Source organism: Spermophilus citellus, assembly GCF_964194105.1.
Source record: "Spermophilus citellus genome assembly, chromosome: 3".
NCBI lineage: Eukaryota > Metazoa > Chordata > Mammalia > Rodentia > Sciuridae > Spermophilus > Spermophilus citellus.
The window spans coordinates 90,336,869-90,449,362 of NC_138184.1; the positions used below are offsets into that span (position 1 = coordinate 90,336,869).

Consider the following 112,494-nt stretch of genomic DNA (forward strand, 5'->3'; position numbering starts at 1 on the left):
GGGAAGAGTTTCCCACCATCCGAGGCACAGTCTGGAAACAGCCAGACTGGCCCAGCTGGAGTAAGGTGGTGGAGAGGGCTCCCAGGAGAGTTTATGTCTTTGGGATTTGATCAGGTTCCAAAGCTGGTTGGGGGTGGGTTTTGTTATCTCCTGGATCGTTTCTCTGTCGTGAGTATCAGACAGATGTCAGGGCTTTGAGGAAGAGAAGAGGAGCCCTGGCTGTCCAGGAACTGCCCAGTGCTACCAGGTGGTCTTGATGTGCTCCTATCTATATCAGCCATGCCATAGGACACAAAGTTCAGACAAGGCCCCTCAGAGATCCCGTGTCAGTGTCACTCTTCCTGGACCTCTTACAAAGGTGAGTTTTGTTTTGCTTGTTTATTTTTCCCTGTTGGGTTGCTAAGAAAGTAGGCGGGAAGCCTGGGGAAGGGGAGCTGGGGGAGATATGGGAGAACAGCCCTCGTCCAGGGCCCATTGGAGCAGCCAGATCAAGCTGTGTCTGAGGTTTTGCTGCTACTAGGTTTTCCAGTTGCGGGAACCAATGATCTTTTTTGGGGGTGTGGGGGTGGCAGGGATTGAACTCAGGGGCACTCGACCACTGAGCCCCATCCCCAGCCCTATTTTGTATTTTATTTAGAGACGGGGTCTCACTGAGTTGCTTAGCCCCTCATTTTTGCTGAGACTGGCTTTGAACTTGTGATCCTCCTGCCTCAGCCTCCTGAGCTGCTGGGATTTTAGGCATGTGCCACCCTGCCCGGTATGAACCAATAATCTTTAAGAATTTTAAAAAGTTGATCATGGTGATGGTGGCACGATTCTCTTACCTAACACAATTGAATTGTACCCTTTATTGAATTCTACAACATACATATTATGCCTGAATTAAAAAATAACACAAGAGAAGCCCTATGACAGAATCACACTCAGAGGGTTTTTCTTGAAACGTAAATAAAAGAAGTTCACCCAGTCTGCAGAGGGTGGCAGACACATAGCCTCTCTGAGGAGATACGTGTCCATTTTATAGATGGAAAGATAAACACTCTCCCAAAAAGTAATTCAGCATGATCCTCTGCATAAATGAGTGACGGAGGTGATGAATTAAAGTGATTAATACTTTCTAGCCCATGACCTAGTCTTTGAAAATACCGTCTCTCCTTATGTCCTGTCCAGATGTCAAAACCATGCCACCAGCTGATTGATCTAAGTTATTCTAACACATTAGGCCTGCTTCTCTTTGAGCCTGGCCTGTTTGAGGATCAAACCCAATGCCTCACACATAACAAGGCAAGTGCTCTACCACTGAGCTACAACATTTCCAGTCACAAGCATCTCAAAAAAGGTATGGGAAAGTCTCTGTAGATGTTACATCTCTTGCTTTGGATTTTTATAGCTTATCCAAACTTTTCTACAGACACCAGGGATGTAGCTCAGTGGTAGAGCACTTGCCTACCATGCTTGAGGTCCTGGGTTCAATTACCAGGACCATACAACAAAATAAAAACAAAGACAAAAACAAAAGCCAACAAAACCCAAACCAACAAGTCTTCTTTTACAACTCAACCTGGCTTAAGTAAAAAAGTTATAAAAATATGAAATCCAGGATATGGACTTCAGGTATGGCTAGATCCAGGGTTCAGCAATATCTTCTGACATCTTCTGTTGTAATTTCCTCAGCTCCTAGTTTGTACAAGGTAGATGTCACTTTCATGCAGGTGCTGCTCACATGGTGGCAAAGGTAACCTCAGAGACTTCTAGAATTATATCCTCCCAGTTCAACGACTCGGAAAAAAAACCAATGGCTTTTCTTTTTTTAAAATATATATTTTAAGTTGTAGATGCTCACAATACCTTTAATTAATTAATTAGTTTACTTATTTATTTTTGTTGTGCTGAGGATTGAATCCAGTGTCTCGCACATACAAGGCAAGCGCTCTACCACTGAGCTACAGCCCCAGCCCAATCAATGACTTTGTATTGCTTACCTGAGAACATATGGCTTCCCCAGGTCCAATCACTGTACTTGGGGAGATGAACGTTGTGCATTGGTCAGGCTTAGCACATCCTCCTTAGCACAGGAGGATGAGGGCAAGCTACCTGAATGATACGGGATAAGAGAGAAGGGTGGTGGATGTTCATGGAAAATGAGGGTGCTCTCGCAGGGGAGAATGAATGTTGCAAGTGATGTTGAACATTTTTTATATATTTGAAAGTCATCTGTGTTTCTTCTTTTGAGAAATGTATGTTTAGTTATTTTTAAAAAATATTTATTTATTTATTTTTAGTCATACACAATACCTTTATTTTGTTTATATATTTGTATGTGGTGCTGAGGATGGAACCCAGGGCCTTGCATATGCTAGGCAAGCACTCTACTGCTGAGCCACAACCCCAGCCTGTAGTTCTTTTGCCAAATTTATGATTGGGTTATTTGGTGTTAAGGTTTTTGATTTCTTTATATATTTTGGATATTAATCCTCTGTTAGAAAAGTAGCTGGCAAAGACTTTCTCTCATTCTGTAGGCTCTCTTTACACTCTAAATCATTTCCTTTGGAAAAGGTTCCATGAGCTGCTAAGAAACTGAGTTGAACAGTTTTTGGGTGAAATATTTTGTAGATGTCTATTAGGGTCAGTTGATTTGTAGTATTATTTAGGTTGGAAATTTTTGTTGTTGTTTTTATGCTTGGATGACCCATCTACTGGTGATTATGCTGTGTTGAAATCACCCAATATTATTGTATTGGGGTTTATCTAGGATTTAATGTCAAGAAGTACTTTTTCCATATGATTAGGTACACTGACATTGGGGTGCAAATATTTGCTATCATTATATTTTCTTGTTGGATTTATTCTTTTGCCAATATGTAGTGGCATTTTTTGTCTCTTTTGATTAATTTTTGCTCAAAATCTGCTTTATCAGATATGAGAATAACTACTCCTGCTTGTTTTTGGATTCCATTTGCATGAGTTCTGCCCTCACCCCCATCCTTTTAATTTCAACCCCCTGGGTGTTTTTACCTATGAGATGAGTCTCTAGACATTGTTGGAGCTTGATTTTTTAATCCATTCTTCTGACCTATGTTTTTTAATTGAAGAGTTGAGACCATTTGCATTCAGTGTTATTAAGGATAGATGTTCATTATTTCCTGTCATTTTGGTAGGTTTGCTATATTTAATTTGGTCTTGATTTAGGTTTAGTTTGTTGCTCTTCTAGTGAACCTGAGAACATATGGGAGCTTTGGGAGCTTTGGGTTGGTTTTTGAGTTCTTCTTAGTGCAGTGAATCTTCAAGCGTTCTTTATAGTGCTGGCTTAGTGGTCCTGAAGTCTTCTCATTTATTCTTATCATGGAAAATTTTGATTTCTCCGTTGATTCTCAAAGATAACTTTGCTAAACACAGTAATCTCGGCTGGCAATTGTTTTCTTTTAGAGCTTGTAATGTCTCATTCTGGGCCTTCCTTGATTTTAGGGTCTGAGCTCAGAAGTCAGCTGTGAGCCATAGTAGTCTATTTATTTTGTTTTGAGACAGGGTCTTGTTAAGTTGCCATCTAAGTTCCCTCAAACATGCAATATTCTTGCCTCAGCCTTCTGAATAACTGAAGATAGTGGCAGGTACCACTGTACTTGGTTCAGAAAGTCATTTCTTTGATGTGCTATACATTTATATATCAGAATACTGTTACATGCATGTTGCTAGATCTATTTTCAAAGAAACACTTAGGAACCCAAAAAGCAAATCAATTAATTTTTTGTTTTATTTTTTCAGTAGTGGGAATTGAGCCCAGAGCCTCAAGCATGGCTGTTTTACTTTGTGAGACAGGATCTCACTAAGTTGCCCAGGCTGGCCTCAAACTTGCAATCCTCCTCCCTTAGCCTTCAGAGTTGATGGGATTATACCAAGTGCAACATGACTGAATTCTGACCGTGGAACATGGACAGAACAGATAGTCACCAGTTTTAGGTCTTGCCCTGAAAGGGTAAAGTTTCTAAGCTGCAAAGCCTGAGTTAAAATGTAAAGGACCAGGCATTGTAAACCTGCTTCTAAACTGCAAAGCATGGGTTAAATTCCTGAGGCAGTTAAGACAAGGCCCTACTGGCCATTTAGTTGATTTATGGCCTGGGATCCTGTGAAACTCCTCACGTAAGCATTCAAGACCCTGTGCTGCTTGTCACGTAGACATACAGGGCCCGAACCAATCAGTTTAAATGTAACCCCCTCCTTAGGAATGACCTATCACTCCAGCCAGCCCTGTTCCCGCCAATGAATTGTTGTTTGATTTTCCCTCGGTGTATGGTGATTTGTTAAAGGAGACTATGATGTATGCAAAGCCCCCGCCCTCCCCAAAAAGTGTACTTAAGCATTGTTCAACCCCTGCTCTGGGCTGCTCCCCTTTCTTGAGTGGGCACGGAGCCCCAGCATGCTGGAATCTCAATAAATCCCCTTCTGCCAATTGCATGAGTGGTCACTTGGTGGTCTCTTCCTCTGAGGTTTCGCCAGTCCCTTACAGCCCCTCAAATCCTCTTCTGTGATCCTCCACCCTCCTTCATGCCTCACTTTCTATTTTATTTTATTGTGGTGCTGGGGATTGAACCCAGGACCTTGTGCACGTGAGGCAAGCACTCTACTAACTGAGCTATATCCCCAGCCTAATCATTCCTCACTTTCCATATGGGTTTGGTGGCTCTCATCATGGACCCTGAGGTTTTAGAAAGTGGTGGCCTACTCAGTGGGGGAAATATGGGTTCCTGCATCTCTGTGGGGAAGGCTCATGTTGGACTGCACCTTCCATTATGACACAAATAGGACATAAGTTTTTACTGTGCTGAGCAACTGAGATGTTGAGGTCATATTTAGAGCAGCTTCGTCAGGCTAGACTACCCTAGGTTGCAATAACAACCTACCCTCTAAAATCTCGGCAACTGAAGTGAAGATTCATTGCCTCTCCCATCCGTGTCTTTCACAGTCACTCAGAGACCCAACCTGAGTGAGGCTTTCTTTTGACATATGCTTCAAAACATGAAGATGAGGGGAAAAAGGTGTGGTGAAACAGGAGACATTAAATGCTTTGTCACAGAAGTGACATGTCACTTCTGTCCATAATGGGTTGACCACACCATGGCCCAACTGAACCTGAAGTTCTAACACCCCTGTGCCTGGATGGAGAGGGGTGACAGTGAAAAGCTCTAGCAACCATCCTGACACAAGGTTCTTCAAGCTGATGCTGGTGTACACACACACACACACACACACACACACACACACTTTTTTTTAAATTTATTTTTTTGCAGTATTGGGGATTGAACCCAGGGCCTTGCGCATTTTTTTTTAATATTTATTTTTTAGTTCTCGGCAGACACAACATCTTTGTTTGTATGTGGTGCTGAGGATCCAACCTGGGCCGCACGTATGCCAGGCAAGCGTGCTACCGCTTGAGTCACATCCCCAGCCCCCACACACACGTTTTTTAAAAATAAATTTTTGTGTGGTGCTGGGGATCAAACCCAGGGCCTCATGCGTGCTAGGGAAACACTCTACCACTGAACTACCTGCCCACAGCCCACTCACCTTTCCTTGATTCTATGAGCAGAAACTTCTATTGTTTCTTAAAGGCAGAGTTGGTTTCTGTTGCTTGCAATCTGAGAAGTTTACTGACATATCATGACAATTGTTGCTGGTAAAATTGTTCTAAGGGGCAGCTATGATTGTGTGACTCCTGGCTGAGACGCTTTCAATGCTTTCCCTTTGTCTATAGCAGGGGATGGCAGCCTTTTTCTGTAAAGAGCCAGATTGCACCATGCTGTCTCTTTGGTAGTTACTCTACTCTTCAACTGTAGCTCTGGCAGACACGGATGAGACGTAGACAAATGGATTTGATCGTGTTCCAATAAAACTTTATTTACAAAACAGACCTTTGGCAGTAGCTTGCCAACCCCTGGTCTCCAGAATAAAGTGAGAGCTTAGCACGGTGTGGAGTGCCCTCCTCTGTCTCTGGCCCTGGTTTTCCAACTGGGCATCTCCCTCTACTTCCCTCCCTTGCACTCACTCTGCTCCTGTCCTGTGGCAGCTGCACATCCTGCTTGCAAATCCCTTCCCATTGTGTCTTATTGTTTGCTTTAAGTCTTAGCTTAGTTGTCACCTGTAGCATACATTTTGTTTTTTGGGCTTTCTAGCTGTTAACTGCCTCTTGGGGAGATCACTTCTCCCTCGTTCAGACCACTGGGTATTGGAGATTGACCCCAGGGGTGCTCTACCACTGAGCTACATCTCCCCACCCCCGGTCCTTTTTATTTTTTTAATTTTGAGATGGGGTTTCCCTAAGTTGCTGAGTCTGGGCTCACACTTGTGATCCTCCTGCCCCCAGCCTCCCAAGTCACCTGTATTTTGGGTCCCCTGGTAGGCAGGTACTAATAACCATCATTCATTGTCACTCAAGGCTTGGACAGGTCCACAGTTTGGGAGTGACTTGGTTGAGAAGTTCTGTTCCAGGGTGTTTCAGTGCTGCAGTTTGGACATCTCGTGGGGCCGCAGTTATCCGAAGGCTCAGCTGGTGCCGGACAATCCCCTTCCAAGATGGCCCACTCGTATGGCTGTTGGTGGGAAGTGTCAGTTCCCCACCTTGCTGGGGCCTCTTCCAGGTGATGACAGCTGGCTTTCCCAGATTAAGTGATTCAGGAGGAAAAGGTAGAAGCAACAGCGCCTTTTATGATCCAGCTTCAGAATCCCACATCTGTTCGACACCAGCAAGTCCTGAGTCCAGCCTGCCTCCCATCGCAGGGAGCAACACCGGGCTCCACTTTCTGAAGGGAAGAGGATCAAAGAAGTTGTGGATGTATTTGGAAACCACCACAATGGGTGATGATAGAGATGAAGAGACAAACAGGCTATCGTGAGAGAAGCCAGAGATGAACAAGCACAGAAACACACTAACCTGCTTAGGACCTGAGGAGCCAAGGAAGGAAGTGGGGTCCCCAGAGCCCAGGAGCCAGGACCATGCAGTGGCAGCCAGAAGGGGCTACTGGTGAGAGCTGGAACCATGAAGAAGCAGTGCCCAGTGCAGGTGCCCCCAAGGCACAGAGGAGGAGACAGAGGCTTTGGCTAATGCTTATTTCTTCCTCTCTCCCTCTTCTCTCTGGCCAGAGTCTACATACAGCAGGGAAGCAGAGTGCATGTGGCAGCTTGGGAAACAGAGTTCTCTGTGATGCAGGGGTGAGCTGAGAGGGCTGGGAAGGACCTGAGAGCAAATAGAGCCAGGACTAGCTCTGGGTTCCTTGCAGCTCCTGGAGGTGGCTGGGTTGATCGGGTGATGACATCATAGTTAAATCTGTCTTGAGGGGCTGGGGTGGTGGCTCAGTGGTGGAGCGCTTGCTTCACGTATGTGAGGCACCAGGTTCTATTCTCAGCACCACATATAGATCAATGAATAAAATAAGGTTCATCAACAATTAAAAAAATTCTTTCTTGAATTTAGATTATTTTTTCTCTTTCAACCTTTTTATTGGTGCATTATAGTTGTACGTGACGGTGGGATTTGTTGTTACACATTTATACACACACAATATGACGATATAATTTGGCCAATAACACTCCCCAACACTCCCCCTTCCCTCCCCACCTTACCCCCTTCTCTTTTTCTACTGATCCCCCTTTGATTTTCATTAGCTTCTCCCCACCCCCCCTTTTCCTTTTTCCTCTCTAGCTTCCACATATGAGAGAAAACATGACCCTTGACCTTCTGAGTTTGACTTATTCTGCTTAATATAATGGTCTCTAGTTCCACTCATTATACTGCAAATAATAATTTCATTTTTCTTTATGGTAGAGTAAAACTCAATTGTGTGTGTACACCACATTCTGCTGAGGGACACCTAGGCTGGTTCCATTGCTTGGCTATTCTACCACGCGGCCTGCGCAGTGGTTTCATTAATGAGGTTCTGGCATTAAGTTAGTTAGAAGAGATCAAAATAAAACACACAGACAGTACCTTATTTTACATTGCTAGGTCCAAGACGGCTCGCCTCCCTGTTTCCCTGCCTCCAGCCGCCCAGCAGGGCAGCGAGGATTACTCTGGGCTAGCAGGAGAGAGAGAGAGAGCGAACACGCAGGGGAGTAGCCTTTTATTTGGGGGGACAAGAGATTCAGGGGAGAATTCCATCCAATGAAGGTTGAGGGGGGGCTGTACTCCAAGGTCAGGGTCAGTGATTGGGTCTCCAGGGTCAGTGGTTACGCACACCCCCACACGGTTGGGCTCTCTCATCAGGAAAGGGTCGGGATAGCTCCAACACAGCCAGAGCGCCTCAGGCCCTTAACGGGAGTCACCCAATCACGTGTCAGAATGGCTCCCCACAGACTATTATGAATTGTGTTGCTATAAACGTGGGTATGCACGTGTCACTGTAGTGAGATGACTTTAATTTTTCAGGATAAAGACCAAGGAGTGGTATACCTCAGTCAAATGGTGGTCCATGCCTAGTCTTTTGAGAAACTTCGATTTTAATTTCCACAGGATTGTACTAATTTACAACCCCACCAACAGTGTAAAAGTGTTCCTTTTTCTCCACATCCTCTCCAGCATTATTATTATTATTAAAAATATTTTTAGTTTTAGATGGACATAATAACTTCATTTAAAAAAATATTTTTTAGTTATACATGGACTCAATATCTTTATTTTGTTTATTTACTTTTTTTAAATGTGGTCTGAAGATCCAACCCAGTGCCTCACATGTGGGAGGTAAGTGCTCTACTGCTGAGCCACAGTCCCTATAACTTTACTTTTTATGTGGTGCTTTGGATCCACGGTGCCTCACATGTGTTAGGCAAGCCTTCTACCACTAAGCCACAACCCTAGCCCTTCTCAAGCATTTATTATTATTTATGTTATTGATGAATGCCATTTTGACTGAAGTGAGATGAAATCTCAGTGTAGTTTTGATTTGCATTTCTCTACTTGCTAATAAGCTAGTGATGTTGAACATTTTTTCATATATTTGTTGGTCTTTTATATTTGTCCTCTTGAGTATTGGCTTAATTCATTCGATCATTTACTAGTTGGGTTATTTTTTGTGTTTTTGTGTGTGTGTAAGTTTTTTGAGTTCTTTTTTTTTTTTAAAGAGAGAGTGAGAGAGAGAGAATTTTTAATATTTATTTTTTAGTTCTCTGCGGACACAACATCTTTGTTGGTATGTGGTGCTGAGGATCGAACCTGGGCCGCACGCATGCCAGGTGAGCGCGCTACCACTTGAGCCACATCCCCAGCCCTTTTGAGTTCTTTATATACTCTAGTTATTAATCCTCTGTCAGAAGAGTAGCTAGCAAAGATTTTCTCCCATTTTGCAGGTTCTCTCTTTACATTCCTAATTGTTTCCTTTGCTATGCAGAAGCTTTTTATTAACTCTTGGCATTATTTTATTAAGTCTTTATTTTATTATTATTTTATTAACTCTTGGAATTATTTCCTGAGTTTTAGGGGGTCTATGGAGGAAGTCTTTGCTTGTACCTATTGGAATGTTGACCCTACCTTTTCTTCTAGGAGTTGCATGGTTTCTGGCCCAGTTCCTAGACACTTTTTCCATTTTGAGTTGACTTTTGTGCAGAGAGACAAGGGTCTAATCTCATCATTCCCAGCACTATTTGTTAAAAGGCTGTCTTTTCTCCAATGCAATGTTTTTGGAAGTGTTGTCAAGGATCAGATGACTGTATGTGTGTGGGTGTGTCTCCATGTCTTCTATTCCGTACCATTGGTCTATGCGTCTGTTTTTATGCCAGTACTATGCAGTTCTTGTTACCATGGCTCTGCAGTATAATTTGAGACCAGAGATTGTGATACCTTTGCATTGCTTTTTTGGCTTAGGATTGCTTTGGCTATTCTGGATCTTTTATTCTTTTTTATTTATTTATTTATTTATTTATTTATTTATTTATTTATTTATTTATTTTTTTTTTTTTTTAAAGAGAGAGTGAGAGAGGAGAGAGTGAGAGAGAGAATTTTTAATATTTATTTTTTAGTTCTCGGTGGATACAACATCTTTGTATGTGGTGCTGAGGATCGAACCTGGGCCGCACGCATGCCAGGCGAGCACGCTACCGCTTGAGCCACATCCCCAGCCCTGGATCTTTTATTCTTCCAAATGAATTTTAGGACTTTTTTTTTCCTAGTCCTGTGAAGAATGTCATTGATATTTTTCTCAATGAATTATCATCTTAAAACTAAAAATTTAAAGAAAAGGAGTAAAAGGAAATTCTTCAGAGTGCTTTAATCTTCCCTAATATTTTGACTTCTCTGGGGCCCAAAGGGAAAGGGAACATTAATAACCAGGCAGCAGAGAGTTTTGAAGAGAATTTCAAATGGCCTTTTGAAATTCTGTTCAAAACTTGCCGGCCTTTGAGGACTGACCAATACTGTGGACACAAACTCCTCATCAGTTTCTGGCCCTGTTTCCTTGTCCCTGCATGTGCCTTCTGATTCCAGGTAGAAATATTCTATTTCGTCCACTCCAGATATGTAGGCAGGAGGACTGAAGATCCATGTCCTTACAGACACATGTGCAGGGACATCTATGGCATGGGGGAAACAACCCAAATGGCCACCAACAGGAGGACGGAAATGCAATGTGGCGTCCACACATCCAGATGCTCTTTCTCCATCAATAAGGTCGGATCCCTGACACATGCTATGATGTGGATGAGCCTTGAAAACAGAATGCTGAGTACCAGAAGTACCCAAGGCCACGTGGTGTCACATGCCATTCCAAATCCAGAAAGGTGGCAGGCAGACTGTGGGCTAGGCTCAGGGGAATGGGGAGCAAATGCTGATGACTACGAGAATTTTTATTTTTAGGGTCTGTAAAATGTTTTGGTGAACAACTCTGTGAATATGCTGAAACCCGCTGAGTTAATGCACTTTACAAGGGTGAATTCTGTGCCATGTAAATTGAATCTCAGTTTTGCAGGAGGGAAGAGAGGAAGGAAGGGAGGGAGGGAGGTGGGCACATTTTGGATTGCACCTCACTGGATGCCGAGTGTCCCCTGGTTAGTTTGGAGTCACACCCCAGTGGACAGGTTTCTCATCATTCAAGTATGGCACAATTGTTGGTTGTGCTGGTTTTCCTGTGCACAATGGCTCAAGACCTCTTGTCAACCAATCTGTGCGGATAAGTGTAAAAGTGCACATTGACTACGCTGGAATGACAGCTCCTGCCCTTGGAGTGCCTGCTACTTGGCAGGCTGAGGGAGGTGTTCAAGACCAGCTTGAGCAACATTCACAGAGTTGGTCTAAAATCAAACAAAACAAAACAAAAACACATTTACTGTCACTGTGGGTGACCTGACAAGCCCCTGAGAGTCTGTTGTTCTTTGGATTAACTTGACTTCAGATCTTGAAACAATAATGTCAAAAGACACTTGGTGACTAATTACGGCTTCAACAACACAAAAATTAAATGAAAATTATGTGGCTTCAACAACACAAAAATTAAATGAAAATTATGAGAAGAAACACAACTCGTGGTTGGTAGTAATTTTTTTTAATATTTCTTTTAGTTGTCCATGGACCTTTATTTTTTATTTATTTACATGCAGTGCTGAGAATTGAACCCAGTGCCTCACACATGCTAGGCAAGCTGCTCTACCACTGAGCTACAATCCCAGCCCCTGATAAGTGATTATTTTAAAGTACTATGTTTAGCATTACCTTTATCTCTTTTCCACTTTTCTTTTTTTTTAATATTTATTTTTTAGTTCTTGGCGGACACAGCATCTTTGTTTGTATGTATGTGGTGCTGAGGATCGAACCCGGGCCGCACGCATGCCAGGCGAGCGCGCTACCGCTTGAGCCACATCCCCAGCCCCTCTTTTCCACTTTTCTACTTGGACATAACATGGACAATTACTTTCATAATATAAGAGGTAAACTTTCTGGGCGCATGCCTGTAATCCCAGTGAATTGTGAGTTCAAAGCCAGTCTCAGCAATAGAGAGGTGTTAAGCAACTCACTGAGACCCTGTCTATAAATAAGATACAAAATAGGGCTGGAGATGTGGCTCAGTGGCCGAGTGTCCCTGAATTCAATCCCTTGTACCTATCAATCAATCAATCAATCAATCAATAAAGTAAACTTACAGATGCTTTCCGGCTACATCTTTAGCCACTAGTATGTTTTAAAAAATTGGAATTGATTGTATTTTTATTTTTTTGATCCTGGAATTCAGTCCAGGTCATTGTACCACTGAATTACTTCCCCAGCCACTTTTTAAATTCATCTAGACCAGGTCTCACTAAATTGCTAAGGCTGATCTCAAATTTGCCATCCTCCTCTCCAAGACTCCCAAATTGTTGGGATTACAGGTGTGCACCACTGTGCCTGTCTGGAACGGAACATATTTCGCTACAACATTCATGAGATTTAGTTTGTCACAATCCTCTTTACTCCCTCTTGCTTATGCAATAAACTACCTGATCATTGAAGGCATTTGAGTTAGGGTCCCCTCATTTATATAATAAACCCCCACAATATGCAACTCAAACTAAGTGTGGTGGTGCACACCTATAATTCCACAGGCCCAGAAGTCTGAGGCAGGATGGTCTTGAGGACCAGCCTCCCCAATTTAGGGAGACCCAGTCTCGACAAACAAACAAAACAAAGTACAACAACAAAAACCCCTATGATTATGTCCCACTGAGATGCTAAGTGTCCGCATTTTAAATCCCTGAGAGATGCAGTTAAAACATTAATTGGTGGGGCTGAGGTTATAGCTCAGCGGTATAGCGCTTGCCTTGCACTTGTGAGGTACTGGGTTCCATCCTCAGCACCACATAAAAATAAACAAATAAAATAAATAAAGATCTTTTAAAAAATATTAATTGGTTCAAAATTAAAAATGAGCATTGAATTTATAGATTATATAAAATTGTTCTTGTCACTTTTCTATATAACTGACCTGCCAGGGAAAGTAGGCTCTCTGAAGGCCTGGAGACTGCAAAAACTGGGCCACTGTTGGAACCCTCAAGTCTTCCTCAAGGAAGCTGCACCTGATATCTTGACTCGTCAAGCGGGACTGGATGTTGGGCCACTACTGCCCCCTATTGCCTGTTGGGCTTTGGGGAAAAAAATCATTTCTTTGTAAAAAAATTTGCAAGTTATGTGGTGTCAATCCTTTTCACAGAGAAGGAAACCGAGGCTCAGGAGATGGAATATAATCAAGTCACATAGCTGTGCCCCAAAGGGAGCAGCAACCCGGGTTCCACTTTCCAGGGTTAGTTTGATGAACTCAACTCACATGTAATGAGCCAAGTCATTTGTGGCGGCGAAGTAGGGACTGAGGGGACATCATACTTCCAAGACTGGAGCTTAATACCCTACTGGCACAGATTAGTAAATAACCTTAGTCCAGTAAGAACAAATCTGTGTTGCAAGCGCAGAGGAAGGGACTCCTATTGGGCAGAGGGATGTCTAGGAACATTTCAGAGAAGAGTCGGACATAGACTTTTGGAGGGACAAGTAGGACAACGCCCCGAGGCAGAGGTCAGAAACAACAATCCCAGCAGTTCGCAAGAGCTAAGGGGGTGTGGAGAGGTAGCAAGACTTTGGGGGAATGGGGAGAATTCTATTTTGAGGGAATTTAAACATGGTAATTGTTTTTGTCAGTGAAGATCTTACATGCATACAGCAAAATAAGGTGCATTAGTGTTAACCAAACGCAGTTTCTTTCTTTTTCTTTTTTTTTTTTTTTGCGTTGAATGGGGATCGAACTCAGGGCCTCAGGCATGCCAGAAAAACACTACTACTGAGTCACACTCCCAGTCCCTAAAACACCCAGGAATCCACCATGTAGGTGTATCTCTGTCACCCAGGGAGTTCGCTCCGGAGGTGCCTCGGCGTCTGCACGCGTCCCCAAGCCTCCCATCCCCAGGTAAACAAGGTGATGAAAGTGGGTGAGGGGCAACAAAACCCCTTATAGCTCTTGGCTTCTACTTTCCCTCCACTCCTATCTCTGCCTTCAAATCTTTCGCCACCTTCCTGGAGAATCCTAAAAAAAAAAAAAAAAAGAGAGAGAGAAAGGGGAAATTGGGAAACTTCTTGATGCTAACACTTTCTCGGGAAGTTCACATAAACTTTACTTTGAACGCGAAAGGACTGGGGATGATGGTTTTTGTCCTTTTGGAGTCGCCGTCCAGACGCGGTGCGCACGGAGCCTGTAAGGCCCTCGGCGGCCGCCGTGGTTCCGTTACGTGGCAGCTGCCGGTGCCCGCCAATCCACGGCGCCCGCATCAGCCCCCGCGGGTGGCGCAGCCGGAAGGGGCGGAGCTAAGGCAGCGGCGGCTGTGGAGGCAGCGGTGGCGGCGGCGGCGGCGGCTTTGGAGGCCGCGGTCCGGGTCCTGGCTTCGGCCCCAGCCCCACCATGGTGACGGTCGCTGAGCTCCTGGTGCTCCTGGCCGCTCTTCTGGCCACGGCCTCGGGCTACTTCGTCAGCATCGACGCGCACGCCGAGGAGTGCTTCTTCGAGCGGGTCACCTCGGGCACTAAGATGGGCCTCATCTTCGAGGTGGCGGAGGGAGGCTTCCTGGACATCGACGTGGAGGTGCGGGCGCGCTGCCCGCGGCCCGGGCCGGCTCCGGCGCCGCTCGGGGGTTGGGGGCGCGCGGGGCGCGGCCGGGGCGTCAGGGCGCGGCCGGGGAGGCCCGCGGCCGGCTACCCCCGTGCCAGCGACCCCAACGGTCCTGGCGACCCGCCCGCATTCCGGGCGACCCCGGGCACCGCGCCGCTCCCGGCGGCTTTGCGTTCTCAGCTGGTCGCCGGGTTCCGGCGGAGCTGCTCACCTAGCCCGGTGGACTCAGTGCCGCGTGTCAGCTGCGGCCCGGGCGCGGCCGGGGCGCTGTGCGGCGGCAGATCCCCGCGGCCGGCCCTGCTCCCCTCTGTCTGGCGCGCTCACGGGCAGCGCGGCGAGGAAGCTCCTGGGAAAGTAGGCGGAGAGCTGTCGGGGAAGCGGCGCGAGTTAGGCTTTTGCGCTCCCGGTCCGCAGCCCCGGGAGGCGGGCGGGGTGGCACGTCGAAGGTTGTGGGTGCCGTGAACTGTCTGGAGGCAGAGTGTCGTGGAGGCACCAACAACTCCCGAACTCCAACCACTCCCTCCCCCCCCCCCAAAAAAAAAAAGGGAAAATTTGCCGCTAAATTTTTCTTTCCAGGAAACCAAGTGTGATTGATGTTTGAGTTCTCCTGCCAGCGGGACTAGCTGGATTAATGGTTTTCCATTGGACAGTAGAACTGGGCACGCGCTGGGCACAAGTGCGATCCAAAAGCAAAGAGAGGCTGATCAAATTAGCAAAGATTTAGGAGGACAGTTATCTGGGCTCCTGTTTCATAGGTGAAAGAGGCTTTCTATATTAACAAGCTGAGATGAGAATTTGGGTCTTCTAATTTTAACATTAGTATTTTTTTTCTTTCCCAAAGCCGTCACGGGCATATCAGATAAAGCACATTCCTTTGTTTTTTCTGGCAGTAGAACCTTCAAACGTGACTTTGTAAAAAATACACATTTCAGCTGGGTGTAGGTGGCATAGGCCTGTAAGCCCAACTACTGGGGAGGCTGAGGCAGGAGGATTGTGAGTTCCAGACCACCCTGGCAACCCAGAAAGACCTTGAATGAAAATAAAAAGCTCTGGAGCGGTGGCTCATTGTTAAAGTGTATACCTGTCACGTATGTTGTTCTGAGTTCAGTTCGTAGTACTTCAAAGAAAATAATTCTAAAGAGATTTTTTTTTCTCTTGGATTTCAACATCAGCCATACAAGTGACATATTATTGATGGCATTAGGCCAGTTTGAGATCATGGGTGAGGTGTGGTTTCTGTTTCTGAGAGTTGCAAGTTTTAGTTGGACAAATAAGACACAAATGTGATAGGAGCTAAAAGGTGCTTTAGAGTGCAGTCTAGTTCACCATTGTCTCATTAAATGGGAGAATTGGAATTGAGTGGTTACTCTAATTTGAGTTAAGTGAAAGTTACATATTAGTAAATTTCCTACTACTGATAGACCCTTCTTACAAAGTTTGATTTTTGAGATCTTTTGTGACATTTTATGTATTTCTCTCCTGCCTCCAGATTACAGGACCTGACAATAAAGGAATTTATAAAGGAGACCGAGAGTCTAGTGGGAAGTACACATTTGCTGCTCACATGGATGGAACATACAAGTTTTGTTTTAGTAATAGGATGTCTACCATGACTCCCAAGATAGTGATGTTCACCATTGACATTGGGGAGGCTCCAAAAGGACAAGACATGGAAACAGAAGGTGAGATGAATAGTTGAAAGATGGTATTACATTCTAATTTTAACTCTATACACTTTTATCCATCTGAATGGAGTACTTATTTTTTTCTTATTCCAGGTTCATTAACTGTTAAACCAAAAACCTTATGTGAAATGTCTTTACCTGTGCAGGTCCCCTAATTAACATAGTTTTTCAAAGTTAATATTTAGTTTTTCATTCTTTATGGTTGCCCCTCTGGCAGCTTTTCTGTCTCCGTGTTCTTGTGATTACTTAGTTTGTATGTGTCTTATGTTCTGTTAATTTGTTAATATTGGGGTGTGTGTGTGTGTGTGTGTGTGTGTGTGTATATATATATATATATATATATATATATATATTCAATTGCACATTTGTAGACATGACTAGATTAGCTAAACTTTCTGTTGCCTTTTCTGTTCATATTTTACTCTTTTCTTTAGGTGGTGGAGATACCTGGGATGGTATGTGGATTGTTTTTTGATAGCATCCTGTCTTTTTGCATCTTTTTGTTTGCTAATGTCTAATTTATGATTTCTTTTTCTCTAACCTCAGTTTGTGGCATGAGAGTGTTTTTTCTCTTAAAAAAAAAGTACAACTAATTAGGTTGTTTTTTATTTCATTGACAGGAGATATAGGCTAGGTTATTTTAAACTAATAACACTAAGTCCTTAGCAGCTGATGATTGACATTTTGGTAGGAACATCTTTGTTTCTTTAAAATGAATATTCAAAGATGGAAAGATTCAATTGTAACTAGATAAGAAAAAGTCTTGATTAAATATAGCTTATTGCAAGAGGTGCTTTTGACATCATAGGAGATGTTTTATATGCTTGTTTACTATTGAAGTTTCTAACTTGAAGCTTGGTTGGATATAAAATGCAGTTGGGTGCTGGGGTTGTGGCTTAGTGGCAGAGCGCTTGCCTCAAGCATGTGAGGCAGTGGGTTTGATCTTCAGTACCACATAAAAATAAACAAAGATATCATGTCCATGTATAACTAAAAAAAAAAATTATAAAATTCATTTGGAAGCATTTGTAGCTAAGATGAGAAATTCTTTGGTCATATGTTCAGTTAGGTTGTTCATTGCTCAACTGACCAGCAGTGAACCCTGATTAGGATAAATTGCTTGCACATTTAAAAAATTTTTGTTGCCACAGTAAATGCTAGGTTTTTGGAAACCAGCAGTTTAACATGGATTATAGTATTAGCATGATAACTTATATCCCAGATATTGAACAGTTAGTAGAGTACTAGCATCATAAAGAAGGTAAAGAGTTTTGTTAGGAAATCTTCAGAATCTAGAGAATTGTACCACGTAGTTCTTTTGTTCATTCTTTTGTTCATTTTTCAGGACTATTTACAAAGTTGAGTTGGTTAATTCTTTTTTTTTTCCCTTGTTTTATTTTGGTACTGAGGATTGAACCCAGAGGTGCTTAATCACTGTGCCATGTTTCCAGCCCTTTTCATTTTTTATTTTGAGGTAGTGTCTTGCTAAGTTGCTTAGGGTCTTGCTAAATTGCTGAGGCTGACCTGGAATTTGCAATCCTGCCTCAGCTCCCCTAGTTGCTGGAATTATGAGTATGTGCACTGTGCCTGGCAGGCTCAGCCAATTTTTAAAAATTATTTATTTTTTAGTTGTAGTTGGACACAATACCTTTATTTTTATTTTATTTATTTTTTATATGTTGCTGAGGATCGAACCCAGGGCCTTGCCCATGCTAGGCAAGCGCTCTACTGCTGAGCCACAACCCCAGCCTAGGCTTAGCCAATTTTTGAAGAGAGAAGTTTTAAAAGGCTTTGAGTTTGTTTTCTGAAAATTCGTCCTATTTAAATGGTTAAAAAATATTGGCTGATGAATATATAATAAGTAATCCTTTAACACAATGTATAAAATTTTGCTTTTACTTGTCAATGGCAGCTGTCAAATTGAGCTTTCCTCTAAAGCAGTGGTTCTTGAGTAGAGATGATCTCTGCTGCTTAAGGATCTTTGGCAATATCTGAAGATGTTTTTGGTTCTCGAGACAAGATGGTGGTGGGTGGATGTTACTGGCATCTAAGGGCTAGAGACTATGGATGCTGCTAAATATCCTCCAGTGCATCTGCTGGCTCTTATAGTAAACATGGGACACTTGGTCCAAAATGTCAACAGTGCTACTCTGAGAAACCCTGCTCTAGAGGTTCCACAGAGTGCATGGGGGCTTCCATAGTAAAGCTGGTGAGGGGTGACTTAAGATTCCAGTTGAACTGCCTCAAATGGTGGGGGTCTGTGATTTTTCTTAAATTTAGGATGATCCATTGTAAACTGGAATCCCAGATTTGGGCAAGAGTAAAGAGATTCTCCCCTTCCCCTTAGAGTTTTTCCTTGTGCTATTTCTTTCCTGCCTGTTTTTTCCTTGTTCTAATATAGCACTACCCAAAAGCATATTTTTAAGGAACAGTATCTTGTTTTCATTTTTTTTTTTTAAAGAGAGAGAGAGAGAGGAGACAGAGTGAGAGAGAGAGAGAATTTTTTTTAAAAATATTTATTTTTTAGTTCTCCGCGGATACAACATCTTTGTTGGTATGTGGTGCTGAGGATCGAACCCAGGCCGCACGCATGCCAGGCGAGCGGGCTACCGCTTGAGCCACATCCCCAGCCCTTGTTTTCATTTTTGATAAAAGAGGATACTTTGTTGCAGACTTGTGCAGCTGAGAGACTTGCTTTACTTACAGTGCTTGCTGTTCTTCACTATAGTGACATAATTACTTTGTCACAGATGAATGTTAGAGTTGGTTCCCAGTTTCCTAAGTGTGTTTTCCTGTTTTTCCCTGTCCAGTTACATAGAGTTTAAAAGTCTGTTTGGGTACTGCTCCTAAGTTAACAGAGTTATGTTATTCTTTTTTTTTTGTACTGGGGATTGAACCCAGGAACACTTAACCACTGAGCCACATCCCCAGCCCTTTTTTTTTTTTTGAGATAGGGTCTGGCTAAGTTGCTTAGGACCTTGCTAAATTTGTAAGGCTGGCCTGGACCTTGTTAATCCCCCAGACTTCCAAATCTCTGGGATTTACAGGAATGTGCCACCAGGCCCATCAAGTTAAGTGATGGCACTGGGTTTGAGTCTCAGTACTGCACATAAGTAAATAAAGATCCATCAACAAATAAAAAAAAAAAAATTAAGTAGATTTCAGTTATATTTTATTGTTTCTTTTTAAAGTACCTTGTACTTTTTCTTATTGTCTTTTTTTAAGTGTTTTTGTAGTTGTACACAATAACTTTATTTTAGTTATTTATTTATTTTTATGTGGTGCTAAGGATCGAACCCAGGGCCTCGAATGTTCGAGGTGAGTGCTCTACCACTGAGCCATAACCTCAGCCCATTCTTGTTTTTTTAAAAATATTTTCAGTTGCAGATGGACACAATATTTTATCTTTTTATTTTTATGTGGTCCTGAAGTGCGAACCCAGTGTCTCACATATGCTAGGCAAGCGCTCTACCACTGAGCTACAACCCCAGCCCCATATTTTATTGTTACTTATAGGACTTACTTTTTTTGTGGCACTGGGTTTGGTTTGAACCTAGGGCTTCCCACACTAGGCAAGTAAGTGCTCTACCACTGAGCTACATCTTCAGCACGTCAATAATTTGCTCATGTTGGCCTTGAACTTATCATCTTCCTGTCTTAGTCTCTGTAGTAACTGGGATTATAGACCTGTGCCATTGCACCTGGCAGATATATATGTATTTTTTCTGTATATTTTCTTTTTCAATCTTTTACTTTTTTGTTAGTAAACAACAGCAGCATTTGACTAGAAGAAATTTCTTAGGGAAATTTTTACTTAGGAAGCATTATATGGTATGTTTCTTACTCTGAAAGAGGTTTTTCTACTGGGAATGGGCCTTGGAAAATGCTCAGATAATTAATTGTCATCAGTGGTTTAATTGATGTTTGAACCACATTTCTGAAAGTTGCTTCCTTTCTATACCTTCTCTGAAGTATATTTTATTATGTAAAAAGTAGTTATCAAAAGAGATTGACAGATGTATGCTAATCTGTTTTCAAATCCTTCTGTAGCTCACCAGAACAAGCTAGAAGAAATGATTAATGAACTGGCAGTGGCAATGACAGCTGTAAAGCACGAACAGGAGTATATGGAAGTCCGGGAGAGGATACACAGAGCCAGTGAGTACTGGTTTATCTTTGTGGCAGTATCCCATGTTGAAGGGCTGCACCTAGCTGCCAGCAGACATAATGTGCTAAAACTTTGACTTTAAAAAAATCACCTACATAAAGATGTTTTTTTTTTTTTTTTTTATTTAAATATTTATTTATTTATTTTTATTTTTTGGTGGACACAACATCTTTCTTTGTATGTGGTGCTGAGGATCGAACCCAGGCCGCACGCATGCCAGGCGAGCACGCTACCGGTTGAGCCACATCCCCAGCCCATATAAAGATGTTTTTTGAGTATACACATTTGTAGAACTTTATTCTAAACTAGTTTATTATTATCAGGACATTTGTTCTATATCACAAAATGCTATAAAGATTGAGTAAGGGGTTGGGGTTGTGGCTCAGCGGGAGAATGCTTGCCTAGCATGTGTGAGGCACTGGGTTTGATCTTCAGCACCACATAAAAATAAAAGTTTTTTTTTTTTTTTTTAAAGATTGAGAATAAGGGCTGGGGCTCAGTAGCATAGTGCTTGCCACTGGATTTGATCCTTAAACAAGTTGTCCATTTACAACTACAAAAAAAAAAAAATTACAAAAAGATTGAGCATAAGTTTTAAAGAGCTTTTAAATTTTAAGAAAATTTAAAATCTTCTGATTAGCTAAGGAATAAGCAGAGCAGCAGGGAAAACCACTGTAAATTGATATTTTATTACTTTTTAGTCATGTACCTGAAACCTATACCAGACACTAAAATTTAACGTATTTTATTCCCTAAAATTGAAGAAGATTAACTCCAGTTAGAATAGGAAAAAACATGGGCTGCAGCTGTGGCTTAGTGGTCGAGCACTTGCCTAGCATGTGTGAGGCACTGGGTTCAGTCCTCAGCACCACATAAAAAATAAAGGTATTGTGTTCATCTACAACTAAAAATTAAAAAAAAAAAATAGAAAAATCAGAAAAAGATCAGTTTGGGATCACCATTTTGTAAATTAGAAATTTGGAATACATTTTTATGTGGAAAAAGTGATTGGAGTTTGTGGTAGGTTGCAAAAGTTTGATTGATACAAGATAGAGCATTAAATATTATGTTTTTGCATTTAAAATTAACAGGTGCCCTGTTGACACACAGACCAGATACCATATTTTATACCAGGTCCACACCTGTTCTTGTGTCTGTCTTTGTCCAAGTAGCTCCTGGGGATAGATTTCAATGGGAGCAAGCTCTTATCTGTATGTGCACAGCAATTTAAGTTGGGATTCTTTTTTCTGAGTTTGGGATAGGGAGTGGAAGGAGGAGGAACTCGAAAAGGAGCAGTTTGTCTAAATCCTCCCCTACCACTCTCCATCTCCTCACCCTCAGGGATGGCTAGGGACCTATTTGTTGGTTGACCTGCTCCCAGGTTGGAGCCAGCCCATTCTTGGGTGGGAAGGGCCCTGAAGAAAATCAAAGAGCTAAGGGCATTCACTGCTTTGCAGGTTTTTGTTTTTTTTTTTTAAATATATATATATATATATATATAATTTTAGTTGTCAGTAGACCTTTATTTTACTTATCTATGTGCAGTGTTGAGAATCAAACCCAGTGCCTCACACATGCTAGGCAAGTGCTCTACCACTGAGCTACAACCCTATCACTTATTTTTTATTTTTAAGACAGGGTCTCACTAAGTTGCTTAGGCCCTCACTGAGTTCCTGAGACTGACCTTGAACTTCGAGTGCTCTTTCCTTGGACTCCTGAGCCACTACAGGCATGTGCCACTGCGTCTGGCTGGGACTGTGAAACTTTTTAAGCCTTGCATTAGAGCACAAATAATTTTGGGTTTTGGAGCATTTCAGATTTTGGGATTAGGAATGCTCAACCTGTAGTAATGTATAGAATTGAACTTTCAGATATACATTTTAATTCCAACAGTATTGTTTTTCATATATTTTTTTCAACAGCATTGATTCCTCAGAGATGAACACAGTGAGATCTTTTGTTTACTTCAGTGTTGTAATACCTTTTTTTTAAAAATATATTTTTAGTTGTAGATGGACACTAATACCTTTATTTCAGTGGTAAAACACCACTAGGTTCATTCCCCACTCACACAAAACAAAATGAATCACATTTTTCTGTGTCTCTAAAACATACTAATAGTTGCTTAATATTTTAAAAGAATTTATTCAACCATTCCTCTTTCAGACACAATACTAAAATAGCATTCATTCACAATTATGATAAAAATTGTTTACTAGATTTTCAGCAAAAGTAAAATTTCATATCATGGAATTAATTCTAAAATTTTAGTGATTTTGATAGCTTTTGGAGTTCTAGTTTATATTTTTAATTTTGTATCTGTTCTTACTCTTATAAATTGCACAACTTTTGAGGGAACCATAAGGTTTTCCTTTTGGAAAAATGTTAATTGCTTTTCACTTCTTTTTGAATGATGGTCCAATAGCTGTTACAATCTAGTTGATCTTTTAATAAACAGTGTATATCTAAGAGTATGTCAGTTAGCTGATTAACATAATGTTGCTAATTGTGATTGTTTTCAATATTTGGCTATTTGCAGAAAAGTGGAAATACTGACTAGCTTAGTAACAAGTCACTCTGACTTCAAAGATTGTGAGAGAGTGAGTAGAGTAAATGAATAGTGTAGTCATGGCTTTTACTTTAAGGGTCAGATTCTTAGCTTTAGAATGGGATAAATGGTGAGAAGTTTGTCTTGTATTGACAGTCTGATAGTAACTGCTCCATGAAACTGAGAAGCCTCATGCATCTAGGTACATGGTAGGTGCTTAGTAAATATTTGTTGAATAAATATTTAAGGAAAAAGACACTTGGGTTCACATATTTCGGCTTAGTGTAAATAGTGCATTTTATATAAATCTATGTTCTTGATATAAATCCTTAAATTTTTAAAACAATTTTCTGATTCACCAAAAAAAGATTATAATGCAGGAGAACATTTTCTATCTATAGATAGAAAAGAGGTTGGGTTGGGTATAAACCCTAGAAGCGTGACATGGGCAAGTCTCTTTTCTTTCCGGTTTGCTATACATAGTGCAGTGGGCTTGCCCTCAGTGAATATTTAAGGTCCTTTGTAAAGCTAACAATCTCTGCCTCGGAGAGTGTTTAGTTGCTTGGGACAGAAGTGTTTAGAGTACTGTGAATGGTGTGCACCTGTTACATTCACTCACAACTAGGAGCTAGTTGATGATGCCTGTGCCTTTTTGCGGAGTTATTAAATTTTGTTTGTTTGTTTGTTTGTTTGTCCTCAACAGTCAATGACAACACAAACAGCAGAGTGGTCCTTTGGTCCTTCTTTGAAGCTCTTGTTCTAGTTGCCATGACATTGGGACAGATCTACTACCTGAAGAGATTTTTTGAAGTCCGGAGGGTTGTTTAAAAGGCCTTTTCCTGATGATCCCAAACTCACAATTCACTTGTTTACCAAACATCTTGGTCATAATAATGTCATTAGTTTCTACATTTTTATTTTCTGAACTGTACATTCACAGCTTATGTTTCTTTGTGATTAATAGATTTTGGGGGAAAAACCTTCTTAGGAAAGTTGTAGTGAAAATTTGACATTTGATTGGCATAAAATTTCTTATTTGAATGTTGCCTCTATCATACAGGTCCTTTCAGAACTCAAAACACTGTAAATGAAATATAGGAGTATAGTCTTTATTATGTCTTATTTCCCTTTTGTAGTAAATGCAGGAAAGCAACACAAAGCCTGATGGTACTTTACTAAAATGGCTGCATTCTTTGGACTCCCTCATCCTGTGGTTCAAGTCGTTAAAGTTTCATTTTGTTGACTCATGGAGTGAAGCAACAGTCTGAATCTTGACATTTTCTGCCCAGCCTAATGGCAGTGCTATCTGACTGGGGAGTGTACTATCAGGCTGGGTGTGTTTATATTTGGTCTTTTTGTTTTGTTTTACACAAAAGACTTGCCCCAAATTTTTACATATGACCTTAGGACTCAATCACCTCCACAAATATTGATGACACAAGCAGCTAATAATCTTTTTTTTTGTTTGTTTGTTTCCGCCTAACCTCATAAGAAGTCTCTGAAAAGTCGATTCTCTGGGTATTTGAGCAAATGCTAGCTTTTCTTTTCTGCACTGGCACAGCCCCTTTTTCACGCTTGGCACGTGGGAAGTGTTCATTCAATTGGAAAAAATCTGGGTTTCTGATGCCAAAGGGTTAAAGCCTCTTGGGTTTCATTGCAGTGATATACAGCCACTATTTTATTTTTGAGAGTGGCCTTTGGGCCACTTTAAGACACTGAGTATCAGTGTCAGCACTAGGGTTTTTGTTTTTGTTTCTCCTGGGTCTTTCTTTTTTGGTACATGTGAATTTCGTTTTATATAAAATGAAAAGACTTTCTCTTGATCTCTGATGATGGGTTTAAAATTAAAGGAGCATCGGGTTTTGGTGTGGAAATGATCCAGGATTATGTTGTGACCGATGTATATTAGTTACTTGTACATTTTTTTTTTCTTGAGTCTTTGCAAGGGGAAAACTACAAGTAACAAGTTTTATATAATTAATTTAAATTTGTTACAGGTTTTCATGTTCAGGACACAATTTTTCAGCCTTGGGTGAAAATACTTGCAACAGTTTATCGATAAGGTGACTGTTTCACCTTAGGACAACTGTTGCATACCAATTTCTTTTTTTTGTGTGTGAAAACACTTCAAAATTGAATTAAAAAATGTAAATTTAAAATTGGTTGTGTATCTAATATATGCCCCAGGTTCAGTAAATAAACAATTCTTTTTAAAAACAGTATTCTGTGTTTTATATGTTAATGGTTGTTAATTCACATTTGTCAAATACCAAATTTCTTTTATGTATGAGACATGTCCATGTTTTATGAGTAATTACAGCTGCTGTAAGCGTCTGTTGTTGTTTTTTATAATCTTGAGGATAATGAACAAAAGGCATCACTTTAATTTCCACATGGTATAGTTTCTTTTCATCATTAACATTTTAAGTACTATTTTGGGGGGGAAAATATGATTATTGTTACTATGGATGTGGAAATAGGTTTGAAAGAATAGATGATTTGCCCAAAGCTCCATATAAATAGAAGGTGGAATCAGGATTCTGTCGTTAGAAACTTCCTTTATAAAGTACTATGTAATGTCCTGGCTTGGTGCTAAGTGCTTTCTTTACATGGTCTGTCCTATTTATGTCTTAAAACTGCCATTACCTTGGGTAAAATAATTTTGGAAATTATTGGCTTGGAAAAGGTCCCAAGATCAGAAAACTATACGAGGGCAAAAGGCAAACAGTGCATTGCGATTACCCTGTGCCCCTGCTGTGAGTGCTGTCAGGCCAAGTTTGAACCGGTTGTTAGGGTTGTCTTGGGTCTCTGCTCATGGGTCTCTGCTCATTTCAGTGCTCCAGGCTTTTATCTCAACTTACTTTGGGATGGCTGGAGTCTGCACGTCGCTTGTTTATCCCAAGGGTCTGACCGCCTGCGGCAGATGGAAGAGATGTAGAAAACCCTCACCTCTCGGGAGGTGAACGAACGGAGTGCGTGGATGGTGCGTTAAGGGTGAACACTGCGGAGCGGAATAAAGCCGGGTAGAGGTTTCGGTGATCAGAATACGAGCTCCCAAGGGAAGAGGGCAGGAGGGGACTCGTGCTCGGAGCCCAGCTCGCGGAAGGAAGGTGAGCGAGGACAATGAGCCACGCAGGCGGCGGGGAGCCCGGCCCTGGGAGACGGAGCTCCATATTAGGGCTCTGGCCACCACTTCTAGGCGAACCGGCTGGAGTCTACCTGCGTCGGGCCCGCCTCCCGCCCAGCCACCGCCACGGCTGCACCCAGCGTCGTGCGGCCACCTGCCTCCCGCTGGCGGAGGGAGCTGGGAGCTGCGCAGAGCCTCTCGCGCAGCAGAACCCGCTCGGTGCGCGGAGCGCAGCGAAGCCGGGTCCCGCTCTCTCCGCTCCGGAGGCGGAGCCTGCCACCGGAAGCGGAAGTGCTCGCCGGCGCGGGGGCGTTCCCGGCGGGAGGGCTGCGGAGCGCTATGGAGCACGTGACGGAGGGCTCCTGGGGGTCCCTGCCCGTGCCGCTGCACCCGCGGGTGCTGGGTGCGCTGCGGGAGCTGGGCTTCCCGTCCATGACGCCGGTGCAGGTATCCGTCCTGGGCCAGGTGGGAGGAGTCCGGCGGCGCGGCGGGCACCCGTGCCGACCAGCCGCTAGGGCCACTCCGCTCGCGCTGGGTTGTCCGCCCCGAGCCGTGGCTTTTGCCTTGTCTCGGGCGGTGTCGGCGATGCGAAGCGGTGGATCAGGCAGCCACGGTGGTCTTGGCCTCCGTCCTGGGCTACTGGGGCTTAGGACCTGGTTTCTATCCTGACCCTTCCGCTCTAGCTGTGAGACCTCGGACAATAACTTCACCTTTCTGCTTCATTTTCCTTCTCTGAATGACGGAGGTAACATGACCTTGCTTATAGGGTTGTGGGTATTAAATAAAGACAGCATGGGTCCATTATGGGAGTTCAGTGAAGGTTCCCTGTTGTTACTGTGGGAAAAGTGCACCGTACTGCACAATGTCTTTCTTTATTCAAGCAATATTTATTGAGGACCTGCTGCGTATCCGGTACTTTTCTAGGCTCTGGGGATATTGCAGCTTTGGTACCTATTCTTAATGCAGGAGCTAGAGAAAGAAGTAAAGGGGGTGAGATATTTCAGCTGCTCCTGTGTTAGGAAGGAACTCTAACAGACTGGTGTGATAGGAGCAGGGACAAGAACAGGGTGTTAGAGAACGCCTGTTTGAGGTGTCATGAGCTGAGAGCTGAATGATTGAGAAGGGGCTGGCTGGAGGTGTTTGGGGGCAGTTTATTGCAGCAGAGAGAAATGCCAGTGCGACTACTCCGGAGCTGGCTGGAAATGAGCTTTGAGCAACAGAGAGATTTGCAGCTGAGTCGTTCCAGTCGTGATGAGCAGAGCAGGGGCTTGAATTTTATTTATTTATTTATTTATTTATTTTGGTTCTGGGGTTTAAACTAAGTGGCACTTTACCACTGAGCTACATCTCTCAGCCCTTTTTATTTACTTATTTTTTTAAACTTAAAACAGATTCTCATTAAGTTGCTCAGTGTGGCCTTAAACTTGGGTGCACCACAGCACCCAGCTGCTGGGATTGTATTCTAAATGCAGTGAGAAGCCATCGTGTCTGGGAAGCTGTGTAGAGGATGAAGAAGCAGGGAAGTCCCTCAGGAGGCCGTTGACTGTGAGGAATCGAGGCGTGGAGTAGAATGGAAGCAGTGAACAGGGAGAAGTCAAAATTCAGGGTGGCATTGAGATTGCTGAGGGGCTGAATGTGGGGGTTATGAAGGAGCAGACTCTGGAAGGATCCTGAGGTTTCTGTAGCTGGGTGGATGTTGTTCCATTTGCCAATATGAGGAAGGCTGGGGCTGGGGGTTAACAGGTTCAGAGGGAAAAATCAAGAGGTTTCTGTTTAAAATGTTGAATTTGTGCCTAAAACCACCAGGAAGGATTGTCAGAGCAGGCAGAGCTGGGTGCCATGTTGTGCAGTGTAGCACAAACAAGACCCAGTCCCCGTTGGAACTCCTCACCCAGAGTTGTCCATTCCTGCCCTAGTGGCTTTTTGTTTTTTTTTTTTTTAGTTGTCAGTGGACCTTTATTTTTTTGTTTATGTGCCGTGCCAGAATTGAACCCAGTGCCTCACACATGCTAGGCAAGCTCTCTACCACTGAGCCACAACCTCAGCCCCCTAGTGGCTTTTGAGCACTTAGTCCCAACTGAGATGTGCTCTGTTGAAATAACAGACTTAATCCGAAAAAAGAATGGGAAATATCTTTAATTTTGTAGTAACGACTAAAGATTGAAGTCACAATGGTTGAATATATAGTTAAGTGTCGCGACCCCCTTGCCCGCAAGGAAGACGCAACAACAGGAATCTTCTTTCAGCCGTTTATTCAGGTCCTTGATATTTCTTCTTCTTCCTCTCGGATGCCTCTCCCAGCCTTAATAAAGCATCTCAAGCCCCAATGCGAAGCTGCCACGTGGAGCTTTCTCATAGGGTGTTAAAAAACCATGCGCCAACTCTCCCAAATAAGGAGTTGTTTGTTACAGACCACAGCGGAGCCAGCGCCATCTTGTAATGGCGACCACAGTCCGCAGAAACGGCTCACCACAGTTCCCCCTTTTGTTTTCCAAAAACAATACAGGCGAGAGTAGAGGTCCTATCCCACTGTGCAGAAGTGGCTGCATAGTATGGCTCAGCCCCAAGGAGGGCCCTTCCCCAGATCTGAGGCCATATCAGCCGACGCCTTTTTTCGTGGGACGGGGCGTGGACGCGTCTAACCCGCATGCAATAGGACATGCTCTCCTTGAGGTCCACTTCAAGGATCACTCAAGTGCAGTGCCTTGCCTCGCATCCTGTATCGTGATGATGGTGGACGAAGGGGGATGGCTGAGGCTGAACTGTGGCTGTATAGAAATACGACGACAAACAAGTTGGCAACACCCTAAAAGAAAGGCACGGGTCTTAAGGCGATAGAAAAGCACTAGTGTGGAAACCCATCTGCGTGCAATGGCAGTAAAGCCGGCAGAGTGCAAGGGCTTTCCAACACTAAGAGAATAACAAAGAAAGACATGTCGATCCCAGTGCAATGTTCATAAAACTTGGGGTGCAACGACCATGTCAAAGATTTACTGTTTAATCTGCGCAAGCCAGACTTGAGATGAGATGCCATTTTCTAAAGCTGCAAGAGCTTGTATGATCATAGCTTTATCTGGACCAATTTCCGGCCAAATATTCGCCAATGATACGGGAGGCATTCCTGGAATCATTAAATCATGAACCGGCATCGGCATTGGCCAAGCCCGTGCCGCTGCCCACCACTGCATTGGTGTCGTCCATGTCATCGGCACCAGCACCAGAGCCAGAGCACTCAGCAGAATGAAGATCCTCATCACGGGGTTGCTGTGGTATTTCTTGTTGCTGAGTAGCTGGCGTCAAGACTCTTCTTGTCAGGCGTTCAGGGACCCACAGTGGTTCCGTGCGATCCTGGGAAAAAACACATACAGATCCTCGTGCCCATGTCAGCACGGGGTCGGGGCCGTTCCATTGGCCCGTAAGAACATCTTTCCACTTAACATAGCCAATCACAGAGGGCTGAGGGGACACATGTCTATCGGCCGCAGAGCGACCGTGAATATCCAAATTCAGCTCCTATTCCCCCCTTTTGTTTTTGTAAAGTTTCCTTTAAGGTGCGATGAGCACGCTCAACAGTAGGCTGCCGCATAGTGGCAAGCACACATAATTGGAAAGGTTTATCACTCTGGAGCCTGCATAAAGTAGCATGTTGTATAGCTTCTTCTACTGTCATAAGGGCCGCTCTAGCCTCTTTAGTGAGGCTACGAGGGGAAGTAAGATCTGGATCACCCCTAAGAGTAGCATACAAAGGCTGTAGCATAACATTAGAAATATGTAAATATCCTCGTATCCAATTAATATCTCCCAGCAGTTTTTGATAATCATTTAGAGTTTGGAGATCCTGAGTTCGTATGGTGATTTTTTGTGGTCGTAATTTGCCATACCCAATTGTTGCTCCCAAATACTTAATAGAATCCCCTGTTTGAACCTTTTCAGGTGTAATATGCAGTTACATTCCTTGGTGCATTGCTCAAAGACCAATTGCTTAACAAGGGGCATGGCTCTATCAGGATCCCCAAAAATCTTTCCAGCGGCATCCACCATCCTTGCTACAAAGTCTGAAAAGGGTTCTGTAGGGCCTTGTATAATCTTGGTCAAATTACCAGATACCTCTCCTCTGTTTGGAAGTGACTTCCATGCCCGAATGCAAATGTTATTAATTTGATCATATACCTCAAGAGGGAATCCTGTCTGTTGATTAGCAAATCTACCTTGCCCCAAAAGCATGTCCTTATCCCAATGAGGATGTCCCGCCGCATGGTTTTGGGCGGCCTGTTCTATTGCGCCCTCTAACACAAATGTTCTCCAGTCCAAATATTTACCTGGGGAAACACAAGCCCGAACAAGGCTAGCCCAATCAGAGGGAGTCATACAGTATCTAGACAGACTCTCCACCTGAGTTAGTGTGAAGGCGGCATCCACCCCATAAGTGCGCACAGACTCCGCCAGGGTCTTCACAATTTTAAAATCTAAAGGCTCATGGAATCTTCCCCTATTATCGTCCTGAAAAACTGGATAAGCAAGACCCATCTCAGCGTGAACAGCCTTCCATGTTTGAGCATGGAAAGCTCTCCCCGAAACACCCCCACCATACGGCGGTGGATCCGGAGGATCACATTTCTTGAGCCCCTGCTTATCTTTGCTCCCTTCTCCTACAGCTAAACTCCCTAGCTGGCGAGACAGCCTCCCAAGCTCCTCCTCCTCATTCTCCTCTTCCTCTGACCCACTTTCACATGGAGGTGTGCGCAGCGCACTGAGATCTGGATACAATCGCCTCTTCCCCTGTTTCACGCTCCGCACACTTCCATCCTCCCGAGATACCTCACTTCCTGCCGTCTCTGATTTCTCCTCATGTAATTGTTCTAGAACTTCCTGTCCTTTAGTAAGTGCGTCATGACATCTGTCCTCTGTGAGGCAACTACGGACTATTCTCCAAAGGGGTATCACCCCGCCCTCTAATATGCCCTGCTCAGAAGCAAAGTCAAGATCTTTGCCTAATTTATCCCAACTAGGTATGGTAAGGCTGCCCGAAAATGCAAACCACGGTGCAGCAATATCTATCTTCTGTAAAAATCTCTGTAAAGTACGATGCTTCACTTCCAGGCCCTTGGAACGTAACAGGCCATCTAGGGCCAGGAGAAGCGGACTTGAAGATGCGGCACCCATGACACAACAACAAAAGAAACACAGAAAACAAAAGACACAGACGACAAAAGAAACACAGAAAACAAAAGTGAAAGTACACAGTGCAGCTGCAATAAAATATGAGGCTCTCTCTTTCTTTGTAGAGGAGCTGACCCCGCTTTGGTCGCGGATCCCACTTACTGGGACTATCCCCGCTTTGGTCGCGGGTCCCACTTACCTGGGACTATCCGGTGCACCACCCCTGACGTCTGAAAGTTCTGGTTCCCGGGTTTCGGCACCACTTGTCGCGACCCCCTTGCCCGCAAGGAAGACGCAACAACAGGAATCTTCTTTCAGCCGTTTATTCAGGTCCTTGATATTTCTTCTTCTTCCTCTCGGATGCCTCCCCCAGCCTTAATAAAGCATCTCAAGCCCCAATGCGAAGCTGCCACGTGGAGCTTTCTCATAGGGTGTTAAAAAACCATGCGCCAACTCTCCCAAATAAGGAGTTGTTTGTTACAGACCACAGCGGAGCCAGCGCCATCTTGTAATGGCGACCACAGTCCGCAGAAACGGCTCACCACAGTTAAGTAAATTATTTAAATTTATTCCACCTGTTTCTTTTTACTTAATGTAGAAATAGGAAATTCAAAATCATGTATGTGGTTCTTATTATATTTGTATCGGACGACAGTGGTCTAGAGCAGGCTCTGCGGCCTTGATATTTCTGACATTTGATCTGGAAAATGCTTTGTTGTGAGGGCTGTCTGGGGTATCCTGGGATATATTAACATCCTTGGAATCTGCCTACCAAATGCCAGTAGCAAGACCTTCACCCTGGGTTTTGACAATTGAAAATGTCGCCAGCATTGCTAAATGTTCCTTGGGGGAGGGAGGACAGAAACTTTGCAGGTTGACAAGCCCTGTGTAGAAGTAGTTGGAATGGTATGACACATGCTGTGGTAGGGCTGAGCCCATGCTCTGGAGACCAGGAGTGGAGTCCTGGAGGAGGTGACCTTAGGACCAAGACTTGAGTCTGCTTCAGATTTAGCTGCTTTGGTTGCTGAAGCTACAGGGCCAAGCCTTTGGTAAAACTCGAGGAGCTCCTGGTATTTAAACTGGGGGCTTATTTGAATCCCTGTTCTAACCCGGACACCAGAGTTGGGAGATGCCTGAAGACGCAAAGTTTTTAACCCCTTTCTGGCCCAAGGAGGGAAAAAAGAGGGCTTGAATCCAGGACTCCTATCACATGTCTATGCAGATACCATTGCCCCGTTTGAGTTAAGCCCTCCAGGGTCCACTGCAACCTTAGCCCCCTAGTGTGCTCCCAGAGCCTCACCAGCGAGTTCACAGCATTCTTTAACTATACTTTGCAATCTCTCTCCTCAGTCTGCAACCATCCCTCTGTTCATGAGAAATAAAGACGTCGCTGCAGAAGCGGTAAGTTCCTCCTGCAGATAGAGCCTGTCCTCGTGGTTCTCTTCAAGTGCACTGTATGGAAAAGCAGCACAAAGCTTGTCCTCCTTTGCAGGTCACAGGTAGTGGCAAAACGCTGGCCTTTGTCATCCCCATCCTGGAAATTCTTCTGAGAAGGGAAGAGAAGTTAAAAAAGAGTCAGGTGAGGAGAGCTAACGGGATTTATTGCCACTTGGTTACCAGACTGAATAATTATTACAGCTGAATAAGAAGCTGGTCAGAAGCTTGAGAAGATTAAAGGTAGCTGACCCTCATTATCCCATTGTTGTTTTGAATTTGTCTGCTTTTTAAAATGTATGACCCCAAAATTGATGCTTGGGTGCTTTCATGGTCATTCATAGAAATTCTTTGAATTTCAGCCCTCATGCTGTGGAGAAGTATTATTTTTGTGGTCTGTTTAGTATCACATGTTTGCACATTTTTGTGCTTTTTGGGGGTGATTTTGCTGTTTAATTGCCTGTAGTGTAGTGCTGTGGTGCCATGAGTGTTCTGAGTGTAAGGAGGCCGTGACATGCAGAGGTCTGTGGTAGATGAGTTGTAGAGCCGTGAGTTCAGTGTGAGTAAGTCATCGATGTTTATTTAATACGGTGTTTTTAAACAGAAGTCTGTATACAGTGAGGTTGCGCATTGATTTGGTTGGTGAAAATGTGCTCAGAGCTTGGCAAGACCCTGACTACGTTCCCCTAGAAGCAGTGGTTCAATGCTCACGGTAATGACAAATAACTGTGATTCAGAGCAGTGGACATGCCATGGTCTGAGGCTGCCGGGAGTCCAGGATGTGCTGTTCCCCTGAGAATTGTCCCCTTGAATAGTGGGTACTCTGGGGCCCTGGGTAATGCTAACCATGCTCCTCCCCTCCACATGGGTAGGTGGGAGCCATAATCATCACCCCAACTCGAGAGCTGGCCATTCAAATCGATGAGGTCCTGTCGCATTTCACGAAGCACTTCCCACAGTTCAGGTAAATTGGATGCAGTGTCCCTGTCACCGCAGACTGTAGTTTTGCTTGAATTGCTCAAAGACCTATTTCCTTTTTCAGCCAGATTCTTTGGATTGGAGGCAGGAACCCTGGAGAAGATGTCGAGAGGTTCAGGCGACAAGGGTGAGCTTGCTGCTTCTGCTCCTTTCCGTTGCCCTTGGCACTGCCCCGGAGGCATCTGCATGGCTGAGGCCTGATGGAGAGTCCAGAGGTGCTTCTGCAGGCAGGCTCCTCAGGTTAGGGAGGATGTAAGCCACCTGGTTGGCCTGGGCCATACCCAGACTCAGCTGATTGTGGTCTGAAGGACTCTGGGCCCAGCAGTGCCAGTTTTGGGTTTCTTAAGATGGAATTCCAGATGTGTGTGTTCCCCTGGTTCTTTACCTTTGTTGGCATATAACCCACATTGTGGAAGAGACTTCTTGGAGGTCAGTCATTCTGGGGCCTCGGCTGGCCCAGTCAGATTCTCTTAACAGTTGAGTTCGTAGGGACTGGGGCTGTAGCTCAGTGGTAGAGCGTTTGTCTCGCACATGTGAGGCACTGGGTTCGATCCTCAGCACCACATAAAAATAAATAAATAAAGATACTGTGTCCATAAAATATTAAAAAAAAAAACAAAACAAAACAGTTGAGTTCGTGGGGCTTTGCATGCTCCCTCACTTGGTGAGGTCAGACGCCAGCAAACCCTTTCTCTCTGGGACATGTGGACCTTCAGTATTTGACGGTGGCTCAGGTGCTGTTTTGGTGTGAGAGCAGGACAGATGGTGGCAAGTGATGCGGTTGTGGTTGTACACCAGTGACATACCACACAGCCGGGGAGTTCGTGCTATTCTTTCCCTGGCCACTTTTCTTAATGGAGGTTATGTGACTTTGGCGATGTGGAACTTGGTATTTTGGGAACCATCTCTGATATTTCCAAGGGCCAGAGTGTGTGGTAAATACTGACTTTCTTTCCAAGGGGAAATATCATAGTGGCGACTCCAGGCCGCCTGGAGGACATGTTCCGGAGGAAGAGTGAGGGCTTGGACCTCGTCAGCTGTGTGAAGTCCCTGGATGTCCTGGTGCTGGATGAGGCAGACAGACTTCTTGATATGGGATTTGAAGCAAGGTACCCCATTTTGGACTTCTTTGACTTTGGGGGTGTGGGTGATAACTGAAAGAGGAGAGCCAAATGAAACACCTTCATCACTTCATGACTGTTTGTTTACTAGCCTCACTGATGTTTCAAATTATGAGGTGGGTTATCCTTCAGATTCTGTCACTCAATTTAATTTCACTTCTTTTATCTTTGATCTTAAAATGCATTTTCCCCCATGATTTCCTTAGGTTTTTGTTTAATAAACAGACTTTGGCTGGTGAGGGGCACATGCCTGTAATCCCAGTGACTCTGGAGGCTGAGGCAGGAAGATTGCAAATTTGAGGCCAGCTTGGGCAACTCAGTGAGACCCTGTCTCAAAATAGAAAGTTTAAAGGGCTATGGGTATAGCTCAGTGGTAGAGAGCCACCATGTTCAATCCTCAGCACCAAAACCAAACCAGCAAGCAAACCCAGATTTTTTAGGGAACATAATTCACATAGCATACAGTTCACCTATATAAAGTCCACGGTACAGTGTTAGGTTCAAAAATTTTGTCCTAATTTCACATTAGTTGGCATCCAAGTATAAAAGTGTCATTTATGATTACATTGAGAAGCCCTGGAAAAATGAAAGTATTGCTGGGTTTCTGTTCGCTACTAAAAGGCTCAGGGGTCACTCCAGGAAAACTGGGCTGATTGGGCTGCACAAAATAACCAAACGACACACAAATACCTTTTTCTTTGGAGTTGCTGTGACGGCTCCTCTGACCCTAAGGGTCCGCAGGAAGAGAGAGAGAGCACACGCTGACCTCTTTTATTGAGGAGAAGCTATTCAAATGAGGTAAGAGGTCAGGTTTCAGGGGGCTGAGTCCAGCTTCATGATGTCTGCTGTCAGCAGGTTGTCTGACATCTAGGTAGGCCACACCCAAGGGCACAGTAAGAGAAGGGGACACACACAAGGTACTTCCATGGAACATTCTATCCTAAACAGGGCAACGGGTTATATTATAATGGAACAGGTGAGCATAGCTCCCCATGGGGCTGTAGGAAGCCATGCCCAGGCACAAAGACAGTCACTCGAACCCTAGAAGAGCGGGGCAGTCTAGCAGCATGGGTTCCTGACACCACATTGCGCAGCAGGGGAGTTAACTCAGTCATGTGCAAGGTTGTCTCCCACAAAGTATAAATAAACATCACTCATAATCTCAGATTTCAGTAATATCAGTTGTAGATATTTGGATGGCTTCTTGTCCAATCTTTTTATATTTTTATTTTTAATTTATATATATATATGTCTATATTTTATATATATATTTTTTAGTTGTAAGTAGACACAATACTTTTATTTTGTTTGTATGTGGTGCTGAGGATCGAACCCAGTGCCTCACACATGCTAGGCAAGTGCTCTAGCACTGAGCCACAGCCCTGGCCCCTTGTCCAATCTTCAAACACACCTGTTCACTGCTGCTTAGTGATGGAGTAACTGTAAGATCTCTTTTTTTTTTTTTTTTTTTTCAGCATAAACACCATTCTGGAGTTTTTGCCAAAGCAGAGGAGGACGGGCCTTTTCTCTGCCACACAGACACAGGAAGTGGAGAACTTGGTGAGAGCAGGCCTCCGGAACCCTGTCCGCATCTCAGTGAAGGAGAAGGGTGTGGCGGCCAGCAGCACCCAGAAGACCCCCTCCCGCCTGGAGAACTACTACATGGTGAGCACTGGCTTGTCTTCTCCAGCCTGGGATTCAGAATGATGGTGGTGTTTTAGGAATGTGCTTGAGGGTCACAGGGAAAGTAAATGTGTGAAATGAGACTCTGGGAGCCAGGTGCAGTGACTCAGGCTTGTAATTCAGTGAAATCAGGAGACTGAGGCAGGAGTATCACTAATTGGAGGCCAGACTTAGCAACTTAGTGAGATGCTGTCTTAAAATTAAAAAAAAAAAAAAAAAAAAAAAAGCACTTGGGATGTGGCTCAGGGGTAGAGTACCCCTGGGTTCAATCTCCAGTACCCAATCACCCCTCCCAAAAAAAGAAAAAGACCCTGTGGCACACTTAAAATGCATTTGGAGACAGAACTAGAACCAGTGGTCTGAATGACAGGTGGTCCTACTTGTTGAATGAGTGAGTAAGTTAACTTGGACATAAGTATATTTTAAGCATGGAATCCCAACGACAGTGCCTCTGAACTTCCCTCCCCAAGTACCAGCTGTTTTTATCACATTGGTCTGGGATGTGCCGGGGACTCATGGTTCAGCACTCTAGCTCCGGGCTAGTAGCATAAGCCTGTGTTGTGAAAGGGCACAGCTGGGTGCGCTGGCAAAACAGAAAATCAGGTGACAGGCTACAGGAGGTTTGTTACCTAAATGTTCTGTTCCAAGCCTGAAGGTTCCGCATTTCTGACCTGCATCTGATTGCGGCTGGATTTGTAGGTGTCAGTCCTAGTTGTTGTTTTCTGGGCTATCTCTGCAAGGCAGTGGACAGACTTTGGGAACCTGAATTATTCAGTACTGTGGCCACCTGGACCCTCTCAGGTTCTGTTCTCTCCCATTGCTGGGATGGGCCACAGGGGCTCTGAAAGCACTGGCAGCCAGGGAAGTAGCACTGGGAGCTGGAGGACCCACAGGACCATGTCTCTGCTTATGGGGTACATCAGACCGTCCACCTGGAGACGAGATTTTTCTTTTAGGCCCAGAAGAACACTTTGGCACTAATCACAGTTGCTGTTCAAAGAAGGGTTGGTTTCAAAACCAAAGGGTTCCAGTTGCTGTGGAGGGGTAGGTGGGTGTGGCCGTCCTGGCTGGTTGACCCGTGGGCAGATGACAGATGACCTGTAGAAGGAGCTTGCTCATCAGGCACTGCCCAGAGCGCCGCTGCCTGGAGTGCTGCTGAAGTTAGACAGGCTTCTCTGAGGCGGGTGGTCCTGCTGCTGTGTTTCTGTCAAGGCTGGTTGAGGTGGAATGCTGGCTCTTCGTGGGAAGGGAAGGACTCAGTACAGGATGCAGTATGTGGAACCTGGTACTAGAGTAGGCTGCCCTGGTGCCGGTCACACCTTCGTCCCTCACTAAGTCCTTGAGTGTACTTACCAGGTCATCACATGTACAGTGGGGCTTTGGGAGTCCCCATTGCTGGGCTGTTGAGGATTAATTCATTCACAAAGAGGGGTTTTGGATTGCTTAGGACATAGTAAATACTAGTGTTGTGGCTGTGAATACCCACTGTATGCACTGTTGCTTTCTACTTCTTTGCATTTATTAGATGGTATTTAGAGATGTCCAGGTGCATGAGAGGAGCATCCAAACTGAGATTTTAAGTTTTTCTGAAAATCAGCGAGATGTGTTCCTGTCAATTTAATGTCTCCAGTGAGGGGCTTGGATAGAACATCTGGCTGGTTGTTAGGAGAGACTGTGGGGTCTGTCTGCATGGAAGTCCTTCCAGTAATCATGCACGTTGCTTTCTGGAAAGCTGTGTCCAGCTGAGAGCAGTGACTTCTATACCTGGCCTCTGACCCCAGGGAGCTTGTGGGTAGTGTGTCTTACTGGTCCATTCCAGACCTGCTGAGGCAGAATGTGCTTGTTGCCCCAGAATCGTGTTAATGGTGTCTCTGAGAGTTGGTGTGGAAGCCAGCATGCTCCCTGTCCATTTGTTGGGATTTGGGAACAGTTTTGTTAGATGACGTTTGTTGTGCGGAGCTCAGACCCAGGAAGTGAAGTGTGGGATTCAACAGGTGGAAGAAGATGCGAGATGCAGTTAGGATAGAAGATGTGTCGTATTCAGAGGTGGCCACAGCCTCCAGCTTCAGCTTCAGCCCCCAGCCAATTCCCTTTTGTTGCCCCTTATTTGCCCCATTTAGCCCTGAGTCTTTTTCATAGGCCCTTTGTATAAGCAAGCCAAACAGAGAAGGCACACTGCCAATAGGTTACATAAGGGGGCACGTGCTCACAAGTTCATGTTTATGACCTTGAGTCTATATGCCCAGCATGTTTCTGGCCTTGAAGCCCTAACATAGCCAGTTCCCAGCCCTGGCTGCATACTAAAGCATAGCATAGCTTGCAAGAAGCCTAGGTAAGGGAGCCTAACTATAGTCATTATAGGCCTGCCCAACAACATTTCTCTCAGTTTTATGATTTTGTGACTTAAAAATGATGTTTATAGCTGGGTGTGATGGCATGCATCTGTAATCCCAGTGGCTCAGGAGGCTGAGGCAAGAGGATTGCAAATTCAAAGCCAGCCTTTGCAACTTAGTGAGGCCCTAAGCAACTTAATGAGACCCTGTCTCAAGAAAGAAAGAGGGAGGGAGGGGCTGGGAATGTGGCTTAGTGGTTAGGTGCCCCTGGGTTCAATTCCCCAGCACCAAAAAAGATGTTTATAGCAGCAGCACATGTTAACATTTCTGAGATATGTAGACTGATTAATCTTCTGACTTCATCTGATTCTGGAGGAAATTGTAACCCTTAAAACTTAAGGCTGGTATTCTGGAGGACAACTCCAAGGCTAGTCTGGGCAACTTAGCAAGACCCTATCTCAAAATAAAAGATAGCTGGGCACAGTGTCGCACACCCATAATCCCAGCAACTCCGGATGCTAAGGCCAGAGGATTGCAAGTTCAAATCCAGCCTCAACAACTTATAAAGGCCTTAAGCAATTCAGCAAGACCCTGTCTCTAATAAAATATAAAAATGTGCTGGAAATGTGGCTCCGTGGTTAAGTGCCCTTGGGTTGAATCCTTGGCACCAAAAATAAATAAATAAATAAATAAATAAAAGGGCTGGGGAAGTTGTTCAGCGATAGAGTGCCTTCTGGGCTCCATCTCAGTACTGCCAAAAAAAAAATATATATATATGTATATTTTCTTTTTAAAATAGGTTTTTATTTTATTTTTCCTTGTATTTTACAGGTGTGTAAGGCAGATGAGAAATTTAATCAGTTGGTGCATTTTCTTCGAAATCATAAACAGGAGAAACATCTGGTCTTCTTCAGGTAACCCTTTGGGTTCTAGTTGAGAGGGATTCAGCTGCACCTAAAATATGCAGGTATAGGTGACCCTTGGGTCCTGAATTCTGTCTAGGATGAATTCTGTTCTCGGGGTGTGCTAGGCTGAAATAATTGAAAGCCCAACTTCTGAGGCTCTAATGGGAGGGTTATTTTTCTGTAGAAGCAGGTGCACAGATGGGCAGTTTCTGACTTTTAAATGTCTCGGCAGTGTCAGAGTTAGTGAGTCTGTGATTGTCTTGGCCTTTCCCTCCTGAATATCACCTGTAGCTTCTGTAATCCCTGTTGTGTGTGCACTGAAGGCAGGTACGGGGGAAATATGGGGTGGAGTGGCAACGTTGGTTATATCAGATATAACTTTTCTATCAGATAAGCAAAAAGCTTTCTCAGAAACTCCTTTGCCCTGGCTGACTTTGGCTTTGTAGTAAAGGTAGGTGAGGAAAGAAGTGGTTGGGAATGGCTTGGGCAGGTACCCGTCTGTCATGGTGGGTTTTGTCCTGTCATCCCAGAGCAGAATAGGAACATTGTGTGCATTCCTCAGCTGATTCAGCCCCAAGTCGAGACTATCTGGGAGGGAGGATCTGTTTGATCAAACTTGGCTTATTGAGGAAGGAGAAGTTCTCCAAGAATAAGAGCATTTTGAATCTTGCCTATTTATGTCTTCTGTCTTTGTTTTTGTCCTGGATGGGTACTTCATTCAGTTAAGCCTCTTTCAGGGACTGGGGGACCCCTTTGGTTGAATATCTTTGACAGTGGGCAAGACCCTCAGAGTTTTGGCTCGTGTCTAATGCTTTTCATTGACAGGGGATTTCCACTCTGGAGCTCAGTGGTGGGTGCTAGTCCTCCATCCATCCTCCCAAAGAGGGCGTGCCACCAGTCTTCCCCTCGTGCCTGTTGCTCACCACTCCCGTCCCAATTTTAGGAAGACCAAGAGGGGCATGGCCCTAAGCCCTCTTTTCCCCCTCATAGCACCTGCGCCTGTGTGGAATACTATGGAAAGGCTCTGGAGGCCCTTGTGAAGAACGTGAAGATAATGTGCATTCATGGAAAGATGAAACACAAGCGCAACAAGATCTTCATGGAGTTCCGCAAGTTGCGGGGGTGGGATGGCTTCATTGGCAGTATTAGGTCTCCAACCACTATACCTTTTTAAGGTCCCACTCTCACCTTTTCTCTCTTTACCTCAGAAACTTTCCCTGCCTGGAGCCCTCTTCCATCTCATACCCACTTACGGTATCTCCATAGAAATACCCAACGCCCCATTCCTGCCCCAATTCCCTGTGTACTTCACTGGGGTCCCTGGTTTAGTCGTTGAACTTCCCTGCCTGCTTGTACCCTTGTATTTCATGTTTGTTCCTGAATTTGCTGGTGCCTGGCTCAGAGAAATTTTGACAACTGTTCGTCTACCGGGTGAATATGGCAGAGCAGGGCAGAGTAGGCTTGTTGGGACAGAAGCTGCCTGTAGGTTGTCAACATGATGGCCATACAGCAGGGAGCTCATGCTTTCCTGATGAGCATAGCTTGTTTCCGTTTTTCTTAAGCACTGCACAGCTTCCTTAAAGTAGTCTTAAGGGCAAGGTTGAAACTGGTGTTTCTCTACTTCTGCTGGCATGTGGGGTCTGCGTAAATGTGTTGCACCTCTTATGGTGGGCTCTGCCCTCCAGGGTTGCAGTAGACCCCAGCAGCTCACTGCCAGATTCTTTCTGGATATCTAAAGACAGAAATTGACAGACAGTGGAAGGGGAAAGTGAAAGGAGCAGGATTTATTCAAGAATAGAAACAACTCTGGCAGGGTCAGAGGGACCCGCTAGCAGGTTGCTGCCTGAATGTGCTGCTCTGGGGGTTTATGTAGCCATTGGGCCAAGCTCTTAGCCCATGATTATGCCGATGAGGGTTTGGGAAGGTGCCAATGCTGTTGGTTAGCTCTGCAGTCTCCATTTGGCTTTGCCCCACCTTTGTTTTCCCACCACTAGTCGAGAAGCAGGACGTTGAGGTCGTGGGATTGTGAGTACCCGGGGGATTCTGGGCTCTGGAGCTGTGTGCAGTGGGTATCTGCACCAGGTCCAGACTGGGCCACTGCTCATGCTTCCAGCCCCATTCCAGTCCACCCTGCCTCTGCTCTGCAGCAGCTGGACAAGGACTTGGCTTCAAAGTGGAGTGAAAATATCACTTGTTTCTTGAAGTGGCTGCCAAGGGTTAGCCCACCACAGTTTTGTTTTTCAATGGAAATACACTAATTAAAAAAAAATTGCTATGTTTCCTAATCCCCATTTTCTTGGGAATTCGTCAAGTTCTGGAGATTCTTAGGAGCAAGAAAAAAATGAAATATTACCATCAAGAAGTATTTGCTTATTTTAATTTGGTCACTGGGATTACAGGCATGTGCCACTGTGCCTGGCCAGCCTGGGCAAAACAAAAAGGGCTAGGGATATAGCTCATTAGTAGAGTGCCCTTGCATTCAGTCCCAATACTGGGGGGAAAACATCTTTGCTTCTGTGGAACCTCCAGAACCTCTGTGTTGCTGTTATTGCGGTTGGCAGACCTCAATGGATTATTCTGCTATTGGTGATAGAGATGGTGACATCCTTACTCAGAATGCTCTTTTCTCCCGTTGTAGTGGGATTTTGGTGTGCACTGACGTGATGGCGCGGGGGATCGACATTCCTGAAGTGAACTGGGTTTTGCAGTATGATCCTCCCAGCAACGCCAGGTACTCCGACGCAGTGTGACCGTTCTGATGAGGAATTGAACTTAATGACCAGGAATGTGGGGGAAGTAAACACAATCTTGTTCAAAACATTATTTTAAATAGCAAAAAATAGATTAGTGGGTGAATAACCTTTGGTGTGCTTTTTTTCTAAGTACATGATAGGCTGTTTTAAGGGGGAAAAGAAAAGCAATTCAAAGTACCATATGTGGAAACTGCAATTATTTTTCCCATATATAAAAAAATCCGTAACTAAGTTCCTAAGTGATGATAAGGATTATAGATAATTTGTTTTATTCTTTATAATTTTCATTGTTTCCCAAATTTTCTGAGTCTGCTCCCTGTATGATCCTAGAGAAAGGCACATGTTTAACTTGAGTTGTGCTGGAGTTCACCCTGGGTGTCTCGCCGAACTCCTGGTGGTGTTGGTGTGATAGCTGTTCTCCCCTTTCTCTTGCTGGACAATAGGGTCCTGCTGTCCCCGCAGCAGTGCAGATGTGTCAGTGTGTGGCTGGGGCCTGGGTTCTGCTCACCGCCACTCAGCTCCCACCTTTGTCCTCACAGTGCCTTTGTCCATCGCTGTGGCCGCACAGCCCGCATTGGCCATGGGGGCAGCGCCCTGGTGTTTCTCCTGCCCATGGAAGAGTCGTACGTCAATTTCCTGGCAATTAACCAAAAAGTGAGCCGTCTTCTCTTTTCGTATAGAACACCCAGTGACGGGGTGGCTACAACAGTTCTTGTCCCACATATGGTCAGAGGAATAGATGAGGGATGGGTAGGGTGCCCACCTCGGAGCCTGGCAGGCATTGAGGCTGTGGGGCCTTGGCCTCACCTTGGCCACTGCTGTGTCCAGGCCAAGGCCATGACTTGGGGACACAGAGCTAGTGTTGCTGTACTTTCCTGTCACAGCAGAATCATGCGAAATTTATTTTCAAATTTTCTTTTGAAAATGTAAAATACTTTATAGATCAAGGAAAATATTTGGGCTGGATTCAGACTTCAGGCTTTCAGATTAAAATGGATTATTCTGCTATTGGTATTCTTGGACTGGTTCAGAGGGGGGCCCCTGGAGTTGAGGTGGCGTAAGCCAGGGAAGTGAGACTGGTCTCTGTGCAGTGCCCCCTGCAGGAGATGAAACTTCAGAAGAACACAGTGGACCTGCTGCCCAAGCTCAGGGCCCTGGCCCTGGCCGACAGAGCGGTGTTTGAAAAGGGCATGAAAGCCTTTGTGTCCTGTGTCCAGGCGTATGCAAAGCATGAGTGCAGCCTCATCTTCAGATTGAAGGGTAGGTTGGATCTTTGCTTCACATAATCGTGTTTCTGTTTTGATGGTTTTACACACATGAAATTGCTTTGTCTGTTACAATGTATTAGGTACATTAGTGTTTTCCAATTGTTTAAAATGGAGTACTTCCTAGGCTTCAGCAGATACTTCTCAACTGAGTACTAGGTGCTCAGTATTTCTCTTTACTTTGTTAAACAGTAATTACTGTGACTCTAATTCACATGAATCTATTAAGTGCTTTGGTTAGAAAAATTGTGTTGTGAGGAATCTTCCTTGATGGTTCTGGTGTGCTAACGCTGGTGTTTTGATTTAATTAGATCTTGATTTTGCTAGTCTTGCTCGAGGTTTCGCCCTGCTGAGGATGCCCAAGATGCCAGAACTGAGAGGAAAGCAATTTCCAGATTTTGTGCCTGTGGACATTAATACAGACACGATTCCATTTAAAGATAAAGCTAGAGAAAAGCAGAGGCAGAAACTACTGGAGGAACAAAGAAAAGAGAAAATGGAAAATGAAGGGAGAAGAAAATTCATGAAAAATAAAGCTTGGTCGAAGCAGAAGGCCAAAAAGGAAAGGAAGAAAAAGATGAATGAAAAAAGGAAAAGGGAAGAGGTAAAGCTTACAGTTTTTACTGGTTAAATTTAAAAATTCTGAGCAAATATAACAATAGAACGTTTGAATACAATAGAACATAGGAGTTGTCTGAGGCTGTCACATTTCTATACTGTGTTGATCAGCAGGGTGGGAAGTTGTGTTTATGGGAGCTGATATGAGAGCACAGCGTTACGCAGTAAAAACTGCTGGGTGTGCCTTTGATCTTAGCAACCAGGGAGGCTGAGGCAGGAGGTTTGCAAGGATTACAACTTAGAGGCCAGCAATAGAGTGCTCCTAAGTTCAATCTCCGGTGCTGCCTCTCCCTTGCCCATTGCCAGAAAAAAAAAAATAAAGCCTGCTGTTGCTGAGGAATTCAGTTTATTGGTTTCTTGTTTGCATTTAGGGTTCTGATATTGAAGACGAGGATATGGAGGAACTTCTTAATGACACAAGGCTCTTGAAAAAGTTTAAGAAAGGCAAAATTACTGAAGAACAACTTGAGAAGGGGTTGTTGACAAGTGGCAAAAGAAGAGCCACAACAGCAGATTTGGAGATGTCAGATTTGGACAATGACTGCTGATTCATATGCCTTAGGTGAAGCACAGGTGGGCACAAGTGGCCCCTCACTCAGGGGACACTGAGAAGAGTCCATCCTGGAAGCTATTCTTTCAGACTGGGAAGTAATGAGGGGATTTCTCACTTGGGAATACTTCACTCAGAGCACACTAGTCTTGAAGAAAATCTGAGTGTAAATAATAGATGTCAGTGTTTATTTTGGTGAGTCACCTGTAGCTAACTGTAGCTAAAGAGCGTTTTTTCCCCCCAAGGTTATTTTTGTAAGTATTTTTTTTAACAGATACCGAGGTGTACTTAGGAACTTTAAAAAACCTAAATAAAGTCAAGTACACCTTGGTATCTTTAAAGTATTTTTAAAGTTCCTCAGTACGTCCAGGCAGCGACCTTTCTGTGTGCCCGTGGCCCCTGGACTTCTTATCTTTTGCCCTGCACTGAGCACCTGCAGAGGTGGTGAATGTACTGGGGTTTCTTTTTTAATATTCTCAGGGCTGCTTTATTAGTGAATGTCTGAAGACCAGGAAACACTTCATATTCTGGGAATGAATTATTACAAGGTTTTTCCTTCTATTGGATAAAGAGTATATCCTTGTCTAGTGCCTTCCTGTATGGCTATGGCTGATGGCCTTTCACTTGCTGTTGCCAATGTGTGGAGCCTGAGGTCAGCTTGCAGTATTGAGGCAATACTATATCAAAATCTTTCATATAATTTATTTGAAAATGCTGAATTTGTTCAAATATATTTTTAAAAAGTTGTTTAGGACCAAACACATTCACAGGAAATTCACCTTTTACAGATTCAGAATCTAAGTTTACAAATACTCCAGCAGGAAGGTATCTTTATGATACCTGCTAAATGTTGCTCCTGCCTGCCTTGTGATGTAACTTCAGTATTTACTTACTGGCTAGGTCCTGTCCAGGGGGATGGAGCAGATGCAAGCCAGCAAGTGTCCCTTGCCCTTCTCATGAGCTCCACATGTGGTGCATGTCCTGCCAGCTGCTGTCCCTTACCATAGGGGTCTGGCTGTGGCACTGCTTCTCAGCCTGCCTTTCTTAGATGCTTTTGGCAAATTAGTGTGGAGCAGCACAGGAGAAAGGGTGGTGGGCTTGGTCTTCCCTCAGGGAAGCAGCCAATAACGTAGCTATTTCTAGACAATGAAGGTCTCTGGAAACTGTATGCTCATTTAGGTTTGGTGCTCATTTAGGTTTGGTTTCAGAACCAAGAACACATGAGTAAAAAAGATCCTCCAAGACATGTAATTTAAATCCACAGTCCATGGGTCTTCCATAGAATGATTCCTTTTGGCTTGGCTCACAGGGGTTGAGAGGCTGCCCACCCTGCCCCAGGCAGGTACACTGGACACCGGGAAGACCGGTGGTTATAGATAAAGCTTGATGAGTTCGTCACTGACTGCTGAGGGTGTGAGCACGCCCAGGTCTGTGAATAGCAGGGTGATTAACGAAGGGGAGGTGTAGTCCACCCATGGATGCTCCTCTCTCAGGTCCTGTCCAGTCTGTGCAGACTTCAGAGTATCTGCCTTGTACTGAGGAGAGAAGAACCTGTGTTAGTCTGCATGGCACAGCCAGTGATCTCTGCTGCTGAGGCCTTGGCGTGTGCAGTGTGTTGGTCCTGAGGCTGCTCTGGCCATGGGAGGGCAGACCCCTCCTGTGAGCCACACCATAGTGGCCTACCAGCCAAGGACAAAGCATAACAAGACAAATAAACCATGGGGCCCTCACAACTGCTAGACTCCCTTCTCCAGACCTCCCACGGCAGCTAGTTAGTATGAAGAGGGGCCTGGAGCCAGCCCTGCCGAAGGCTTCCTCTGTCAGGTAGTGCCATCCCACTCTACAGAAGGAACTGAGGCTCAGCAGAAGGACTTGGTCAAGGTGCATGGTTCGTAAAGGGTGGAGGTATGAGCTGAGCCTGGACAGTGCATCCCACAGCTGGGATTAGCCAGTGCCTCTCTACAGAGGGCTGCCTGAGGGAATTGGACTGGAGTGTGAGTTCTGGGGAAGGGACGCATTCAAGTTCAGTAACCACCAGTTGATCTTTTTATCGCAAGTATTGGCAAAAATAGTAATGAGATGACTTTCTGGAATATTCTTAGCACTGTAGTTTTTTTTTAAAGCTTTCAGATTAGACTCAAGGACCCCTTTAGATAGGAAAATCTTGCCTTAAATTTATCTGGGACGTCTTGCTGGTTTAGTGGGAAGAGCCGCACAAACTTGAAGCTTTCTGCAACCACATAGAAGGGCTTGTTCTGTGCCTTGGCACACACGGCCATCTGGTGGCTCCCAATCTGGGGGTCAGAAAGCAGAGGATGAGCTCTGAGCACACTTGGAACTTGGGAGCAACGGAAAGTGTATAAACGAACATGTACTCACTTTGGAATCAGAGGACCTTTTAGAAAAAGTGTTTTTCCAAAGATATGCAAATGATCCTTAAGTGAGTGCAAGATGCTCAACATCATCAGTTATTGGGGAGGGAAATAACAAATGAAAACCACAATGCGATACATTTTGTGACTCTTAGGGACTCAGATACCTGTTCACAGATATCCACAAGCAACACTATTCACACCAGCCAATGGTGCTCATAGCCTTATGTCCATCATGAAAACAGTAGATTGTGCTCGCTTTGGCAGCACATATACTAAAATAGGAACCCCTGAGTAAGGATGAGATATAGATTTGTGAAGTAGTCCATATTTGTGTGGGGGGAAAAATGAGTATAGATAGCCAGGTATGGTGGCTTTCATCTATAATCACAGTGACTCAGGAGGCTGGGGCAGGAGGATCTCAAGTTCAAGACTAGCCCCAGCAACTTAGCAAGACTCTGTCTCAAAATAAAGGGGACTGGGATGTGGCTCAGGGTTAAGTGCCCCTGGGTTGAATTCCTGGTACCAAACAGGAAGGAATGAGATTCTGATACATGCTAGGGTGTGGGTGAACGTTGAAAACTCACACTGAGTGAAATGAGTCGGAGATCACAGCGATAGTAAGGTATAGGTGGCCAGGAATGAGGGGAGGGGACAGGAAGTTGGTGCTCAGTGGGTACAGATTCTGTTTGGGAAAAATGTAAATTTTCCGAGCAGACAATGGTGACTGTATTTAAAAATATGTGAATGTTCTTAATGCCACTGAACTGTAAGGGCTGGGATGTAGCATAGAGATGAAGTACTCCTGGGTTCAATCCCTGGCACCCCCCCCCCCCCCCACCAAAAGTTTTTTTTTTGGTTTATGTATTTTTTTTGGCGGGGGTGGGGCAGATAACCAGGGATTAAATTCAGGGGGACTCAACCACTGAGCCCCATCCCCAGCCCTATTTTGTATTTTATTTAGAGACAGGGTCTCAGTTGCTTAGTGCCTCACTTTTGCTGAAACTGGCTTTGAACTTGAGATCCTCCTGCCTTAAGCTGCTGAGATTTATAGGCATGCACCGTACGCCTAGCTATGTATATATCTTAACTACAATTTAAAAAATTATTTCAGCCAGGCATGGTGGTGACTCCAGAGACTGAAGCAGAAGGTTCCTAAGTTTGAATCCAGCCTGGTAACTTTAGCAAGATCCTGTCTCAAAATTTAAAATAATAAATAATGACAACAACAATGATAATGACGACTAAGAATGTAGGTCAGTGGTAGAGTGTCCCTGGGTTCAATCCCCTGTATTGAGGAAAAAAAAAATATATGAAACTTTTCCAAGTTAAGCAACACATAGAGAAACTAATGAAATATACTGAGGTCACAAACATGCTTGATTAAATAAAACAAAAACTGCATGTTCCAGTTAGATGTGTGAATAGATATTACAGACTTAATTTTTGTAGCTACGTTTTCTTTTTTTTGGCGCCGGTGGGGGGGGGGGTACTGGGTATTCAAGGGCACTTAACCACTGAGCCACATCCCCAGTCCTATTTTGGATTTTATTTAGAGACGGTCTCACTGAGTTGCTTAGTGCCTCAATTTTGCTGAGGCTGGTTTTGAACTCATGATCACACTCCTGCCTCAGCCTCCAAAACCACTGGGATTGATTACAGGTGTGCACCACTGAGCACTGAAGGAAGGAAGGAAATCTGAACCAAATTGGAGTGACAACTTGATACCTTGCTGAAGTCCTGAGGCTAAGATTTGGAGTAGAACGAACAGGACACACAAAGCTCTCTGGCATTCTGTCAGTAATAGCCCCTTGTCTGGAGCAGGAACTGGGAGAACCCTTGCTCCTACCTTGTTAATAATCCCTCCGTTTTCAACGACTCCTTCAGCGCCGACTATGACGAGGTCTACTTTCTCCATGATGTAGCTGAGGAAAGAAGTCAGAAGCTTTTTATGCTCTTTTCTGTGCTCTAGGTGGTAGCATCATTTTCTGATATCCATTTTCACCATGGCAAGTTCTTCCCACAACTACCTTTGCTCTAAAGGGACCCCTGGTATATTTCCAGTTCTGTTACCACAAGCATTAAAATCTCTGACCACCACCCCTCAGTGATGGATACTTTACTGCCCCATACATGCTCACAAGCATGTGCATCAGTACTTCCCCTTATTTGTATGGTGCGCTCAGTTCTGCTTCAACACAAATAAGAATGTTTAAAAACCCAATCCAATGCAATCTGAGTTTGGAAACCATTATTCAATTTAAGAATATTTCTAGTATGAAGAAGCAAATTTATTTATTTACCCTATTTTTTTTTTTTGGAGGGGGAGGTACTGGGGACTGAACCCAAGGGTGCTTTACCACTGAGCTACACCCCCAGCCCTTTTAATTTTTTTAATTTGAGACAGGTCTCACTAAGTTGCTGAATCTGGCCTTGAATTGGAGATTCTCCTGCCTTAGCCTCCCAAGTCTCTGGGTTTGTAGCTGTGTGCCACTGTGCCAAGCAGAGTTTACTTTTAAAATGAGCAAAACAGGTAGAGTTGCTCAAAAATGTGCTCTTGAACACGCTCCTAATTTTTTTTTTTTTTTTTTTTGGTACTGGGGATTGAACTCAGGGGTCAACCACTGAGCCACACCCCCAGCCCTATTTTGTATCTTATTTAGAGACGAGGTCTCACTGAGTTGCTTAGCATCTCACTTTTGCTGAGGTTGGCTTTGAACTCACAATCTTCCTGTCTCAGCCTCTCAAGCTGCTGGAATTACAGGCATGCTCATGGCTGTAATTTTCTTGATCATCTGACTGAGTGTATGTTTCCTGAGAGATTATTACTCCTGTTTTTTCTTATGAAATGCACTGATGAGTCCAGCAAAATGGGATTTTGGTTTGAGGAGAGAAACACCTGTATGAGAAGCAGCACCCAGCACAGCACCAAGGACAGCTATGTTAGGGCTAAAGAGAACTGATTACCCAAGATGCTGATCAAATTCAACCTTTATATGTCACTCTTGAAATGCACAGATACTCCTACTCACAGTGCTAGGAACACAACCCTCACTAACCAACATTCCACAGTCCTACTTCCTGCATATGCTACGGAGACCTCATAATGGGCTTGCTGATTTAGAGCAGCTATTAATTAAGACGCAGTGTAGCTTTAGGAATGGGAGTCAAACCTTCAATCTGAAAGCACTGCTTAGAGTCAACCCTGAGAGTAGGCAGGTCACGGCCAAAGAAGATGGGCACTTACCCAACAGCAGCATCCAGCACCACGGTGACTGGGACGTTGAGGTGAGAGAGTGCTTTGGCCATTTTCTTACTAAAGATGACATTTTGAGAAAATTAGGGAAAGTCCAAGAAAGTCCCACGGTGATGTTTGATGAGTCAGTTAAGACGGTGATAAATCATGCTAGCTTGAAGCTCAGTTATTACTTATGGACTAAGGGGCAGGTCCCAAGACTTTTGGATTAAGGAAACAAGAATTTGTTTTTTCTAAGAAAAAGCATGTATTTCAGGAAAAATATACTCGGGTATTCTGGGGAAAAGATGGAAATTCTTGCAAAAAGAAAAAGTTTTGCTTTTATTATCTTCTGAAAAGATAGGGGTGTGAAGTACCTACTCCTTAATAAAAACTTCTCAGCAACACAGTCTTGGTGTTCCTCCGATTTGACTACTTAAATAGAAACCTGGAGCCTGTACTCTGCCCTGCTGCAAATCCAACATGATTGTTTTTCCAGGAGCAGGAACGACAAGTTCGAAGGCCATGTCGCCTGCCTGGCCAATGGGGGCATGTTCTGGTTCCTACTATGATGGATTTCAGTCCTTGGTATGCTCCATAATGACTGATCAACCTGTGACCAAATGGGAAGATACTTGCCCCGCCAGATCAGGCTGCGACTCTGTAATGTACACGCTAAAGCGCTTCTTGGCTGCCACAGCTGCTTCAAGCACTCTCAGGACCACTCTGGAGTAGGCGTGAGTCAATATTCTCTGTGGATAGAGAAGGTTTCATGAAGCAGCAAGCTCCCTGGCGACTGCCCACACCATCTGCACTGTGATGTGTGCACTATGTCCTGGCGCTCCAACCTCCTCTGTAGGCTTTCCTCACAACTCAACCATCATCAGAAGAGACCTTGAGAGTACACTGAGTTTCAATCCCCCTACAAGCTGAAAAAGTTCCTGCTAGAGCAATGTAGTGTGGGTTTCCCTAGTGGAGCCCCCACACAGGGTCTGAGAGCCCATGGGGTTCCCTGGGTTGGTCTCCCTATCTCTAAGACAGTTTGCACACTTGGGTAGACAGGTACCAGGCAGATCACATCAGTCAATGTAGCGGGCGAGGTGGCACCACTGGCTGTGGAAAGACTAAGGGGACCCAGGTTCCTTAGCTCTTACTGTTGTCATGTGGTTCCACTATTGCCAAAACATCTGATTTTTCCAGAGAAGCTGAAAATCTAATAATTAAGTGTTAGCTAATAATTTGAAAATTTTATGAATACTGTCTGGGATAAAAATAAGCCGTCTGTGGTGCAGATGATATTTGTGGACATTTACATGTGGCCCCTGTTCCAAGGGAGAACATGAAGGATCATGTAAAACAGGACGGCAGACATGGCTCTCTAGCTCCTGTCAGTCCTATTCGACACATTAGAAATGCAGGTTCTCAGGCTGGGGATGTGGCTCAAGCGGTAGCGCGCTCGCCTGGCATGCGTGCGGCCCAGGTTCGATCCTCAGCACCACATACAAACAAAGATGTGTCCGCTGATAACTAAAAAATAAATATTAAAATTCTCTCTAAAAAAAAAAAAAAAAAGAAATGCAGGTTCTCAGGCCCTACCTAGACCTGCTGCATCTGCATTTAATAAGAACCTTTGGTGACTCATCTGCATGTTCAAATGTGAGCAGCCCTGTTCGAAATGTAGTATCAGTGCAGAGAAGGGTGGTGCAGGCAGAGGATGCCTGCAGAATACTGACAAGCATGGCAAGTCTAGGGCAGGGCTGGAGAAGGCTTCGGCAAGAGGTGGCACAACTCTGCCTCCACTTGGCCCAAAAAGGCTTTGTTCGTGAATTGGCTTTTGTACGGTTTCACTCACACCTACTATGTAATTTATTTAATAACTTCTAAGGTTTGGAAAGGGATAATAAAAAAAGAGGACAAGATTTAAGAGTTGAAATGCAAGTAAAAATCTTTTATGGTCAGTGGAGGCTTAGGTGGCAAATAGGATGTAAGATGTATGCTGGTGGGAGAGACATCATAAAAGTTTTATGAGTATGATCCCTGTGCTGAGAGACTGGCCCAACGAGCAGTTCCTGTCTCTCCTCACTTGACTAATGCGCATCTGGCAGCCTTGCATTACTGCCACAGCATCTGAAACAAGATTAAAATCTCCACCCAGTGCTAACCTTCACCAGGAAGATGCTTCATGTTAAACTGTGACAAGAGGTGGTCTGTGTGGATTCAACCAAGTATATATCCAATCATAAAAATACTTCTTTAGAAGAACTTCTTGTTAAATTAAGAACCACCAATGCTATGCCAATGTCTTTCTCTGCCTGTTCACACCAACAAGCATTTATAATAATATTTATATATTGTTATATATAATAATTTATACAGCACTGTGTATAATATATATAATATATAAATATAATATTTATATATTATATATAAATATTTATACAGCACTGTGTGCCAGGCAGAGTGCTGAGCCCCTATACATAACATTTCATTTAGTCCTCTCAGTGATCCCATGAGGAAAGCTTTATTATTGTTCTTATTGAACAGATGAGAAGACTGAAGAACTTGCCCAAGGTTACTCATTAAATAAGTGGAAGAGCTGGGATTTTAGCCCTAATCGCCTGATTCCAAAGTCCTTGCTCTGTTACCACATGTGATAGATATCTACTCACCGCCCCATCTTTGATGAAAGTATGGCATAGATCAGCAATTTTATTTCTCGACAGGGATATTCTCCTGAGAAAAAGCTCTCCTCGCTCAATCATGATCTTTTTACATTTAGAGTAATCCTAGGAAGAGAAGAGCAAAATGAGGAAAGAAGATCCAGGTAAAGCTGAGAATATCTGCAGTCAATAAGAGATGGCGGTCAATGGCTTACCGAGTACTCCAAGGAGGTAAGGCTGATGAAACGAAGGAAGAGCTCCCCACCAGAGGATACTGCCACGGAGGAGTCCACGCCACACAGGGTTTCTATGGCGCTGGTGAGATTTGCTCTCAGGCCCTGGATTGTCTCCCCTGGAATGATCAAAGGAGAAATTTGATGTTCCCCAGAGTGTCACAGTCCCTTGCTAGTGTGTGATTCATCCATATAGTGAATATTTACTGGTTTCGTCTGTATACCAGACACTGCTCTAGATGACAGGGATACATCTGTGAAAAAGACAGGGCTCTGCTTCCTAGTGGAGGATGCAAACAATAAACAAGCAAATAAATGAATTATAGAATGTAGTAGAGACAGAAAAGAACAGAAGGATGAACAAGGTGCCTACTGGAAAGAGATGGCCTCTTGGAATGGGGACCATTTTAAACTGAGACCTGAATAATAAAGGATACAGCTACATAAAGACCCAGTGAAGAAAGTTCCAGGCATAGACCATAACAATGCAAAGGCCCCGATATGGGAATAAAACTGGCATGAAAAACAATGAGAAGCTAGCAGGGCTGTAGCATAGTTTAGGGGCGGACAACATGGAACATAATTAAGTAGAGGTGAAGATGAGGTCTGACAGTACAGGGCAGCCTCAGATTTGAATGTTGTTGTAGGTATGATGCAAAGCCAGTGGAGGTCGTTGTAGAAACACATCTGTAGGCCAGCCCTTCAGTTTACAGAAGGTGGCCGCATCATCATTACTACCACCACTTTGTTATACTTATACTCAGACACTTACATTTACAACGGTGAATTAATAGATCACAATGAATGATATTTAATAACAGAATTTATTCTGAAATGTTCTCTGTAGCATCTGCAGAGAACTCAGGGCAAAGCCGAAGCTCAATAAACATGTATAAAGTTGAATTACTGCTATAATTTAAGCATGGTTAATATGAGAAAAAATGGTCATTTTTGATTCAAAGCACATTTCATTTATGGAAAGGATCCTTTCTGATGACAACTTGAGGGCTAGCTCCAGGTTAAAAGGCCTGAAATAAAGAAAGAAGTTGGCTTAAGGCTATAGACAAATATACATGTCTCATTTTCTACATTTCTAATAGTCATCAGAAGACTTTCCTAAGACCCAGAGTGTTCAAGAATGACACTCTTTACCTTTATCTCTCTTCAGGAACTCCAGCAAAGTCCGGATGGCAGCCACTGCTGAGGCCATGTCAGGATCTTCTTTCATCTGAGATTTGAAGTATTCAATTAATTCTGAGAAGGGAGAAAAAAGTGACTAATCAGATTCATTTAGCAGGATGTAAGGCTGGAGAGCTTGTTTATGCTTGTTGACCTTAAGCAAAGTCATTTTAAAAATACTTTCTTTTGGCAGTGTTTAGTTTTAGGGACATGATAAATGCTGATAGGCATAGAGACGACACCACTTTACTGTTACAAGATCTCTTTCTTATTTTAAGATAGTTATCTGTATGCAAGGCATAAATTTTAAGCCCTACTGTTAAGGTAATGAAAAGTCATTCTCCTTCCTACTCTTTCCTAAGTGTTGAGAGGATCACAGAGTCATCTACCTTTCCAATTTCCCCTGCTCTCCCCCCAGAGTCTGTGCTAATTCAAGTTTACTCACACACATGTATATGGAGAGTTCAATCCACTTCGCTTTATTTTTTTACATGACAAGCATTGTATTAGTTCGCCCTCGTTTGTCACTTAATAAGACACCTTGATAACTGTACAGGATGAGCAGACCAAAGATGCCTTATCCTTGTGGCAGGAAGCCTTCCTACTTTACGAGGCCCGGGGACGGGGCTGTGTGGAGGGGCGTCTGGGGACGCTGTCAGGCCCATTCCCTGACTCGGGAGCAGCGAGGGGGATTTAATTGTGATTATAGGAAAGTCCAGCCGAGCGGCCGGAGAGTGGACAGCGACTCTCCCGAGCCCAGTCTGGCTGGGAGGTTGGTGGGGTCCTCTGTGCGGCTCGTCCCCCCAGCCCATCCCGACTCACCCCTGTCGTCCATGGTGCCTCCGGACCGCGGAGAGCTGGGGCCCCAGAGTCGCTCGCTGCTAGCGAGTCCCGCGACTGAGCCGGCCAAGCCACAGGCTGACAGGGCGCGGCGCACCCCAGACGCCACTTCCGGCGCTTCGGGGGCGGGGCCGTGAGTGCCGCGCGCGCCCGGGCCCAGACACGCGTGCGTCACTCGGCGGCGCCGGAAGTTGGGGTGCGCTGGCTGCAGAGCGCTTGCTCGACCGCTAGTTCTCTGCGCAGAGGGACGGGGTCGCAATGGTGTCTGACGGTGAGGGCCGCGCAGGGAGGGACCCGACCCCGGGGCTGGGCGGAGTGGGCCTGGCCCGGACCTGCCAAGCAGAGTGCGTCTTTGGGCTGGATGGAACCCCTCTGGGTTTTAGCGGAGGAGCCCGTGCGTCCTTCCATTCATTCAGGAGCTACTTTTGGATCGCTTGTGCGCCAGGCAGTATTTTCTGCGCTGGGCACTACGGGTAGAGAACGTGGCGGACGGGGATGCTTGAGGAGGTCACTGTGAGCAAGAGGGGTATTCGGCAAGTAAATAAAATCCCAAAGGGTAACAAGAGTTGTGAGACAATGTAAGAGGAAATATAAAAGGACTTTGTGGGGACTATGATCAAGGAGGAGCTACTTCATTGGGAGTCCAGAAAAAAGCGACATAGTGGAACTCGAATGACTGAAATTCTGCGGGAAGTACATTTCAAATGCAAAGGCCCTGTGGTTTGTCGAATTACCAGTTTACACTGAGAAGAGAGAAACAGGGAGCTTGGTAGAGGAAGGTGGAGAGACTTTCATCCATACATTAAACTACCAATTACAGGGCCATAATGTCTTGAAGAAATAGGAGTGAAATGAATGAGCTTGAGAATGAGCTGGATTTTGGTCATGCAAATCATGAAGGGTCTTGTGGGCTTTATTTTACGAAGCCGTTTCAGGGTTTTAAGAAAAGACTTTTGATTTGATTTCCAATTTTAAAAGATCACTTGGCTGCTGTGTGGAAGGTGAACTGTGAGGGGCAACACTAGACTTTGGGAGGTCCACTGAGAGGTGAGGACAATGGATCATACTCCCTTTATCCGTTTTCACTGGCCTCACAACCCTGTGAAGGACACAGGCCTGGCATTTCTGGTTTGCAAGTAAGGTAGAGAAACAGAAGGAAATTCACAGGACATTGCATTGTGTAGAGCCATATTTCTGACAGACCACATTTTTTTTTTTCCTCCTTCTCAAAATTTTAGGCAGTAGCAAGGACTGAAAAGCCTGAGGATTTTATGTTGGGGCCTGAGGGCGAATTAAGACAAAGGCTTACAGGCTGTGGGATATGGAGGGGTCTGCAGCAGGCACAGTTAGCTTCAGGGCTTGGTGCTTCATTATGTGATTTACAGGGATTATCTCAACCTGGGATAGCAAAAGAAAAAAAATCATTATTCCTTAAGGTGTCTAGTCCAGCAGGCAGTATTGGGAAGAGAAATAAGAAACACAGTTGGTGTCAAATGTCACTAGAAGAGAGTTAGTTAGTGGTGTTGGTGGTAGGCAGAGGTAAGACAGTGGGCCAGGAAGTGTCAGTCTTTTTTTTTTTTTTAATAATGTTTTTTTAAAGAATATTTATTTTTTAGTTGTAGTTGGACACAATACCTTTATTCTATTTATTTATTTTTATGTGGTGCTGGGGATCGAGCCAGGCGAGCGCTCTACCGCTGAGCCCCAGCCCCTGAAGTGTCAGTCTTTTTTTTTTTTTTTAATATTTATTTTTTAGTTTTCGGCGGACACAACATCTTTGTTTGTATGTGGTGCTGAGGATCAAACCCAGGCCACACGCACGACAGGCGAGCGCGCTACTGCTTGAGCCACATCCCCAGCCCTGAAATGTCAAGTCTTTAGAGTCAACAAATTGGTTTTTCCACTTGCTAAGAGTCCGTGTGACTTAGAACAAGTTACATTCATTTGCAAAATAGGGATACTATATACCATATTTATCAAAACTAAGATAATATGCATTACAAAATGTGCAATATCACTCAGGAAAAAAATGCTGCCAATCTTAATTGTAGGATACTATCTAGTTTTTTAAAAGGAGGGGGTACATATAATAACTGATGAAAGACAGCAGTACTATGTCCCTTACTGGGTTGCAGTCAGGATGGAATGGGGTTGTGGGATCATAGATGCCAGAGCCTAGTGTGGAGCAGGCTGGAACCTCCCAGCCCCCAAGATGGGAGGGCCATCACCTCTGGAAGAAAGAGGTTACACTGGTTTGGGCCTTTTTTTTGGGGGGGGGATACCGGGAATTGAATTCAGGGGCACTTGACCACTGAGCCACATCCCCAGTCCTGTTTTTTGTATTTTATTTAGAGACAGAGTCTCACTGAGTTGTGTAGTGCCTTGCTTTTTGCTGAGGCTGACTTTGAACTGTGATCCTCCTGTCTCAGCCTCCGAGCTGCTGGGATTACAGGCATGTGCCACCATGCCTGGCTGGTTTGAGACTTTGAAAAGTAACTAGGATTTTGGATATGCAGAAACAAAAATGGGAGAGGATTATCCTGATATAGGAGAGGGAATCACAGGAAGGAGGGTGCAGAGGTAGGAAGGGCGTCACTGCTCTGCATATCACAGGAGCACCCTCGGCTTCTCATTCCAGTGCACTCAGGTGTTCACCTGTCTGCCACCTCAGTTAAAAGTCTAGCTCTGTGGACATGGACCCAAGACCCCAACAGCCAGTACTGGTGCTTACTGTAAATGTTGAGTCGAGTACTACGTTACGGTAGCCTGTTTAATTGTGTCTTGTCTTTCACAATTGGAAAGCGGCATGATTCCTTTTCATAGTAAATTCTTTACACAGAAATTGATCTTCCCCTTTTGGTTTTTACTTTTTAAAAATTGGTTCCATGTTCAGTTGGCTTGCTTCGAGGTGACTGGATGATCGCTGAGCCAAGGTGACTCTGGGCTTCCCCTTCACCTCTGTGCCTGTGGTTCTCTCACTGGTGATTGTACTACTGGTTATTCAAGATTTTCTGTCCCTAACCAGGCATTTAAAGTGTGAATAACTTTGGGTTCATTGAGTAGATAGTTACTGATCACTTGTTGTGTGCTAGGAGCTGAGGATAAGTTGTGAACCAGATAGAAATCCCTGCCTTTGCTGAAAGCCATATGGTGTCCTACAATGAAGATGGCAGCATTTTTTTTTTTTTCTTAGTGGTACCTTAAATAAGGGCACATTTTGCCATGCATGCTGGAGCATGCTGTAATCCCAGCAACTTGGGAAGCTAAGGCAGAAGGATGGCAAGTTCAAGGCCAGCCTCAGCAATTTAAGTGAAGTCCTAAGCAACTTAGATCCTGTCTCAAAAAGCTAAAAGGACTGGGGATGTAGCTCAGGGGTAAAGTGCCCTGGGTTTGATCCCCAGCCCAAAAGGGGTGTGTGTGTGCATATTTCATAATCCATATTGCCTGAGGTTTGATGAAATATGGCTCATGGTATTCTAGAGCATGCAGCAGAGTAGGGAGTAGGCAAGGGCCGTCTGAGCTTAAACCTTTAAAACAACATGGCTTTCTGTTAATCTTATGATTATAAGAGGATAAACATGGGGCTGGGGTTGTAGCTCAGTGGCAGAGCACTTGACTAGCATGTGTGAGGCACTGGGTTCCATCCTCAGTACCACATAAATAATAAAATAAAGGCATGCTGTCCATCTATAACTATACAAAAATTTTTTTTTACAATAAGAAGATAAACATTTAGAGGCATGTAGTGGATTTATTGTACACATTGGGAATGTCAGCTTTGATTCATTTTTATGCAGCAAATGTTTTTAAATTTCATTTCTTGTTAATGTTTTCAGAAGATGAATTGAATCTTCTGGTTATCATAGTTGATGCCAACCCAATTTGGTGGGGAAAGCAAGCATTAAAGGAATCTCAGGTAAGATGGCTGGAGGAGGCCTTTGGATATTTCTGTTTTAATTTGTATATGTTTATATCACTTTAAAAAAACCTGGCTTGGGGCTGGGGTTGTGGCTCAGAGGTAGAGGGCTTGCTTAGCACGTGTGAGGCCCTGGGTTTGATCCTCAGAACCACATAAAAATAAATAAATAAAATAAAGGTATTGTGTCCAACTGCAACTTAAAAAAAAAACTGGCTTTATTGAGGTATAATTTACATAAATTATAACATAACACTTCTGTGACTTTTTAGTAAGTTAGTGAAGTTATGTAATGAGCACCACAATCCCATTTTAGAACATTTCTTTTGTCACCTGAAGTTCTCTCAGGCCTGTTTATAGTCAATTTCTGCCTCCGTCCAAAGCTGCAGGTGGCTTGTGTTTTGAGATCTCTTTATAAATTCTAGATACAAGTTTTTTGTCAGATTTGCCTTTTGTGTCTATATTGCCTTTTCTGAACATTTAATAAATTGACTTATATAGTAAGTAGTCGTTTAAACAATTATCATAGTCTGGGCTGGAGAGAAAGCACAGTTGGCAGAGTGCTTGCCTCTCATGCACAAGGTCCTGGGTTCAATGTCTAGCACTACCAAAAAAAAAAAAAAAGAAAAGAAAACGTTATCATAGGCTGACGGGAGACTTTAAACATGGAGGAGAGTGGTCCCGTGGCCCATTCCTAATTCCCCCAGTGGTGACATCTTACACAACTGTGGCATAGTATCAAAACCAGGGCACTCAGACCTTACTTAGAAGGCTGGTTCTTGTGCACTCGTTATGCGTGTTGGTGTGTTTTTGTACTGTTGTGCAGTTTTATCCTTTCAATGGGTTTGTTTAACCACACCACAATGAAGAAATGGAACTGTTCTGCCACCACGTAGGAGCTCCCTGTGCTGCCTCTTATGCTGCTGTATCTTTAGAGTCATTCTGTAATCTGAGTTATTGGAGAGTGAGCCTGTTGTCCCTATGTCTCCTGTTTGTTCCACAGTTCACTTTATCTAGATGCATGGATGCCGTGATGGTGCTGGGAAACTCCCATTTATTCATGAATCGTTCCAACAAGCTTGCTGTGATAGCAAGTCACATTCAAGAAAGGTATGCGTAACTCTTAGGACCACTCTGTGTTCATTGCTTGACATTTTTGAGGTTTTTGTGCCAGTTGGGATGTGCTGTTTCTAGTCTATATTATAAAATAAAATTTTCTGGTTGTGGTGAACAGTAGTACATGTGCATTTCAATATGTAAGAACACTGATAAAAAGTTGACTTGCACAGTGACACATTTCATTTACACAAATCAACTATATTATCTAGGAAGAATAACGAACAACCAGGCTGGCAACTCCCAGCTCCTTCCTTATCGCTCTTCCCCAAAAGGCAGATTCCACTGCATGTGTGGTCATGCTCCTTTCAGCCAGGACAGCTCTGCCTGCCTCTCCTGGTGTGACCATGAGCAGCAGCAACGTTGGTTCTGGCCGGGTGCTGTGACACATACTTGTAATCCCGGAAAATCCAGAAACTGAGGCAGAAGGATTGCATGTTTGAGACCAGCCTCAGCAACGTAGTGAGGCCCTAAGCAACTTATTGAGACCCCGTCTCAAAATAAAAAAAAGACCGGGGATATGGCTCAGTGGTTAAGTACCCCTGGGTTTAATCCCCAAACAAAAACAGAACAAAACGGGTTGTTAGACTCACTACCAGATGGTGCATGAGAGTGTAGATACGTGTAGATTTTTCTATGTATTTTTCATGAGTGCTGCTGACCATGTTTACTTGGCAAATTATGTACTGACTGTATGATCAGGTCCCCATTATAAGCTCCAGCTCTTCTCTATCTTAACTGTCACATCACGATGGAAGTGACTCTTAGAGGTCCTTGAATACTTTTCTAATTACCTTAATTGTTAAGAGTTATACTTCCTTTGGTGGAACAAGAGTCCAGGGCACCAAGTACAGACTTCGGTTCCCATCCTTGCTGTGTATTTCTCTCAGAATTGGATAAGAAATATGATGTTGTTTTTGTTAAGATACCAGTAAATGGTATAACTGGCAGCATTTTTAGTTTTCAAAAATGAAATCAAATGTATCCTCTGCATGATCATTCTAAGAGTTATAAGCACCGGAGAATCTTTTTCAGGAACCCAGGGACTAAATCTTTATTACTGGGGTAGATAGTGTAGAGCTCAAATAATAACTTAGCAGTGAGTTAGAATTTGTTGTGACATCTTCTGATTGTCATCTGAGGTGTCTCAGGGGTCTGTGGCCCAGTACCCTCATGTCATTTTTCTGTTGTGGTGCTGGGGCCTAGCCCACGGCCTCAGCATGCTGGGCAAGTGCTCTGCCACTGAGTACGCGCTCAGCCTTTATCTCCTCACATTTTTCCAGAAGCAATGGAACCAGTAAAATATTCCGTGGTGACAAGTAAAATATTTACCAATGTGCCTGTTTTTTTTTTTTTTTTTTTTTTTTTTTTTTTTTTTTTTTTTTTTTTTTTTAAGAGAGAGAGGAGAGAGAGAGAGAGAGAGAATTTTTTTTTTTAATATTTATTTTTAGTTCTCGGTGGACACAACATCTTTGTTGGTATGTGGTGCTGAGGATCGAACCTGGGGCCGCACGCATGCCAGGCGAGCGCGCTACCGCTTGAGCCACATCCCCAGCCCATGTTTTATGTATTTTTTTAAAAATGAAGTTATTACAGTAGATAGAATCTTGTGAGTCCAGAATTGGTATGATTTTGTTTTTTCTGAATTTCATTCTGATCATGAGTGAGAGGAGGGCAGTGAGTCTTGTTGCTGTAACTAGAGTTCTTTTCACCGCTATTTCAGTCGGTTTCTGTATCCTGGGAAGAATGGGCGACTTGGAGACTTCTTCGGAGACTCTAGCAACTTTCCTTCTGAATTGAATCCTTCGGGCAGTAAAGATGGAAAATATGAGCTCTTAACAGCAGCAAATGAAGTTATCGTTGAAGAAATTAAGGATCTGATGACCAAAAGTAACAGTTTTTATTTTCATGGCTATTATTTTGGTAATGGACTTGATTTGGGAGGCCCTTCAGGCCTTCACAGCAAAGATTTGAGGCTCCTGTGCGGTCTGCTTGCACACTCTCCCTCTTCCTTTTCTTTCTGGGAATCTCTCACCCAGTCTGCACAGTATTTGGCTCTACAGCCTCGACACCGCTGACCAGCTGCTGCTGCTGCTTGCAACTCTGAGCAGCCTGTTTCAGGGGATGTTCTGTTGACCTGGTTTTCCTCTTTTATGGACCATTTCTTTCCTAGTCTCCGTTTCTAGCTTTTCCTTCATCTGTTCCTGCACATATCTGCTTGTGTGTGTGCATGTGTTTTGCACGTGGTTTTATTCCTTTCCTTTTTTCCTCTGACCGTTCTCATCCACCTTTGCCTTTTATTGTCATTTATACACGAACGTGTGCCAGTCTTTGTCTCAAGCCTAGACTTTCTTTCAAACTTCCTGGTCTCCATTTCAGTGCCCCCCAATCTCCTTCACATTGCCCAGATTCCATTATCCTTGCCCTCAAGGACACCACCGTTGCCACCTCCTATTGGTCCCCAAATCCACCTGTGTCTCCAGATGCAAAGTTTCATTGTTAACCCCTCCCTTCTCCTCACACCCATCTCATAAGCCTCATAGGCCTTTACAGGTTGCCTGTTGTCTGCAGTTGTGGCTTTGTCAGACCTTAGTGTATGTCAGAGCCACATGGACAGAAAAGGGGGCTTCAGACACAGAAGTTTCTGCCCAGGGCTGGAAGGACAAGGGGTGACCACCGATGGCTCTGGGATCTCAGGTGACGGAAGCTGTGTGGAGATTGGATTGTGGCGATGGCTGCACAGCTGTAAACTTTGTAGGAATAATTGAGTAGGACTGAGTTTTGTGGTCTATAAATCATACCTCAATAAAGCTATTAAGAATCATTTGGAGGAGCTGGGCTCAGCAGTGCATGCATGTAATCCCGATGGCTTGGGAGGCTGAGCCAGGAAGTTCATGGGATCAAAGATAGCCTCAGTAATTTAGGGAGGCCTTAAGCAACTTGGTGAGACCCTATCTTAAAATAAAAAAGGGCTGGAGATGTGGCTCAGTGGTTAAATGCCCCTGGGTTCAATACCCAGTAGTCTCTCTGCAAAAAAAAAAAAAAAAAAAAAAAAATCAGTTGAAGGCTTATTAAAGCAGAGTACAGGGGGAGAACCCAAGAATTTGAATTTCTGAGTTCCCAGGCAGTGTTCCTATAGCGGGTTCCAGAATCTTGCTTTGAGAATCACTGGCCTCCAGAATAGGGTCAACTTTTTAATTTAATCTTTACCACCTTTCCAGGGTCCTTGGCCTGGAGTCATAGCTAGAGAGAAGAGTGCTTGCCTAGCATGCTTGAGGCTCTGGGTTTGATCTCCAGCATCTCCTGGACCAGCTACAGTCCCCATTACACAGTGTAATTCTGGGCTCCTCACCCTCTTGAGTTGCAGGTTTTGGATTTTGATTTCTTAAAAGAGTGACCTTTTCCGGCCATACGTGGTGGCACACACCTGTAAACCCAGGGATTTGGGAGGCTAAGGCTAGAGGATCAAAGTTTTAAGGCCAGCCACAGCACCTTAGTGAGACTCTGTCTCAAAATAAAAAATAGAAGGATTTGGAGATATAAATCACTCTTGGGTTCATTCCTATTACCACAAAACAAACAGAAAACTCTCTGTTTTTACCCATGGCATCAAACAAATAGTAGACTGCCTCTGTTTCTCATAAGGAGAGGAAAGGGTTTCTCTGCTCTCTACTGACTAGCCTCAGTGGACAGTGGAAGAAGTGGGAAAAGGTGGCAGGGAGCCTCAGCCCAGTCCCTGTCCAGGCTGTCTATAGTTATACATGACATTTTAAAATTTTAATTTTATTTCTGATACTGAGGCTGGAACCCAGGACCTCATATATGCTAGGCAAGTGCTCACCACTGATCCACATCCTTATCCCCATATGTGACATTTCGTGCAATGTAGATGGTTATTTATTTATTTACTTTTTGGTACCAGGGATTGAACACAAGAGCACTTAACCACTGAGCCACATCCCAAGCCCTTTTAAATTTTATTTAATTTAGAGACAGGGTCTCACCAAGTTGCTGAGTCTGGCTTTGAACTCATGATCCTCCTGTCTCAGTCTCATGAGCTGCTGGGATTACAGGTATGTGCCATTGTGCTGGCTTAGATGGTTAATCTTGAACCTTTCAAGATAACAACAGGATCACAAAATTCACCCTTTTTTTTTTTTTCCTTCAGTGCCGGGGATCAAACCCAGGGCATATTTGCTAGACAAGTACTCTTCCATTGAGCCACACCCCAGCCTTCATAATTAAATTTTTTTAAGAGATATTTATTTATTTTTTTAGTTGTAGTTGCACACAATAACTTTGTTTATATGTGGTACTGAGGATTGAACCCAGGGCTCTGCACGAGCTAGGCAAGCACTCAACCACTAGAGCCCCAGCCACAGCCCCATAATTAAACATTTTTTGAAAGCTTTTCATTACAGTAAAATCTAGATGAAATTTACTATTTACTGATTTTTAGAATTTTTAATTTAAAATTTACATAGCAAAAAATTTACCATTTTAACTGTATAGCTCATTATGTTAAGTGTGAGGCGGCCGAGCAGTCTTCACACCACCCATCTCTAGAACTTTCTTACCATCCCAGACTGGAGCCCCACCCTTATTTCAGCCTGAACCAAGCACCTGGATATTTTAAGTTGAGAAAAGGTTTCAAAGTTGTTTTTTTAAGTATAACTGGGAACAAGTTGCTGTTTTTAAACCCAACCTGAAAATATCATCATTTTCTTTCACTCACGAACACTTCAGTTTGAAAATGGCTTTAGTTGAAGAAAGTACTTAAATATTCCCTCTTTAATGCTTTTTATTATTTGTAGGTGACATCAAGGGTCAACATACAGAAACTCTGCTGGCGGGATCCCTGGCCAAAGCCCTCTGCTGTATCCTGGTGTTTGACTTGCTTGGAAACAGTCTTCTGTGATGAGTGTGTTTAACCTCCCGGCATTTCTTAGACCTTGGGTGTCTCTAAAGCCTGAGGGTTCTGAAGTGGTCAGTATGATAATTTAAGGTATATAGTTTATCTTGGCTTTGAGATCACCTATAAAACTTTAAAATGAGGGAAGAATGAACTTCAGTTCCTTCCGAATGTCCTTATGCCTGCAACAAATGCTTCTTCAGATGCTTTCTTGTTTCTAATTTTGATAAGGTGGCATTTTTAAAAATTTTCAGTCTTGAGTTGGAAACAGTGTTTAACTTTAGAAGCTGTTTACTGACCTGTCAGCTTAGTGGGCTGCCCCTTCCCACAGGCTAGTGCACTTATCGGAAGGCACAGCACTGTCTGTGTTAAGCAATTATATTGTTATTATTTTGCAGTACTAGGAATTGAACTCAGAACTTCTCAGAACTCCATTTATGCTAGGAAAATGCTGTGCCCCTGAGCTGTGCCCCAGTCCTTTTGCTTTTATTTTTTAGGACAGTACCAGATGATTCCTGTGTTCTAGATTTTGACTCAGGTTGCCTGATCATCTTTGTATGGTTTTAAAATCTTATCTCATTTGATTGGTTTATTGATTTGTATATTGTTGCAGTATTCAGATCTAGGATGCATTGGATAATAATAGGACAGTCAGGCTGGGCTGTGACTCTGGCAGAACGCTTGTGTCCAACTAAAACCCCCCAATTTTTTTATTAAATTAGGACAATCAGATGTTTTTTTTTTTTTTTTTTTTTTTGGTAGCAGGGATTGAACCAGGGGCACCTAAACACTGAGTCCACATTCCCAGCCTTTTTTAAATATTTTATTTTGAGACAGGATGTTGCTAAGTTGCTGAGGCTGGCTTTGAACTTGCAAAACTCCTGCCTCAGCCTCTTGAGCCACTGGGATTATAGGTGTGTGCCACCGCCGGCAGATGTTAGTAGTTTTAATCATTTGAAACAAAGAATGATTACAAAGGTAGTAATCAAAAAGCCTGATCACTCTTGTGTGTCTTATCACCATTTCTTTTTTTTCATCTAGCTGGTTGCTGAGTTTATTTAACTAATATTTAAGTTTTTTTTTTATTTGTTATAAGTATTTATGAAATAAAATAATTTTTGTTTTCCTTAATATTAAGAAATTAAGACATTCACAGAATGAACAAGGAAGTTAAAGGTAAGAGCACTTTTTTATGGAACTGTAATACTTCTTATTTTACCATTGTCTGTTTGGGGGAATGTTTAAACTTAGTTGGAAAACCTTATGTTTCATATGCTTAATAAGTTATATTGTTATTCATTTAACAGCAGTCATAACCATACATGTTTGATAAGCTACTTTGTTATTCAATTAAGTTGTAATGTTTTTATCTCTTTATAGATAATCAGGAGATGAAATCAAGGATATTGGTAAGATTTAAAAAGTTAATAATATGGGGCTGGGGATGTGGCTCAAGCTGTAGCGCGCTCGCCTGGCATGTGTGCGGCCCGGGTTCGATCCTCAGCACCACATACAAACAAAGATGTTGTGTCTGCTGAAAAACTAAAAAATAAATATTAAAAAAAAAAAAGTTAATAGTATGTTTATATCTGACTACCTAAATTGGAAAATAGTAGGAATAAGACCCATTTAAAATAAAAGAAAAAAAGTAGAATTAATTTAAACAGGCATTATGTAAATTGACAATAAAAAAACACTAAAATTTTGAAATAAAAAAATTAAATGGAGTATAACTAAGAACATTTTTTAAAAAATTAAATAAATGGAGAGCCATATTGTTAGATGTGAGTTTTTCTAAAATCACACTGAATATTCAATGCAATCTGTCAGAAAATCAGTGAATTTTTTTTTTTTTTCCTAGCAGGCTGGAGAGATTTTTTAAAAATTCAGCTATTTAATAAGTGAAGAATAAGTGAAAGGAAATAGGTTCTTTCTAAAAGGGAATAATAAATAGGATGTGGAGGGCTGGGGTTTTGTCTCAGTGGTAGAGCACTTGCCTGGCATGGGTGAGACTCTGGGTTACATCCTCAGCACCACATATAAATAAACAAATAAAGGTCCACTGACAACTAAAAAATAAATAAATGGGCGTGCCCTGTAAGTCATTAAAAGTACGTTGTGAGGCCACAGTGACAGTGTGGCATTGGCACAGTAGCAGCAAATATTTGGGAAAGCCTGGAGTCCAAAAATGAATCCACATTCCTACCAAAGGATGGCTTGGGACAAAGGACACTTATACTAGAAAAAAATGATTATTCAAGAAAAAATGCTGGGCCTGCCCATTGGATGTTTGTGGCAAAACAAAGAAGATCCCTGTCTCACTACTGATACCTAAATCTGTCCTACCAAAGATCAGACCTTGTAGTATTAAATTTTGAGTCACAAAAATGCTAAGAGAAAATATCCTTTGATAATCTTGAGAGGCAAGTACTTTATTAAGCATGGAACTTAGGGAGGGCTTTACTCCTCAAAAAAAGAAATAAGTAAATAAAACCCTCAAAACAAAGACAAACAAAAAAAGTATTTTTCAGTATAATTACATTATAGAGAATTAATGTTGTATTTCTAAAACAACAACAAAAAAAGAACTCTTATTAAAAGCTAATCTTTAAAAGTCAAACTTTTAAACTTTCACTCTAGAAAAACAGGTAGAAAAAGAAAATGAGGGCTGGGGTTTTGGCTCAGTGTAGAGCGCTTGCCTGGCTCGTGTGAGGCCCTGAGTTTGATCCTCGGCACCACATAAAAATAAATAAATAAAATAAAGGTATTGTGTCCAACTACAACTAAAAAGTAAATATTAAAAAAAAAAAAAATGAGCCTGCAAAAGAAGAATGCAAGTGGCCAGTTCTAGCATTTGAAAATGTTCAGCCTGAGCTGGGTGCAGGGTACATGCCTGTGGTAATCCCAGTGACTCGGAGGCTGAGGTAGGAGGATCACAAATTCAGGACCAACCTCAGCAAATTAGCGAGGGCCTAAGGACTTACTGAGACTCTGTCCCAAAAAAAAAAGAGGTCGGGATGTGGTTCAGTAGCTAAGTGACCTTGGGTTCAATTCCCAGTACCAAAAAAGGAAAAAGAAAATGTTCAGCTTGACTGGTAAGCAGAAACATTGCAGGTAATGGAATTTTCATTATTGCTTAGCACAAATGAGAAAAACCATGGCAGTTCCTGGGGTTGCTGGCAGTGTTAGGGATTGGTTGTGTTCTCTCTCTCTCTCTCTCTCTCTCTCTCTCTGTAATATTGGGGATTGAACCGGAGGCTTATCCACTGAGTTCATCTTTAGCCTTAAACTTAAGAGCCTCATGCCCCAGCCTCCTGAGTAGCTAGGATTACAGATGTGTGCAGCTGTTTTTGGCTAGATTGGTTGTTTTCATGCTCTGCTGATGAGAGGATACATTGATAAGATTTTTGGTTTATGATCTGTATCAAGATTAAGTGTACCTGGATATGGTGCACACCTGTAATCCTAGCACTTGGGAGGCTGAGGCAGGAGGATTGAAAGTTCAAGGCCAGCCATGAGCCAACAATGAAGGGAGACCCTCTTTCAAAAAGCAAAAGGCGGCTGGGGCTGGGGCTGGGGCTGGGGCTGGGGCTGGAGCTCAGCGGTAGCACACGTGCCTGTCATGTGTGAGGCACTGGGTTCGATTCTCAGCACTGTGTATAAATAAATAAACGTCTATCAACAACTAAAGTATATTAAAAGGAAAAGGCTGGGCATGGTGACATACACCTGTAATCCCAGTGATTCAGGAGGCTGAGTGAAGAGAATCGCAAGTTCAAAGCCAGCCTCAGCAACTTAATGAGGCCCCAAGCAACTTAGTGAGACCCTGTCTCTAAATAAAAATAAGTCTGGAAATGTGGCTCAGTGGTAAAGCACCTCTGGGTTCAATCCCTGGTACCAAAACCTAAACAAAAAGGCTGGGATATAGCCCAGTGGTAGAGTGCCCACCTGGCATGTGTGAGGCGCTGGGTTCAGTCCCCAGTACTGAAGGGGAAAAAAATCAGTGCATACACTAGCAGTCTTCTGGAGGCAATCAGGGAGCTGAGCAAAGGGTACCTGAGGGTGTCATCTGAACATCGTTTAAGAGAGAATTGGAAACTGCTTAAATGTCCTCTGTAGATAATTGGTTAAATACTAGAAATCTGAGAAGTCAGCAAGAAGTACCATATGTACTCATGCTCTGCATGGTGGTGTTTTGCCAGTGTGGACTGCATATACGAGGTATAGACCCTGTCGCCATATGGTAGATGGGTACCATCTAGATGTGTGAAAAGTTCACTTTACAATGTTCAAACAGCAGAATTACCCAGTGACTCATTCCTAGGAACTTATCCCCGTCGTTAAGTGACACACAGCTGTTTTATTTCATTGATGTAAGAAGATCTCTTCCCTCCATGTATCATGGACTGACAGTCAGGTGTAGGACACCAGTGGAGCCCCTCTGTGTGCTGTGTTGGTCTGCAGGGGTGCTCTCTGGGAGCATGCTCAAACTGTCACAAGGGTCGTCTCAGGGGGAAGGGTTAGGGGCAAGTCTGCTGCCATCTTTTACTTTAGTATTTAAAAATGGAAATAGGAAGACAAATCGGGAAAACAGTATTGGTTGTGACTTTTAAGTGGGAGTCCAGGGACACTCTGAGAGATATTAACGGGGCCTTGGTTTTTAGGTTATTAAGGCTGCAGAAGACAGCGCACTGCAGTACATGAACTTCATGAATGTCATCTTCGCAGCACAGAAACAGGTGAGTTGAGAGCCTTCCTCTTCGAGGACATTTGTTTCACATTGAAGGACTCTGTCATTTGAATGACCTTCTTGGGGCATTCTGTGTGAAGAGTCTTATTAATGGATCAGGAATCCAGGATCTGGAAACCAGTCACGTCTGTTTTATGTCCTAGAATCCCTGAGAATGAGTTGGGTCCCCAGAATATTGTGCCCTCCTGTGGATTTTCATGCAGTGTCATCGTTTTCAGGGAATCTTTAGTCCATCCTTGGCCCCCAGCCAACAATCCCTGGTTTGACAGTTTCCTTTCCTTTCCTTTTTTTAATTTTTTTATTTTTTATTTTGCGGTCATAGAGATTCAGTACAGGTACTCTACCACTAAGCTACGTCCCTAGCCCTTTTTAAACATTTTTAAATTTTGAGACAGGGTTTTGCTATGTTGCCCAGGCTGGCCTAGGACTTCCGATCCTCCTGCCTTAGCCTCCCAAGTAGCTGTCTTACAGTTCTGAGTGTTATGCCTGACTGGGATTTGGCAGTTTTCAGCATAAACCTTGCCTGTGTTTTTCTCTCTTTAGTGAGGCATTTAAAGATTCAATATTTTGAGTTTAAAAACAGTAAAGATGGGCTGGGGATGTGGCTCAAGCGGTAGCGCGCTTGCCTGGCATGCGTGCAGCCCGGGTTCGATCCTCAGCACCACATACAAACAAAGATGTTGTGTCCACCGAAAACTAAAAATAAATAAATATTTATAAAAAAAAAAAAAACAGTAAAGATGCTCAGATGAATATAACTAATATATTTTTCTTTGACATTTTTAAAAAAGATAGGCCAGGGCTGGGGTTGTGGCTCAGCAGTAGAGCGCTTGCCTAGCACGTGCGGGGCACTGGGTTTGATCCTCAGCATCACATAAAAATAAAATAAAGGTATTGTGTCCAACTACAACTAAAGCGCATATATATATGTAGTTTTATATATATATATATATATAAAACTACAAATATATATATATAAAACTACAAATATATATATATATATATATATATATATTTATATATATATATATATATATAAAACTACCAAAAAAAAAATATATATATATATATTTTTTTTTTTTTAAAGATAGGCCAGTTGCAGTGGTACACACCTATAATCCCAGCAACTTGGGAGGCTGAGGATCACAAGTTCAAGACCAGCCTGAGTAACTTATCGAGATCCTATTTCAACATAAAAAAATTAAAAAGAGGCTGGAGATGTAGCTCAGTGGTAAAGTGCCCCTGGGTTTGATCCCCAGTACCAAAAAAAAGAAAAAGTGATATGCATAAAAAAGTCATTATTGGTATTGTTTCTGTAATATTTTCAAAAAATCCCTTTCAGAATATTCTGATCGATGCCTGCGTTTTAGACTCCGATTCAGGACTTCTCCAACAGGTATGTTTTAAAACAATTCTTGATGTTGATAATTACAAAGAGTAACTTTGAGTAGTGTTAAAATGATAATACTATGGCTATGTTAAATTAAATGCTACTAAAAGAATGACTTTTAAACTTATTTTGTACTGGGGATTGAACCCAGGGATGCTTAACCACTGAGCCACATCATTAGCCCTTTTCATTTTTTGTTTTGGGACAGGTTCTCGCTAAGTTACTGAGGGCCTCACTAAGTTGTTGAGGCTGGCTTGGAACTTGCTGTCCTCCTATCTCAGCCTCCCAAGCCTCTGGAATTACAGGCGTGTTTTTATTTTTACTTAATACATAGTATATGTGCATATTTATGGAGTTCATACAATGTGACATTTTTATATAGGTATATAATGTAATGATCAGATGAGGGTACTTGGCATACCTTCATTTGTTATTTAAGCCACTTATGTATATGTAATCTTGCACACACGACTTTATTTCAATATTTAAATATCAGAAAGATTGATTGCATTTTTTAGTTGCGCATTTCAGTCTACATGGTGTCAGCTCCAAGATCTTGCTTCTGCCATGACTGAAAACGAGTTCTGGCCCCATCTCTTGCCTTTGTGTCCCTGCTCCAGGCCCAGCTGCTCCTGGGCTCCAGGCTTACGTATTCATTCGTGTTCATAGAATATCCTCTTGGACATCCGGATGTCACTTAAACTTAGGTCCCCATGGGAGAGCTTTTTTTACACAGCCTTTTCTTGCCCCAGTGGCAGCCCATCTCAGCAAGAGGCAATGTCACTGAGCGGTCAAGACCCAGCCAGCTCTTGCTTGTCTCCTCTGCCTCTCCTTTTATATCTCCTGGCAAATCCTTTAGATTCTTTTTAAATACATCCCGAGTCCCTCCCTTCAGTAGGTGACTACAGTAGCTTTGAGGCTTACCCTCTCCTGCCAAAGTTGGTTCTCACCATGGCAGTAAGAGTGGAGCTTTCGCTGGGCACGGTGGCCCACACCTGTAATCCCAGCAGCTCAGGAGGCCGAGGCAGGAGGATCACAAGTTCAAAGCCAGCCTCAGCAACTTAGCGAGGCACTAAGCAACTCAGTGAGACCCTATCTCTAATTAAATACAAAACAGGGCTGGGGATGTGGTCCAGTGGTCGAGTGTCCCTGCGTTCAGCTCCTGTACCCAGTACCCAGGAAAAAAAAAGAATGGAGCTTTCAAAATGTAAATAAGATGATGTAACTTGCTTCCTAAAAACCCTCCCCTGGTGTCAAATCACACAGGATTCTACCTCGGTCCTCTTCCAGGGTCCAGGTCTTGCCTGCTGAGAGCCTGCAGACCTGAGTCCCACCCCCCAGACTCACTGCACCACACTGTCCCTGTTCCTCGGTGCTTGAGTGGCCTGCTCTCTGCCTGTACTCGATCCCTGCCTCTGTTGCCTCCTAGGAAGCCTTCTGTAACTACCCTATTTCATTTTTCTTCATAGAAATGATCATAAAGCTGTAAAGTTATTCTTGTATTTACTAACTCAATTCGCTCTCTTTTGGGGGGCTGGGTACTGGGGTTTGATTCAGGGGCACTCTACCCCTGAGTTACAGCCCCAGCTGATCCCCCTTTTAAAATTTTTATTTTGAGACAAAATCTCAATAAATTGCTGAGGCTGGCCTTGAGCTTGTGATCCTCCTGCCTCATCCTCCTGAGTTGCTGGGGTTACTGGCATGCCATCCTGCCTGGTCTCATTTACTCCTGATCTTTTTTTTAATTATATATATATACACACACACATTTTTTTTTTTGTAGGTGGACACAATACCTTTATTTTATTTTTATGTGGTGTGCTGAGGATTGAAACCAGTGCCTCATGCATGCTAGGCAAGCGCTCCACTGCTTAGTCCCAGCCCCAGCCCTTTTCCTAATCTTTTGAAAGCACTAAGGCACCAGTTCCTGAGGATGACACTGTTCGTCTTGTTTACTGCCATAGTCCCTGAGCCAGGGACGTGGCATGTGGTAGTGCTTGAAAACAGTTGTTAGATGAGTCAATGAACTTCATGCACCAGCTGGACATTTTGTAGGCCTGGAGAGTCACTGGTGGGAATTCCGTCCCCCTGGAAAGGCCCAGAGGTGCTAGATTGGCAGAGCCCTTTGTGTGTCTTGCAGGCTTGTGACATCACAGGAGGACTGTACCTGAAAGTGCCTCAGATGCCGTCCCTTGTGCAGTATCTACTGGTAAGGAGATTGCAGCAGCGCCTGCCACGTGGGTCACCCAGATGGTTGGGAGCAGGGACAGTGACTCAAGGGGAGGAGTAAGCAGGTGGCTTCGGGTTTCCGAGCTTGGAAGGCTGGTGTCTGGTGGTCCTCAGACCCTGTAACGCCTGTGCAGTGTCTCATGTGGCCATTTATAAAACAGTGCCTGTGGCTGGAGCTGTTCATTGTGGGCTGAGTGAATAAAAATGCATTTCTCAGTAGACTTTTAAGGAAAGGCTTGGCTTAGCATCCTCCTTAATGTTGGCTGGCTGGTACCTGTTATGTATTCTGACTCCTGGTTATTTTTTCCAAATATTCTAAGTAAAAGTTTCTTTTTTCTTTCTTTCTTTCTTTTTTAAACAGTGGGTTTTTCTTCCTGATCAAGATCAGAGATCTCAGTTAATCCTCCCGCCCCCAGTTCATGTTGACTACAGGGCTGCCTGCTTCTGTCATCGGAATCTCATTGAAATCGGCTATGTCTGCTCAGTGTGTTTGTCAAGTAAGTTCATGGGCCTCGTTTCTTTCTTTTTTTCTTTTTTCTATGTTGGAAGGGCAGAAAAGATCCCAACTATGTAGTTTTTAAACCATTCTGTTTTTATTTTTTTTATTTACAGTATTCTGCAATTTCAGCCCTATCTGTACCACGTGTGAGTAAGTATCTTTGAAGTTGTGTGTGTGGCTCAAGTTTAGAGGTTTGAGAGCATTTAAAGTCTTCTCTCTCTCATTTCAGGACAGCCTTTAAGATTTCTCTTCCTCCTGTACTGAAGGCCAAGAAAAAGAAATTGAAAGTGTCCACATGATAAGAAAACATTTTCTACCAGGTGTGGTGGGTGGCATGCCCCTGTAATCTCAGGGACTGTGGTGGCCAAGGCAGGAGGATTGCAAATTTGAGGACAGCCTGGTCAACTTAGTGAGACCCTGACTCAAAATGAAAAATAATCAAAGGGCTAGGAAGGTATTGGTAGAGTCCCTGGGTTCAATCCCCAGTACAGGCAGAAAAATTTGCAACTTTTAAGGCTATTTATAGAAATTGTGTGGCAGAATTTTTGCTGTGACGCTCTGAGATAAATACAGATATGAATAGGGTAGGTATTTATATAGTGAGTTTCTTACAAGAAATATTCCCTACATGTCATCCTCAGCCTGTGCTTCTGGGACTGGCGTGTGAAGGGTCATCCTGTGTAGTACAGCCTCAGGTCTTCTGTGTTTTGTCCAGAAAGGGGGAATAAAACAGAGATCTCTGACTTTCTTTTTATGGGATGTTCACTTATCAAAGTCAGGCTTTTAAACTTACAGGTCCTCACTTTGAAATGCATGGCATATGAAATTTAACACAGCTTTGGAAAAAGTAGCTATTTATGGAATCATCAATCAAGATAAAACATCTTTCATAGCTGCCTCCCACGGTGGTCAAATGTAAACAAATCCTTATTGTCAATTGAGATTTGGCTTCAGATATTATCACATTTATTCTTTTTTTAATATTTATATTTTTTAGTGTAGATGGACACAATACCTTTATTTAATAAAATTAATTTTATGTGGTGCTGAGGATCGAACCCAGGGCCTCTCACGTGCTAGGCGAGCGCTCTACTGCTAAGTCCCAGCCCCAGCCCTATGTTTATTCTTTCATCTGTTATCAGTATGTTTGGACAGAGTTATCCAATAATAAGTTTGTCACTGAGTAACTCAGTATCTGATTTCAGGTGAAGGAGGAAAGCAGGTGTACTAGACGTGGAAAATTTTTCTTCATGAGCGGACGTGTGAAGAACTTACTTGTGGAAGCAGATGTCTATGATCTGAGGGGGATTTGTCAGGGAAAATGGATTCTGTTACTTGTCTGCAGATAAAAATCTGTCATTGTTAATGAGCAGAAAGGTTAATATTGTAGAGCTGTTCTCTAGAGGCTGTGAACTAAATAATGAAAACTTCCATAAGTTCAAAACAAACATGATTTGTAATTTTAGCAATGACTTTATTTTTCTATATAGTGGTTTTCCTTGAAATATTGCTTTAACTATTTCTATTCAGTGATTTTCCTTGAAATCATTCAGGGTCCCTTCGTGTCCAGCACAGCATAGGCAGGTGTAAGGAATGGCGATAGGATTCGTTTTTTCAAAGCATATCAACAAAAACCCACTTGTGTACAAAACTTTGTATATAAATAAGATTTAAATTTTCTCTTTGACTATCTCAGAAATTGAGTCTTATTTAAATAATTTGCTTAGATAATTTCAGATTGTGTTCTGGATTTGTATTCATTAACAAATACACAATGATTTAGGGGATCGCTTTGCAAGTATTTATTAATCCTTGCATTTGAGAAGTGGTTTGTCTTTTAAAAACATTACTATTTCAGGGCAAGGGCTGTTGCTCAGTGGTAGAACACTTGCCTAGCATGTATGAAACACTGTATTCCATCCTTAGCACCACTTAAAAATAATAAACAAAGGCATTCTATCCCCCTACAACTACAAAAAAAATAAATTAATAATAATAAAAAATAAATAAAGACATGCTGTCCATCTGCAACCTCAAAAAAAAATTACTATGGAAATCACTATTTTAAGTATAGGAGGTAAAGCATTTAGATCTAAAAGATGAATAGTTTCAGCTGGGCACAGTAGTGCACACCTATAATCCAGCAGCTTGGGAGGCTATCATAGAAGAATCACGAGTTCAAAGCCAGCTTCGGCAACTTAGTGGCCCTAACCAACTCAGTGAGACCCTGTCAATAAATAAAATACAAAATAAGGCTGGGGATGTGGCTCAGTGGTCGAGTAACCCTGAGTTCAATCCCTGGTACTAAGGGGGGAAAAATTATAAAAGACAAAGTTTCAAACAAACTAGCAAGGTTTTCTCACTATTTTTTTGTTTTTGAACTGTTTTATATACTTACTTAGTTCTGGTTTTTGTGTGTTTATGATACATTTTGTGTAAATTTGTACAAAATAACTTAAATGTTCATACTTGGTTGAATTATTTCCTCTTAATCATATTTATCTCATGTTCCTTCAACATTTCCTCAAACATGTACTTTATAAATGGATTTCATTAAATGTCAGACAAATGTTTATTCAACTGAAGAAATTTAATTTCAAATCTTGCCAAAATTATACATGAATATATTGTTATAAGTACCATACAATAAAAAGTTGGTGTGAAGGGTTTAATATACAATTTCTAAGAAAGTATTAGAAGAGAGATTTGATGTTTGTATTTTACACTGGGAGCAAGGTCAGCAAAATTTCACTTGCTTGATATTTTCTTTGGCTTAAGAAGGCTGGTTGGAAGTGTCATATATGTTTTGATAACCGAAAAGTGGGTCAGTTTATGGTACTATAATATTTAAATGCCATGCAGTTACTGTTTTGCAGAGTAAATGGTAGAATGAATGTGACTCTTCAACCCGCTGTTTTGAAGGCACCCTTTTAGGCTTTATATTATAACTATTATATATTATTACATGATGATGATGATGATGATGATGATGATGATTTGTGGTACTGAGGATTGAACCCAGGGGTGCTTAACTGCTGAGCCACATCCCAGCCCTTTTTATTATTATTATTTTTTTATTTTGAGACAGGGCCTCACTGAGTTCCTGAGGGTCTCACCAAGTTTCCCCAAGCTGGCCTCAAACTTGAGATCTTCCTGCCTCAGCCTCCCAAGAGCCTGGGATTGCAGAAATGCACCACCATGCCTGGCTTTTTTTTTTTTTTTAATTTAGTTTATTTACTTCAAATTATCCAAAGGGCTTTACTAGAGTGCTAGTAATTCTGAGAGAGTGCAGGGAATGTTTTTAGCACCAAAACACTTTGGTGTAACAAATATGGTGTAAAAATCAGGCTGTGCATGTAAAACTGAATTGAAATTTGGGGCCTACATTTTATATTAAGAGAAATGAGAATTTTAAGACGATTCTCTGGTACCAATTTTTAATAATGCCATTGCACTCAGAAATACCAGTTGCTTTTCCTCTTATAACTTCCTTTGACTACTACCCTAGAATTTCATGGTTCATTTCAGTACTGTCTAAATAGCCCAGTGTGACTAAAATCAGGACGTGAGGCATACTTTTATTACTTTTTTTTCTAATTACAATAGAAAATAATTAAATACTTTCTGAAAAAAAAAAGCACGACTTTCACAAAGTAGGAGGAAAAATAGAAAATCCACTTTCATTATTCTTCTGCCTACCCAGAGTTGATAGGGTTAGAAAATAACATTTATTAATATTTGGTGAATCTGGGAACCACAGACATGCATACACATTATGGGTATTTCTGTCTTAAAGTTCCTTTGAGTGTGTGTTTCCTTTAATGCCATCTGTCAGTGTGTCTTGTTAGACTCTTTCTGTGGCAAAACAGGAGTGAAGAGTTAGCCCGTAGCTTGCATCTTTGGGTTGCGTGAACACTGCTAGGAGACGCTGCTCCTCAGCAGCTGTTAGATGAGGTGGCAGCACCTGCATTAAAAGAGGGGCTGGGGAGAATTTGTTCCCCATGGATGGTGAATGATAGAAGAAGACCTAATGTCTCTAGAAACCTCCACAAACCCACTCAGATGATACCTGCCTTGCTGACCATACAGGACAGTCACATGGGTTAAAGGAAGCACAGTGTTTTATCAACTGAAGTGCCATAATGTGTGGCAGCCTCCATGGATATCCTCTTCTGGGAGTAGAACTGGCCTGGATCCCAGGAGCCCCTCACTCTGTGGGAAGCCAGGCTCCCCTGGGTGGCCTCCAGGGGGGGACAGGTTGCAGGAGGGCCAAGGCCATCTTGGCCTCTAAAAGGAGGTGAGCAGCCTCACCAGAGTCTCCTTAGGACCACCCGGGGTTGCTGTCCAGGTATCTCCCTTCCCTCCTGCCCTATCCCGCCCTTTCACTCCCGCTCAGACTGTAGCCTGGTCTGCTGCAGAATTCCAGCTCCCTCCCATTTCACAAGTCTTTTCAAAAACTTTCATCTTGGGCTGGGAATATAGCTCACTTGGTAGAGAGCTTTGCCTCCCATGCACAAGGCCCTGGGTTCAAACCCCAGTACCACACACACACAAATAAAACCTTTCAACTTCTATTCAGCATTGGTTCCTTTGAGTGTGTGTTTGACTACTACCCTAGAATTTCATGGTTCATTTCAGTACTGTCTAAATAGCCCAGTGTGACTAAAATCAGGACGTGAGGCATACTTTTATTACTTTTTTTTCTAATTACAATAGAAAATGATTAAATACTTTCTGAAAAAAAATCACGACATTCACAAAGTAGAAGGAAAAATAGAAAATCCACTTTCATCATGAATAATTGCAATGAATAATTGCCAAAATTTATGGAATCCTTATTTCATGTGTGGCCTTGAGCTAAAAGCACTTTCCAACACATCTCTTGTGAATCTCTGCCGCAGTCTGGCTGGGCACAATTCAGGAGCCACTTGTCAAAAGAAACTAACTTTATTTTTAGAACTACAAATGCCAAACAAAACAGCTCCTGAGGAAAAAATCCTCAGAGCCCAACTGCCACCACCGGCTTCCCACAAGCCTCTCACCCCCACACAAACCTCACCACCTCCCACAATCCTCCTGCTCTTGAGGCTGATTGGCTGGGTTGTGTGGGCGGAGCCAAAGAAGTCCCCCAATGAGCAGCTCCGTGGAGGAGCCAATCAGATGTTGCTGGGGCCACTGTGAGCCAATCATCAGCTGGCAGTCTGAAGGGTGGGGAAACAGCCCAATGAACATCACCGCAGAGGAGCCAATCAGCTAGATGTTGCTGGGGCTGCTGTGAGCCAATCATCAGCCGGCAGCTGGAAGTTTGCTGGCAGCTGGAAGTTTGCTGGGGCCCCTTTGGCTGTGGCTCTCAACAAATCTCAACCAGAAAAGGTGGTGTCATCCTGTGTTCAGATGAGGAACTGCACTAGCAGCCTAGTAGGTTCCTCTTGCTAAGGTTTAGTTGAAATATATTCATATAACAAACTATTTAAAGATGTTTAATTCAGCTGGATGCAGTGACACACCTGTAATCCCAGATACTCAGGAGGCTGAGGCAGGAGGATCACAAGTTTGGGCTTAGCCCCAGCAACTTAGCAAGGCCCTAAGCAACTTAGTGAGACTCTGGGATGTGGTTCAGGGATAAAGCATTTTAAAAAAAATGTACAATTCAGTGATTTTTAATATATTCACAGATTTGTTCAACCACTGCCACTCTCTTATTCCAGAACATATTTATCACCCCAAGAAGAAATCCTGATTCTAGTTCCTGGCAGCCACTAATGTACTTCCTGTCTCTGTGGATTTCCTGTTCTGGACACTCCCATATGGATGGAGTCCTGCACTGCGTGGCTTTTCGCATCTGGCTTTCACTTGTATGCTCTCAGGGTTCATCCACACTGGGGCATGGGTCAGTACTTTGGGTTTGTTTTTAGTGTCCCTGGGTGGGTCTCTTTTGGAGCCAAGTTGCTCGAGCACTTCCCATACAGCCTTAGTCAGGATGCCTGAGCAAAGCCCCTGCTCTGATATGAACACTTACCAGGTCCAAGAGCAACCTGCTAGGCTAGGGTCAGTTTCCCATGAGTCAAACATTGACAGCCTTGAGAAGCTAAGAGACTGGTTCATAAACCTAGAGGCATCAGCCTTTTTATTTTTGTATATATTATTTTCTTCCTTCTCCCCTACCCTCCTTTTTTTGAGACAGGGTCTCACTATGTTGTCCAGGCTGAAGTTCAACTCCTGGGCTCAAGTGATCCTTACTGAGGGGCCTGCCCTTCCAGCATCGACTGTGGGGAGCTTGAAGGTGCAGAAAAACCCCTTCGGAGATGGTTTCAGAGAATAGGGTCTGCTTTATTGCACAGCAGAAATAGCTTTTATAGTGGGTATGTGTCAATTTACATATAACAGTCATGATAGGCCAGAGGTGATACACAACATATCATGTTACAGGAGTCCAGACACCAAGAGTCTAGAAACTGCCACGTAGGCTGACCTTGTGCCAACAGGGGAATAACTTCCTGTCAAAGGAGCAAGGAAATGGCGCTTGCCAGTGTTCTGACAGCACTCTGTTCCAAAACTTCCTGTGTTCTATGTTAGGGCTTCCCTGCTGCACAGTGAGCAAGGTAAGCATTCTTCCATGCAGGTCCACAGTCGGGCCCTGCAACAGATCCTCCTGCCTCAGCCTCCCAAGCAGCTGGGATACAGGCATGTGCCACCACAGCCTGTTTTCGGTGTATTCTTTTTCTTTTTTTTCATTTGTAGTTGGACACAGCACCTTTATTTTATCTATTTATTTTTATGTGGTGCTAAGGATCGAATTCAGCACCTCACACGTGCTAGGCAAGTGCTCTACCGCTCAGCCCCAGCCTCAGCCCTCTGTATTCTTTATAGTGAACATATCACATGGAGAGGAGGACAGGACAGAGCACAGTTGCTTACAGGAATGTCTTCTTTCAGGTGGAGGCTTTACCACCCAGATTTTCAGGTGCGGCCATGCCTACTTAATTTGTAGATTCGTTTCCCAAAGACAGATGATGAAAAAAAGCAAATGTTTGTCTTTGACAGCTTTCTTCTTAGTAATTTCCCCCTGGGCTTTCTTCCAAGATACTGAGAGATGTAAACACCAAGAGATGTAAATACTTTGCAGTTTCCCAGAGAGGAACCAAGATACAGGGGAAATTTTCATGCCAATGCTACAACGATTCTGTACTTGCTCCACTCCTGGGCCACACCTTATTTACATGTTTTTTTTTTTTTTTTTTTTTTTTTTTTTTTATTGGATTTCCTTCGGGAGTGCTGAGAATTGTGTGGTGGGAAAAAAACTTCCAAGAACTTGGAGAAAGTCCAGGAGTGGTGGCCAGTGACTCAGGAGGATTGCAAGTTCAAAGGCAGCTTCAAGAACATAGCAAGAGACCCTGTTTCAAAAACCACAGGGCTGGGGATGTGGCTTCAAGTGCCCTGAGGTTCCATACTCAATACCAAAACAAAACAGGGAGAACAATGATAACAATTCTCTGCAATTACAGTACTGCAGCCTTATCCCCTTTTAGGTCCACTTCCCCCAAATCCCCATAAAATTTAGTTTATTAAGGTGCAAACCTCCCCTCTTTGTTTAGAAGCCAGGGCCTGTAGGCTCACTCTTGCAGTGGAGTTGCATTAACTGCAGGGCGAAGGGAAACTCCTCAGTTTTCAACTGGACATGGACACGACCAACTTCATTCTAACTGGAAACCAACCAGCAAACAAATGGGAAGGCATTTGTATTGACACCAAGTGTGCAGTCCTTTTTCCAGCACCCCTGTGTGTCTCTATCACCAATGCAATGTCCTACAGCACAATTCAGTTCTGACACAAACTGCCTGGTGCTAGCAGCACATTCACAGATGGCAGGATGGAGTCCTACAGCACACATTACTCCTGATGCCAGTCACAGCCATCAGGTCCCAGGTGCCCCATGGTTTCATTTGTGTGGATAAAAAATTAGAGGTTTCCATGATCCCCCTATTATCAGGGATAAAGCTTGGCAAAATAATAAAATGCATGTACACAGAACAAGAGTCAAAATGCATAAGGAAAACTCTCACAACTGCAGAGGAGAAGTAGATGAATCTCTGGTTCAAGGTGGAGACTTCAAGACCCCTCTACTGGAAATGTGTAGGTTCGGGAGGCAGATAATCGGTAAGAACATGATTGAATTGAACAGCAGCATCTAGAAACTAAGTATATTTGAGATTGTAGACTGCTTCATCCAAGAAGGAGCAAAGAAAAACATATCTTAATACATTCACCCAGAGCAGCCTCCAAAAGAGACAACAATCTGTGCCACAAAAGAGAATTTTAACACGTTTACACAACAGAAGCTCTATGACAATGTCTTGGTTTTAAGACTATAAAAATAAAACTCAATTTGAGAAAAAAAAGTTATAGAAGGTATATTGTTAGACCACAGTGGAATAAAATGATAAATTCAAAACAGAGGCCTGGAAACTCCAAAATATTTAAGATTAAAAAAGCAGGCCTGGTGACACATGCCTGTGATCCCAGTGGCTGGGGAGGCTGAGGCAGGAGGATTGTAGGTTCAAAACCAGCCTCAGCAAAATCAACCAAAATCACTAAGCAACTCTGTGAGACCCTGTCTCTAAATAAAATACAAAATAAGGCTCGGGATGTGGCTCAGTGGTCGAGTGCCCCGGAGTTCAATCCCCGGTACCCCCCCCCCCAAAAATTAAAAATTTTTTTCAACAAATACAGAACAATATAAAATTTCTTGTCTCATAAAAATCTCAATCTACAACAAGTATTCACAACGTGGATGGACATATAGCAAAAATAATCAACAAAACAAATGTCATTACACAAACTCTGAAAGACCCCCAGACCCTCAAATCCCCTGTCCAAAAGAGAACTAGCGTCACACTGGCTGCAAAAGCAAGAGGCAAGTTTATTAATACACAGGCGCCTGCGGGTGCACAGCAAAACCTCAGCCGAAGCTTTGGTGAACTGGCACACCGGGCTTTGGGGTACAGATCTTTTATAGGGAAAAAGGAGTTGTTTTCCACCTAGCACAATAACAGGTGTTTTTGAATCCAGCATACACGTCACTTAAAGGGTAAACTTGTTTTTCACTATAGGTTCCCGAAAAACTCATTAATCTCATAGGTTTACATTTTGTTTCCTCCCTGTTCCCGCTTATGATCCCAGTGTGCTCAAGCATGTCCTGTGATGTGGGCAGGGTGCCCTTTCTAACAGGTTATGTGGTGAGCTCACCTGTTTACTGCATACTTTCTACTTTTCATAATCGGGCCTTAGGTTATGGGGCTGGGGTGTTTCAACTCTACCTCTGCAACAAAATACAGTTAACAACTACGACTGCCTTCATCCGCCACTTGAGTCAAGCCACCTTTGCCACTTGACATAGTTCTGCTGGAGAAGCACCGTAATTAGTAGGTGTTTCTACTTAGCTCTTTGGCCACTGTGGCCTCCGTTTCCCTTCTACACACAGAACTGAGCCGCAGAAAAAGCGCCAGGCCTGATGGGCGGGGCCGCGGTGGGCCCCAGGGCCGGGGCGGGCCTTCTCGCCAGTGAGCCAATCACAGCACGCCTCTCGCCGGGCGGCGGCCCATTGGCGGTTGCCATAGCTGCGCGAGTTCGCTTGACAAGATGGCGGCGACGGGGCGTCGGCTGCCCGGCCTTCCACGCTGGGCCCTTCCCGGCTTCTAGGGCTGGCCGGGCTCCAGGCATGGGCGCTGCGCCGGCGACCCCGCTCCTGCTGGGGCTCCTCCTGCAGGGCGTCCTGAGGCCGCTGCGGGCGGACCCGGGTGTGTACGCGGGGCAGGGACCTGCGGGACCAGGAGGGGACTCCCCGGGCCCGGAAGCCAGGACGCGGGAGCCGCCGACACGCACGCCGCGGGCAGGGGTCGTGCGGCCGTTAATCCCGCCTACCCCTTACCTTTCTCCTAGTTTTCATCCCGCCTTTCATTCGAATGTCCGGTAGTGCGGTCAGCGCGGCCCTGGTCGGAGGCCCCGAGGAGGTGACCGTGTCCCTGGCCCCGCTGCAGGTCGAGGCTGGTGAGGAGTGGGCCCTTCTGGTGGGGGTCGGGGGCGACCTGCGGGCCTTGCCTCTGCCCTCAGCAAGCAGGGTGGAGCAAAGAGGACGGGCGACTGGTTCCGTAAGAGAGCTTGAACTAATGGTTAATCTTTGTGCTTGTCTGCCCTGCCTCACGTCCCTGATGAGAATAGTAGCATCTTTCCCTCCCATTGGACCAATGAAAAAACTGAAGTTCAGAGAGGTTACCACCTCCCTCCCTAATGTCACCCTTGTATAGGGGTTCCGTCCTAGGCAGTCGGAACCCCCTGGACCCTGCTGCCTTGCAATCTTCTCTCCCTTAGGAGTGTTGCCAGTTCCAACTTGTGATGTGCTGAGCAATGAGACGGGAGACTGGAGTGTGACTGTGACCCCAAGTGTGGTAAGGCTGCAGCAGACCCCCCCCCCCCAGGGTTGGTTTCTGCAGTGCGCTCTTGAATTAATACTTGTAGCGTTTTCCAGGTCAGAACCGCTGTGGAAGTGTGCGCTGTCAGTGCAGACACCCATCCAGCCCAGTGTTCTCATCCTTGGGCTAGGGAGCCTTGGCTGATTTCAAGGGCTTGGTGAAGTCTGTTGAATTCTGTGTGCATTTTTCTTTTCTTTTCTTTGGTACCAGGGATTGAACTCAGGGTGCTTAACTACTGAGCCACATCCCCAGCCCTTTTTTATATTTTATTTAGAGAAAGGGTGTCGATGAGTTGCTAAGTACCTTGCTAATCTGCTGAGAGGCTGACTTTGAACTTGCCATCCTCCTGCCTCAATCTCTCTAGTTGCTGGAATTACAGGCGTGGGCCACTGTGCCTGGCCTGTGTGCATTTTTCTGATGAGAAGTCTGCCAGCTTATGTCAAATTATCAAGTGGTTCTGGAACTCAAAAGAACTTCATAACCATTGGATCTGAGCTTCCGTGTCAGGACTGTGAAGACTGGAGAGGTGACATGTATTTCATAGAATAAGTGTCCACTGAATGTCTAGTATCAACTCTGAGATTGTAAAGGTCCGGTGAAGCGTCGGAGAAAGAGACCACCAAGAGACCACTCATGCAATTGGCAGAAGGGGATTTATTGATCCAGCATGCTGGGGCTCCGTGCCCACTCAAGAAAGGAGAGCAGCCCAGAGCCCCGGGCAGGGGTTGAGCAGTGCTTAAGTACACTTTTTGGGGAGGGCGGGGACTTTACACACATCATAGTTTCCTTTAACAAATCACCATACACCTCGGGGAAAATCAAACAATAATTCTTAGACTTGATTAGTACATTCATTGGCAGGAACAGGCTGGGCAGGGGTGATTGGTCACTTCTAAGCGGGGTACACATTAAAACTGATTGGTTTTGGGGCCTGGATGCCTACGTGCCGCGCTACACAGGGCCCTAAGTTATTAAACAACTAAATGGCCAGTAGGGCATTGTCTTAACTGCCTTAGGAATTTCAGGTTCTGTGTGTAGTTCAGAAACTTTACAATACCTAGTCCTTTACTTTTTAACCCAGACTTTGCAGTTTAGAAGCAGCTTTACAATGCCTGGTCCTTTACATTTTAACTCAGGCTTTGCAGCTTAGAAACTTTACCCTTTCAAGATAAATGGACAAGAAAGACAGACTGCTTGTACCTTAGGAATAGATGTTTGCGTGTCCAGAGCCATTCTGAGAGAAAGTGGGGATCATTTTCATTGACTTTTTGGTATTTCATCTTTCAATAGTGAGAGAATAAATACATTTAAGAAGGGTCTAGATAAATTGAACTAACTTATCAGACCTCTGTTTAGCTTTCTGTAAGTATTCAAAAGTTGTTTGCTAAAAATTCAGAATCAGAGCTTACATATTTCGATTGGTTTAGACAGGTTTAGGGGTGGAATTGAGAATTCTGTCATCTTTGAATATGGTTCTTCTTTTGCAAAAATCACCGAGGCTAATGTGTGCTTTAATGTGCTTTCCATTCTGTGTTCTTAGGATCACAGATGTTGTTTTGAGTTCACTAAGTACAGCAGTGTTTTCCTTTCAGAACGTGTTGGAGGTGACAGTGAGGCTGAAGAGGGGCCTGGAGCAGTGTTCCTCCAATGAGACAGAGTCCTTCTCTGAGTCCCCTTGTATTGTCCAGACTCTTCTGGTTTCAGCATCTCACAATTCATCCTGCTTAGCACATCTCCTCATTCAGGTGGAAATTTATGCCAACTCTTCTCTGACTCAGGGTGCATCAGGCAAGTACAGTCTTTGATGTCCAAACATTTTTGTCAGACATTACTTGTTTGGTTATAAGTTTATGACATGCAATTTAAAAGTGGGCTTGACTTTATTCTATTTTTAGTTGTAGATGGACATGATACCTTTATTTTATTTGTTTATTTTTGCATGGTGCTTCACATGTGCTAGGCAAGTGCTCTGCCACTGAGCCCCAGCCCCAGCCCCAGCCCCCTTGACTTTATTCTTGAGTCTGTCTTGTCATCCTAAATGTATTCTTTTTTGTCGTTGTTTTCTTGTTTTAAAAGTTTTTGCTTTGTACTGTTTTATTTAATTAAGGTTTTCCTTGATTTACTGTTTGTATCTTTTGTAAAACACTTCAAATCCTTCTTGAGAGAAAGTGAAACATGTTTCCCTGTACTGATATCCAAAAAATGTCATCTTTACCACAGATAAGACCCAAAGTTCAGTAGGCCGATGTGGTGCTGTGGTGCTGGCGTGGGCTGGCCCCAGTCATCCAGCAGAACACATGTTATATGATTGACTTCTCCAACTTTAATTCTTCTAATATTATATCCTGAAAATGGAGATTTTTAGAATGGATTCCTGTGAAGGGTGAAGGAGCAGGAGTACAGCCTTGTTTTCCTGTGGTTTTTAGTCCTGGGATAAACACCTGCTGGGGCGGTGGGCGGGGGGGGGGGGGGGGGGGAGAGTGCAGGAACATGGTAGGATCTTTCCTCACAGCAGGAGTTACTGAGCGTTTTGTTTCTTATGTGCTGAGTTTGGCCAGCACTCTTCTACTTAAAAAGAAGGATTGAGGTGGAGTTCACAAGGCACAAAATAAGGAAGGGTTTGGTGGCATTAGTGGATTGGTGTGCAACCCATGGCTCCTAGTTCCAGAACATTCTTGTCACTCCAGAGTGAGACCCCTTACCTGTCTGCAGCTTCTCCTGTTCCTTCCCTGGCCCCACCCGTCAGCCACAGGCTGCTGCCTTCTCTCTCTGGAGATGCCTGTTTGGGACATTTCATATAAAGGAGCTGCACAGCGGCTTGTGACCTATGTCTGGCCCTTTTCATCAGCACCTTATTTTAAGGTTGGTCCATGACGTAGCATCTGTCAGTGCTTCACTGCCTCCCTTGGCCAAGTGGTGTCCACTGTGTGGGTGTGTTCCAGTCTTCCTGTCCACTGACCTGTTGGTAGGCATTTGGCGCTTCCCACCATTGGGCTGTTGTGAAGAGATTTTTGTTCCAGCTGAGGTCACTTCCGCTTGCCTCCCGGGCACTGCTGGTGCTCCCTGACTGCTGGTCACTGCCCAGCGAGCCTGGACTGGTGTCAGCATGGAGGAAATGAACCTGAGCCCCTGCTGAAATTCATCCTGGTCATCAATTTAAAAGCCCTGTTAACTCATGATCCTTGAAACCTCATGCCAGGGGCTGGGCTGTGGCTCAGGGGTTGAGCGCTTGCCTAGCACGTGTGAGGCCCTGGGTTCGGCACCACATAAAGATAAATAAAATAAAGCTATAAAGAAACCCCCCTCCCAAACCTTATGGTAAGTGAAGAAGCCATCTATGGGGAAGTGTGCAGGGGAGCCCGGTGTCTGGTCGGCTAGCGGTGGGTGCAGAGGGTGGGAGGGGATGGAAGGGTGCAGGCTTCCTCCTGAGTTAGTGGACGTGTCCTAATGTGACTGTGAACACACCCAGACCTCTGAAGTGACAACTCCACCTCAGTAAAACTGTTGCCCCTGGGTAGCAGCTTGCTTGGGCTGGGGTTGCTCAGTAGACAGGAGGGGGCAGCCCATCTCCTTCTCATCTCTACCAGCCTGACAGATAAGTGGACAATGGACATGAGGGACCCTTGCTGAGAATGGGACCCCTGCTGGGGCGAAGGGAGACCCTGGGAGGCTCTGCCAGGCCTCTGGGGGTGGTGGTGTACCCTTTCAACTGTACAACAGGGACCTCAGGAGGGGCTTCCAGGGGAGAGAGGCAGCCTGCAGAGGCTAGGAGGCTGGGCAGATCCTGGGCACTGCAGGTAGGGTAAGGTTGTTGGGGGCTTTAGCACAAGAGTGGTGTGGCCTAACTTACATTTTTTGTTTTATACCAAAGATTAAACCCAGAGCCACTCAACCACTGAGCCACATCCCCAGCCCTTTTTTGTATTTTATTTAGAGACAGGGTTTCACTGAGTTGCTTAGCGTCTTGCTATGTTGCTGAGGCTGGCTTTTTTTTTTAATATTTATTTTTTTAGTTATAGTTGGACACAGTATCTTTATTTATTTTTATGTGGTGCTGGGGATTGAACCAGGGCCTTGCCCATGCTAGGCGAGCGCTCTACCGCTGAGCCACAACCCCAGCCCCCTGAGGCTGGCTTTGAACTCAGGATCCTCCTGTTTTAGCTTCCCCAGCCACTGGGATTGCAAGCGTGCACTACTGGGCCCAGCTTTCACTTACATTTTTTAAAAAAATATCTCTACAACTGGGTGGAGAATGGACAGGAGAGGTCTATTAAGGGGATGTCCTAGCCATGTGGGGGCAGGTACTTAGAATGGGCAGTAGGAGTTTGTCACAAGCCATAATTGCCTCCGGGTTCTTCCCCCATGCTGAACCAGAGCCGAGATGTGCAGATCTGACTCAGATGTGCTAGTCACTCGAGGCTGAGCGTGTAGCCTATTAAACATGATCTAGATGCATTCCAGATAAGCTGCCTGAATGTCACTGTGTTTGTGCTTAATATCAGCTGTATTTTGAATAGAATTGTTCAGTATATTGAAAAATAAAACCTGTGATTATGTTCATTTTTTAAAAATTTTTGTAACATTTTATTCATTAGTCTTAGGGTAACAGTTATTTTATATCTATATATCAGATTATTATATCAACTTTTATTTTTGCTTTTTAACATATTTTTCAAAAATTGACCGTTAAGTCCATAGGGATTTTAAACACAATACTTCTCTTTTATTATTATTTTTTTTTATTGTTGGTCGTTCAAAACATTACATAGTTCATATTTCACAGTTTGATTCAAGTGGGTTATGAACTCCCATTTTTACCCTGTATACAGATTGCTGTATCACATCAGTTACACTTCCATTGATTTACATATTGCCATTCTAGTGTCTGATGTATTCTGCTGTCTATCCTATTCTCTACTATCCCCCCTCCCCTCCCCTCCCCTCCCCTCTTCTCTCTCTACCCCCTCGACTGTAAATCATTTCTTCCACTTGTATTATTCTTCTCTTACCCCTCATTTCCTCTTATATGTAATTTTGTATAACCCTGAGGATCACCTTCCATTTCCATGCAATTTCCCTTCTCTCTCCCTTTCCCTCCCACCTCTCATCCCTGTTTAATGTTGATCTTCTTCTCAAGTTCTTCGTCCTTACCCTGTCCTTGGTTACTCCCCTTATATCAAAGAAGTCATTTGGCATTTGTTTTTTAAGGATTGGCTAGCTTCACTTAGCATAATCTGCTCTAATGCCATCCATTTCCCTCCAAATTCTATGATTTTGTCATTTTTTAATGCAGAGTAATACTCCATTGTGTATAAATGCCACATTTTTTTTATCCATTCATCTATTGAAGGTCATCTAGGTTGGTTCCACAATCTTTTTTTTTTTTTTTTTTAAAGAGAGAGTGAGAGAGGAGAGAGAGTGAGAGAGAGAGAGAGAGAGAGAATTTTTAATATTTATTTTTTAGTTCTCGGCGGATGGTTCCACAATCTTGCTATCGTGAATTGTGCTGCTATGAACATCGATGTAGCAGTGTCCCTGTAGCATGCTCTTATTAGGTCTTTAGGGAATAGACCAAGAAGGGGAATAGCTTGAGCCACATCCCCAGCCCTCTTTTATTATTTTTTTTTATAACTTTATTTTATTCATTTATTTTTATGTGATGCTGAGGATTGAACCCAGGGCCTCACATGTGCTAGGCAAGTGCTCTACCACTGAGCCACAACCCCAGCCCAATGCTTCTCTTTTAAATATAAAAATGGGCTGGGGATGTGGCTCAAGCGGTAGCGCGCTCGCCTGGCATGCGTGCGACCCGGGTTCGATCCTCAGCACCACATACTAACAAAGATGTTGTGTCCGCCGAGAACTAAAAAATAAATATTAAAAATTCTCTCTCTCTCTCTCAATCTCCTCTCTCACTCTCTCTTTAAAAAAAATGTAAAAACAATGTATATTTTAAATTTTAGAACCTGCAAAATTAGAGGAAAAAATTTAAAATTGCCCTTAATTCTACCATTAGGCAATAATTTCTGTTTACAACTTATGTATTTCTTCTACAGTCTTTTTTCTTTTTACATTTATCTTAATTAGTAATTTTTAACTGATGTGATTCCTTCGAGATCAACTGTACTTCTTTGGTTCACTGTAATTGGTGTGTTCTCTATGTGGCTTTTGCTGGTGCAGCAGACACAGCTTCAGATATGTTTGTTACATTGCCCGTTTCAAGGGTCCTTATGGGGCAATGTCAGGTGATGGTGGTTTAGAAAATAATGATTCTGCTTTTTTTTTTTGAGTGTCACAAATGTGACAGAGCTTTGTCAGATTGTATTACAGCTGATCTTTCTGTTGTCTGTGCTTTTCAGAGAACATGACTGTTATTCCTAACCAGGTGTATCAGCCCCTTGGTCCTTGTCCTTGCAATTTAACGGCTGGTGCCTGTGATGTTCGCTGCTGCTGTGACCAGGTATGTTCTCTCTGACTGCTGCCTGAGAGCGGCAGGTCCCATTTTTGGCTTTTTAATAGACAGTCTTTCAGAGTTGAGATGACATCTCATTTGCAAATTGCTTTCAAATTGTGTGTTTTCTTGTCTAGTTTTGTCAGTTGAGTTTATGGAGGAAAAAAATGTATCCCTGGAGGAAGTCGTGGTTGCAGCGATTACAGTGAGAGGGTGGTTTTAGGATCCTTTAAGAAAATACAAAAAAAGAAAGCACATTGGTGTAGTGATTGTCAGTAAATGTTCAGAGTTGTGCGACCATCACCACATCTGACTTGTGAACACCTCTGTCACCTCAAGAGACCTGGGTCTATTTATGATCCCAGTCCTCATCCCAGGACACCGTGCATCTGCCTGTTCTGCGTGTTGCCTGTAAGCGGAATCCCACGCTGCAGCGTGCTGAGCCCCGCCTCTCACTTAGTGTGGTTTTCTAGACTGTCCTGTGTGGCCTGTGCTGGAGCCTCATTGTCACGCTGAATCACCTCCATTGCGCAGGCGCACCACGTGTCTTGCACCCCTTCATCAGTGGCAGGGCATGTCAGTGGCAGGACATGTCGTTCCTTTCATTCTTTGGCCGTGATGGATGGCTGCTGTGAGCAGTGTGTGTGAGGTGTCGGCCCAGGGGTGTTTCCATCCTTTTGGGTTTGGAATTGCCGGGTCATCAGGAGCGATTTTGAGAAGCTGTTTTCCAAATTCTGCCAAAGCAATCACACTATTTTGCATTCCTGGTGCAAAGTGTGTGGGCTGCAGTTTTTCTGTATTGTCACCAGCATTTGTTATTATCTGTCTTTTGATGGTAGCCCTCCTAGTATGTATGGAGCAGCTTTTCTGATTTTGATTTGTGTTTCTCTAGTGACAGGTGATGATGGTCAGATTTTTTGTGCTTATTTGATATATTTGTATCTTCTTTGGGGGAGTTTGTTCAGATTCACTAGTTCCCCACAAAAAGTCCTTTACTTTTGGAGATTGAACCCAGGGATGCTCTTACTGTGAGCCACGTCCCCATCCCTTTTTAAGGCTGGCCTTGAACTTGGATCCTCCTCCCTCAGTCTCCTGGGTAGCTGGGATTTCAGGAGTGCACCACTGCACCTAGTGATGTTATAATTCTTGTAATTAGACCTATGACAACCATTATATTAAAAAATAAAAGCACATCATAAATCTGGTTCCGGTGTCGCTAAAAATGTCAGGGTGATATTCTTTCCCTTTCTCCTGTTACTATTCCCTATTTCTAGCACCAGGGGCAAAGCTCCATCTCCATTTTGTCAGCGGCCCCTGGTCTGAGGAGTGAGCTGATGGGTGGGTGGCCTGGAGGAGTGTGCACACTTACTGAGTGCAGGTGTCTCCTGGTGTGGGTGCCCTGTAGGGAACGAGGAGGTAAGGAAGTGGTGCAGGCGTTGCTTTTGCTGTGTGGTCAGCTAGAGGGGGGTGAGGAGGAAGGGGGTTAGTGTCGCAGGGCTTATGTGTGAGAACTCTTCAGCCTCAGCGCTGTCACCTTGAGGACGAGATGTTGCCTGTGGCGGGCACCTCAGCCAAGTGGGTGGGCCTGGCGGGCCTGAGCTGCCCCCCACCAAAAAAGAGGAAGAGAAAGGAGCATTTCTGAGGGAATTTCATCTTTTGCACCCAGGTCAGAAGGAACTTTCTGCTCCTGTTGTTTTTCGGGTGTCTTTAGCCTACGTAGTCAGTCTGTAGAGTGCATATAGCCACATGTCACCTAGCCCCAGGGATGACTCCGCATCATCACTGTTAGGCCCTGTGTAGTGCCAATGTCAAAGAGTACTTACCCAAACTAAGATGGCTACAAAATGAGTGGGCAATGTCCAGGACCCCGTGGTGCATGAGGGTGTCTCTGACAGAAGCTTCTCGAGCGGCAGGTGACCGGAGTTCATGTCCCCTAGATGCCATGTTTGCAGTCATACACCATGGCACCAACGTGGTGTGCTGTCTGTTCTGGACCACAACCTACCATGTTTTCTATGCAGTTTTTGATTTGAACTATTCATGTTTGAAACAATAGCTCAGTTACATTTTTCCTTGGCAGGGGAGGGTGCTGGGGGTTGAACCCGACCTCACGCGAGTGAGGCAGGGGCTCTCCCACTGAGCCCCAACCACAGCCTAACTTTTTATAATTAAAGAGTAAAAAAAAATGACTACTGCAGTAGCTCGGGCTTCAGGACAGCTCCCTCCATGCTTTGTAAGACAGGAAGGACATAGCTGCAGAATGAGCCTGTGGATAAGTGATTCTTGATGTCACTGATGGGGTCGTGTGAGGACACAGTGGGCAGCACTTGAGGCTTGTGGGTGTGGACCGCATGCCCTACCTCTGAATGTCAGGGTTTGAACAGTGACAAAGGTTAGAAGAGGGGTTTGCTCTGTCATATCCCCACCTGTCCTCTGCTGTCTCTTCTTGCTTTCGGTGGCCACTTCTTACGTGCCTAGTAGAGCTGCAGTTAGTTCCCCTGAAGGCTTGAAGTTCCTGACATGGAGCCTCGTGAGGGAGTTGACTAAGGAAATTTTGGAAATTTTACTTCTTATGGGCACCAAGCACTGTCAGAGGAGATGGCACTCTGTTTGCTTCTCACCTATTTGGTTGTATCTTGCTGGCCTGAGTTAGTGTCATCTGCTTGCTGAGGACCATGACTGACAGGCCCTCTTGCTTTCAAGGAGTGCTCGGCAGAGGCCAGAGACCTGTTCAGACTGTCCTGCTTCACTGGTGTTTTTGGAGGAGACGTCAATCCTCCATTTGATCAGCTGTGTGCTGTTGGGAAGCCTGGCCAGGTCCCCGACTGGTTCCCCTTCCTGTGCGTGCAGTCACCTCTGGCCAACTCACCCTTCCTCGGTCACTTCTATCATGGTGCCATGTAAGTACCAGAGCTGTGCCTGGGAGAGGCCTCATCTCCCAGGGCCACAGAGCCACCTCCAGCAGGCCTTGTAGCTGGGATCACACTTTTCTTAGCACCCGAAGTGATTTAATTCTAGACATCAGTTAGTGAAGTTGCTTTTGTTAAGTGTTTGGAAGACTGAGCATAAGCCAGTTGACCCAGCGTACAGTCGGTGACTTTCTAGGTAGAAGGGCCAGCGGGCCCACGGGGGAGTTTTTCTTTGCAGTGTTGGGGACTGAACCTGGGGTGCTCCACCCCTGAGCCACATCCCAGCCCTCTTTATATTTTTAGAGACAGAATCTTGCTAAGTTACCCAGGCAGGCCTTGAATCTGATCCTTCTGCCTCAGCCTCCTGAGAATCTGGGAGTGGAGGTGTGTACTGCCACGCCCGGCCCTACAGGGGCCCTCTACACTCTGTGTTTTATAGATCTGTATTATTGACAATTTACAACTATGATTTTTATAATTAAAAAGTAAAGGAAGGGGCTGGGGATGTGGCTCAAGTGGTGGCGCACTTGCCTGGCATTCGTGCGGCCCGGGTTCAATCCTCAGCACCACATACAAACAAAGATGTTGTGTCCGCTGAAAACTAGAAAAATAAATAAATATTAAAAAAAAAAAAAAGTAAAGGAAAACTTGAAGGAAGACTTGTGTTTCAGTGGGTGACAGCTGATGTGTCACTGATAGTCTCTGCTGTGGCTTGCAGTTCCCCTGGGCACCACCCTACCTTTGAAGCGCATCTGCATGCTGAGCCACAGGGCTTTCCAGACTTCGGCTATAAACAAGGAGATCCCGTCCTGACCGTCAACAAGGGGTATTTTACTGTTCCGCAGGTAACGACTTGAGCTTGGACATGCCAGGCGCTTGTTTTCCCTGTCCTACTGTTGATTGAACTCATTGCTCTTGAAAATCTCTCCCCACATTACTCTTCTCCTGTGGATTTACCAGGGATTTTACTATGGATGGTCTATGGACTTTTAAAAAACTCACTATTAAGCACTAGCTTTGCTAAATCTCAGAATGAACTATCAAGTAAAAAATATTTTTGATAAATTTCCTTGGAAATAATGATTATTGTTTACTTTTGTTAGTTTGATAGCCAATTTCTAGTAAGCCATAAATATGTCATTTTACTTTTTTTTGTACCAGGGATTGAACCCAGGGGCACTTTACCAATAAGCCACATCCCTAGCCAACTCCCCCATTTTTTGTTGAGACAGGGTCTCACTAAGTTGCTTAGGGTCTTTCTAAGTTGCTGAGGTTGGCCTTGAACTTGCAGTCCTCCTTCCTCAGCCCCCATTGTAGGTGTGTACCTGGCTAATATATCATGTAGAATTTTGAGAAATATTTTAGGGTTATAAAGTTTTAAATGGAATCTTTATTTTTTTGAGTTTAACATTATTAGGAAAATACATCTGTGAGAAGAAAACATGGGATATAAAACCATTTCTCTTTACTCTCCATATGAGTCCGTTTTTAGGCATTAAGAAAATCTGGGGGCTGGAGCTCAGTGTAGAGCTGGTGCATAGCATGTGTGGAGCACCCCCCACCCCCGCCACGTAGTTATGAAGAGGAAGGGAAATGAAGTTGAATATTATGTTTTTGCATAAGTCAAGAGCGGGGCTGGGCTGGGGCTCAGTGGCAGAGCACTTGCCTAGCACATGTGAGGCCCTGGGTTTGATCCTCAGCAACACATAAAAATAAACAAAAACAAAATAAAGGTATTGTGTCCATCTACAACTAAAAATATTTTTTATTTTATTTTTTTTTATTTTTTTATTTTTTATTTATTTTTTTTTTAAAGAGAGAGTGAGAGAGGGAGAGAAAGAGAGAGAGAGAATTTTAATATTTATTTTTTTTAGTTATTGGCGGACACAACATGTTTGTTTGTATGTGGTGCTGAGAATCGAACCCGGGCCGCACACATGCCAGGCGAGCGCGCTACCTCTTGAGCAACATCCCCAGCCCCTAAAAATATTTTTTAAATTTACAAAAAGTCAACAGAGTGGGGCAAAGGATCTCACTCAATTTTATTAAATAATGCTGGTGTGACTCCTTGACCTGTTATTCCAGGTTGTGCAAAAACTGGTCAGTTCAGCAGACTAGCCACTGTTGAAACCAGACCATGGACAGGGGCAGTTGACAGAAGGACCAATTTTAAGAGATGCTGATCTGGTTTTTATGATTAGAAGAAGGATCACAAATCTGCTGGGTGTGTCCTTACCCTCAGGTGTCCCTGGCTGGGCAGTGTCTTCGGGATGCCCCTGTAGCATTCCTTCGGAATTTTGATGATAAATGCACTACTAATTTGGAAGTGTACCAAGAACGAGATGGCATTATCAACTCGAAGATAAAGAGCAGCACCATGGGAGGTATGTCATGTGTCTGGAGAAAGAAGAGACCCCAGTGTTAAAGTATAACCTTGTGAAATTATAAGTCACTTCTACTGGATCAACTTAAAATTTCAACTGGCAATTGAGGATGGTGTTTTCTTTGGAAAAAGTTCAGTTCTGTAGGTCAGCCTAGTACACGTTATTTATTTATTTATTTATTTATTTTGCTGGGGATTGAATCCAGGGCCTCATGCCAGGCAAGTGCTCTACCAATGAGTCACAACCCAGCCCCGGGTCCTTCTTTTTTAATTGAAGGAAATTTTCCATGACATAATGTAATTCAATGTCATTTAGTGCATTCCCACCTCTGTGTATTTCTAAACTTTCGCATCACCTGCCAGAACTCCTGTGCCCATTCGCACTTGCTCCCTGCCCCCTCCCTCCGGCCCCTGCAGCCCCACCTATTCTCTCTGTCTGTGGATTTACCTGTACATTAAGTACAAGTGGAACCCTGCGGTGTGTGGTTTCCATGTCTGGCTCGTTCACTGAGTGCGTTTTCACGTGTCAGCTTCCTTCCTGTTGGTGGCTGGGTCGCATCTGTTGCTTAGATGTACCGTGTTCTGCTTCTCCATTCGTTGGCTGATGGATGGTCCGACTGGGCCACCTGTTGGGTACTGTGAACAGTGCTGGTGTGAACACCTGTGCGCAGGTTTTTGCACGAGCGTTTTCATTTTCCTTGGGCACATGCCTAGGAGTGGGACCGCCACATCACGTGGGACTGTGATGCTGTGGGACCACCAACTGCTCTCCCAAGTGCTGCAGTCTCTCACACCCCACTGGTAGCCCACCGCCTTGGCCCTGATGGGAGTGGCACCTGGTACTGTTTCTGGCTTCTGGGATCCTCTTGGTCCTTGCTGCTTGCTGAGGTGACCTGCGTCTGCTGATGCTGGAGGGTGGCTGTGGCCGGCTCCCAGGGCAGGCATAGCTTCCGTGTTTGCCTGGCCACCTTTCCTTGGGGTGAGTAGATGAGATCACCTGGACAGTGCAGTCTTGGGGAAGCTGATTTATGTATTTTTTCAGGCATAGTTACACCAACGGTGACCTATGAGGAAGCAGGTGACCTCGACAAATTCATCACCAATACAGGTATTCTCACTGTTAGACTTTTATGTCATTTCTGCAGAAATATAAATGTCATTTTTATGAGTGTTATACAGCTCCAGAGTAAAATACATTTTTATTAAGAATTTTGGGGGGCTTACTGGAGTCAGGAAGACATCCCAAGAGTAGTTTGTTTGTTCCTTGTTCCACCTTGCTGTGTACTCTCTTGTGACCACAAGGCAGCACCCTCAACCCCCACCTCACCAGGCCTGGATTGGATGAGTTTTGGGGTCCCTTCTAGTTCTCAGGTTCCTAGAGACTTTTCTTAGATGTTTGTCAGGTCATTAAAAAACTCTTTAGAAGCCAGGTGTGGTAGTGCACGCCTGTAATTCCAGTGGCTCAGGAGGCTGAGGCAGGAGGATCAAAGTTCAAAGCCAGCCTCAGCAAAAGTGAGGTGCTAAGTAACTTAGTGAGACCCTGTCTCTAAATAAAATACAAAATAGGGCTGGGGATGTGGCTCAGTGGTTGAGTGCCCCTGAGTTCAATCCCAGTATCCCCCCAAAAACTAAAACCAAACAAACAAAATTCTTTCGGATACCATATTTTCATGTTTTGATTTTTAAAATATTTTTTGTTTTTTAGTTGTAGTTGGACATAATACCTTTTTGTTTTTTTAATGTGGTGCTGAGGCTTGAACCCAGCGCCCTGCATGTGCTAGGCGAGTGCTCTACCGCTGAGCCACAACCCCAGACCCTCATGTTTTGCTTTTAATTGTGATGCAGCCAAGTAAATTATATAAAGTATGGCTGATATTATCAGGACGTTTCGTGTGTGTGTGTGTGTGTGTGTGTGTGTGTGTGTGTAGCAGGGGGATATTGGGAATTTAACCCAAGAGCACTCTTTGAAATTTTACTTTGAGACAGAGTCTTGCTAAGTTGCTGATGCTGGCCTCAAACTTGCGATCCTTCAGCCTTAGCCTCCTGGCTCACTGGGATTACAGGTGCACACCACTGTGGCTGACAGGACTTTGTTCCTAATGAGAGATAGTATTTGTGTTCCTTTATGGTGCGTTGTACTTCTCCAGTTCATTCATTACTTCATCAAGTTCCTTCAATGTAGTAGGCAGCTAGGTGGCAGGCCCCACTTATGAATCTTTCACTTTACAAATATTTCACCAAATGCCTGCTCTATGTCATGCTGAGACAAGTGCTGGTGAAGTGGGCACCCCCTTTATCCACAGAAAAGCCCTCTTCACCTTGGCTGATTTTAGGATTGTCAGCAAAAGAGTCTCTGAGAAAGAGTCCAGTATAGATAAACTTCCTATTTTCGTGTTGCCCTGTTTACTTGGGCACTGGCGGAGAAGGTACCAGCACTCCAGGTGCTAGACACCCCCTTACTAGTTATCACAAATGTATCCAGTATAGTACTTTGAAAAAATGTGCAAACAAGGCCTCTGGCCTTGAGCTGGGCTTCACAGAGATGTCTGCATTTTTAAGATAAGTTACAAATGGGCCCATGGTAACAGCTGGCAGGGGGAGGGAGGAAAGGGGAGAAGAAGCTCTTCCCTTCTCAGGTGTTGTCCTTGAAGAGTTAACTTGCCCAGAACAGTGAAAGAAAAAGCTGCTTTTATGTGAACTTCTGCAGACTGTGAACTTCTGAGCCCCTCCCCTTACACGCTGGGTATAAAACTCTGAAACTCCCTGAACTCAGGGTTCAGGGGATTGATTGATTACAGCAAAAGCTGTTCCCTCTGAGCCTGGCTGTAGCCAAATATAACTGTTTCCTGCTGTCTTCGGTGCCTTGCCTTGTTTGTCCCTACTACACTGGGAACTCGGGAATAAAAGGGAAGTGACGATGTCCTTCAGGGTAATGTGAACAAGAGGGGGCTGCTGGCACCGACTCAGGGACGAGGGCAGGTTCCCTGGAGCTGGAGGCGGCGGCAGGGTGGGATACTCTGGGAACAGTCACCCAGGCAGAGAGACACCAGTGGTGGGTCCTTAGTCATGGAGTGTTCTTGTATTTGCAGAAGTACTTTTAGGCCACGGATCAGCCTCCAGATATGTGAATGTGGAAGAGCATTATATTTTCAGATGGAATAATAACACAATCAGTGAGATAAATGTCAAGATTATCAGGGCAGAAGTCAGTGCCCTCCAGAAAGGTAACTGAGGTAGTGAGAATGCTTTAAATTTAAAGCCCAATTTCCTTCCTTCCTTCTTTCCCTCCCTCCTTTCTGATCCTTATATTTATAACCATAAAATGAAGTCAGATTTTTTTTCTTATCTGTGTCTGTGAGTTAGTCACAGAGACAGTATTCATTTGCACACCAAATTGCAATTTTTAAAGAAAGTAACACATGGGGACAGCTTTTTTCCCAGCGAGTGATGCACAATATGTCTTTGTTTGGGTTTATTTCTAGGAGTAATAACTCAGAGATTTACTGTGAAGTTTTTAAGCCACAGCAGTGGTAATGAAGAGGAGATGTCTGGAAACCCAGGTGAGGTGACCGCCTGTGCCGTCTGTCCGTCACTGTCTACAAGCAGTCTGCAGCTCAGCCATACCAGCCCAACCCGAGGTCATGGGCACTCCCCACTTTGCTTTGCTGACCTGCTTCTTTATTCATTTTTGTGACATTGTATACTTTTTTCTAATAGCATCTTTTTTTTTTTTTTTTTTACAGGAAATGTCCTACTTAGTGACAAGTAATGAAAGTACAAATTCTTTCTCTTTAGTTACTGATTTTTTTTTTTAAAGAGAGAGAGAGAATTTTTTTTTTAATATTTATTTTTCAGTTTTCGGCGGACACAACATCTTTGTTTGTATGTGGTGCTGAGGATTGAACCCGGGCCGCAAGCATGCTACTGCTTGAGCCACATCCCCAGCCCAAGTTACTAATCTTTTAAAATAGGCATACTGCAGTTAAATCATTGGCAAAATTAGTTTTTTTGTTTGTTTGTTTATACTGGGCATTGATCCTAGTGGTGCTCTACCACTGAGCTATGTCCCTAGTCCTTTGAGTTTTGAGACAGGGTCTCTCTAAGTTGTTGGGGGTGCCCTTAAACTTATTATCCTCCTCCTTCAGCCTTCAGGGACTGGGGATGGAAACCAGGGCCTCCGCATGCATGCTGGGCCAGCGCTCTGCCCCCGAGCCCGCCCCAGCCTGCTCCGCCTCCTGGCCTTATCCTAGCCACTATTATCTGGAAGAGCACCCTTTTGCTCTCCTGTCACTTTTTCTCTTGCCTGGCCCTCCCCAGGGTACTGACTTCTTCAGTGTGTACTGACCATGATGCCTGACATGTGTATGGATGTTATTTTTTTAAAAACCTATTATTGTGGAGTTTGGGGGTTTATTGTTGACTTTGAAAGCTGCCTTCTGGAATTTAAGTGTTTTCATAGGATTTCTGAGAAATGCTGTCAGACTATGTGGAACATATTAAAGGTCTGGTCATAAGGGTGAGCTGGGGAGAGGGGATCTCAGCAGCCCAGGGGACCGCTGTGAGTTGGACTTGGGCTTAGGAGCACTGCATACTATGAGCCATGTCTCCAAGGACTTACCATCTTACTTGGAAAGAGCATCACATTATGAGAAAAGACAGTGAAAACGCTGAGGTGACTGACAGACAAGTGCCGTGCTTAGGGACAAGTGCCCTGGAACTGTCACCAAGTAGGGAGCTGCCCACTGAGCCACACAGTCCCTCACTGAGGAGCTCTGTCACATGCTGGTGGTCAGGCAGTGAGCCTGTTGGAGCCCCTGCCCTTGGTGGGTTTCCCTCCTGGGGCCTGCAGAGGAGACATAACCCCCTGGCCCCTAAAAGCAGGCAGTGAGAGCCAGGCGCTGTGGGCATGCCAGTACTCCCAGCTGGGGAGGCTGAGGCAGGGGCAACTCAGCAAGACTTGACTCAAAATAAAAGATAAAAAGTCCTGGGGACGTGGTTCAGTGGTGAAGCGTCCCTGGGTTCAATCCCTAGTGCAGAAAAAAAAAAAAGAAAAGCAGGTTGTTTGTGTTAGGAAGAGAAATAACCTGGGCAGAAGCTGTGGTGGCAGAAAGGAGTGTAAGTGCACACAGTGGGGGCTGATCAGCAGCCAATGGGCAGATAGGGTTCAGGGGCAGGGAAAGAAAGTGGGAAACAGGAGCAATGGCTGGGTCTCAGTCGGATCTGATTAGAGAGGGACATACAAGGAAATATGTCCCTTTTGACTTTTCAGATTTTATTCCTAATTATTATTACTATTCAAATATATTATTATTTAAATATATTATTCAACCATTATTCAAATATAAATGAGATATGATATTACCTTGAAGAGTTATTATTTTCTTAGAAGAAATATTTGTGCTGTCATGATATAGGGGAATATCCTTAATTTTAGGAGATATGACAGAGGTTAGAAATGGAGTATTGTGGGCTGGGGACACAGCTCAACTGGTAGAGTGCTTGCCTCGTAAGCACAAGGCCCTGGGTTCCATCCTCAGCATTACCAAAAAAAAAAAAAAAGGAGTAGAAATGAAGTATTGTGGGCCGGGGCTGGGGCTCAGTGGTAGAGTGGATGCCTAGTATGTGTAAGGCACTGGGTTTGATCCCTAGCACCACATTAAAAAAAAAAAAAACAAAAAACCTAAAACAAAATTATGTCCATCTACAACTAAAAATATTTAAAAAAAAAAAAAAGACAATTGAGGGGGCTGGGGTTGTGGCTCAGTGATAGAGTGAGTACTTGCCTCACATGTATGAGCATTGGATTTGATCCTCAGCACCACATAAATAAATAAAGATATTGTGTCCGTCTACAAGGAAAAATTAAAAAAAAAAATGAAGTGTTGTGATGTCTATAGCTTATTTTCAAATGGTCCTGAAAAGTGTGTGTGTGTAGACATACATATATATGTATATATATTTATATGCTTATCTGATATTTATATTTATGGCTAAATACTAAGTTGTTGATTTTAGGTGGTTGTTACATTAGTGTTCATGCTATTATGATAAGTTTGTGGTTCTGCCCGGCGTGGTAGCTCTCTCCTATAATCCCACCAACTAGAGAGCTAAAGCAGGAGGATCTCAAGTTTGAGGCCAGCTTCAGCAATTTAGCAAGGCCCTGTCTCAAAAAAAAAAAAAAAAAAAAAAAAAGTGCTAGGGATGGGAAATGATATTGGCCAAATTATATTGTTCTATTGTGTGCATGTATGGAGATGTAACAATAAATCCTACCATGATGTACAATTGTAATGCCTCAGTTAAACAAGTGTGGGAAAAAAGAGTTGGGGATGGAGCCCAGTGGTAGAGAGCCCCCGGTTCAATCCCCAGTACCACAGACACACACACACACACACACAAGTTTGTGGGTCAACGTTTCTATGCGGGGGAGCATTTTCATAGTAAAAGTGGGAGTCTGAAGTCGGGTTTGCAGGAGGTGGATGGAAGAGGGGCTGAGCCAGACCTTGGGGCTGAATGGTAGATGCTCTGGTTTGGGTTTCTGTCACCAGCTGCTGTGATGGGTGCTCCCCACGGCATGTGGTCATTGATGCCTGCTCAGTTGCTGTGTGAAGGAGGCAGGACTGACTCAGGCCTACTTTTGACTTTTCAGATTTTATTCCTAAAATGTATTTTTAAATACCACATGAATGTCTATGTCTGTTTAAAAAAAAAAAAAAAACCAAACCCCAAAACCCCAATGAAGTGGATTACCTTCTCTCAGGGTATTTTGTTTTTAAACCAAATTTAATTAATTAATTTATTTTTACATGGTGCTGAGGATGGAACCCAGTACTGCAGGCGTGCAGGGCCAGGGCTCTGCCACTGAGCCCCAGCCCCAGCCGCCCCTCAGGGTATTTTTAAGAAAGCTCTCCCTCCATATTTTCTTTCACTGTGATTCTCTCCTCCATTATTTGCTGAGAATAACTTCAGGAGGAAAGGTGCTCAGTCCCATGCATGTGTTTGTCTAGGTTACCACCTTGGCAAGCCTGTCCGAGCCCTTCATGCTGACGGGATGAACAACGTTACCACTTTACACCTTTGGCAGCCAGGTAACTTGCATGGCCATTATGATTAGCTTCCTGGTAAACTAGAGCTCGATGATGTCCATTTTCATATTTTGAATCTAGTCAGGCCAAATTGCCTTCTGTAGTGGGGAAGAGGGGGAGGCTGTTTTTAACTTTGTCCACCGCTGTCTCCTGAAGCCCGGGAGGTGCTGCCTGGAGAGCTGAGAACAGCCTCCTGGCACCCTGGCTGGTCTCTGCTCCCTGCTGGTTGCCCACACCTGCCTGCCCAGGCACCTGGCTCATGTTCAGAGGGAACCCTGCCCTGACTAGGAATTCTGATACAGAAAGGCACCTTTGTTTGTCTTTGAAGGGATCAAAGTAACAATAATCTCAGTTTGTGAAACTGGAAACTTTATTTCTATTTACTGTTCTTCAGGAAAAACTTTGAAGTAGATCTATACTTTTATTTGGCAAAAACAGAAGATACTCTTTTTCTTTTATAGCTGGAAGGGGTTTGTGCACATCAGCAACTTTCAAACCCATTTTATTTGGAGAAAATGTACTCTCTGGGTGCCTCTTGGAAGTTGGAATTAATGAAAACTGTACTCAGTTCAGGTGAGTTTTACTGACAAATTTATCCACAGTTGGGGCTGGGGATGTGGCTCAAGCGGTAACGCGCTCGCCTGGCATGCGTGCGGCCCGGGTTCGATCCTCAGTACCACATACCAACAAAGATGTTGTGTCCGCCAATAACTAAAAAAATAAATATTTAAAATTTAAAAAAAAATTTATCCACAGTTTTGAATGATTTGCTTAATAAAATTAATTTACTACATAAACAAATAATTCACTACCACTAAAAGCAGATATGAAAAATTAGAATGAATTGAAACTTGGGTAAAGGTGATAGGGAGAAAATGAATGATTACTCACTTGTGCTAGAGTTGGTTCACACAACCTCATAAAGGAAAATAGATCTTTCTCTTCTTTCTCTGGATGAAAGCCACTTCTTCCATGTTTAAGCAATGAACCCCACGTTCTCTGCTGAAGTTTGTTTAGGTTGTTTGAACTTTATACTCTGAGACATCTAAGGAGGCCAGGAACAGGTGTAATTGGTGTGATTGAAGAATGGCTAAGCCCTGGTACCTGGAACTCCAATGTGCAGGTAGCATCTGGAAAGTGTATTTATGCATCTGAATATACATTGTGGGGTTGAACCCAGGGCCTCGTGCATGCCAGGCAGCACTCTACCACTGAGCCACACCCCTGGCCCTTTTTTTTAAAAAATATTTTTTAGTTGTTGATGGACCTTTATTTTATTTATTTGTATATGGTGCTGAGAATCGAACCCAGTGCCTCATACATGTTAGGCAAGCGCCCTCCCACTGAGCCACAACCCCAGCCCCACCCCTGGCCCTGTTTAAAAAACATTTTATTTTGAGATGGGTCTCATTAAGTTGTCCAGGCTGGAACTTAGGATCCTCCTGCCTCATTCCCTGAAGTAAATGGGATTACAGGTATGTACCACCTTGCCCAGCATTCCTTTTTAAAAAATTGAGATAACATTCTCTAATCATTGTAAAGTAAAGTTTGATGGCATTTGTGCATTCCTGTGGGTATGCAGTCAACACCTCTGTCTAGTCCCAAAACATTTTCATCACCAAGAAGGGAACCCTGTGCTGGTGACATCGTCCTCCTCATCTCCTGCTCACCCCAGCCACCAGCAATAGTGTTCTGCTCTGTACCCTTTCATATCAGTGGAAACATACAGTCCGTGACTCTCAGTGCCTGGCTTGTCCCACGTGGCATACTGTTTTCAGTTCACCATGTGAGGTGTGTGTCAGAATCTCGCTGCCTTCATGGCTGAGTCACATCCCACTGTGTGTGGGGACCACAGCTTGTTGGTCCATTCATCCACTGATGGTTGTTCTGCTGGTGAATTGATTGGCGCTGGTGAGTAGTGTTGCTGTGCACAGTCATGTACAAGTTCTGTTGGAACATGCTTTCAGTTCTCTGAGTACATACCCCAGAGTAGAAGTGCTGAGTTGTATGGTGAGTCTCTTTTGAGTTTTTTGAGGAACTGCCAAGCTGTTTTCTATAGTGGCTGCACAGTTTGATATTCCCACCAGCAGTGTAAGAGACTTTGAGTTTTCCCACCTCCTCAGCAACACATCCTGTTTTCCCTGTTCAAAAAAATAACTGTCCTGGCTGGGATTCAGCTCGTTTTTTAAAAATGCATTTATTTATGTATGTATTTATGAATTTTATGTGGTCTGAGGATTAAACCCAGTGCTCACACGGGCCAGACAAGCGCTCTGCCACTGAGCCACAACTCATTTTTTTTTTTTTTTTGGTGATGCTGGGGATTGAACCCAGGGCCTTGTGCATGCCAGGCAAGCACTCTAGCAACTGAGCTATATCCCCAGCCCCTGCAGCTCAGTTTTTGAGTGCTTGCTTAGCATACATGCAACTGCATGTATTGTAAAATAAATAAGGAAAATAAGGAAAGCAGTTTTTCAGGAGCTGGGGTAGAGCTCAGTGGTAGAGGGTGTGCATGCATCCCTGGGTTCAATCCCCAGCACCACAAACCCCAAACAAAACAAAAAATCCTAGTGTATTTGAGGTGGTGTTTCATGATGGCTTTGTCTGAATGCCTTCTTCCCCCCGCCACCCCATCAGGGGTTGAACCCAAGGACTCTTAACCACTGGCCCACATCCCTAGCCCTTTTTTTGTTTTATTTTGAGACAGGGTCTCACTGAGTTGCTTGTAGCCTCACAAAGTTGCTGAGGCTGGCTTTGAATGTGTGATCCTCCTGCCTCAACCTCCTGAGCCACTGGGATTACAGGCATGTACCACTGCACCCAGCTGCAAACCATGTTTTATAACATAAGATACTAACATTTTAAGCCCAAAGTAAGAAATTGCTTTTGTATGTGTTTCCTCTCTGCACCGTCCATCCTGGGGAGGCCATCAAGGAGGAACGGGGACTCCCAGATTTTTTTTTTCTTAGTACTTTTACTAGTTTCTATAATCAAACCCGCATAGACTAGACCTTACATATTTAATACAGTGTGCTGCTCTGTATCCTAATCAGATTTTAATATCATTTCCTCAGCAGATTTTTTTCTGGGCACCGACAAGTGTGCCTAGACAATCCTGGGAAGGACCTCAGGACAGGCCGTGCTGTGGCTGAGAAATGTCTTACTCTTTTGCAGGCAGAATGTTGTTGAAAGATTTGATTCGTTAATACAGGCGACTCATGTGGCCATGAGAGGCAACTCCAATTACGGCAATCTGAGTGACGGCTGGCTGGAAATAATACGTAAGTCGGAGCCACATACAGATAGATGTGTAATTTGGTTGCTAAGCAGTTGTAGCATTAGAGTCTGATGTGGTAGGTCACTTTTCTTTGCTAGCTTAACTAGTTACTCTCCAGGCAGGGAGCTCTTCATGTTTTTCACCTCTTATTCATGGTTCTTTTTTTTTTTTTTTTAAAGAGGAAATTCATATGAAGTTCCAATTGCTCCACTATTTTTTTTTTCCTCTTTTTGGTACCAGGGATTGAACTCCAGGGCACTCAACCACTGAGCCACATCCCAGCCCTATTTTGTATCTTATTTAGAGACAGGGTCTCACTGAGTTGCTTAGCACCTTACTTTTACTGAGGCTGTCTTTGAACTTGTGATCCTCCTGCCTCAGCCTCCCAATCTGCTGGGATTATAGGTGTATGTCACTGTGGCCGGCTGCTCCATGATTTTATGAACTCGTGATCTTTGTAAACGAAAGCCTGAACTAAGCTGGAAGATTCTCAGAGCACTTTGGTTTGCATTTCCACTTTTAGTTGCCAGGAATACGGGCATTTGAGAATTGCATTTGTAGTTTATAAAAACAACTTTCTAAATTAAAATAAAGTGATTGAAAACATTGTGCTAAGTGAAATAAGCCCAGCCACAAAAGACTGCATCTTCCAGGTGTGGTGGTGCATGCCATAATCCCAGTGGCTCAGGAGGCTGAGATAGGAGGATTGCAAGTTTGAGGCCAGCTCAGCAACTTAGCAAGGCCCTATTAGTAACATCTGTCTCAAAATAAAAAATATAAAAAGGGCTGGGGATGTAGCTCAGTGGTTAAGAACCCCTGGCTTCAATCCCCAGTACCCTCCTTCCAAAAAAGAAAGACCACATCCTGTGTGAGTCCATCATGCGTGATATTCAGAATAGGCAAGTGTGTAAAACAGAAAATGTATTGGTGGGAGCCAGGACTTGGGAGGAAAGGTGGAGCAGTTGTCATGGGAATAGGATTCTTTGTGGGGGATATTCTAAAACTGCATCTGGGGAGTGGGCTATATCAGTGGTAGAATAGCTCAGTAGTAGAATAACATGAATGAGACTGGGGTTCAATCCCACCACCCAAACCCACCCTGTCCCAGACAAGACAGATCAGAAGCGTCCTGAATGTAGTGGTGATCGCATGGCCCTGTGAGTGACCCTGGAGTGCACGCCTTTCCTGGGCGTGGGTGCATCATGTGGTGTGTGATGATAACAGCGCTGTGAAAAAGCAGGGCAGGAAGTGGAGGTGTGATGGGGTGACAGGGCTCCTGGAGGCCAGGTGAGGTTTGAGAGCCCAGCATCTTGGCCAGAGGCATCTGCAGGGTTGGATTGGGGGTGGGAGTGGAACAAGAAGGGGAGGTGCTGTGTGCAGGGGAGTGGAGGTGAGGTGAACTTAGTTGGTCCCCACAGGCCTGAGTCCACCTCCAAACCCCACATATCCATTGAGTCATTGGGGTCTAGCTCATGGGGTTTCCTGTGATGAACCCTAAGCCCTCTGACAAGTGAGCCTCGGCGAGTTAGAACAAAGTCCGGGGTCCCCGCTGGTCTCAGTGGCACCCCAGGCAACATCTGACCAGTTTTTAGGGGAGCCTTGGATGTGAACTGAACAGGAAGCAGCTTCTGCTCCCGCTGGGCATTGACTTTTGGGCTGCAGAGAGCTCATTGAAGCTATAGCGCCTGCCTCCATGGTCCCTCCCCTTCCGCCAGTGGGGGCAGCTCTCTGGATACTGCTCTTTCACTTTCCGTGCACCCTCCAAAGTCACTTTGGCCCAGCAGACTGGAATTCACACCAGGGGCCATCCAGTGTGTGGTCCCTGCACTGTCCCCACCCCTCGCTGATATGAAGGTCATGTTTATGACCTTCCTTGGTCCCCTCTGGATGCCTGGGATCATATAATATCTTTGTTAGCTTGAAGTGCCTGTTTTACAACTGGGGGGAGGGGTCCTGTGGGGTCTCATACTCCCACCTGCTCATCCAGTCTGTGTCTGATGCACTAGGCCCAGAGATTGGGCTTTTCTAAGCCTGGGCTCGGGATTCAGGCCAGTAAGATGGGCTGGGGAATGACCCTGAGGGATGGTGGGCAGCAGTCAGTCCCAGCACCCGGGGAGTAAAAGGTCCGGGCAGCCAGATTGGTTGGGTGCTGCATCAGAGAGGTGATGACATTTAGTTTCCTTCAGGGAGGAAGGGTTATCTTCTGTTTCATATCTAAGCCCAAAGCAACTCTAATCCTGGTTAATAAGCAGAAGAGAAGTGATGGGGACACATGTGTCAAGGAGGAGGAAATCTGACATTCGAACAGTGTGAGCGACCTTCGGGATCTCTGAAGGAGCAAAGAAGCCCCTCCAGGTTGCCAGGAGACCCCCACCCTTCTCATTGCTGGTTTTCCCAGTGCTGGTCTTCAAGATGAAGGAAAATTAATTTCTCATTCAATTTAATTCTCTTCTAGTTAAACTGCCTTGCTGGCAACAGCCTAGGAAATTTGGTTTTCATCTGGCTACAGTTGTTAGAATGAATTTTAAATGTCATATGTAGCTTTTACTAGGAACATGGGTCCCTGAAACAACTCTGTGGCCTTTAACTGCAGTTTTATATGTTTCTATTACAAGATGGGGTTGATTTCCGTGGGGAGCTGGGAACAGAATGATGAAGGGCTTTGCTCTGTGGGTCTGTGACTGGTTTACCAGACATTTTCAACACAACTCTGGTTAATTAGCATCTGTTTGTAGCTTTAAGGGCCTGTGTATTTTGTGGAGCCACAACCTGAGCCTATTAGACATTAAAGCCTCATAAGTGTGATTCCTAATATTATTTCCGATTTTTTGATATCATATTGCCAGAAACCTGATATTAAATTCCTTCAAAAATACCTAGCTCACTGTTTCTGTAGGTGTAGATGCTCCTGATGCCCACATGGGCCCGTTTTTTAGCAACGCGTTGGGCACCTGCCCGGATGTTCCTGCTCAGCTCCACATCTGCATCCTCATCTCTGACGCTGGCGCGGTGGAAGGGGTGGCTCAGCAGCAGATACTTGGCATCCAGACGAGGTCCGACCCCCTCTTGGATAAGTGTACTTTAGAGAGTTGGTCTGGTGGAGGGCATGCCAAGGAGTAGGGAAATGCTAAGTTAGAATCCACTTGTGGGCTGGGGCTGCAGCTCAGTGGTGGAGAGCTTGCCTAGCATGTGTGAGGCACTGGTTGGATCTCAGCACCTCATATAAATACATAAAATAGAAGTCCATTGACAACTATTAAAAAAAAGAGTCCACTTATTTATAAATTTCAGTTATTAGCAATATGATTGTATGTAGAGATGGAATGTGTATGAACTGTGTTTATAATGGAAACTTGTCCTCACAAGAATTTATAGAGCTGGGTATGAGAGGTTCTGCAAGGTTGTCCAGGGAGTTCAAGGTGAACCGGGGCTCCTTAGTGCTCATAACATTCTACAGTCCATGAGTGTGACTGGCATGCTAATGGAGAACACTGCTTGGGTGGGGACTTAGGCCACAGACACGGCTCTCTCACTTATGAGCTGTGTGTGTGACCTTGGGCAACTACTTTGTGTCTCCTGACCTATATTTTTCTCATCTATAACATGGTGATACTACCTTTGAGTACTAGGTCCCTCTCAGTTTTAAATGACATGGTCTCTTTAAGCGAAATAGGGTGCGTATTGGAAAAGTCTGCACACAGCTAGTTTGTGGTTCATGGCTCCCGTGTGGTCTAGGATCTTCGTCTCATGGATCCCTTCCCCTCTGGTTGGCTTCATTCTCAAGGAAGCCATCCTCAAGTGATGAAAAGATAGAGCTAGAGTGCCGCTCAATGGTAGAGCCCTCGCCTAGCACATGTAAGGCCTTGGGTTCCATCCTTAGTACCGCAAAGAAACAAAAAGGGAACAGAGATGGCGAAGATGAACACTGGTGTTCCTCCTCGCATCGGTTTAGCAACTCCAGTGGAGAGGATGCTCTCTAGAAAGGTCTGGGCAGACTTTCGCTGGCTCCTTTTGAGTCATTGCTCCTTTCTGGACCAATCACTTATGGCGGGGACAATAGATACCTGTGGGCTCAGGTGGGGGTCCAGGTCTAGGTTCTGACTGGTGCCCTCTGGTCCTCTAGACTTGAGAGTGTGGCAATGGTGGTTCTTCAAGGCAAAATGGGGGCACAGTTACCAGAAGAAAGGAGAAGCAATGCTTGGTAGGCAGAAGTAACAGAGGCTAACCACCATAACCACCAAGCCCACGCAGTAACAGTGCGTCGAGGGTTCCATGAGCTGCTGTGTCTAAGCACTTTAGCTCTGGGCTTGAGCCTGGAACGCACTCCCTGAATGGGTAGCTGCTGCTGATTATTATTATCTCATTAATTGAGAGAAACAGGTGATGAAACAAATTACCTTTAAAAGCATCTGTATGAGATGGCCCGAGGGAGAGCCTGGCCACAGTGGGTGATTGTAGCTGGTGCAGGTGTGTGAGGGCCCTGTGTTCTTCTCAGTCTTGTGTCTGCATTTTAAATTTTATGTAATACCAAGATGCCCTGTGTTCTGAGTGCCCTGGATGAATGATGGCTGTGTTCCCTGCACGTCTTTCCCCGTAGGCTCTCCACAGTGAGCTGGCAGTACCAGTGTGGACTTACTTGTGAAGATAAGGCTGACTTTTTCCCTATCAGTGCATCAGTCCAGTTTATTAAAATACCTGCACAGTTACCCCGACCCCTGACAAGGTAATCCATTTGCTGACCTAGTTAATATTAAATATTATTAGGAGGCAGAGAAGTTTGTATTTGAAAATAGGAATTTTATTCCTTTAATCAAGTTTTGATGCTTTGCATTTGTTGTTGTAACCGTCTAAAATGTTCTGTAGATTTCAGATCAATTTTACAGAGTACGACTGTAATAGAAATGCGGTGTGTTGGCCACAACTTCTATATCCATTGACCCAGCATTATCAAGGTAAGGTAAAACAGATTTCTGCGAATATTATCAGTTATGTTACATAAATTAAAATTTAAAAATTACATGTAAATGTCACAGAAAACTTAAGACATATAGGAAGGTTTAAAAAGAAACAATGTATTGCTATTGATATGCTTAGAAATTATATCACTATTAGTGGTTTAGCTTACTTCTACCTAAATATTTACAAAAAAGTTAAGAATTAACATTACTTCTTTTTTTTTTTTTTTTCCATTGTCCTCCAGGGGAACCTTATGCCCAGTGTATTGCCAAGGGCTTACTGTTGGTGTCCCTCCTCCTGTTGGCTGTGTTCCTCAGCCACCCCTGGATCAGAACAGCAAAGCTGGGCACTCGACCACCATGACTAAGTCCCTTTAAAAACCGTAGCCCGGGCTCCAGTGACTGTGACAGTCCTGTATCCCTCTCCCAAACATTTTAATAAATGTTTTTTATTTTTGTAAAAAATTCTTGTGAAGTGTTCTATGAATTTCATCCATTCCTGTGGCTGTCCAGGTGTTCAGAGCAATACAGGATGAACATTCCCATTGCTGGCCTGGCCTGAGTATAGTACATGATTGTGAATAAATGTTAGGAATTTAGCTTATCATGATTACCAAGGTCGTAGGGCATTTATTTGTATCAGGGTCAATCTTTAGTTTTTATATACTTGTCTTGATTACTTTCCCATATTTCAGAGAAAGGATTA

At 43.9% G+C, this 112,494-nt stretch overlaps 5 protein-coding genes across 11 annotated transcripts; 4 read left to right on the forward strand and 1 right to left on the reverse strand.

Moving 5' to 3' along the window:
• The first annotated feature begins 14,266 nt into the window (after positions 1–14,266).
• TMED2 (transmembrane p24 trafficking protein 2) lies at positions 14,267–25,220 on the forward strand. Its single transcript, XM_081288465.1, has 5 exons — positions 14,267–14,573; positions 16,090–16,282; positions 16,720–16,740; positions 20,336–20,443; positions 23,705–25,220. Exons 1-5 carry the CDS (start codon positions 14,394–14,396, stop codon positions 23,827–23,829), a joined length of 627 nt encoding a protein of 208 aa, XP_081144591.1. The 5' UTR covers positions 14,267–14,393; the 3' UTR covers positions 23,830–25,220.
• Positions 25,221–26,389: 1,169 nt separating this feature from the next.
• On the forward strand, positions 26,390–45,482 carry DDX55 (DEAD-box helicase 55). Of its 4 annotated transcripts, XM_081283549.1 has the most exons (16): positions 26,445–26,575; positions 26,812–26,873; positions 32,639–32,689; positions 32,781–32,867; positions 33,595–33,686; positions 33,765–33,827; positions 34,660–34,809; positions 36,297–36,486; positions 39,669–39,751; positions 40,733–40,851; positions 40,951–40,996; positions 42,381–42,473; positions 43,035–43,149; positions 43,587–43,755; positions 44,072–44,364; positions 44,750–45,482. In XM_081283549.1, exons 2-16 carry the CDS (start codon positions 26,865–26,867, stop codon positions 44,924–44,926), a joined length of 1,737 nt encoding a protein of 578 aa, XP_081139675.1. In that variant the 5' UTR covers positions 26,445–26,575; positions 26,812–26,864; the 3' UTR covers positions 44,927–45,482. The 4 variants fall into 4 exon arrangements, with proteins under 4 accessions (XP_081139673.1, XP_081139676.1, XP_081139674.1 ...); XM_081283547.1 differs by lacking the exon at positions 26,812–26,873 and having other exon boundaries at positions 26,390–26,575; XM_081283548.1 differs by lacking the exons at positions 26,812–26,873; positions 40,951–40,996 and having other exon boundaries at positions 26,395–26,575; positions 40,733–40,864.
• A 146-nt stretch (positions 45,483–45,628) lies between these two features.
• Positions 45,629–55,657, reverse strand: EIF2B1 (eukaryotic translation initiation factor 2B subunit alpha). The gene is made up of 9 exons (XM_081283555.1): positions 55,430–55,657; positions 54,581–54,682; positions 53,411–53,547; positions 53,205–53,321; positions 51,175–51,287; positions 50,548–50,616; positions 49,150–49,225; positions 47,097–47,222; positions 45,629–46,463 (listed from the first exon to the last, which is right to left on the reverse strand). Exons 1-9 carry the CDS (start codon positions 55,440–55,442, stop codon positions 46,299–46,301), a joined length of 918 nt encoding a protein of 305 aa, XP_081139681.1. The 5' UTR covers positions 55,443–55,657; the 3' UTR covers positions 45,629–46,298.
• GTF2H3 (general transcription factor IIH subunit 3) lies at positions 55,617–75,944 on the forward strand. 4 transcript variants are annotated; one of them, XM_081283551.1, is made up of 14 exons: positions 55,617–55,718; positions 59,284–59,363; positions 60,367–60,473; positions 62,203–62,369; positions 65,294–65,356; positions 66,538–66,567; positions 66,772–66,800; positions 70,056–70,130; positions 71,484–71,537; positions 73,672–73,740; positions 74,122–74,257; positions 74,373–74,409; positions 74,489–74,579; positions 75,465–75,944. In XM_081283551.1, exons 1-13 carry the CDS (start codon positions 55,706–55,708, stop codon positions 74,556–74,558), a joined length of 930 nt encoding a protein of 309 aa, XP_081139677.1. In that variant the 5' UTR covers positions 55,617–55,705; the 3' UTR covers positions 74,559–74,579; positions 75,465–75,944. The 4 variants fall into 4 exon arrangements, with proteins under 4 accessions (XP_081139677.1, XP_081139678.1, XP_081139680.1 ...); XM_081283553.1 differs by lacking the exon at positions 55,617–55,718 and adding an exon at positions 56,474–56,494; XM_081283552.1 differs by lacking the exon at positions 71,484–71,537.
• Positions 75,945–83,885: 7,941 nt separating this feature from the next.
• TCTN2 (tectonic family member 2) lies at positions 83,886–112,214 on the forward strand. Its single transcript, XM_081288464.1, has 18 exons — positions 83,886–84,056; positions 84,199–84,306; positions 84,628–84,704; positions 86,321–86,516; positions 91,088–91,188; positions 93,883–94,079; positions 94,807–94,933; positions 96,331–96,472; positions 97,514–97,579; positions 99,561–99,695; positions 99,954–100,031; positions 103,479–103,559; positions 104,018–104,129; positions 106,731–106,837; positions 109,730–109,886; positions 111,431–111,556; positions 111,697–111,785; positions 112,034–112,214. The coding sequence occupies exons 1-18, from the start codon at positions 83,978–83,980 to the stop codon at positions 112,150–112,152; spliced, it is 2,097 nt and encodes a 698-aa protein (XP_081144590.1). The 5' UTR covers positions 83,886–83,977; the 3' UTR covers positions 112,153–112,214.
• The last annotated feature ends 280 nt before the right edge of the window (positions 112,215–112,494 follow it).

Coding starts and splice junctions, on each gene's coding strand:
- TCTN2 (XM_081288464.1), top strand. CDS start 83,978: ATGGGCGCTGCGCCGGCGACCCCGCTCCTGCTGGGGCTCCTCCTGCAG. Junction 86,517..91,087: donor TCTGACTCAGGGTGCATCAG/GCAAGTACAGTC, acceptor TGTGCTTTTCAG/AGAACATGACTGTTATTCCT. Junction 91,189..93,882: donor TTCGCTGCTGCTGTGACCAG/GTATGTTCTCTC, acceptor CTTGCTTTCAAG/GAGTGCTCGGCAGAGGCCAG.
- TMED2 (XM_081288465.1), top strand. CDS start 14,394: ATGGTGACGGTCGCTGAGCTCCTGGTGCTCCTGGCCGCTCTTCTGGCC. Junction 16,741..20,335: donor TGGTGGAGATACCTGGGATG/GTATGTGGATTG, acceptor ATCCTTCTGTAG/CTCACCAGAACAAGCTAGAA. Junction 20,444..23,704: donor GGAGAGGATACACAGAGCCA/GTGAGTACTGGT, acceptor TGTCCTCAACAG/TCAATGACAACACAAACAGC.
- EIF2B1 (XM_081283555.1), bottom strand. Junction 47,223..49,149: donor ACGGAGGGATTATTAACAAG/GTAGGAGCAAGG, acceptor TCTGACCCCCAG/ATTGGGAGCCACCAGATGGC. Junction 46,464..47,096: donor ACGTCCCAGATAAATTTAAG/GCAAGATTTTCC, acceptor TTCTCTCCTCAG/TACAAGGCAGATACTCTGAA.
- GTF2H3 (XM_081283551.1), top strand. Junction 66,801..70,055: donor AGATGAAATCAAGGATATTG/GTAAGATTTAAA, acceptor CTTGGTTTTTAG/GTTATTAAGGCTGCAGAAGA. Junction 74,258..74,372: donor CTGCTCAGTGTGTTTGTCAA/GTAAGTTCATGG, acceptor TTTTATTTACAG/TATTCTGCAATTTCAGCCCT.
- DDX55 (XM_081283547.1), top strand. CDS start 26,468: ATGGAGCACGTGACGGAGGGCTCCTGGGGGTCCCTGCCCGTGCCGCTG. Junction 33,687..33,764: donor AAGCACTTCCCACAGTTCAG/GTAAATTGGATG, acceptor TTCCTTTTTCAG/CCAGATTCTTTGGATTGGAG. Junction 40,997..42,380: donor CCATCTCATACCCACTTACG/GTATCTCCATAG, acceptor CTCCCGTTGTAG/TGGGATTTTGGTGTGCACTG.